Source organism: Vicia villosa, unplaced genomic scaffold (genome assembly GCF_029867415.1).
Source record: "Vicia villosa cultivar HV-30 ecotype Madison, WI unplaced genomic scaffold, Vvil1.0 ctg.001884F_1_1, whole genome shotgun sequence".
In the NCBI taxonomy this organism is placed as follows: Eukaryota; Viridiplantae; Streptophyta; class Magnoliopsida; order Fabales; family Fabaceae; genus Vicia; species Vicia villosa.
In genome coordinates, this window is record NW_026705763.1 from 14,962 (window position 1) to 159,140 (window position 144,179).

The window sequence follows — 144,179 nt, forward strand, 5'->3', positions numbered from 1 at the left end:
TGTGAAGAAGAAAGTGGGAATGATTATATATTTAAGGAAAAAGTGGGACAAATTGATTGATTTAAGAATAATAAATTGATATTATGAAGAAAATCAAACATCATATATATTTTAATTAAATTTATAACGGAAATAAAAATCATTAAATTTAATTTATACCATATGATTTAATTTATAAATTAAAATGTATATTAAATAGACTGTTTCATACGACTCTTCATTCTCAAAACACTAATTTTTGCAGTAATTAAAAGGAAAAAAACTAAAATTTGTAAAACCGTTATTAGAAATTTTATTAATAGCAATAATAAAGAATATTGTTTGTTGATTTTAAAAATAAAATAATATAATAAAATTGTAAGTAAAATTAAAATTTGTAATAGGAATTAGTTAGATTAAAGTCCTGCTTTTTAACGAAAAATATTATAAAAGAATAAAAATATTTTTTACTTTACATATATTATTTTCGCAAAAAAAAGTAATATATATATATATATATATATATATATATATATATATATATATATATATATATATATATATATATATATATATATATATATATATATATATATATATATATATATATATATATATATATATATATATATATATATATATATATATATATATATATATGTTCTATTAACAACTAAAGTTATTTTAACAAACTATTTTTGAGAAATTACTCTATCAATAAGAGTAAGAAACCTATCATTAGTAGTAGGACTGCTAGTAGAAGATATTTCTTCAACTTTAAGGTTACCTGTTTCAAGTATGGAAACCTTTTGAGATAATCTTTGATTATCATTCTTTATCCGAGTAATTTCAGATTTCAAAAGATTAATTTCTCTATGTAAATCAGAAAGGGAAACAGGAGTTTCACGAACATTGGATTGGTATCATCACCTGGTTAAAACCTAAGGTATATTTCTGAATTCAACTTTTGTCTATGAAAATTAGTGGCTAAAATTTTTGTTGGGGAAGGTTAGGTAACTTAGAAGAAACTAAGTATGTAGGTTTTTCGCTTGTTATTAGTAAATTTATATTATGGCAACAAGTTGTAAGGGTTTTTTCAAAACTGAAAATGTTTTTTAGTGTTTTCTTATATTCATCGTTTTTTCCCAGGAAAGGGAGTGTTAAGATGATTTTAAAAAGAAATTTTTGCTGAAAAACATTGGACATCTTTGATTTGGGAGAAGTCCTTCTATCCCTTTGGGTTGATAGTTAAACAATGTTTTTGTTTGCAAAGATGACTTATCATTTGTTGCCTAGATATATTTGTACTAAGAACAAGAGTTATATTTACCAACTTAGTTTTACCTAAGGTATCTAATCGTCCACAACATCCTTAGCCAGCCATATATATCGATTCTGATGATGATAATCATCAAAACAATTTGATTAAACATGAAGAACTTGAGGAATATCCAAAAAATTTGGATAAACTTAATAAATGGACAATTCCATCAGTACCTTCAAATCAAATTTATAAATTTGGCAAAATAGATATATTATCTCGTTTTGCTGTAAAAAGTTTAGAACAAACTATTCAAATTTATGAAAGTACTCAGACAATTAAACTTTTAACAAAAAAGGATTTACTTCCTTTTAAAAATTATAATTATATCCATGTTGGTTTAATACAAGTTGCTGTTAAACCTTTGACCTTGCTAGGATTAAATACTAGCATCCTAGGATATATTAGGGATGGTAGATGTAAAGATTTTAAACAATCTTTAGCTGCTTTAATTGAAACGAGTCTGTGTCATGGACCTGTCTATTTTGATGTCTCTCCCAACATAAGCTTATCCATGTCTGATAAAAATTTATTAGACGCTCTCCAATTAACTATTCATACTAATGGTTACAATTTCAAACATGGTAGTGAAATTATGGCTATATGTTATAGGGTTTATTACAAAGTCCTTACCACATTAAACCCTAAAGCTAAACAAATATCGTTTCCTGGAACTACTACTTTAGTTCAAACAAATTTGCTTACCTCTAATGTTGCAACTAATAGGTTGCTCAAATGGGATGAAATTAATTTTCCAGAAACCTGGAACCTCCCTCGGGCCATTGAACCAGAACCTATCCTTAATAAGGATGTTGATCAAATAATCCAATCAAGTGATGGAGATCTAGAGATAAATTTTAACTCTAAAAGAATGATTAGAATACCTAGATCCATGTCTGGAAGACATTCTGTGAATTCTATAAATGAATTTTATTCTGCTCCCAGTCAATTAGCTAGACCTTCAACTTCTCAATTAAGAGAAGAAATAGAAGTTGTTGAAAATATAAGACTCAGTGAAAACAAAATTCCTCATGGTATATATCAAAAACCAAATCCTCCTAGAGTAGAATCACCTACTCCCTCAGATATGGACTTCCCGTTATAATGTTAGATTATTCTCCAGGTAGCAATATAAGAAACCTTGTCAATGACGAGTTTCAGCATGCTAGATACACCCAATTTAGAGAATGGTTTTTTAAAACGTTTTCGGCTCCTATGTTAGCAAGTTTTAAAGAAGAGTACTATACTCAAATGTCTATAAACCATGATTTCATTCCCTTTGTTAAATGGTTTATTAGTTACTACATAACTAAACAAAAAGAAGAATTGGTTTTTATGAAAAAAGACAAACTTTTAGTTCTGCAAAAACCTTGGGAAAGTATCCAAGGAGAAAAAATAGAATCTCCTTTTCCCCCAGAACAAACAATAAGTTTGGGTTCTCATACTGAAGCTACACCTTATCTTACCCTACAATTACAAAGGGTTGAACAAAATCAGATTACTCTAAAAGAGTTAAATTCCATAATTAGATCCAACAATTATACTAATGCCTACCTTGTTTGTCTAGGAGAACAATTTATTTCTCTAGAAAAAGAACTTTTATCCATTAAAGACCTTTTAAATAAACAAATAGCACGTCAAAAAATTATTATTGACCTTATTAATAAACCTAATGCTCCATAACAAGCTTCTACATCTAAAATTTTAGATGTTCCTATAATTCAACCTCCTATTCCAATAGAAAGATTTAAAATGGAAACAAATGGTGATGAGTTTATTCGCATTCTTGAGAAAAAGCTTAAAGATTTACATTTAACGGTTATGACTAACCAAGACTCTTCCAATGAAGAAGACATTAATGATTTAGCAAATATGTTTGCCGATTTAGACATTAATAATCAAGATACTAATGAGATAAACCCTGTTTATAGCTCTAAACCCTTAGAAAAATACTATTATAAACGTCCCTCTCCTCAAGACGTACTGTTTGAGGAACCTGAACCCTACCAGAATTCATATTCTGGAAAAGCCATTTATGAATGGAATATTGATGGTTTAAATGACAAGCAAATAGTTGATACAATACATAGAATAATTATGTATTCAACTGTTTGTAAACAACACGGAAATTCTGACAGCGAAATTGCCTCTTTCATAGCAACTGCATTTGTCGGTCAATTAAGAGGCTGGTGGGACAATTATATCACTGAAAGTCAGAAAAAAGATATTCTTAACCATAAGAAATTAGTTAAGTCTGAAACTCCTGGAACCGGAGCAAGTGGTATTGCCACCACAGGTGAAGAAGATGCGGTTTATACACTGTGTCTCTCTATCCTTCAACATTTTGTTGGAAACAATGTCCCTATTGGAGAGAAACTTCAAACTTTACTTCAAAATCTAAGATGTCCTTCTCTTACACATTTTAGATGGTATAAAGATACCTTTTTGTCTAGAGTTTACCGATTAAAAACTCCTAATTCTATTCATTGGAAAGCCAAATTTATTGATGGATTACCCCATTTCTTCTCAGAAAAGGTGAGAAATTCTTTAAGAAGTAAAAATGATGGGATAAATATTAATTACCATGATCTTAATTATGGTCAAATTATTAGCACTTGTGTTAATGAAGGATTAACCTTATTTCTAAGCTTAATATCATTACATAAGGTTAATCCTACATTAACCCAAGTGCTAATAATTTGACCATAATTAAGATCATGGTAATTAATATTTATCCCATCATTTTTACTTCTTAAAGAATTTCTCACCTTTTCTGAGAAGAAATGGGGTAATCCATCAATAAATTTGGCTTTCCAATGAATAGAATTAGGAGTTTTTAATTGGAAAACTCTAGACAAAAAGGTATCTTTATACCATCTAAAATGTGTAAGAGAAGGACATCTTAGATTTTGAAGTAAAGTTTGAAGTTTCTCTCCAATAGGGACATTGTTTCCAACAAAATGTTGAAGGATAGAGAGACACAGTGTATAAACCGCATCTTCTTCACCTGTGGTGGCAATACCACTTGCTCCGGTTCCAGGAGTTTCAGACTTAACTAATTTCTTATGGTTAAGAATATCTTTTTTCTGACTTTCAGTGATATAATTGTCCCACCATCCTCTTAATTGACTGACAAATGCAGTTGCTATGAAAGAGGCAATTTCGCTGTCAGAATTTCCGTGTTGTTTACAAACAGTTGAATACATAATTATTCTATGTATTGTATCAACTATTTGCTTGTCATTTAAACCATCAATATTCCATTCATAAATGGATTTTCCAGAATATGAATTCTGGTAGGGTTCAGGTTCCTCAAACAGTACGTCTTGAGGAGAGGGACGTTTATAATAGTATTTTTCTAAGGGTTTAGAGCTATAAACAGGGTTTATCTCATTAGTATCTTGATTATTAATGTCTAAATCGGCAAACATATTTGCTAAATCATTAATGTCTTCTTCATTGGAAGAGTCTTGGTTAGTCATAACCGTTAAATGTAAATCTTTAAGCTTTTTCTCAAGAATGCGAATAAACTCATCACCATTTGTTTCCATTTTAAATCCTTCTATTGGAATAGGAGGTTGAATTATAGGAACATCTAAAATTTTAGATGTAGAAGCTTGTTATGGAGCATTAGGTTTATTAATAAGGTCAATAATAATTTTTTGACGTGCTATTTGTTTATTTAAAAGGTCTTTAATGGATAAAAGTTCTTTTTCTAGAGAAATAAATTGTTCTCCTAGACAAACAAGGTAGGCATTAGTATAATTGTTGGATCTAATTATGGAATTTAACTCTTTTAGAGTAATCTGATTTTGTTCAACCCTTTGTAATTGTAGGGTAAGATAAGGTGTATCTTCAGTATGAGAACCCAAACTTATTGTTTGTTCTGGGGGAAAAGGAGATTCCATTTTTTCTCCTTGGATACTTTCCCAAGGTTTTTGCAGAACTAAAAGTTCGTCTTTTTTCATAAAAACCAATTCTTCTTTTTGTTTAGTTATATAGTAACTAATAAACCATTTAACAAAGGGAATGAAATCTTGGTTTATAGACATTTGAGTATAGTACTCTTCTTTAAAACTTGCTAACATAGGAGCCGAAAACGTTGTCATACCCCAAATTTGTCCTACCCTTTAACTTCTAACTGGCTTAGGCTTTGCGTCCATGTACATACCTCACTTAGGTCATAACCCATATCCATGCATCCATATCATTGGTGTTATTCAAAGGCTAGCAAGAAAAAGCTCTATTACAAAGAAGTGTGACCTAAGAACAAGAAAACTGAGGTATAATCATGTGGCTCTATGTTCATCGAAGACCTCCTAGATTGGGGTGCCTCTCTGCTTCAAATCAGGACATTGATTGAAGAGTGCAAGCTTGCAAATCATCTGGCTCGTTAATTCAGGGTTTCTTTGACCAAAGTCAACCAGTTGACTTTCTGATCAATATTCAATCAGGAATGGCGTCTATGCGTGGAAAACTTCTCATACTGACTGTGTGGATGTGTTTGTTTGACTGGATGGGAGCGGAAGAGATTTAATCGGGAATTTCATCAATAGTCGGAAAAATCGGAACAGTTGACTTTTGGGTCAAAATCGGGAAAATTATTCGAATATTGACTTTTGGTGGAAAATTAATCAAGAAAAGTCGAAGAATGGATAAAATCGGGAGTTCGATAAAGAGCTTCCAAAAATGGAAAAAAGACAAAAATGGAAACTTTTCAACACTTAGAAAAATTTTTGATCCTTTGAATCAGGATGGGCAGTCCACTTCAGCACTGGATTACACGTGGCAGATGACATTTTTTGAAGAAAATTCCAACATCAAAGTTGCTCCTCTCATGGAGGAGAATAACTTTGTAGTTGGACACTTTTTCATTTGAAGCTTGTATGAAGAGTTAAGATGGTGTGAAGTTGCTGGAAACTCATTTGAATCAAGTCACATTCCAGGTCACAAGTTAGGTCATGACCTGGCATTCTCACAAACACATGGCATGCCAAATCTCCAGCCATTTTTAGAGCTCTACAAAAGTGCCATAAATGCAAACTTGGTATGTATCTCTTCCTTGCCATCCCCTCTATCCATTGAAACAAGAATTGGGACAATTGAGCAAATATTGAGTCAAGTGCAAGTCTTCAAAGTTGTACCCTCACCAAGTCACAATGGCATGTCTGGCTGGGCAGATTTTTAGGGCACGCGCGTGGCCTTTTGTCAAACACATGGTGTGCCCACTTTAAATGCACTTTTCTTCTCCCACAAGCCACTATCTTGAACAAGCTTGATTCTAAACCACTCTTTGCCACGCCCTCTTTACATTGATCCAGATTTCATAACAATTGAGTAAGTGAGGAGCAAGATAGAGGGACTCAAAGTGTCACTCTCACAAAGCCATATTCTGACTATGCACACGAGCCCAAAGCTAAGGCATGCGCACGAGACTCCAGCAGTGGTGACAACATGAGTTCATGATCATTTTTATCCCATTTCCAGATGACAATTCAAGATACTCCCAACATCAAATGTCATCCATTCCACGTGCACTTCTCAATGAGCCCAAGAATAAGTCCATTGATGACCCATGGCAAGAGATATGTATGCATGAAGAGGGCATAGGGGATTAGTTTGCTTACCAAAACTCAATGCATAGCCATGCAAAGGAAGAGAGGCCTGCTGTAGCATGTTACCCATTTGGAACCACACATATTATCTCATTTGCCATACATAGCCATGCAAATGGCTGAGTTATGGAAAAGGCATGAAAGAACTTTGCTCCATGTGGTAAACTTGTTCCCTAAGTGTTGTAGAGCCCTTCACAACATACAGTACTTAATCACAATAAAAGAGTCCCACATCGAGAAAATAAGAAAACTATGCTGCAAGATGCATTCACAGGTCCCACACTCATGGAAACCTCACCACTCCCTTCACTCTTGCCCTATATAAACAACCACACACACACTATTCATTCTCTCTTACAGTCACGATTCACAAACAACTCACACACTCTCCTCTCTCTCACTCTCATTTCACTCTCCCTCTTTCCTCACTCTCCCTCATTCTCTTTCTCCATTCCTTCCACCACCAACTGCCACCGTAACCAACTCCGGCCACCCTAACTGACCACCATAACCAACTCCGGCCACCCCAACTAACTTCTCCAACTACATCCGGCCACCATCACCACTGCAACTCACTACCTCTTTAGTCCATTACCGCTGCAGCTTCATCATCTTCCTCAAGTAGCCTGCGTCACTGCTATCATCAGGTTTTCGCATCACCATCATCATCGAGCATAGCGGGAGCTAGTGGAAAGCATCCTCATCATTTCGTTCAAGATCTCTTCAAGTAAGCCTCGCGAACTCACTCTGCATCCATAGGCATACGACATGATGATGCTAATTCGTGTACCATAACTGTGCTTGATGAAAATGTATGATGCTTATCGTGTGAAGTTACTTTTCTTTGAATTCAGTTAAGTTGATAGCCTGGTTATTTGAGTGATTTTCTTGTGGTTATGCATTCCGGAATGTGTGAGGATTCCATTGATGCGTTTATCTTGAGCTTTAGCATAGATCATTGAATGTTAGGGTTTTAGATTCATGCTCAGTTAGGAAGTTAGAGGAGAAATTAGTAGAATCCGAGGCCGGATCTGTGATCAGCGGCGGAAAACGAGTCGAAACGTGTAAGATCCTTTAGTTTCTGCGTGTTTTCATGGCGGACCGGCGACGATGTCAAGGGAGGAAGATGACCGGAGCATCTCCGGCTCCGGTGGTGTTCATGCATGGTCCAGTTTCGCCTCCATTGTGTGGCGCCCATTCATTGGTCTATTCTCCAAACTTTTTGCTATTTTCATGTTGATCCAAATGATTGAGAAGCTGCGTGCTAGCATGTGATTGGCTTGTGATTATTCTTTTGTCTTATTCTACTTAAGTTTCCCTTTGCCCAATTGATATGCTGTTCTCTTGCTCATGTCACGTTTAATAAAAAGCATAATAATAAATCACATGCTGAGTAACTTTGCAATATAATAAAATGACTGTAATGCAAAATGAAAATGAGAAAAACATCGGGCCATGAATGCGCTGGGCCCTCCTCTTTCCAAGAACCGCACCTCACCTTTGCTGATGCACCATGCGTCCTATTGGATTGGGCCTGAGCGCCCTTGCTACTCCCACCCCCCTTTATTTTGAGCCCAGTTCTGCTTTTAATTGATTTTGGTTCACTTTGCAAATTACTTCAGCACCCCCCCTGTCAATAATAAAACAAATAACAAAATTGACTTTTCCTTTATTTCCTTTTGCATGTTAATTGAGTTTTCCTTGAATAAAAATTGACAAAAGCATTTTTCACTCTATTAGAAGTTTTTAGAATATTATTTCCTTTCAATTGACTTTTTTCCTTTGAGTTTTAATTGGTTGATAAACCATATAAATAAATAGTTCCTTGTTAATTCAAAATTAGTTTCTCACATGAATAAAAATGCAATTGCTTGTGAATATTTTCATAAATAGTTTAGATTTTGTTCCTTTTATTTTTGTGAATATTATCCTATATTGTGAGATGCTTAAATAGATTTTTAGAATTAGAATAACATAGATGTAGAAATTAGGATTAGTTCCCTTTTTCATTCTTTTTCTTTTCAACCATTAAAACATATAAAAATACTTGAATAAATTCCCCATAAAAAATGCAAAGAAAACTCTTAAAAAATGACTAATAAATACTTTGACTAATAAAAAGGGAATGGAAACTTGAACGTCCCTTGCTTTAGGGAACGTTCGAGAGCTTGGACCTCCCTTGCTTTAGGGTTCCGTTCGGGCGTAAGTTCCCAACTTCTAAAAAACACAAACCATAGAGTAACTCGAGTTTCCCTTGCTTTAGGGATTTTCTCGAAACGCTCAAAGTCTCTCTCTCATCTCTTTCTCTTAAGGGCACTGTTATCTCCGCTCCATTGCATCCTAGGCTGTCCCTTATGCAAGAGCGCGAGCGTTAACTCCGCCCAACTAAAAAACACAAAAACAAACAGAAAATCGTTAGCCGAGCTACGGTAACTCTGATTCCTGAAAAGGATACGTAGGCAGCGGGGTAGGGCCCGTGCGAGTACAATTCTTTATTTTCCCTACATTCTGCATTCATTTCGCATTTAGACATAGACATAGATACACACCCTTTAGATAGAAACAAACATAGGTGGATACCATCGAGTACGATGGGCGCGAGGGGTGCTAATACCTTCCCCTTGCGTAACCGACTCCCGTACCTTGATTCTCTGGTCGCAAGACCTTGTTCTTACCCTTTGTTAGGTTTTCTGATATTCCTTTCCCTTATGGGATAAATATATTGGTGGCGACTCTGTTCATTTTTCGCGAGCGTGCGACAGCTGGCGACTCTGCTGGGGATGTTGCTAGACCTGTTGCTGGTCCATCCTTAGTGAGTCGATCCTAGCCTGCGTTTGTTTGTTTATTTACTGGGTGTTTACTTGCTTTTATGTCTATATCTTGTATATATGTTTGCATGTTTATTTTCTGCTTGCATATCATGTTTATTTTTGCTTGCACATCATGCATATGGATATATTCTGTGTTCCTTGGGGTCTTCTGTTCTGTTTTGCAGGTTGGGTGGGATGTTTTGTGAGGTAAAAGGCCCACTACCCAGGCCAAGTGACACATAGGATTAGCGTGGATGCTCATGTTGACTCCCGTGGCCCTTGCTACGATCGAGTTCAGCATGGGGTACCACAACTGGGCGAGGTTCTTTCATGGAACACTGTGTCTGGCACCCTTGTTGCCACAAACACTTTGTACCCCATGGGAACTGTAGACCCTAGTGACCATTAGGGACCACCTGTCCGTGTCTAGAATTCATACCCGTGAGTTTGGGGTGGGACAGGATACTAGCCTTCATCATACCCGGATTTCCATTTTGCAATCTGAAGCCGGAATTCTGAACCTGCTACGTTCAGTATTACCCAGTTATTCAGAGTTGCGAGGGACATTCAGTCTCTCACTGTATCACACACATGACACATGACACATCATGCTATTGCATCCACCTCACTTCATTCGTGGAGAATCCTAAAGTCTATTTCTAAAAAAAAAAGGAAGAAAAGATGTATATTCCTTTGCAAAAAAAAAAAAAAGGGAGGAAATAGAAAAAACAAAAGAAAAAGAAAAGAAATAATGAAAAGACTTTAGGATTCTCCCAATGAAATGCATTCCGCCATATCATTTAACATGCATGTTCATTTATTTTCAGGAACTTTTGGCTTTGTCTCCGACCAACACATGGCCACACCAGTGAAGACTGTTAGGCGCAACCCCTCTTATTCTTTCCTGAATCCGAATCTGGATTCCATTGGGTGTTTAGCAAAGAAGATTACGCCAGATGAGACAACCAACTTCAGAAAGGAATATGGGTACATTTTGAGCCTTCTCAAGATGCCGTTCACCAAATACGAGCAAGAGGGAGTTCATACTTTGCTTCAGTTCTACAATCCTTCCCTCCGCTGCTTCACGTTCACCGATTACCTCTTGGTTCCTACACTGGAAGAGTATTCCTTGTTTCTTGGCATCCCTATAAAGAAGGAAGTACCTTACCATAGCACTATGAAGGCTCCCGATTCCATTGAAATTGCTAAGGCTCTTTATTTGAGCAAGTCGGTCGTGGAAGCAAATCTCACCAAGAAGGGAGGAGGTTTTGGTTTTTGCATGGATTTTCTTGTCAAAAGGGGTTGTGAAGCTGCTGAAGCCAAGGAATGGGACACATTTAGGGCTATCTTGGCCCTGAGCATATATGGCATCGTGTTGTTCTCAGATGTTCCCAACTTTGTTGACATGAATGCAATTCATATATTCATTTTGCAGAATCCGGTTCCTACCCTTTTGGGGGATGTTTATCACTCTATCCATCACAAGAATGGTCAGAAGGGAGGTAAGGGAGGTCTAGTTAGATTCTGTGCTCCGTTGTTATATCGATGGTTTAGGTCACATCTGCCTGAACGTGGGGCGTTCGTTGATAATCGGCACACATCTAAATGGGCTGAAAGGATTATGGGGCTGAGGGCTAAGGATATTGTCTGGTACAATAGCGCTTTGGATGACAGAGAAGTTATTATGAGTTGCGAAAAGTTCAAAAACGTACCTCTCATAGGTCTTAGGGGTGGAATCAACTATAACCCCGTCTTGGCCAGAAGAACATTCGGATATGCTTTTATTAGTCCACCTGAGCAAGCAGAGATAGCTGAGAATATTTTCTATCATGTGGCCACGAACATTGGACAAATGGCAGAAGCTGTGCAAGCCTGGAAGAGTATTTGCTGGAGAGATAAGAAACATTTTGGTCAGCGAGATTGTGCTACTTATGAGGACTATACTAAATGGGTTGAATCTGTGGTTGCTGTTCGAGGGATGCCTTTCCCTTCCATGGATCCTTTGTACCCCCCTGCTGGTAAACAACCCAACATTGTCTCCATGCCCTGTTATAACCAAACTGTTGAGCAGAATCGGAAATTGACTGAACAAATGGAAACGATGCAAGTTAAGATGAATACCGATAGGCAAGAGAAGCTTTCTGCTCTTCATAAGTTGAAAATGAGAGAAATAGAGCTTGAAGAATTGTATGCCAGAGGAAGCACTTCTCAGAAGAGGCCAAGAATGACTGTGAATTCTAAAGCTACTGAAACCCAAGAGAGGAAGATCAAAGAGCATTATGAGGATCAGTTGGCAGAATTGACAAAAAGACTTCAGATTCAGACTGAAAACGCCAATTCGGAGAAGACTCGTCGAAAGAAAGCAGACAAGCTCTTGTTGGATCGCCAGAATACCATAGAGAAATGTTATGAAGAGATCCGAATGCTGAAGGGCCAGATAAGAGAAAAAGACCAAGATAATGTCCAAGTTCAAGAGGAAGCTAGGTATTGGGAGGTGAAGAACCGCAACATGGAAACAATGCATTTCAGAAAAGACCTGCTGATTCAAGAGATCATTAAGAGGCCCACCCGTGCTGAGACCAAGAAGCTCTTTGAAGAAATGAAGACTTGGAGTGATAAGCACATTGGAGATAGCCCTCTTCGCCATTTGGACATGGGAGATCCTGCTTGAATGTTGATTTTGTTGTAGAATCACCACCAGATTTGTTGGATGGGATTCCTGATTTTATTTCTGTATTTGTTGGCTCATGGGAGCAGAATATTTTGTACTTCAAAAACTTGGTTGTGGAATTAATCGATTATGCTTCCTTATCCTGTTTGTTTATCTCGGTTGTGCTTATCTTGGTTTTGCTTCACTATCTTCTCCGTTATCTTGTGTTGTTGGTTTGAGACAAAGCTAAAAAGTCTTGAAAGTAATAAAACATGCACACATGCACCCATGCACTCATATCATACTGCATTTTCAGGTTTTTATCTGATTCTAATTGGGGTCCCTTCCAACAACAGATTTCTTTTCCGACGACGAAGCTGACTTTCTTACATCCTTACCGCACCAGGAGTAACGAGAGAATCATGGAACAATTTGAACAGAATCAAGCTGCCCTCCGTAGGGATATGGATGTTATGGGGGAAAGAATGACCCAACTTATGGAGACTCTCCATGCCGTCGTTCAAGGACAGGATGAACTCAGAAAGAGCGTCGCTAGTTTGATCAAAGATACTCCTGCCAATTCCGCTGATGGAGGGGTGAAAACTAAGGAGATTCCTGCTGAAGGGATACCGAAGGTGGTGGATGACCACCACGAGGTTATTGACCTTGAACATGATCTTACTGCTGAGTTGACTGAGACTGCTAGGATGTACCAAGCCCTTGAAGAACGCCTTAAGGCCGTTGAGGTTGCTAAAACTTCGAGTTTCGACACTGCTGCTATGTGCTTGGTACCTGGGATTGTTATTCCCCCGAAGTTCAAGGTGCCAGATTTTGATAAGTACAAGGGAGTTACCTGCCCAGAGACTCACATTCGTTCCTACTGTCGTAAGATGGCCGCTCACGCTGAGAACGAACCTCTGCTTATGCATTTCTTCCAAGATAGTCTCACTAGAGCCCCATTAGAGTGGTATATGAAACTCGAGAGGTCTAATGTTAGTACTTGGGGAGAACTCGTTGATGCCTTCTTGAAGCAATACCACTACAATACTGCCATGGCTCCTAGCCGTGCCCAACTGCAAAATATGTCACAAAAGTCTGAAGAATCTTTCAAAGAATACGCCCAGAGGTGGCGTGAACTTGCTTCCCGTGTCCAACCTCCTCTTTTGGACCGTGAGTTGATTGATCTGTTTATGGGAACTCTGAAAGGGCCGTATCTTCAGCACATGGTTAGTAATACTTCTCCCTCCTTTTCGGATGTGGTTATCATTGGTGAGAGAGTTGAGAACTGTGTCAAAGCTGGTACCATTCAAGGCGTTACTAGTCCTAGCACTTCAAGTGGTAATGGTAAGAAGCCGTATTCTGGGTTTGTGAAGAAGAAGGAAGGTGAGACTAGCACCGCTTCTGTTGACCAAAGCCGAGCTCCTGCATATTCTGTTGTTCCACCTCCTTATTATCCGATGCCTTATGCTGTTCCTAGTCCATATGTCCCTCAGGCATATGCTGCTGCTCTTCCACAACCATGGATGGCACCCCAACAGCCTTTCGTACCACAACAACAAGCTGCTGCTCCTCAGAATCGTCAACAGAACCCTAGGCCTCAAGGTCAAAGGGGCCCACAGAGAACAAGATTCCAAGATAGGCGTATCGATCTGGTTCCCATGTCATATGCCCAACTCCTTCCTCAGTTGCTTGCTGGTCAATTGGTACAACTCCGTGAACTTGGACCTCCACCTAGTCCTCTCCCTCCTGGTTATGATGTCAATGCTCGATGTGAATTTCATTCAGGGGCTCCAGGCCATACTATTGAAAAGTGTAGAGCATTCAAGTTGAAGGTTCAGGATCTCCTTGACGACAAGCTTATCTCATTCACTCCTACTGGTCCCAATGTGCAGAATAACCCGATGCCTCCGCATGCTGGTGCGACCAATGCTATTGAGTTATGTGATGATCAGATCCTGGTAAATGATGTTAATGAGGTTAGGATGCCGCTAGCAGTTGTCAGAGAGTATCTTATGCAACAAAAGGTTTTGTGTGAACTACATGACTACTGTTTGCAATGTTCTTCTAATCCTGAGGAGTGCACTAGGTTGAGAGAAGAAATCCAGGAATTAATGGATGAAGGTGTTCTTAGAGTGGAAAGGGTCGTTCCTGTCGAAGATGTGACTACTTTAGAGATCCCTTACTACCCTGCTGAGATATCAAAGACTCAGGACACTTCTTTGGTCATTCATGCTCCGAGTACTCCTTTGGTCATTCAGGCTCCAAGGACTCCGTTGGTTATTCAGGTTCCAAATGTTCCGCCGACTCCTTCAACCTCGTCTCTTGTTCCCTCTCCTGTGAATGATTCTAAGGCTGTTCCTTGGAGTTATAATGCTGTGTATATTCGAGGGAAGAAATATGACTGTCCTCCAGTGGGTACTTCGAGTATCACAAATATTACTGGCACTAGTGGCATTACCCGTAGTGGTCGGATCTTTGCTGCCCCTCCCCCACTTCCTAAAGAGACCAATAAAGAGGCTAGTACACAAGTAAAAGGAAAGCAAGTTGCTGTTGATCCTCCTGTGACACGTAATGCACAAGATGCCGAGCAACTCTTGAAAATCATTAAGAAAAGTGATTACAAAGTGATTGACCAACTTGATCAGACCCAAGCCAAGATCTCCATCTTGTCTCTCTTGGTGCATTCTGAAGCTCATCGTGATGCTCTGATGAAAGTTTTGGCTTCCGCTCATGTAACTCAAGACATTACCGTGCCTCAGTTTGAAGGGGTTGTGACCAACATCGCTGCTGGTAATTGTTTGGGTTTTTCTGATGATGAACTTCCACCTGAGGGTAGAGCACACAACAAAGCGTTGCACATCTCAGTCAAGTGTCTGGATGCTGTGTTGTCTCGAGTTCTGATTGATACAGGTTCTTCTCTTAATGTGATGCCCAAGACCACTTTGTTTAAGCTGAGTATGGATGGGATTATGATGAGACCATGCACTATGAGTGTCAGAGCATTTGATGGTTCTAGAAGGTCCGTAGAAGGTGAAATTGATCTGCCTGTCCTGATTGGTCCTCACATGTTCTATATTGCCTTCTATGTTATGGATATACGTCCTTCATACACTTGCCTCTTGGGTCGTCCTTGGATCCATGCTGCTGGGGCTGTGACTTCTACCCTCCATCAGTGTTTGAAATTTGTTGTGAATGACAAGATTGTTGTGATCACTGGTGAAGAGGATTTGATAGTCAATAATCTGGCGTCATACCGTTATGTTGAAGTGGAAGGAGAGATACAAGAGACGCCTTTTCAGGCATTAGAGATTGTGTCGGTCGATAAACTCCCCGTGGTTGAGAATAAGAAGGAACTCGGAGCACCCCTCTCTTCTCTGAGTGATGCTAAAGCCTTCTTAGAAGCTGGTACTCCCCATAGTGCCTGGGGCAAGCTGATTGATGTTCATGAGAAGCGAGACAAGTATGGCCTTGGGTATCAGCCATCTTCTTCTACTCAGCTCAGCATAATTCCTGGAAAGAAGGTGATTCCCCCCATTTCTCAAGTGTTCGTCAGTGCAAGCACCAGTTCTGGAAGTCAGGTCCTCGCCGTGGACGATGATGATGAAGAAGATCCCTCCAGATTCATTTGCCATGCTGCGCCTGGACAGGAGCTCAACAATTGGACTATCTTGGACATCCCCAGAGTCACTTTTATGGAGATGTAATTTTCTTGTTTCGATAAGTCATATGCTTCGCCCTAAGCATTTTGACCATTTGTATAAAGAAGGGCCCCCATGTTGTTTCAATTTGTTTAATATTGAATGAAAATCATATTTTCGCATGCAATTACTGTTCCATTTCTTTCATTTTTGTTTTTGCTTTAAAAACTTTTTCAAAAATGGCAAAGCTTTTTTCTTTTTCTTTCTTTTTATGTGTTGCATTCTAAGGCATAAATCATCCATCGTGCAGATCCGGCTCGGATTCCATCAAAAATGATAATGTTACAGTTCCACGTCTTAATATCCTTGAGAATCCAATTGACCAAGCTGATGAGGATAGTGGGGAAGATTGTGAAGTCCCCGAAGAATTGGCAAGACTTTTGAGACAAGAGGAGAAATCTATTCAGCCACATCAAGAAGCAATAGAAATCATCAACCTCGGTTCAGAGGAAGCTAAGAGAGAAGTCAAGATAGGGGCCGCTTTGCAAAGTGATGTGAAGAGAAGGTTGATTGAGCTGCTTCGAGAGTATGTTGATATCTTCGCCTGGTCATATGAAGACATGCCTGGTTTAGACACGGATATAGTTATGCACAGGTTACCGCTCAAACCAGAATGTCCGCCTGTAAAGCAGAAACCACGAAGAACTCGACCTGATATGGCTCTGAAAATCAAGGAGGAAGTTGAAAAACAGTTGAAGGCGGGTTTCTTATCTGTGTGTGAGTATCCTCCTTGGATTGCAAACATAGTACCTGTTCCTAAGAAGGACGGAAAAGTACGCATGTGTGTTGACTACCGGGACCTGAATAGGGCAAGTCCGAAGGATGATTTCCCTCTGCCTCATATTGATGTGCTAGTCGACAACACTGCTCAGTATTCGGTATTCTCCTTCATGGATGGTTTTTCTGGCTATAATCAAATAAAAATGGCTCCTGAAGATATGACCAAGACTACCTTTACTACTCCGTGGGGTACGTATTGTTATAAGGTGATGCCTTTTGGTCTTAAGAACGCTGGTGCAACATATCAACGAGCGATGGTGACTCTCTTCCATGACATGATCCATAAAGAGATTGAGGTGTACGTCGACGATATGATTGCAAAATCCCAAACTGAGGAGGAACATTTGGTATATCTTGAGAAGCTGTTTGCTCGTCTGCGAAAATTCAAGTTGAGGCTTAATCCAAACAAATGCACTTTTGGGGTGCGATCTGGAAAGTTACTTGGATTCATTGTGAGCCAACGAGGGATTGAGGTCGACCCTGATAAAGTAAGAGCAATACAGAACATGCCAGCACCGAAGAATGAAAAAGAAGTTCGAGGGTTCCTTGGGAGATTGAATTACATAGCCAGGTTCATTTCTCATCTCACTGACACTTGTGAACCCATCTTCAAACTGCTGCGCAAAAATCAAGATATTCGCTGGGATGATCGTTGTCAAGAAGCCTTCGAAAAGATCAAGCGGTATCTCCAAGAGCCACCAATTCTCATGCCTCCGGTTCCTGGGAGGCCGCTTCTTATGTACTTAACTGTGCTTGAAGGATCTATGGGGTGTGTGCTGGGCCAACATGACGAGTCTGGTCGAAAAGAGTGCGCCATTTATTACCTGAGCAAAAAGTTTACCGATTGTGAATCCCGCTACTCACTACTCGAGAAAACTTGCTGTGCTTTGGTATGGGCTGCTCGCCGACTGAGGCAGTATATGTTGACTCACACCACTCTATTGATCTCCAAAATGGACCCGATAAAGTACATCTTTGAAAAGCCAGCTCTTACAGGAAGACTAGCCCGATGGCAAATGCTTTTATCAGAATATGATATTCAGTATGTCACACAGAAGGCCATCAAAGGGAGTGTCCTTGCAGACCATCTTGCTCATCAGCCATTAGAAGAGTATCAGTCAATGAAGTTTGACTTTCCTGATGAAGACATCATGAAATTAGATGATAATGAAGGACCCGAACCAGGAGAACGATGGATTCTCACGTTCGATGGTGCATCAAATGCTATGGGCCATGGTATTGGGGCAGTTTTGACTTCTCCTCGTCAAACTCACATCCCTTTCACAGCTAGAATATGCTTTGATTGCACGAACAATGTGGCAGAGTACGAAGCTTGCATAATGGGTCTCGAAGCAGCCATTGATATGAGAATCAAGATCCTTGAGGTTTATGGGGATTCTGCCTTGGTTATACATCAAGTAAGAGGTGATTGGGAGACACGACACCCCAATTTAGTTCCTTATAAGGACTATATCTTGAAGTTACTGCCCGCTTTCGAGGAAGTCACTTTCAATCATATTCCCCGAGAGGAAAATCAGTTGGCAGATGCTTTGGCTACTTTGGCGGCTATGTTCAGAGTTAGCTCCCCTAAAGAAGTACCAGACATAACGATCCTCCGTTACAAGGAACCCGCCCATGTGTTCCCTGCTCATTGCCTCACTACTGAAGATGTGTATGATGAAAAGCCATGGTATTATGACATCAAAAGGTATGTTGAGAAGCAAGAGTATCCCGAAGATGCTACGATTGGTGATAAGCGAACGCTTCGAAGGTTAGCATCCAAATTCTTCTTGTCAGGAGACGTCCTGTACAAAAGAAACTATGATTCAGTCTTGCTCAGATGCGTGGATAGGCACGAAGCAGAACTAATCATGCGGGAAATTCATGAGGGATCTTTTGGAACTCATTCCAGTGGGCACTCCATGGCCAAAAAGATCTTACGAGCAGGATACTATTGGATGACCATTGAAAGTGATTGTTATGTGTACGTGAAGAAATGTCACAAATGCCAAGTGTATGCTGACAGAATTCATGTTCCTCCAACTCCTCTGAATGTCCTGACGTCACCTTGGCCCTTTGCTATGTGGGGCATAGACATGATTGGACGGATAGAGCCGCAAGCTTCGAATGGACACAGATTTATTCTTGTTGCTATCGACTACTTCACCAAATGGGTTGAAGCTGCTTCTTACAAGAACGTAACCAAGCAAGTCGTTACTCGCTTCATCAAGAAAGAGATCATATGCCGATATGGGGTTCCAAACAAGATCATCACTGATAATGGGTCCAATCTTAATAACAAGATGATGGCTGAGTTGTGTGAAGAGTTCAAGATTGAACATCACAATTCATCACCCTATCGGCCAAAGATGAATGGCGCAGTCGAAGCGGCTAACAAGAATATAAAGAAGATTGTCCAGAAGATGGTTAGAACGTATAAAGATTGGCATGAGATGTTGCCATTTGCTTTGCATGGTTATAGAACTTCGGTTCTTACTTCAACTGGGGCAACTCCCTTCTCTCTTGTCTACGGTATGGAGGCCGTACTACCTGTTGAAGTGGAAATTCCTTCGTTGAGAGTCTTGATGGACGCCAAACTCGATGAAACGGAATGGGTTCAAACGAGGCTTGATCATCTCAATCTAATTGAGGAGAAACGCTTATCTGCTATCTGCCATGGCCAGTTGTACCAAAAGAGGATCAAGAAAGCGTATGACAAGAAGATTCGGCCTCGAGAATTCCACACGGGTGACCTAGTCGTAAGGAAGATCTTGCCAATTCACACTGATCCAAGGGGCAAATGGACTCCCAACTATGAGGGACCATACATTGTGAAGAAAGCATTTTCAGGTGGTGCTTTAATCCTGACCAAGATGGATGGGGAAGACGTTCCGCTTCCAGTCAATTCAGACTCAGTCAAAAAATACTACGCATAAGAGACCCGCTAGGTCGACGTACCTAGGCAAAAATAAGGGCATCCCGGCAAACCAAAAGGGTTTGGGCAAAAATTAGGGATAAAACAAAAAGAGAATAACCCGCTAAGTTGAAAACCCGAAAAGGCGACTTAGGCAAAAAAGGGCATCCCGCTGGATTGAAAACCCGAAAGGGCGATCCAGGCAAAAGTTAGGGATCAAAAGCGAGAGGCTGCAGTCTGAATATCTTTCACAAAGGCCACCATACGCCCTTGACAAAGCAAACAGATCAATCCAACCATTGCCCCTCTGAAGCAAAGCATTGAGAGGATCAAGGATATGGGAACTGTAGCAATATCAGTTTTAATGGAAATCCGAGCATTCCTCTTTGCCATTTCGATCTTTGCATTTTTATTTTTACTTTCTTTTTCGCAACTACCTCATTTAGGAGTTGCTTCCTTGTACAGAAGCCTATTCACAGGCATTCCATCAATAAAATGATCTTTTGATGCAAAAGCTTTCTTTCTTTCTTTTTCGCATGCGAGATGTGATTTAATTCATTATTAAACATTGCATTGAAAGCGTGGGGGCAATAATCACAAAGTAAAACGAAACATGATGTTACATAAACATAAAAGTGTTCTAAGGGGCACCATTTGCATCCAAACGTTGTTTTCTGTGCAGGTTGCAGGTTCTAGCCATCATCTTGGCTCACGATGTGTCACGAAAGTCATCGTCATCCCACGTGAAAATTCCAGAGTAGAGTTCATCATTACTGGTAAGCATGGGGCACCTGGAAAGGTCCATATCCCTCCTCCATATGACAGACGAAGAATGGTCTCTCAAAACTCATGATTCCCCGAGCAATAGGATGTAAGGAGAGTCGAGCAAGGTCACTTCCTCCCCAACAGAGTTATGGTCTAATCCTCCACACAGTTGCCAATCATCTTTGGCACTATGAGGTTTCCAACACCCACCCACAACGGTGTCTCAAGATCACAAGCAACGGATCCCAATGATTCTACTCTTCTGTTCCACCAAGGGCCTTTATTTGGCACTCTCTGCATATAGAATCCATTGCATATAGCATTGCATCCTCGAAAGCGTAGCATATCCATCACAGTGGATCATTACGCCATAAAAACTCAAACATGCATACAAAGCATAAGCCAGATAATGCAAATCGCCCCTCAATCAAGACAACCCCACATAAAAGGTGGTCCTTACAAACTCCGATTGGTATCTGCTGCCACATCACAAACATCCCCGAACCATGGTGCCGATACGAGGTATCCTCAGTTTCTGACGAACGTCTGATACAATGTCCTCCTTTGTCCCCTGATGTTGAGTCGATGTTGAGTCATAGGTCGCCACGAGATCTTATTCCTCCTAAAGTGTGGAAGATCGCACGAGATCTTCCTTCGATGTGGAGTCATAGATCGCCACGAGATCTTATTCCTCCTAAAGTGTGGAAGATCGCACGAGATCTTCCTTCGATGTTGAGTCATAGGTCGCCACGAGATCTTATCCCCTTCTCTTCTGTTGACGAGTTGATCGCCACGAGATCTTCTCGATGTTGGGTCATAGATCGCCACGAGATCTTATTCCCTTTTCTTCTGTTGACGAGTTGATCGCCACGAGATCTTCCTTCGATGTTGAGTCATAGATCGCCACGAGATCTTATTCCTCCTAAAGTGTGGAAGATCGCACGAGATCTTCCTTCGATGTTGAGTCATAGGTCGCCACGAGATCTTATCCCCTTCTCTTCTGTTGACGAGTTGATCGCCACGAGATCTTCTCGATGTTGGGTCATAGATCGCCACGAGATCTTATTCCCTTTTCTTCTGTTGACGAGTTGATCGCCACGAGATCTTCCTTCGATGTTGAGTCATAGGTCGCCACGAGATCTTATCCCCTTCTCTTCTGTTGACGAGTTGATCGCCACGAGATCTTCTCGATGTTGGGTCATAGATCGCCACGAGATCTTATTCCCTTTTCTTCTGTTGACGAGTTGATCGCCACGAGATCTTCTCGATGTTGAGTCGTAGATCGCCACGAGGTCTATTCCTTTCAGTCATTGTCTCACACAACTATTTCCATTGAGAACCTGTATTGGCACCGTTATCATGTTACAAGCTACCACCATTCAACCCATTACTCACTGTAAATATATCCACCGGAAAAACGAATTCCTCTCTTTCCCCAGCAGATATCAAAACAAAAACAAAACAAGGATAACATTTACACCATCTTCTCTGTAAGACAAATCTCTGGTACTCTGGTATTTAATCTTCTTCTACCTCGAATGTTCGAAAGACTAGCGTCAATCTCACCTTCGAGTATAAGACGATTAAATAGGGGCAGCTGTCATACCCCAAATTTGTCCTACCCTTTAACTTCTAACTGGCTTAGGCTTTGCGTCCATGTACATACCTCACTTAGGTCATAACCCATATCCATGCATCCATATCATTGGTGTTATTCAAAGGCTAGCAAGAAAAAGCTCTATTACAAAGAAGTGTGACCTAAGAACAAGAAAACTGAGGTATAATCATGTGGCTCTATGTTCATCGAAGACCTCCTAGATTGGGGTGCCTCTCTGCTTCAAATCAGGACATTGATTGAAGAGTGCAAGCTTGCAAATCATCTGGCTCGTTAATTCAGGGTTTCTTTGACCAAAGTCAACCAGTTGACTTTCTGATCAATATTCAATCAGGAATGGCGTCTATGCGTGGAAAACTTCTCATACTGACTGTGTGGATGTGTTTGTTTGACTGGATGGGAGCGGAAGAGATTTAATCGGGAATTTCATCAATAGTCGGAAAAATCGGAACAGTTGACTTTTGGGTCAAAATCGGGAAAATTATTCGAATATTGACTTTTGGTGGAAAATTAATCAAGAAAAGTCGAAGAATGGATAAAATCGGGAGTTCGATAAAGAGCTTCCAAAAATGGAAAAAAGACAAAAATGGAAACTTTTCAACACTTAGAAAAATTTTTGATCCTTTGAATCAGGATGGGCAGTCCACTTCAGCACTGGATTACACGTGGCAGATGACATTTTTTGAAGAAAATTCCAACATCAAAGTTGCTCCTCTCATGGAGGAGAATAACTTTGTAGTTGGACACTTTTTCATTTGAAGCTTGTATGAAGAGTTAAGATGGTGTGAAGTTGCTGGAAACTCATTTGAATCAAGTCACATTCCAGGTCACAAGTTAGGTCATGACCTGGCATTCTCACAAACACATGGCATGCCAAATCTCCAGCCATTTTTAGAGCTCTACAAAAGTGCCATAAATGCAAACTTGGTATGTATCTCTTCCTTGCCATCCCCTCTATCCATTGAAACAAGAATTGGGACAATTGAGCAAATATTGAGTCAAGTGCAAGTCTTCAAAGTTGTACCCTCACCAAGTCACAATGGCATGTCTGGCTGGGCAGATTTTTAGGGCACGCGCGTGGCCTTTTGTCAAACACATGGTGTGCCCACTTTAAATGCACTTTTCTTCTCCCACAAGCCACTATCTTGAACAAGCTTGATTCTAAACCACTCTTTGCCACGCCCTCTTTACATTGATCCAGATTTCATAACAATTGAGTAAGTGAGGAGCAAGATAGAGGGACTCAAAGTGTCACTCTCACAAAGCCATATTCTGACTATGCACACGAGCCCAAAGCTAAGGCATGCGCACGAGACTCCAGCAGTGGTGACAACATGAGTTCATGATCATTTTTATCCCATTTCCAGATGACAATTCAAGATACTCCCAACATCAAATGTCATCCATTCCACGTGCACTTCTCAATGAGCCCAAGAATAAGTCCATTGATGACCCATGGCAAGAGATATGTATGCATGAAGAGGGCATAGGGGATTAGTTTGCTTACCAAAACTCAATGCATAGCCATGCAAAGGAAGAGAGGCCTGCTGTAGCATGTTACCCATTTGGAACCACACATATTATCTCATTTGCCATACATAGCCATGCAAATGGCTGAGTTATGGAAAAGGAATGAAAGAACTTTGCTCCATGTGGTAAACTTGTTCCCTAAGTGTTGTAGAGCCCTTCACAACATACAGTACTTAATCACAATAAAAGAGTCCCACATCGAGAAAATAAGAAAACTATGCTGCAAGATGCATTCACAGGTCCCACACTCATGGAAACCTCACCACTCCCTTCACTCTTGCCCTATATAAACAACCACACACACACTATTCATTCTCTCTTACAGTCACGATTCACAAACAACTCACACACTCTCCTCTCTCTCACTCTCATTTCACTCTCCCTCTTTCCTCACTCTCCCTCATTCTCTTTCTCCATTCCTTCCACCACCAACCGCCACCGTAACCAACTCCGGCCACCCTAACTGACCACCATAACCAACTCCGGCCACCCCAACTAACTTCTCCAACTACATCCGGCCACCATCACCACTGCAACTCACTACCTCTTTAGTCCATTACCGCTGCAGCTTCATCATCTTCCTCAAGTAGCCTGCGTCACTGCTATCATCAGGTTTTCGCATCACCATCATCATCGAGCATAGCGGGAGCTAGTGGAAAGCATCCTCATCATTTCGTTCAAGATCTCTTCAAGTAAGCCTCGCGAACTCACTCTGCATCCATAGGCATACGACATGATGATGCTAATTCGTGTACCATAACTGTGCTTGATGAAAATGTATGATGCTTATCGTGTGAAGTTACTTTTCTTTGAATTCAGTTAAGTTGATAGCCTGGTTATTTGAGTGATTTTCTTGTGGTTATGCATTCCGGAATGTGTGAGGATTCCATTGATGCGTTTATCTTGAGCTTTAGCATAGATCATTGAATGTTAGGGTTTTAGATTCATGCTCAGTTAGGAAGTTAGAGGAGAAATTAGTAGAATCCGAGGCCGGATCTGTGATCAGCGGCGGAAAACGAGTCGAAACGTGTAAGATCCTTTAGTTTCTGCGTGTTTTCATGGCGGACCGGCGACGATGTCAAGGGAGGAAGATGACCGGAGCATCTCCGGCTCCGGTGGTGTTCATGCATGGTCCAGTTTCGCCTCCATTGTGTGGCGCCCATTCATTGGTCTATTCTCCAAACTTTTTGCTATTTTCATGTTGATCCAAATGATTGAGAAGCTGCGTGCTAGCATGTGATTGGCTTGTGATTATTCTTTTGTCTTATTCTACTTAAGTTTCCCTTTGCCCAATTGATATGCTGTTCTCTTGCTCATGTCACGTTTAATAAAAAGCATAATAATAAATCACATGCTGAGTAACTTTGCAATATAATAAAATGACTGTAATGCAAAATGAAAATGAGAAAAACATCGGGCCATGAATGCGCTGGGCCCTCCTCTTTCCAAGAACCGCACCTCACCTTTGCTGATGCACCATGCGTCCTATTGGATTGGGCCTGAGCGCCCTTGCTACTCCCACCCCCCTTTATTTTGAGCCCAGTTCTGCTTTTAATTGATTTTGGTTCACTTTGCAAATTACTTCAGCACCCCCCCCTGTCAATAATAAAACAAATAACAAAATTGACTTTTCCTTTATTTCCTTTTGCATGTTAATTGAGTTTTCCTTGAATAAAAATTGACAAAAGCATTTTTCACTCTATTAGAAGTTTTTAGAATATTATTTCCTTTCAATTGACTTTTTTCCTTTGAGTTTTAATTGGTTGATAAACCATATAAATAAATAGTTCCTTGTTAATTCAAAATTAGTTTCTCACATGAATAAAAATGCAATTGCTTGTGAATATTTTCATAAATAGTTTAGATTTTGTTCCTTTTATTTTTGTGAATATTATCCTATATTGTGAGATGCTTAAATAGATTTTTAGAATTAGAATAACATAGATGTAGAAATTAGGATTAGTTCCCTTTTTCATTCTTTTTCTTTTCAACCATTAAAACATATAAAAATACTTGAATAAATTCCCCATAAAAAATGCAAAGAAAACTCTTAAAAAATGACTAATAAATACTTTGACTAATAAAAAGGGAATGGAAACTTGAACGTCCCTTGCTTTAGGGAACGTTCGAGAGCTTGGACCTCCCTTGCTTTAGGGTTCCGTTCGGGCGTAAGTTCCCAACTTCTAAAAAACACAAACCATAGAGTAACTCGAGTTTCCCTTGCTTTAGGGATTTTCTCGAAACGCTCAAAGTCTCTCTCTCATCTCTTTCTCTTAAGGGCACTGTTATCTCCGCTCCATTGCATCCTAGGCTGTCCCTTATGCAAGAGCGCGAGCGTTAACTCCGCCCAACTAAAAAACACAAAAACAAACAGAAAATCGTTAGCCGAGCTACGGTAACTCTGATTCCTGAAAAGGATACGTAGGCAGCGGGGTAGGGCCCGTGCGAGTACAATTCTTTATTTTCCCTACATTCTGCATTCATTTCGCATTTAGACATAGACATAGATACACACCCTTTAGATAGAAACAAACATAGGTGGATACCATCGAGTACGATGGGCGCGAGGGGTGCTAATACCTTCCCCTTGCGTAACCGACTCCCGTACCTTGATTCTCTGGTCGCAAGACCTTGTTCTTACCCTTTGTTAGGTTTTCTGATATTCCTTTCCCTTATGGGATAAATATATTGGTGGCGACTCTGTTCATTTTTCGCGAGCGTGCGACAAACGTTTTAAAAAACCATTCTCTAAATTGGGTGTATCTAGCATGCTGAAACTCGTCATTGACAAGGTTTCTTAGATTGCTACCTGGAGAATAATCTAACATTATAACGGGAAGTCCATATCTGAGGGAGTAGGTGATTCTACTCTAGGAGGATTTGGTTTTTGATATATACCATGAGGAATTTTGTTTTCACTGAGTCTTATATTTTCAACAACTTCTATTTCTTCTCTTAATTGAGAAGTTGAAGGTCTAGCTAATTGACTGGGTGCAGAATAAAATTCATTTATCCGAATAAGGGCACCAGGTTGGAGAAATGGAACAACTCTCAGGAGAAATAAACTTCTATGCTTGGGGAGAGACCAAATTTCTAGGAGAAATAAACTCCTATGGTCGAGAAGCGACAAAAAACTCAGAATTGTGCCCCAAGCTTCATGACTTATGGAGGAATTTGCCCCAATGGATCTTTGGAGAGATTTTTCAAATCTCGACGTAACTGCCCCAGATTGGTTGGATTTGAGAGAGATTCCTCGACTTGATTGCCCCAGATATGCCAAATTTGAGAGGTCAAACCTCGATTCAATTGCCCCTGATTAGGTACATCTTACTAGAATCCTCAAGCTTTCTTTGTTTTGAAGTCAAACAAACATGGAAACAACTTTACCACGCTCAACGGAGTCTTCAAACTCTTCCCCTCATGGTAATCAAAGAAAGCATTACTATTCATGCCCAACGGAGTTTTTAGAGAATCTGCTCCTTGATGGTCAACATTTGAGATGATTAGCTTTTCTTTCTCGGAGTTCTCAAGTCTCTTGTACTTTGACATGATCAAGTTACTCACTGATTCTCATCATGGTAACTTCCTTGACGTTAAGCACATGTTTTGTATGCAAAAGAATGTTAATTCTAAGAATGATGATTCTAATGCAAAGCCTATGTTAGTCTTGAAGTTTAAAGAAACTTTTTATTGAAATGAGGTTGCGACCTCTTGTGACCGAATCACTAGTTGACACAACCTCGATTTTTGCATATGGAAGATAAAGCAAGCATACGATACCAACATGGATATGTGTCACGCTTCATTGGGAGTCAGTTAAATGCTATCTCATCGAAGTGCGCTTTCAAAATAAACCCTACTTCAATTAGGACTTTTAAGGGTTGTAATTTGGCCGGGTTCACGGTTTTTAGAAAACAAAGGATTTTTAGGCTCAAAATTATTTGTACCCACCCCCTTCGTGATGTTCTCCAGTCCTAAGTTCAGTTAACTCGTCACGAGTGTTCATCCCTCACAAGGAATTTGGAATAGTTGAGGAATCAATGAAGTTTTTTGGACACGACAGTCACTCACTTTCTTATTCTTCTGATTGATTAATCACACGACTTTTTTGCTCGGCATTTTTCAGATCATTTTCTCTTTCTTTTTTTGCACAATTCTTTTTTTTGTTTACTATTTTTTTCGCCATTTCTTTTGCTCTTTTTTTTTGAACAAGTCGTGTGACTTCGCATAGTCTTTGATTCGTTGGAGGTGATTGCGACTGCCTCACTCCTTTGATTTGATGAAGGATTACCATTGTGGTATCGTCATCTCTTGGTCTCTTGATGGAATGAGGATAATCATTGCGGTTTTGACATTCCTCAACCTTTTGAAGGATAACCATTGTTGTATCCTTAGGTGCACACCCTTTTGGTGAGTTTTGAAAGCTCGATCAAGTTAAATGAACACTACCCTGCCCCAAGGTTAAAATAAGGGTCTTTATGATTAAAAAAGAAACTCCTACTTCAAGGCTCAAAGGGGTTGACGATGGTCTATCTCCCTTCTATCTCCGGTGTTTGGGGATTTGAAATAATGCTTGTACATCCTCAGTAGGGTTTTTTATTCAAAAACACATGATTAGAGATTTTTGCGTTTTTATCTTTCATCATTCTCCCTCAGCTTTTTGCCTAAGCAAACAATTAGTAAAGTTGGTATCGTAATGCCAAAAACATTTTATGAGTGCTAACGAATGGGTTACTTCAAGACAAACATAAACAATGTATTATGATTTTCATTCAGAAATTAACAAGTTTTTACATGCTATTGATGCTTAAACAAACAATGAAAAGTTACAAATGAGAATGCATTAAAGAAACTAAATGAATGCCATTGTTGAGGAGACTTGGCTCCGTTTGAACTTATTGCTCTTGAATACTTTTTGCAGTTCTTTCCAAACACTTCAGATTACTCCAAAAGAGAACTCCAACGAAGTCACCCATGAGTCGTAAACTTTTGCCTTGCTTTAGGGATTCGAGCAATGCGAGTGATGCAATGCTCAAGATAAGAGTACGTCTTGCTAATGCCTCGTGCGGGAGCCCCAAGCATAGTTGCTAGAGTAGTAATCGCCATCATAAATGGAAAGAATCTTGTATGATCATCAAACTCAAGAGAGCTATTTGTGGTGAAGAAGACCCAATACTAGAATCTTAACCAATTGAAGTTCCAACAAACAGGGAAGCGAATGAGAACAAGGCAATAGAATCACGTCAATTTATTTCTCATATTCCTCTTGTTTCTGTTAACAAACGAAGGCCAAGGAGAGGGAAATTCCGAGAAGAGGCAACTGGGGTATGAAGCAAAACCTTGAGAAAGAGAAGCGTTGTGTAGAACACTCTTGATTACCACTTGGAAGAAGATTTTGACAAAGTCATCCAGGAATTTGTAACGCTTTTAGGGATTCGAGCAATGCGAATATGGCGCAATGCTCAAGATAAGAGTGTGTCTTGCTTATCCCTCGTGCGGGAGCCCCAAGCAATTTCCACATATGTGCAAGAGATGATTATCACTTCGGCTTGCATGTCCAGCATTAGGAGTGAGAGTGGATGATCCTTGCATTTCTTGATATCAGGAATTAGGCACAAACCAACAACATCTGAATCAGTGGAGTCACGACTTTTTTATGGATTTCAATCTTTTCTCCAAGAGGTGAAACCTTTTGTCAAATTCAATACTTGGAAACTTGAAGACTTCAATGATGTGAATTCTCCTCACCAAGAATAGGAATCTCAACACTACTTCAAACATTCTGATTCATAAGACCTTCTCATGGATGAGATTAACATTGACATTCGGCCTCTGAGGAACTTGTCTCAATTCTTCTTGTCAACCCCACGAAGTGGTTCCATTGTTAACTTTCAAGCACATAGCGGTGAGAAGTCAATTTTGTTGCTGAAGTCAGAATCTGAGTAGAAAGGGCCCCATATGCTTTTGAGAGAACCATGAAATGCATGATAGTATGGATGCATGTTTCATTTATGGAGAATCCTAAAGTCTTTTCACACTTTCCTTTTTCTTTTTTCTTTTGGAATCCAAGCTTTGTTTTATATGGAGTATATTTTCTTTTCTTTTTTCTGCTTTTCTATTTCCTTTTTCTTTTTTCTCTTTTTTTTTGGAAATAGACTTTAGGATCCCCCATAAATGAAGTGGATAAAGCAATGATGTTATGCAATGCAAAAGCATGGGATCAAGGTCCATATAATCTTAGCAACATCTGTACAATCCTCTGAATAACTGATGTGAAACCTCTATACAGGCCAAATGTCACAGGATCAAAGGTTCGACGCCTTTTTCAATACCAGAATATCAAGCACTATGAGAACAGACCAAATAAAGGTCCGACCTCAACTCTGAAGAAGCAATGGTATGTAGGAGTCAAGGTTTCCTGTCCCACCCCAGTCTCACGGGTATGAAGTCTAGACACGGACAAGTGGTCCCTAATGGTCACTAGGGTCTACAGTTCCCATGGGGTACAAAGTGTTTGAGGCAACAAGCGTGCCAGACACAGTGTTCCATGAAAGAACCTCGCCCAGTTGTGGTACCCCATGTCGAGCTCGATCGTAGCAAGAGCCACGGGAGTCAACATGAGCATCCACGCTAATCCTATGTGTCACTGGCCTGGGTAGTGGGCCTTTTACCTCACAAAAACCCCCCACCTGCAAAACAAAGCAGAAAAATATGTGGTCCCCACGGGAACCCATAATATAGTCCAGATGCATGATGTGCAAGCAGAAACAAACATGATATGCAAGCAGGAAATAGACATGCAAACATATATGCAACATATAGACATAAAAGACAAATAAACACCCAGTAAAATAAAACAAACAAAGGCTAGGATCGACTCGCTAAGAATGGACCAGCACAGGTCTACCAACATCCCCAGCAGAGTCGCCAGCTGTCGCACGCTCGCGAAAAATGAACAGAGTCGCCACCAATATATTTATGCCATAAGGGAAAGGAATATCAGAAAACCTAACAAAGGAAGGAACAGGGTCTTGCGACCAGAGAATCAAGGTACGGGAGTCGGTTACGCGAGGGGAAGGTATTAGCACCCCTCGCGCCCATCGTACTCGATGGTATCCACCTATGTTTGTTTCTATCTAAAGGGTTTGTACTATGTCTATGTCTACATGCAAATGAATGCAAAAGAAATACGGGGAAAAGAAGGAAATATTTACAAATGTGCTCGTTCAAGCCCCGCAACTTGATGCCTACGTATCCTTTTCAGGAATCAGAGCGCCGTAGTTCGACTCTATAGTTTTTGTTTGTTTTTGTGTTTTTTAGTTGGGCGGAGTTAACGCTCGCGCTCTTGCATAAGGGATCGACCTAGGATGCAATAGAGCGGAGATAATAATGCCCTTAAGAAAGGAGAGAGAAGAGAGAGAGTTTGAGCGTTTCGAGGAAATCCCTAAAGCAAGGGAAACTCGAGTTGCTCTATGGTTTGTGTTTTTTAGAATTTGGGAACTTACGCCTGAATGGGACCCTTAAGCAAGGGAGATCCAAGCACTCAAACATTCCCTTAAGCAAGGGACGTTCAAGCTTCCATTCCCTTTTTAAGAATTTTCACTTTGATTATTAGTGTTTTAAGTATTTTCTTTGTATTTTTTATGGGGATTTTTATTCAAGCATTTTTATATGTTTTAGGTGTTGAAAAGAAAAAAGAATGAAAGAGGGGAGACTAACCTATTTTCTAAGCCTAGTTGTTATTATTTATACAAAGGGAGTCTAAATCTAAAGTCATGGTAACGATTCTAAAAGGAGTATTAAAATGGTGTTAACAAAATAGGCCAAAAATATGGCCAAAAGCTAAGTAATAAAATAACACAAGAATCATACAAAATTTAGCACAAAAGCATATAAGAAACAAATCAAAATCAAAATCAAGTACAAAAATTAACCTAAACAAAAATACTACTATCGTTTTGTGAGTTTTTAATGAAGATAAAGACTTCTAATTAAGCAAAAGGAATTAACCTAAACTACCATTTTTATTGATTATTACCTATGTCAAAATTGTGTTGAAGTCTAAAAGAATATGGTAGAAAATTAGTATTTTTATTGTCTAAAGGAAATTAGTAAAAAACTAAGTAAAATCTAAATTCTAGTAAAAAAATGGAAACAGGGGTGTGAATTGAATCTGTGGTGGTGAATAGCAACAAGGGCGCTAGGCCCATTGAGGCAGGCCCAGGATATTACTATTTCTTGTAGTTTTTTATGGCAGAAGAGGGGGATGGGCCTAAAGGGGGTGTTACGCTAGCAAATTGGCCCAAGGGGTTTTTTATTCCGACTGATTCAGATTGAGGTTTTATTATTATTATTCAATTTTTTAACAATTCAAATATTGTTTTTAAAAGAAGATAAGAAAATTAAAAAAATCAAAGAAGAAAAATGGAAAGAAACGGTGCGTTTTGGGCTATACGTATGTGACCTTTGAGATCTCCTTTCAGATTCAACTCTCCTCCAACGTTCTCTCTCGTGTGCGATTCCCGGCGGGCAACGCCGCCGTGGACCACCGCTTTCGTTCTTTCAATCATCAAAGCCTAAACACGAATCTCATTCTATTTCTGATCCTAAACGCGAGTACGAGTCTAGGTTCTATTGAATCTCCTTCACTCAACCGAATCAAAGAAGGGAATCGGAAGCCCTAAAAGTTGAACTTCGAACATTCGAGCATGGATTCGCGAAATCAGAGTGTTAGGATCTACAAGAGAATGGAAGCACAAGGTTTAAGAGCTATAAGTGCATTTAAAGAACCTGTTTGAAGCGATTTGAGCTTCCGGCGCGGCGGCGGAGATTCCCGACCACCGCGAAACTCAGGTAATGACGCTATTCTCCCCTTTTATTCGCCTTGCGCTCTTTTCCTCTGCTATTCTTCTTCTTCTGTTCTGGAGATTTCTTTGTGTGTGTTTATTGTTGTACGAGAGTGAGGCTGAGAGATTGAGTAGGAGAACGTGGTTAAGCTCGCTCCATTAAAGCTTCAACGAGAAGCTTTAATGGAGATTGAAGGTAAGAGCTCTGAGTGTAGGGTGAAGATGATTGAAAGGTTGCTGAGAATTGAGCGAGAGTGGTGAAGGTGAATGAAGCTCATGGCGTGTATTTGCAGTAGACGAATGAATGGTGAAGGTGAGAACTGAGCATGAGTTTGCAGAGAGTGAGAGTGATTGAGAGGTGTAGATGGAGAATGGAGTTGAGGAGGAATGGTGGTGAATGAGAAGTGTGGTGATTATCTGTTTATATAGATTGAGGTTCCGAGATTCAGTTAGAGAGTGAGGATTGAGGGCCGTTAGATGATGATTTTCTGTTATGAACTTCAATGGTGAGATTTTGTTTCGGTTAGAGGCTGATTGGGTTAGTTATAAAGTTTGTTACTTCTGTTTTTTCTGTTGGAGTTTGTTAAGTAACTGTTAGGAATTAGTTAGTTACTGATAGGTTTGGTTGACTGTTGTGATTTGTTTGGATGTTAGTCAATGACAGGTTAGTTTTCATGATGCAGTGTGAAAGGCTTAGGCTGGTCTGAGTTGAATATATTATATGGTTTTGAAACTGACTTGGTATTGAAATTTTGTGGCTTTCTCTGCTACTGTTAGTGATTCTTGGTAGTATTTGGGACCGGTTGTGATATTGCATATGTGTTATTTGCAGGTCTAATATTGGTAGCAAAGAAGTGTAATGGGGGCAAAGTGGAGATCATGAAGGCAGCTTGGTAGATTTCGGATTGCAAGGCCGGTATCATTTGCAGATGGTGACAGGTTGATGGGCTGCAATGTACAAGACAGGGACTAGGTCGCGGAGAGGTATACGAAGGTTTCGGTACAGCCAGAAGTTGACATGAAGGGCTGAGCTAAGACTGTTTTGAGGTAGTATTGGTTTTAAAGTATGGTACTAATGGTTACATACTGTTTTTGAGTATTGATGGTAGGATTAGGACTGTGATGGTTGATGTATGAGTTTATTATGACTAGTAGGATGTTAGAATGTTTTTTTTTTGGTTTTGTTGAATCAAGTTTGAAATGTACAGGGCTGGATGTTTGGGATAACAGTTAGAAATAGTTTTCTTTTGAACTGTATGTTTATTGGATGAGAATAACTGGTTTGCTGTTTGTAAGTGGTTAACTACAGGTTTTTTCCTTTGTTTTCGATGCTGAACTGTGTATGGATTTCTACATTATGATTTTGATGTTGGTTTGAATTGGATTAGTAGCTGTTAGGATAGGTTCTGAACTGTTTGAAACTGTTAGTAGAATTTCTGATATGGTTTATTTGTTCTGCAGGTTCTGTAGGGGCTGCTCTTCTCACTTTCCTGTTCTGTTGAGTTTTTTATCTGAATGCTGCAGGTATTAGTGATAGTTAATTTGAACATGGATGTTTTGAATTGACAGCATGTGGCGTGTGTGATTTGAAATGAATGTGTATGAAATTGTTGCAGGGGCATTGTTGTATACTGATGAGGCCATATGTTTCAGGGTGACATCTCTTGGCGCATGGATTGTAAGACTATCATGGAAGACGCAAGTTATGCAAAGGATTAAGCATGGTTTGGAGAACTTGAGACTTTCTTGGACGTGAATGAAAATGAAGGTCACCATTCAAGATGAAGAGAGATAGTTTTAGGAGGGACTAGAATACATGGAGTCAAAGTCAAGTATCTGAGGTCAATGGTCAACAGTTGACCAAAGTCAACTGTTGACCCAAAAAGTCAACTGCCAATTTTTGTAATTTTATTTTTTGTAACATATCTCCATGTTTGGAAATAAATTTTGTAATGGATTTGGATTTTTGATATGAAGTGTAGTGTAATGAATTTGAGTTTGACTTATAATTGAACTTTGAATGAAGTTGGATGAAGCTTGCCTTCTTGTTTTGTTTTTTTCTTTAATTCAAAGATTCTATGGTCCTAGAGACTCCATTTTAACTATCTTGCTTCTTGTATATCAAGTGATCACGGTAGAGAACCTTCCTTGTTTGACTTTGACCCAAGAGTCTAAATCTTGCCACATACTCTCTAACCTTGAAATGATTCACAGGTTCCACCGTATTTCACCTAATTCTTGCACAAAATCCCAATTACACTATATATGTCCAAATTCTTGCATGAACCCCAATGTCAATGACTTATAGTTCCACTAATGAGCAGTATCCTTTGAATCACCACAAAAAATAGGGAAATAAAACCCTTAATCATTGAATTTACTGAATATGGATGAAGAATAACTTTGAAGCTTGATGATGGGGGGAAATTCACAATATCCATGAACCAGAACCCTAATTCCAATCACAGAAGAACCCGTTGAAACAAGTTTATCTAAAGTAGGAGTCTCAAACCAATGAAACCCTAATTTACTAGAAGACCTCTGATCCCATGTTCCAAATTATTGATTAATGATGCATGATGAGTTAGATGACCTAATGGAAGGTATGTACATGAATGCAAAGTCTAAAGCCAATTAGAAATTAAAGGGTAGGACAAATTTGGGGTATGACAGCTGCCCCTATTTAATCGTCTTATACCTGAAGGTGAGATTGGCGTTAGCCTTTCGAACATTCGAGGTGGAAGAAGATTAAATACCAAGACCAGAAATTTTTCCTGAAGAGAAGATGGTGTAAGTGTTATCCTTATTTTTGTTTTGATATCTGCTGGGGAAAGAGAATTTTTTTTCTTTTTTCTGGTGGAGAGTTTATGGTAAGGGGTTGAAATGCGGTAGCTTGTAACGTAGCCAAGGTGCCAATACAAGGTTCTCAATGGAAATGATTGTTGTATGAAACTGTGGTTGGAAAATACGGGTTTGATGGAAAGGTAGGACCTACGATCCGTGACTCGAAACTAGGGTAAGGTCAACTGAACTACGACCCACAAGAATTGAAAAAGATGAAAATAAGGTCCACGGACCTACGATCCACAAGAAATAAAAAAGATGAGGATAAGGTCAACGGACCTACGATCCACAAGAATGAAAAAGATGGGGATAAGGTCAACGGACCTACGATCCACAATAAATGAAAAAGATGAGGATAAGGTCAACGGACCTACGATCCACAAGAAATGAAAAAGATGAGGATAAGGTCAACGGACCTACGATCCACAAGAATGAAAAAAATGGGGATAAGGTCAACGGACCTACGATCCACAAGAATGAAAAAGATGTGGATAAGGTCAACGGACCTACGATCCACAAGAAATGAAAAAGATGAGGATAAGGTCAACGGACCTACGATCCACAAGAAATGAAAAAGATGAGGATAAGGTCAACGGACCTACGATCCACAAGAAATGAAAAAGATGAGGATAAGGTCAACGGACCTACGATCCACAAGAATGAAAAATATGGGGATAAGGTCAACGGACCTACGATCCACAAAAAATGAAAAAGATGAGGATAAGGTCAACGGACCTACGATCCACAAGAAATGAAAAAGATGAGGATAAGGTCAACGGACCTACGATCCACAAGAAATGAAAAAGATGAGGATAAGGTCAACGGACCTACGATCCACAAGAATGAAAAATATGGGGATAAGTTCAACGGACCTACAATCCACAAAAAATGAAAAAGATGAGGATAAGGTCAACGGACCTACGATCCACAAGAAATGAAAAAGATGAGGATAAGGTCAACGGACCTACGATCCATAACAATTGAAAGAAAGGATACACATCAACACTGGGGTTGGAGGACATCAACGCTGAGGTTGGGGGACGTCAACACTGAGGTTGTGAAAGGAAAGGCGTCGACACTGAGGTCGAGGACATCAACACTGAGGTTGGGACGAGAAAAGATAAACATCAACACTGAGGTTGTGAATGACGATTGGCATCGACGCAGAGGTCGGCGAAGGAATGATAGGCATCAACACTGAGGTTGGACAAGGAAAGGATAGACATCAACATTGAGGTTGGAAAAGAAAGGTATCGACACTGAGGTCAAGGGAAGAAAGAATTATTATCAACACTGAGGTTAGGGATTGGGGATTAGTTTTGAAATGGTTTGCCAGAACAGAAGGCAAAGGATACACAACACGGGGGTTGGATCTAAAAGTTTTCCCGTTCGAGGGGAAGGGACCACGGAGACTAGTGACGACTAGACTCGACCCAAAAGACATAATCACGAAGATGTTGATGCTTGTGAAGCATAAGAATTACATTAATCCCTCAGGCCAAAGGCGAGGTGTAACTCTTCAAGAGTGGCAATCGTTCGAATTACCACACACCAAGTATGGTTATTCAAACGATTGAAAAATGAGATGGGTTGAATGCCCACCCTCATTCGCACTCTAATTTGCACGCAACATACGGGAAATAACTATCACAAGACTAGAGACGACTAGACTCGACAAGAAGGCGATAGTAACCACTGGGGATTACGGGAATATCGATGCTCACGAAGCATAAGAATTACATTAATCCCTCAGGCCAAAGGCGGGGTGTAACTCATCAAGAGCGGCAATCGTTCGAATTGCCACACACCAAGTATGGTTATTCAAATGATTGAAAAATGAGGTGGGTTGAATGCCCACCCTCACTCACACTCTAATCTTCACGCAGCACACGGGAAATAACCTCGGAGACACGATTCTGACGAAAAAGGACAGGAGAGAGAAGATAAGATTTCTTTTGGGGATTGAGAATACCAGGTATTGGCACCATGGTTTGAGGAGAATTGTGATGTAGTAACAGATATCAATCGGAGTTTGTAAGGATAACATTTTTTGTGGGGAAGTATCATCGTCTTGATTGAGTGCTGATTTGTATTATCTGGCTTATGCTTTGTATGCATGTTTGAATTTTTCTATGGCGTAATGATCCGCTTTGACGGATATGCTACGCTTTTGAGGATGCAATGTTATATGCACTGAACGCTATATGCAGAGTGCCAAATAAAGGCATTAGTGAGGTAAACACCAGGGAGAATCCCCTTAGTGTTAAGGACCATGTGGAGGTGCCAAAAGATATTGGACTTTGACTTGTAAGGGCACACTCTTTGACTTGAAGAATAATTTCTGACTTCTCACCATGTGCCACTGCTTGGAAGATTTTCAACTTGAGGAGATTCCCTCGATTCACCAGGTTGGGGAGTATCCGAATAAGGGCACCAGGTTGGAGAAATGGAACAACTCTCAGGAGAAATAAACTTCTATGCTTGGGGAGAGACCAAATTTCTAGGAGAAATAAACTCCTATGGTCGAGAAGCGACAAAAAACTCAGAATTGTGCCCCAAGCTTCATGACTTATGGAGGAATTTGCCCCAATGGATCTTTGGAGAGATTTTTCAAATCTCGACGTAACTGCCCCAGATTGGTTGGATTTGAGAGAGATTCCTCGACTTGATTGCCCCAGATATGCCAAATTTGAGAGGTCAAACCTCGATTCAATTGCCCCTGATTAGGTACATCTTACTAGAATCCTCAAGCTTTCTTTGTTTTGAAGTCAAACAAACATGGAAACAACTTTACCACGCTCAACGGAGTCTTCAAACTCTTCCCCTCATGGTAATCAAAGAAAGCATTACTATTCATGCCCAACGGAGTTTTTAGAGAATCTGCTCCTTGATGGTCAACATTTGAGATGATTAGCTTTTCTTTCTCGGAGTTCTCAAGTCTCTTGTACTTTGACATGATCAAGTTACTCACTGATTCTCATCATGGTAACTTCCTTGACGTTAAGCACATGTTTTGTATGCAAAAGAATGTTAATTCTAAGAATGATGATTCTAATGCAAAGCCTATGTTAGTCTTGAAGTTTAAAGAAACTTTTTATTGAAATGAGGTTGCGACCTCTTGTGACCGAATCACTAGTTGACACAACCTCGATTTTTGCATATGGAAGATAAAGCAAGCATACGATACCAACATGGATATGTGTCACGCTTCATTGGGAGTCAGTTAAATGCTATCTCATCGAAGTGCGCTTTCAAAATAAACCCTACTTCAATTAGGACTTTTAAGGGTTGTAATTTGGCCGGGTTCACGGTTTTTAGAAAACAAAGGATTTTTAGGCTCAAAATTATTTGTACCCACCCCCTTCGTGATGTTCTCCAGTCCTAAGTTCAGTTAACTCGTCACGAGTGTTCATCCCTCACAAGGAATTTGGAATAGTTGAGGAATCAATGAAGTTTTTTGGACACGACAGTCACTCACTTTCTTATTCTTCTGATTGATTAATCACACGACTTTTTTGCTCGGCATTTTTCAGATCATTTTCTCTTTTTTTTTTGCACAATTCTTTTTTTTTTTTACTATTTTTTTCGCCATTTCTTTTGCTCTTTTTTTTTGAACAAGTCGTGTGACTTCGCATAGTCTTTGATTCGTTGGAGGTGATTGCGACTGCCTCACTCCTTTGATTTGATGAAGGATTACCATTGTGGTATCGTCATCTCTTGGTCTCTTGATGGAATGAGGATAATCATTGCGGTTTTGACATTCCTCAACCTTTTGAAGGATAACCATTGTTGTATCCTTAGGTGCACACCCTTTTGGTGAGTTTTGAAAGCTCGATCAAGTTAAATGAACACTACCCTGTCCCAAGGTTAAAATAAGGGTCTTTATGATTAAAAAAGAAACTCCTACTTCAAGGCTCAAAGGGGTTGACGATGGTCTATCTCCCTTCTATCTCCGGTGTTTGGGGATTTGAAATAATGCCTGTACATCCTCAGTAGGGTTTTTTATTCAAAAACACATGATTAGAGATTTTTGCGTTTTTATCTTTCATCATTCTCCCTCAGCTTTTTTCCTAAGCAAACAATTAGTAAAGTTGGTATCGTAATGCCAAAAACATTTTATGAGTGCTAACGAATGGGTTACTTCAAGACAAACATAAACAATGTATTATGATTTTCATTCAGAAATTAACAAGTTTTTACATGCTATTGATGCTTAAACAAACAATGAAATGTTACAAATGAGAATGCATTAAAGAAACTAAATGAATGCCATTGTTGAGGAGACTTGGCTCCGTTTGAACTTATTACTCTTGAATACTTTTTGCAGTTCTTTCCAAACACTTCAGATTACTCCAAAAGAGAACTCCAACGAAGTCACCCATGAGTCGTAAACTTTTGCCTTGCTTTAGGGATTCGAGCAATGCGAGTGATGCAATGCTCAAGATAAGAGTACGTCTTGCTTATCCCTCGTGCGGGAGCCCCAAGCATAATTGCTAGAGTAGTAATCGCCATCATAAATGGAAAGAATCTTGTATGATCATCAAACTCAAGAGAGCTACTTGTGGTGAAGAAGACCCAATACTAGAATCTTAACCAATTGAAGTTCCAACAAACAGGGAAGCGAATGAGAACAAGGCAATAGAATCACGTCAATTTATTTCTCATATTCCTCTTGTTTCTGTTAACAAACGAAGGCCAAGGAGAGGGAAATTCCGAGAAGAGGCAACTGGGGTATGAAGCAAAACCTTGAGAAAGAGAAGCGTTGTGTAGAACACTCTTGATTACCACTTGGAAGAAGATTTTGACAAAGTCATCCAGGAATTTGTAACGCTTTTAGGGATTCGAGCAATGCGAATATGGCGCAATGCTCAAGATAAGAGTGTGTCTTGCTTATCCCTCGTGCGGGAGCCCCAAGCAATTTCCACATATGTGCAAGAGATGATTATCACTTCGGCTTGCATGTCCAGCATTAGGAGTGAGAGTGGATGATCCTTGCATTTCTTGATATCAGGAATTAGGCACAAACCAACAACATCTGAATCAGTGGAGTCACGACTTTTTTATGGATTTCAATCTTTTCTCCAAGAGGTGAAACCTTTTGTCAAATTCAATACTCGGAAACTTGAAGACTTCAATGATGTGAATTCTCCTCACCAAGAATAGGAATCTCAACACTACTTCAAACATTCTGATTCATAAGACCTTCTCATGGATGAGATTAACATTGACATTCGGCCTCTGAGGAACTTGTCTCAATTCTTCTTGTCAACCCCACGAAGTGGTTCCATTGTTAACTTTCAAGCACATAGCGGTGAGAAGTCAATTTTGTTGCTGAAGTCAGAATCTGAGTAGAAAGGGCCCCATATGCTTTTGAGAGAAACATGAAATGCATGATAGTATGGATGCATGTTTCATTTATGGAGAATCCTAAAGTCTTTTCACACTTTCCTTTTTCTTTTTTCTTTTGGAATCCAAGCTTTGTTTTATATGGAGTATATTTTCTTTTCTTTTTTCTGCTTTTCTATTTCCTTTTTCTTTTTTCTCTTTTTTTTTGGAAATAGACTTTAGGATCCCCCATAAATGAAGTGGATAAAGCAATGATGTTATGCAATGCAAAAGCATGGGATCAAGGTCCATATAATCTTAGCAGCATCTGTACAATCCTCTGAATAACTGATGTGAAACCTCTATACAGGCCAAATGTCACAGGATCAAAGGTTCGACGCCTTTTTCAATACCAGAATATCAAGCACTATGAGAACAGACCAAATAAAGGTCCAACCTCAACTCTGAAGAAGCAATGGTATGTAGGAGTCAAGGTTTCCTGTCCCACCCCAGTCTCACGGGTATGAAGTCTAGACACGGACAAGTGGTCCCTAATGGTCACTAGGGTCTACAGTTCCCATGGGGTACAAAGTGTTTGAGGCAACAAGCGTGCCAGACACAGTGTTCCATGAAAGAAACTCGCCCAGTTGTGGTACCCCATGTCGAGCTCGATCGTAGCAAGAGCCACGGGAGTCAACATGAGCATCCACGCTAATCCTATGTGTCACTGGCCTGGGTAGTGGGCCTTTTACCTCACAAAAACCCCCCACCTGCAAAACAAAGCAGAAAAATATGTGGTCCCCACGGGGACCCATAATATAGTCCAGATGCATGATGTGCAAGCAGAAACAAACATGATATGCAAGCAGGAAATAGACATGCAAACATATATGCAACATATAGACATAAAAGACAAATAAACACCCAGTAAAATAAAACAAACAAAGGCTAGGATCGACTCGCTAAGAATGGACCAGCACAGGTCTACCAACATCCCCAGCAGAGTCGCCAGCTGTCGCACGCTCGCGAAAAATGAACAGAGTCGCCACCAATATATTTATGCCATAAGGGAAAGGAATATCAGAAAACCTAACAAAGGAAGGAACAGGGTCTTGCGACCAGAGAATCAAGGTACGGGAGTCGGTTACGCGAGGGGAAGGTATTAGCACCCCTCGCGCCCATCGTACTCGATGGTATCCACCTATGTTTGTTTCTATCTAAAGGGTGTGTACTATGTCTATGTCTACATGCAAATGAATGCAAAAGAAATACGGGGAAAAGAAGGAAATATTTACAAATGTGCTCGTTCAAGCCCCGCGACTTGATGCCTACGTATCCTTTTCAGGAATCAGAGCGCCGTAGTTCGGCTCCATAGTTTTTGTTTGTTTTTGTGTTTTTTAGTTGGGCGGAGTTAACGCTCGCGCTCTTGCATAAGGGATCGACCTAGGATGCAATAGAGCGGAGATAATAATGCCCTTAAGAAAGGAGAGAGAAGAGAGAGAGAGTTTGAGCGTTTCGAGGAAATCCCTAAAGCAAGGGAAACTCGAGTTGCTCTATGGTTTGTGTTTTTTAGAATTTGGGAACTTACGCCTGAATGGGACCCTTAAGCAAGGGAGATCCAAGCACTCAAACATTCCCTTAAGCAAGGGACGTTCAAGCTTCCATTCCCTTTTTAAGAATTTTCACTTTGATTATTAGTGTTTTAAGTATTTTCTTTGTATTTTTTATGGGGATTTTTATTCAAGCATTTTTATATGTTTTAGGTGTTGAAAAGAAAAAAGAATGAAAGAGGGGAGACTAACCTATTTTCTAAGCCTAGTTGTTATTATTTATACAAAGGGAGTCTAAATCTAAAGTCATGGTAACGATTCTAAAAGGAGTATTAAAATGGTGTTAACAAAATAGGCCAAAAATATGGCCAAAAGCTAAGTAATAAAATAACACAAGAATCATACAAAATTTAGCACAAAAGCATATAAGAAACAAATCAAAATCAAAATCAAGTACAAAAATTAACCTAAACAAAAATACTACTATCGTTTTGTGAGTTTTTAATGAAGATAAAGACTTCTAATTAAGCAAAAGGAATTAGCCTAAACTACCATTTTTTATTGATTATTACCTATGTCAAAATTGTGTTGAAGTCTAAAAAAATATGGTAGAAAATTAGTATTTTTATTGTCTAAAGGAAATTAGTAAAAAACTAAGTAAAATCTAAATTCTAGTAAAAAAATGAAAACAGGGGTGTGAATTGAATCTGTGGTGGTGAATAGCAACAAGGGCGCTAGGCCCATTGAGGCAGGCCCAGGATATTACTATTTCTTGTAGTTTTTTATGGCAGAAGAGGGGGATGGGCCTAAAGGGGGTGTTACGCTAGCAAATTGGCCCAAGGGGTTTTTTATTCCGACTGATTCAGATTGAGGTTTTATTATTATTATTCAATTTTTTAACAATTCTAATATTGTTTTTTAAAAGAAGATAAGAAAATTAAAAAAATCAAAGAAGAAAAATGGAAAGAAACGGTGCGTTTTGGGCTATACGTATGTGACCTTTGAGATCTCCTTTCAGATTCAACTCTCCTCCAACAATCTCTCTCGTGTGCGATTCCCGGCGGGCAACGCCGCCGTGGACCACCGCTTTCATTCTTTCAATCATCAAAGCCTAAACACGAATCTCATTCTATTTCTGATCCTAAACGCGAGTACGAGTCTAGGTTCTATTGAATCTCCTTCACTCAACCGAATCAAAGAAGGGAATCGGAAGCCCTAAAAGTTGAACTTCGAACATTCGAGCATGGATTCGCGAAATCAGAGCGTTAGGATCTACAAGAGAATGGAAGCACAAGGTTTAAGAGCTATAAGTGCATTTAAAGAACCTGTTTGAAGCGATTTGAGCTTCCGGCGCGGCGGCGGAGATTCCCGACCACCGCGAAACTCAGGTAATGACGCTATTCTCCCCTTTTATTCGCCTTGCGCTCTTTTCCTCTGCTATTCTTCTTCTTCTGTTCTGGAGATTTCTTTGTGTGTGTTTATTGTTGTACGAGAGTGAGGCTGAGAGATTGAGTAGGAGAACGTGGTTAAGCTCGCTCCATTAAATCTTCAACGAGAAGCTTTAATGGAGATTGAAGGTAAGAGCTCTGAGTGTAGGGTGAAGATGATTGAAAGGTTGCTGAGAATTGAGCGAGAGTGGTGAAGGTGAATGAAGCTCATGGCGTGTATTTGCAGTAGACGAATGAATGGTGAAGGTGAGAACTGAGCATGAGTTTGCAGAGAGTGAGAGTGATTGAGAGGTGTAGATGGAGAATGGAGTGGAGGAGGAATGGTGGTGAATGAGAAGTGTGGTGATTATCTGTTTATATAGATTGAGGTTCCGAGATTCAGTTAGAGAGTGAGGATTGAGGGCCGTTAGATGATGATTTTCTGTTATGAACTTCAATGGTGAGATTTTGTTTCGGTTAGAGGCTGATTGGGTTAGTTATAAAGTTTGTTACTTCTATTTTTTCTGTTGGAGTTTGTTAAGTAACTGTTAGGAATTAGTTAGTTACTGATAGGTTTGGTTGACTGTTGTGATTTGTTTGGATGTTAGTCAATGACAGGTTAGTTTTCATGATGCAGTGTGAAAGGCTTAGGCTGGTCTGAGTTGAATATATTATATGGTTTTGAAACTGACTTGGTGTTGAAATTTTGTGGCTTTCTCTGCTACTGTTAGTGATTCTTGGTAGTATTTGGGACCGGTTGTGATATTGCATATGTGTTATTTGCAGGTCTAATATTGGTAGCAAAGAAGTGTAATGGGGGCAAAGTGGAGATCATGAAGGCAGCTTGGTAGATTTCGGATTGCAAGGCCGGTATCATTTGCAGATGGTGACAGGTTGATGGGCTGCAATGCACAAGACAGGGACTAGGTCGCGGAGAGGTATACGAAGGTTTCGGTACAGCCAGAAGTTGACATGAAGGGCTGAGCTAAGACTGTTTTGAGGTAGTATTGGTTTTAAAGTATGGTGCTAATGGTTACATACTGTTTTTGAGTATTGATGGTAGGATTAGGACTGTGATGGTTGATGTATGAGTTTATTATGACTAGTCGGATGTTAGAATGTTTTTTTTTTGGTTTTGTTGAATCAAGTTTGAAATGTACAGGGCTGGATGTTTGGGATAACAGTTAGAAATAGTTTTCTTTTGAACTGTATGTTTATTGGATGAGAATAAATGGTTTGCTGTTTGTAAGTGGTTAACTACAGGTTTTTTCCTTTGTTTTCGATGCTGAACTGTGTATGGATTTCTACATTATGATTTTGATGTTGGTTTGAATTGGATTAGTAGTTGTTAGGATAGGTTCTGAACTGTTTGAAACTGTTAGTAGAATTTCTGATATGGTTTATTTGTTCTGCAGGTTCTGTAGGGGCTGCTCTTCTCACTTTCCTGTTCTATTGAGTTTTTTATCTGAATGCTGCAGGTATTAGTGATAGTTAATTTGAACATGGATGTTTTGAATTGACAGCATGTGGCGTGTGTGATTTGAAATGAATGTGTATGAAATTGTTGCAGGGGCATTGTTGTATACTGATGAGGCCATATGTTTCAGGGTGACATCTCTTGGCGCATGGATTGTAAGACTATCATGGAAGACGCAAGTTATGCAAAGGATTAAGCATGGTTTGGAGAACTTGAGACTTTCTTGGACGTGAATGAAAATGAAGGTCACCATTCAAGATGAAGAGAGATAGTTTTAGGAGGGACTAGAATACATGGAGTCAAAGTCAAGTATCTGAGGTCAATGGTCAACAGTTGACCAAAGTCAACTGTTGACCCAAAAAGTCAACTGCCAATTTTTGTAATTTTATTTTTTGTAACATATCTCCATGTTTGGAAGTAAATTTTGTAATGGATTTGGATTTTTGATATGAAGTGTAGTGTAATGAATTTGAGTTTGACTTATAATTGAACTTTGAATGAAGTTGGATGAAGCTTGCCTTCTTGTTTTGTTTTTTTCTTTAATTCAAAGATTCTATGGTCCTAGAGACTCCATTTTAACTATCTTGCTTCTTGTATATCAAGTGATCACGGTAGAGAACCTTCCTTGTTTGACTTTGACCCAAGAGTCTAAATCTTGCCACATACTCTCTAACCTTGAAATGATTCACAGGTTCCACCGTATTTCACCTAATTCTTGCACAAAATCCCAATTACACTATATATGTCCAAATTCTTGCATGAACCCCAATGTCAATGACTTATAGTTCCACTAATGAGCAGTATCCTTTGAATCACCACAAAAAATAGGGAAATAAAACCCTTAATCATTGAATTTACTGAATATGGATGAAGAATAACTTTGAAGCTTGATGATGGGGGGAAATTCACAATATCCATGAACCAGAACCCTAATTCCAATCACAGAAGAACCCGTTGAAACAAGTTTATCTAAAGTAGGAGTCTCAAACCAATGAAACCCTAATTTACTAGAAGACCTCTGATCCCATGTTCCAAATAATTGATTAATGATGCATGATGAGTTAGATGACCTAATGGAAGGTATGTACATGAATGCAAAGTCTAAAGCCAGTTAGAAATTAAAGGGTAGGACAAATTTGGGGTATGACAGCTGCCCCTATTTAATCGTCTTATACCTGAAGGTGAGATTGGCGTTAGCCTTTCGAACATTCGAGGTGGAAGAAGATTAAATACCAAGACCAGAAATTTGTCCTGAAGAGAAGATGGTGTAAGTGTTATCCTTATTTTTGTTTTGATATTTGCTGGGGAAAGAGAATTTTTTTTCTTTTTTCTGGTGGAGAGTTTATGGTAAGGGGTTGAAATGGGGTAGCTTGTAACGTAGCCAAGGTGCCAATACAAGGTTCTCAATGGAAATGATTGTTGTATGAAACTGTGGTTGGAAAATACGGGTTTGATGGAAAGGTAGGACCTACGATCCGTGACTCGAAACTAGGGTAAGGTCAACGGAACTACGACCCACAAGAATTGAAAAAGATGAAAATAAGGTCCACGGACCTACGATCCACAAGAAATAAAAAAGATGAGGATAAGGTCAACGGACCTACGATCCACAAGAATGAAAAAGATGGGGATAAGGTCAACGGACCTACGATCCACAATAAATGAAAAAGATGAGGATAAGGTCAACGGACCTACGTTCCACAAGAAATGAAAAAGATGAGGATAAGGTCAACGGACCTACGATCCACAAGAATGAAAAAAATGGGGATAAGGTCAACGGACCTACGATCCACAAGAATGAAAAAGATGTGGATAAGGTCAACGGACCTACGATCCACAAGAAATGAAAAAGATGAGGATAAGGTCAACGGACCTACGATCCACAAGAAATGAAAAAGATGAGGATAAGGTCAACGGACCTACGATCCACAAGAAATGAAAAAGATGAGGATAAGGTCAACGGACCTACGATCCACAAGAAATGAAAAAGATGAGGATAAGGTCAACGGACCTACGATCCACAAGAATGAAAAATATGGGGATAAGGTCAACGGACCTACGATCCACAAAAAATGAAAAAGATGAGGATAAGGTCAACGGACCTACGATCCACAAGAAATGAAAAAGATGAGGATAAGGTCAACGGACCTACGATCCACAAGAAATGAAAAAGATGAGGATAAGGTCAACGGACCTACGATCCACAAGAATGAAAAATATGGGGATAAGGTCAACGGACCTACGATCCACAAAAAATGAAAAAGATGAGGATAAGGTCAACGGACCTACGATCCACAAGAAATGAAAAATATGAGGATAAGGTCAACGGACCTACGATCCATAACAATTGAAAGAAAGGATACACATCAACACTGGGGTTGGAGGACATCAACGCTGAGGTTGGGGGACGTCAACACTGAGGTTGTGAAAGGAAAGGCGTCGACACTGAGGTCGAGGACATCAACACTGAGGTTGGGACGAGAAAAGATAAACATCAACACTGAGGTTGTGAATGACGATTGGCATCGACGCAGAGGTCGGCGAAGGAATGATAGGCATCAACACTGAGGTTGGACAAGGAAAGGATAGACATCAACATTGAGGTTGGAAAAGAAAGGTATCGACACTGAGGTCAAGGGAAGAAAGAATTATTATCAACACTAAGGTTGGGGATTGGGGATTAGTTTTGAAATGGTTTGCCAGAACGGAAGGCAAAGGATACACAACACGGGGGTTGGATCTAAAAGTTTTCCTGTTCGAGGGGAAAGGACCACGGAGACTAGTGACGACTAGACTCGACCCAAAAGACATAATCACGAAGATGTTGATGCTTGCGAAGCATAAGAATTACATTAATCCCTCAGGCCAAAGGCGAGGTGTAACTCTTCAAGAGTGGCAATCGTTCGAATTACCACACACCAAGTATGGTTATTCAAACGATTGAAAAATGAGATGGGTTGAATGCCCACCCTCATTCGCACTCTAATTTGCACGCAACATACGGGAAATAACTATCACAAGACTAGAGACGACTAGACTCGACAAGAAGGCGATAGTAACCACTGGGGATTACGGGAATATCGATGCTCACGAAGCATAAGAATTACATTAATCCCTCAGGCCAAAGGCGGGGTGTAACTCATCAAGAGCGGCAATCGTTCGAATTGCCACACACCAAGTATGGTTATTCAAATGATTGAAAAATAAGGTGGGTTGAATGCCCACCCTCACTCACACTCTAATCTTCACGCAGCACACGGGAAATAACCTCGGAGACACGATTCTGACGAAAAAGGACAGGAGAGAGAAGATAAGATTTCTTTTGGGGATTGAGAATACCAGGTATTGGCACCATGGTTTGAGGAGAATTGTGATGTAGTAACAGATATCAATCGGAGTTTGTAAGGATAACATTTTTTGTGGGGAAGTATCATCGTCTTGATTGAGTGCTGATTTGTATTATCTGGCTTATGCTTTGTATGCATGTTTGAATTTTTCTATGGCGTAATGATCCGCTTTGACGGATATGCTACGCTTTTGAGGATGCAATGTTATATGCACTGAACACTATATGCAGAGTGCCAAATAAAGGCATTAGTGAGGTAAACACCAGGGAGAATCCCCTTAGTGTTAAGGACCATGTGGAGGTGCCAAAAGATATTGGACTTTGACTTGTAAGGGCACACTCTTTGACTTGAAGAATAATTTCTGACTTCTCACCACGTGCCACTGCTTGGAAGATTTTCAACTTGAGGAGATTCCCTCGACTCACCATGTTGGGGAGTATCCGAATAAGGGCACCAGGTTGGAGAAATGGAACAACTCTCAGGAGAAATAAACTTCTATGCTTGGGGAGAGACCAAATTTCTAGGAGAAATAAACTCCTATGGTCGTGAAGCGACAAAAAACTCAGAATTGTGCCCCAAGCTTCATGACTTATGGAGGAATTTGCCCCAATGGATCTTTGGAGAGATTTTTCAAATCTCGACGTAACTGCCCCAGATTGGTTGGATTTGAGAGAGATTCCTCGACTTGATTGCCCCAGATATGCCAAATTTGAGAGGTCAAACCTCGATTCAATTGCCCCTGATTAGGTACATCTTACTAGAATCCTCAAGCTTTCTTTGTTTTGAAGTCAAACAAACATGGAAACAACTTTACCACGCTCAACGGAGTCTTCAAACTCTTCCCCTCATGGTAATCAAAGAAAGCATTACTATTCATGCCCAACGGAGTTTTTAGAGAATCTGCTCCTTGATGGTCAACATTTGAGATGATTAGCTTTTCTTTCTCGGAGTTCTCAAGTCTCTTGTACTTTGACATGATCAAGTTACTCACTGATTCTCATCATGGTAACTTCCTTGACGTTAAGCACATGTTTTGTATGCAAAAGAATGTTAATTCTAAGAATGATGATTCTAATGCAAAGCCTATGTTAGTCTTGAAGTTTAAAGAAACTTTTTATTGAAATGAGGTTGCGACCTCTTGTGACCGAATCACTAGTTGACACAACCTCGATTTTTGCATATGGAAGATAAAGCAAGCATACGATACCAACATGGATATGTGTCACGCTTCATTGGGAGTCAGTTAAATGCTATCTCATCGAAGTGCGCTTTCAAAATAAACCCTACTTCAATTAGGACTTTTAAGGGTTGTAATTTGGCCGGGTTCACGGTTTTTAGAAAACAAAGGATTTTTAGGCTCAAAATTATTTGTACCCACCCCCTTCGTGATGTTCTCCAGTCCTAAGTTCAGTTAACTCGTCACGAGTGTTCATCCCTCACAAGGAATTTGGAATAGTTGAGGAATCAATGAAGTTTTTTGGACACGACAGTCACTCACTTTCTTATTCTTCTGATTGATTAATCACACGACTTTTTTGCTCGGCATTTTTCAGATCATTTTCTCTTTTTTTTTTGCACAATTCTTTTTTTTTTTTACTATTTTTTTCGCCATTTCTTTTGCTCTTTTTTTTTGAACAAGTCGTGTGACTTCGCATAGTCTTTGATTCGTTGGAGGTGATTGCGACTGCCTCACTCCTTTGATTTGATGAAGGATTACCATTGTGGTATCGTCATCTCTTGGTCTCTTGATGGAATGAGGATAATCATTGCGGTTTTGACATTCCTCAACCTTTTGAAGGATAACCATTGTTGTATCCTTAGGTGCACACCCTTTTGGTGAGTTTTGAAAGCTCGATCAAGTTAAATGAACACTACCCTGCCCCAAGGTTAAAATAAGGGTCTTTATGATTAAAAAAGAAACTCCTACTTCAAGGCTCAAAGGGGTTGACGATGGTCTATCTCCCTTCTATCTCCGGTGTTTGGGGATTTGAAATAATGCCTGTACATCCTCAGTAGGGTTTTTTATTCAAAAACACATGATTAGAGATTTTTGCGTTTTTATCTTTCATCATTCTCCCTCAGCTTTTTGCCTAAGCAAACAATTAGTAAAGTTGGTATCGTAATGCCAAAAACATTTTATGAGTGCTAACGAATGGGTTACTTCAAGACAAACATAAACAATGTATTATGATTTTCATTCAGAAATTAACAAGTTTTTACATGCTATTGATGCTTAAACAAACAATGAAATGTTACAAATGAGAATGCATTAAAGAAACTAAATGAATGCCATTGTTGAGGAGACTTGGCTCCATTTGAACTTATTGCTCTTGAATACTTTTTGCAGTTCTTTCCAAACACTTCAGATTACTCCAAAAGAGAACTCCAACGAAGTCACCCATGAGTCGTAAACTTTTGCCTTGCTTTAGGGATTCGAGCAATGCGAGTGATGCAATGCTCAAGATAAGAGTACGTCTTGCTTATCCCTCGTGCGGGAGCCCCAAGCATAATTGCTAGAGTAGTAATCGCCATCATAAATGGAAAGAATCTTGTATGATCATCAAACTCAAGAGAGCTACTTGTGGTGAAGAAGACCCAATACTAGAATCTTAACCAATTGAAGTTCCAACAAATAGGGAAGCGAATGAGAACAAGGCAATAGAATCACGTCAATTTATTTCTCATATTCCTCTTGTTTCTGTTAACAAACGAAGGCCAAGGAGAGGGAAATTCCGAGAAGAGGCAACTGGGGTATGAAGCAAAACCTTGAGAAAGAGAAGCGTTGTGTAGAACACTCTTGATTACCACTTGGAAGAAGATTTTGACAAAGTCATCCAGGAATTTGTAACGCTTTTAGGGATTCGAGCAATGCGAATATGGCGCAATGCTCAAGATAAGAGTGTGTCTTGCTTATCCCTCGTGCGGGAGCCCCAAGCAATTTCCACATATGTGCAAGAGATGATTATCACTTCGGCTTGCATGTCCAGCATTAGGAGTGAGAGTGGATGATCCTTGCATTTCTTGATATCAGGAATTAGGCACAAACCAACAACATCTGAATCAGTGGAGTCACGACTTTTTTATGGATTTCAATCTTTTCTCCAAGAGGTGAAACCTTTTGTCAAATTCAATACTTGGAAACTTGAAGACTTCAATGATGTGAATTCTCCTCACCAAGAATAGGAATCTCAACACTACTTCAAACATTCTGATTCATAAGACCTTCTCATGGATGAGATTAACATTGACATTCGGCCTCTGAGGAACTTGTCTCAATTCTTCTTGTCAACCCCACGAAGTGGTTCCATTGTTAACTTTCAAGCACATAGCGGTGAGAAGTCAATTTTGTTGCTGAAGTCAGAATCTGAGTAGAAAGGGCCCCATATGCTTTTGAGAGAACCATGAAATGCATGATAGTATGGATGCATGTTTCATTTATGGAGAATCCTAAAGTCTTTTCACACTTTCCTTTTTCTTTTTTCTTTTGGAATCCAAGCTTTGTTTTATATGGAGTATATTTTCTTTTCTTTTTTCTGCTTTTCTATTTCCTTTTTCTTTTTTCTCTTTTTTTTTGGAAATAGACTTTAGGATCCCCCATAAATGAAGTGGATAAAGCAATGATGTTATGCAATGCAAAAGCATGGGATCAAGGTCCATATAATCTTAGCAGCATCTGTACAATCCTCTGAATAACTGATGTGAAACCTCTATACAGGCCAAATGTCACAGGATCAAAGGTTCGACGCCTTTTTCAATACCAGAATATCAAGCACTATGAGAACAGACCAAATAAAGGTCCGACCTCAACTCTGAAGAAGCAATGGTATGTAGGAGTCAAGGTTTCCTGTCCCACCCCAGTCTCACGGGTATGAAGTCTAGACACGGACAAGTGGTCCCTAATGGTCACTAGGGTCTACAGTTCCCATGGGGTACAAAGTGTTTGAGGCAACAAGCGTGCCAGACACAGTGTTCCATGAAAGAACCTCGCCCAGTTGTGGTACCCCATGTCGAGCTCGATCGTAGCAAGAGCCACGGGAGTCAACATGAGCATCCACGCTAATCCTATGTGTCACTGGCCTGGGTAGTGGGCCTTTTACCTCACAAAAACCCCCCACCTGCAAAACAAAGCAGAAAAATATGTGGTCCCCACGGGGACCCATAATATAGTCCAGATGCATGATGTGCAAGCAGAAACAAACATGATATGCAAGCAGGAAATAGACATGCAAACATATATGCAACATATAGATATAAAAGACAAATAAACACCCAGTAAAATAAAACAAACAAAGGCTAGGATCGACTCGCTAAGAATGGACCAGCACAGGTCTACCAACATCCCCAGCAGAGTCGCCAGCTGTCGCACGCTCGCGAAAAATGAACATAGTCGCCACCAATATATTTATCCCATAAGGGAAAGGAATATCAGAAAACCTAACAAAGGAAGGAACAGGGTCTTGCGACCAGAGAATCAAGGTACGGGAGTCGGTTACGCGAAGGGAAGGTATTAGCACCCCTCGCGCCCATCGTACTCGATGGTATCCACCTATGTTTGTTTCTATCTAAAGGGTGTGTACTATGTCTATGTCTACATGCAAATGAATGCAAAAGAAATACGGGGAAAAGAAGGAAATATTTACAAATGTGCTCGTTCAAGCCCCGCGACTTGATGCCTACGTATCCTTTTCAAGAATCAGAGCGCCGTAGTTCGGCTCCATAGTTTTTGTTTGTTTTTGTGTTTTTTAGTTGGGCGGAGTTAACGCTCGCGCTCTTGCATAAGGGATCGACCTAGGATGCAATAGAGCGGAGATAATAATGCCCTTAAGAAAGGAGAGAGAAGAGAGAGAGAGTTTGAGCGTTTCGAGGAAATCCCTAAAGCAAGGGAAACTCGAGTTGCTCTATGGTTTGTGTTTTTTAGAATTTGGGAACTTACGCCTGAATGGGACCCTTAAGCAAGGGAGATCCAAGCACTCAAACATTCCCTTAAGCAAGGGACGTTCAAGCTTCCATTCCCTTTTTAAGAATTTTCACTTTGATTATTAGTGTTTTAAGTATTTTCTTTGTATTTTTTATGGGGATTTTTATTCAAGCATTTTTATATGTTTTAGGTGTTGAAAAGAAAAAAGAATGAAAGAGGGGAGACTAACCTATTTTCTAAGCCTAGTTGTTATTATTTATACAAAGGGAGTCTAAATCTAAAGTCATGGTAACGATTCTAAAAGGAGTATTAAAATGGTGTTAACAAAATAGGCCAAAAATATGGCCAAAAGCTAAGTAATAAAATAACACAAGAATCATACAAAATTTAGCACAAAAGCATATAAGAAACAAATCAAAATCAAAATCAAGTACAAAAATTAACCTAAACAAAAATACTACTATCGTTTTGTGAGTTTTTAATGAAGATAAAGACTTCTAATTAAGCAAAAGGAATTAGCCTAAACTACCATTTTTTATTGATTATTACCTATGTCAAAATTGTGTTGAAGTCTAAAAAAATATGGTAGAAAATTAGTATTTTTATTGTCTAAAGGAAATTAGTAAAAAACTAAGTAAAATCTAAATTCTAGTAAAAAAATGAAAACAGGGGTGTGAATTGAATCTGTGGTGGTGAATAGCAACAAGGGCGCTAGGCCCATTGAGGCAGGCCCAGGATATTACTATTTCTTGTAGTTTTTTATGGCAGAAGAGGGGGATGGGCCTAAAGGGGGTGTTACGCTAGCAAATTGGCCCAAGGGGTTTTTTATTCCGACTGATTCAGATTGAGGTTTTATTATTATTATTCAATTTTTTAACAATTCTAATATTGTTTTTTAAAAGAAGATAAGAAAATTAAAAAAATCAAAGAAGAAAAATGGAAAGAAACGGTGCGTTTTGGGCTATACGTATGTGACCTTTGAGATCTCCTTTCAGATTCAACTCTCCTCCAACAATCTCTCTCGTGTGCGATTCCCGGCGGGCAACGCCGCCGTGGACCACCGCTTTCGTTCTTTCAATCATCAAAGCCTAAACACGAATCTCATTCTATTTCTGATCCTAAACGCGAGTACGAGTCTAGGTTCTATTGAATCTCCTTCACTCAACCGAATCAAAGAAGGGAATCGGAAGCCCTAAAAGTTGAACTTCGAACATTCGAGCATGGATTCGCGAAATCAGAGCGTTAGGATCTACAAGAGAATGGAAGCACAAGGTTTAAGAGCTATAAGTGCATTTAAAGAACCTGTTTGAAGCGATTTGAGCTTCCGGCGCGGCGGCGGAGATTCCCGACCACCGCGAAACTCAGGTAATGACGCTATTCTCCCCTTTTATTCGCCTTGCGCTCTTTTCCTCTGCTATTCTTCTTCTTCTGTTCTGGAGATTTCTTTGTGTGTGTTTATTGTTGTACGAGAGTGAGGCTGAGAGATTGAGTAGGAGAACGTGGTTAAGCTCGCTCCATTAAAGCTTCAACGAGAAGCTTTAATGGAGATTGAAGGTAAGAGCTCTGAGTGTAGGGTGAAGATGATTGAAAGGTTGCTGAGAATTGAGCGAGAGTGGTGAAGGTGAATGAAGCTCATGGCGTGTATTTGCAGTAGACGAATGAATGGTGAAGGTGAGAACTGAGCATGAGTTTGCAGAGAGTGAGAGTGATTGAGAGGTGTAGATGGAGAATGGAGTGGAGGAGGAATGGTGGTGAATGAGAAGTGTGGTGATTATCTGTTTATATAGATTGAGGTTCCGAGATTCAGTTAGAGAGTGAGGATTGAGGGCCGTTAGATGATGATTTTCTGTTATGAACTTCAATGGTGAGATTTTGTTTCGGTTAGAGGCTGATTGGGTTAGATTTAAAGTTTGTTACTTCTGTTTTTTCTGTTGGAGTTTGTTAAGTAACTGTTAGGAATTAGTTAGGTACTGATAGGTTTGGTTGACTGTTGTGATTTGTTTGGATGTTAGTCAATGATAGGTTAGTTTTCATGATGCAGTGTGAAAGGCTTAGGCTGGTCGGAGTTGAATATATTATATGGTTTCGAAACTGACTTGGTGTTGAAATTTTGTGGCTTTCTCTGCTACTGTTAGTGATTCTTGGTAGTATTTGGGACCGGTTGTGATATTGCATATGTGTTATTTGCAGGTCTAATATTGGTAGCAAAGAAGCGTAATGGGGGCAAAGTGGAGATCATGAAGGCAGCTTGGTAGATTTCGGATTGCAAGGCCGGTATCATTTGCAGATGGTGACAGGTTGATGGGCTGCAATGTACAAGACAGGGATTAGGTCGCGGAGAGGTATACGAAGGTTTCGGTACAGCCAGAAGTTGACATGAAGGGCTGAGCTAAGACTGTTTTGAGGTAGTATTGGTTTTAAAGTATGGTGCTAATGGTTACATACTGTTTTTGAGTATTGATGGTAGGATTAGGACTGTGATGGTTGATGTATGAGTTTATTATGACTAGTCGGATGTTAGAATGCTTTTTTTTTGGTTTTGTTGAATCAAGTTTGAAATGTACAGGGCTGGATGTTTGGGATAACAGTTAGAAATAGTTTTCTTTTGAACTGTATGTTTATTGGATGAGAATAAATGGTTTGCTGTTTGTAAGTGGTTAACTACAGGTTTTTTCCTTTGTTTTCGATGCTGAACTGTGTATGGATTTCAACATTATGATTTTGATGTTGGTTTGAATTGGATTAGTAGCTATTAAGATAGGTTCTGAACTGTTTGAAACTGTTAGTAGAATTTCTGATATGGTTTATTTGTTCTGCAGGTTCTGTAGGGGCTGCTCTTCTCACTTTCCTGTTCTGTTGAGTTTTTTATCTGAATGCTGCAGGTATTAGTGATAGTTAATTTGAACATGGATGTTTTGAATTGACAGCATGTGGCGTGTGTGATTTGAAATGAATGTGTATGAAATTGTTGCAGGGGCATTGTTATATACTGATGAGGCCATATGTTGCAGGGTGACATCTCTTGGCGCATGGATTGTAAGACTATCATGGAAGACGCAAGTTATACAAAGGATTAAGCATGGTTTGGAGAACTTGAGACTTTCTTGGACGTGAATGAAAATGAAGGTCACCATTCAAGATGAAGAGAGATAGTTTTAGGAGGGACTAGAATACATGGAGTCAAAGTCAAGTATCTGAGGTCAATGGTCAATGGTCAACAGTTGACCAAAGTCAACTGTTGACCCAAAAAGTCAACTGCCAATTTTTGTAATTTTATTTTTTGTAACATATCTCCATGTTTGGAAGTAAATTTTGTAATGGATTTGGATTTTTGATATGAAGTGTAGTGTAATGAATTTGAGTTTGACTTATAATTGAACTTTGAATGAAGTTGGATGAAGCTTGCCTTCTTGTTTTGTTTTTTCTTTAATTCAAAGATTCTATGGTCCTAGAGACTCCATTTTGACTATCTTGCTTCTTGTATATCAAGTGATCACGGTAGAGAACCTTCCTTGTTTGACTTTGACCCAAGAGTCTAAATCTTGCCATATACTCTCTAACCTTGAAATGATTCACAGGTTCCACCGTATTTCACCTAATTCTTGCACAAAATCCCAATTACACTATATATGTCCAAATTCTTGCATGAACCCCAATGTCAATGACTTATAGTTCCACTAATGAGCAGTATCCTTTGAATCACCACAAAAAATAGGGAAATAAAACCCTTAATCATTGAATTTACTGAATATGGATGAAGAATAACTTTGAAGCTTGATGAGGGGGGGGGGGGGGAAATTCACAATATCCATGAACCAGAACCCTAATTCCAATCACAGAAGAACCCGTTGAAACAAGTTTATCTGAAGTAGGAGTCTCAAACCAATGAAACCCTAATTTACTAGAAGACCTCTGATCCCATGTTCCAAATTATTGATTAATGATGCATGATGAGTTAGATGACCTAATGGAAGGTATGTACATGAATGCAAAGTCTAAAGCCAGTTAGAAATTAAAGGGTAGGACATATTTGGGGTATGACTTGCACAAGTTGGGTGATTTTTGGGAAAATGCATAAAGTGAATATTGATCAAAATTGATTTTCTTCTAAATGGGCCTATATTTTTATGCTTAGAATGTGTTTCTAATCTGGTCCACGACCTCTAGGCCCATCCATACTTTTTTCAATATTTATTTTATTTATTTTGAATTTTTATCCACTTAAGTTCAAATTAAATCAAAATAAATCACCTAAAAATCAAATAATTGGAAGGAGGTGCAATAAGATTGATTTCTCAGTCACAATCAATCAGAGATTGAGTATTGGTGAACTAAGCAAGTAATTGAAGAAGATTGAGAAAATTTAGAGGGATTTATGAATGATTGAAAATCAAATCTCAATCATTCCATTCACCTTGATTCTGATCCAAAGTGTTAACCTAATTCAACCTTTATAAAGGCTAGGGCACGCTCAGAGTTAAAGGAGGAGGATTGGCAGCCAAGAACACCCTAATCAAAACTCAATTTTTTTCCATGAAAAATCATATTCGGCTTTGAAGTTGTAGCCATTCTTAAAGGGTTTTGAAGATGCATTCACACTCCCATGAAACTCCTGAAGCGATCCATACTAATACTGAGTCGTAGAGCATCCGTAATCATCATCATTGGAGTCACGGTTTGCACCATGTTTTTAATTTTCGATTTCGATTATACACACATCATAAATCATATTTGAATCCATGGTTGTGTTTAGAATCTTGTTTGCAAGCTATCTGTGCCATTTGATTCGAGTTTGGTTGCAGATTAAAGGATCCACCATAGCTAGGGTTTTGGAGCTCGAAATTGGGGACCGTAAACAGAGGCGAAATTAACCCAAACCGGGGCCGCCAACGTATTTAGACTGAGATACTGAGTCAAAACATGATCTTAATTGTTATTTATCTGTTGTTTTGGTGATTTTTGTATGTACAGGTGGTTTAACTACGGCCATCATCGCAGCTGAACAATGGCTGTTCGTAGCTAAGGAGACTGGTTCTAGAAGATGAGGAAGATGACTGTGTGGCAGCATGCTATTGGTCCAATTCAAATGTCAGGAGGAGCGCGCGTTCTTCCGATTTGTTAATTGTTTTTTTATATATTATTTAAGGCGTGTTCCAATAACACATTAAACGCGTAGTGCAAGTGGATTGGAATGTAAATGCATGTGCTTGAAGGCAGGGGTTCGATTCCCAGATGCCAATGTGTTTTAATTTATTTTCTCTCTTACTCTTTGCTCACAGATCCAGTGTGTATGGCCATTGAAAGCTTGCGATGCATCCTCGCGTTCTACCGTTAGATCATCATACAGCTTAATCCAACATCCATAATGTAGCACTCCATGGTGGACCCTCAAGGCCTAGCCACACAGGATCTCTCACGCCTAGGTTTTGTTTTTCCTTGTTATTTTTATTTTGTTCTTTTTTTAAAAACTTTTTGTTTCCCTTTTTTACAAAAACTCAGTTTTTAATTAAAACCAATTTCTTTCTTTTATGTATAGAGTTAACAATAACAATTAGGATTAATAGAATTAGGTTTCGATTTTTTCTTTTCACACTTAATTTTAACTTAGGGCAATTAAGATTTTATTCAAATTAACATAATTTAGTTTTAAGTTAGATTAATAATTATTTAATTTTTTTATTTAGGTTTAATTAACCATAAAATCACAAAAAACCTAGAAAGGTCATATTAGGGTTTGCTTGTTCCCACAAGGCCCTTTGGCCAAGATATTAGGTTTAGGTTTCTACCTAACTTAGTTAATTAGTTTTTTAGCCAAATAAAATTGGTTTAATTAATTAGGTTTTAATCAATAATTAATTAATTAGGGTTTAATTGATTAATTTTAATTTAGACTTTTAAGTTTTATTAACCATGGTTAACTTGTGCCCTAATCAGGGTTTGCGAGGTTTGTCGTTAGATCTTTCATACACTAAAAATTTCTTTTCTTTGTGCAAATTTTCAGGGTTACCCCAGGGTTCTTCAGACACGCGCCGTAACAATCGAAAAGCTAAGTTCTAATTCTCTTCTTATTTAAATATCATGTTACTGTTATTTTGCCTTAAATTAGGGTTTGCTTTAAATAGTCAATGAGTTACTCCTACACTCACCATTATTTATTTTCCTCTTAAATTTTCAGAAATGATCAAGGGTTCGAGGAAGATCAAGGCATTCAAGAATTTTGACTAATTATTGTTCCCTCTTATTTTCTGTATTTTATTTCCCCTTCTCCGCATGTGTTTATTGTAATAATGTAGGACTTTTATTTTTCTGCCTTTAATTTCTGCAATTTTAAACTGGGTGGTTAGTAATCTTAGGGAGTGCAAGCCTTGAACTGAATTAGATCACTAATTACAAGATAATAATATCTGAATTAATCACCTGATTGTGCCACACACACACCTTTAGGGTAACCCTTCTTGTTGCGTGTTGCCTTATTATATGTTGCCTCTAATTATACTAAAAATAGTCAAGTCCCTCGATTCTGAGGATACCTAAAGCAAGGTTGCCTAAAGAGATTGAAAATCATCTAGTCCTTCGATGTTGCCTCGGTAAAATATGATTGTCCCAATTGCTAAGGTATCCTCGCATGATGCCTAAATAGATTAATGACTATTCTATCTTTCCCTAAAGACTACCTACCTCTACATGGTAGGGACAGTTTTATGGCGAACGATACTTTTCTCGATGACCCTTAATATCCAATTGAAAGACTTCCTGCCCTCTCATGGTATGGATAGACCCTTTCACCCTGAAAAGCTAAAAGAACAAATTTCAAAACTTAGGGTAATAGCTACTAATTGTTTGCTCTAAAATCAAAATCTTTTTCTCACACTTTTCAAATTCAAATTCAAAAAGACTACGCTTATTTACAAGATAAAGTTCTTCTTCAAAGTTTTTACTATTCACACACGACACTTCAAACATTTCAAACAATTCAAAAGTGAGCTAAGCAATTAAGAGCCCATGGAAAACCATGGATGCAAAGGGTGCCTTACACCTTCCCTTCGTATAACTTACCCCCCGAACTCAAAATATTTTAAAATGTCTTTTTATGTTCTTTTAGCCTTTCTATTAATTTGGATAAAATAAAAGTCGGTGGCGACTCTTGCTTAACCACGACATTTCAAAAAAGTCAGTTCACTGTATTACAAACAGAGAAGATTGTCAATGGATCCAGGAAATGTATTTTATTTCTTGTCATATAATATTTAATTTATATAACACATTTTTTAACAGTCATTCATTCTTGCATGATTTTAGAATTGTCTCTAACTGCTGAAGAGCTCCAGCAACTTACATTGATGGAAATTGAAAAGCAATTACAAAAAAATAGACGCAGCCTCCATGAATTTAAGCCGATGCCATATCCTAAAGATTATGTTTTGGATTTTTTTGGAAATCGGTTAATATACGATGAAAGGCAATATGATATTCCAGCTGAGATAGCTAAATTTCAAGATTTGTTTAAGTCACTAACAGGTATATATAGACTCTATTCTTTTGCTCTATACTATTATCTATCATATATACAATAATGTTTTGTCATTCCATATTTACATGGTTTCAATTCTCTTTATAATTAATAAGTGAAAAAAGCATTTACATATGCTACTGTGAGGGTTGTACTTTTTTACATGGTTTCAATTCTCTTTATGTTTGCCGTTCATTTCTCACATTATTTTAGTTACATCAATTCTTATACATGTATGCTGTCAGTAAGCATTTCTCAACAACTCATAACATTTGTAAGCAATACGTTAACTTTGACTATGACATTACATTGAGCATTTTAGGAGAGATTTCATTACACATAGAAAACAATCAAAACTTAGCCTATTAGCTTCTTTACGTCTTCTTGTCCATACAGCATATCACTAATGTCCTTTCCAACCAAAAAGAAGATCCAAAAACCAGTCCAACTTACACATTACTTATAAATTATAAAACCTTAAGGCTACTACATATAAAATTTCCTACATAAACATACCGCCATTAGGGAAATGATTTTTCACAAACACATGCAACCTATTAGGAGGATCCAACAGAGTGATATCAACAACGTCCCCCCTCTTTAGACGCCTTGTCCTGATAAACTCATACCATGCCTTGCCAATGTATTTCTCAAAAATGTTCCTTTTGGCATGCATGATCTTACAGTAGTACAGCTTCCCAGTGTCGAAGTCCAACATCTCGATTTCCCTCTCGTGTGTCAATAGGAATGACTCTGATGCTTCTCTGGGAAAATGCTGAAACAACAAACATCCTTTAGGTGCTATGCATTTAATTATTAACCTACTGCATGTTATGTGTATTAAATAAAGTTTGTGTGCGTTTTGCTTTTCAATTAAGCACCATCATGACCGCATTGCATCGATTTTGTTAAATAAATTGGGATAACTGGCACCTGCTTCAGTGCATTAAGTATGGGGACATTTATATCAAAGAAACTACTAAGATATGGTGATTTGGCAACTGATTCAATGCCATAAGTTGACAACATTAAGTTATATATATATATATATATATATATATATATATATATATATATATATTACAAATTGCCAATAAATATTAAATTTTATGGGGTCCATTATTATGTAATTATATAGTAATTTTTTTAACTTAACTTGACAATGACTAATGTTTAACATGATAACTAACTTTTTTTTTTTTCGTATTTAGATGAACAATTGGGAATTTTTCACCAATTTATGGATGCGGTCACTGAGCAGAAAGGAGGTGTTTTTTTTGTATGGTTACGGTGGTACGGGAAAAATATTTATGTGGAACACACTTTCAGCCGCTTTACGTTCTAATCGTGATATTGTGTTGAATGTTGCATCAAGTGGAATAGCAAGTCTACTTCTACCAGGAGGAAGAACTGCACATTCAAGATTCAAAATTCTCGTTCCATGTATTGATACATCTATTTGTAACATTGAGAAAAAATCTGACCTTGCTGGATTGTTGCAAATGACTCAGTTGATCATATGGGATGAGGCTCCAATGGCTAACAAGTGGTGTTTCGAGGCTCTTTACAAATCATTGAAAGATATAATGGGTACAGCCGAGAAACCGTGTGAAAATATTTTTGGAGGGAATGTTGTTGTCTTTGGTGGTGATTTTAGACAAATTCTACCAGTTGTACCAAGAGGTACAAGGTCTGATATAATGCATTCAACAATAAATGCCTCATATATCTGGGAACATTGCAAGGTTCTAACACTCACCAAAAACATGTGCTTGGTATCTGGGTCAAATTCAAAAAATGTTGAAGAGATAGAGAGTTTCTCAAAATGGATTTTACAAGTTGGAGATGGTAAGGTATCTGAACCAAATGATGGATATGCTGAAATTACTATTCCAAATGACTTTCTTTTAGCAGATTTCTTCGACCCAATTGAGACTATTGTTAAAAGTACCTACCCAAACCTCATTGAAAATCTCACTAATCCTGAATTTCTCCAAAGTAGAGCTATTTTAGCGTCTACATTAGAGGTTGTGGATGAAATCAACAATTACATTACTAATCTACTTCCAGGTAAACAATTCTCTTTCATATTAACCAACTTAATGGTTTAGCACTGCATTTACTTTTACATTTTATTCATTTTTTATGTAATGTTCTTATTAGGTGATGAAAATGAGTATTTGAGTAGTGATTCTATTGATAGATCTGAAGCTAATGACAATGAGGCTTTTGAGCATTTGACTCCAGAATTCTTAAGCTGTTTGAAAACTTCAGGATTACCTAATCATTCCATGAAATTAAAGATTGGCACAACAGTAATGTTGATTCGGAATTTGGACCAATCTGAGGGACTATGCAATGGTACCAAATTAACTGTAACAAGGTTAGCAAACCATGTTATTGAGGCTTGTTGCACCCCAAAATTTGCCCATCTGATTTTATTCCTAATTGGCTTAAGCTGCACATTTCATTTGCATGTTTTCATTAGGTCATCCAATACTCATGCATCACCAATCAATAAATCAGGTAGAGGATCAGGATCTTGTGGACTTGAAAGTCTTTATTGCGTCAGAATTTTTTATCTGTATTCAAGGGCTATTCAAGATGTCCACCTCACTCAAGTTGATTTAAGATTGAATCAAGGGTTTCATTGAAGAGGCAAATTAATTGAGAATTTGTTCATTGAAATTCAACTGAGTTCGAGTTCAAATATAATCAAAGTGAATTAAAGTTTTTAGGGGATTTGTGTGATTAAGATTTGATTAAGGGGTTTATTCAATATTGCAATGTGGAGAAATACTTGAGAATTTAAATAGAGGCATATTGGAGGAAAAATACTTCAAGTTGAATTTACAAGAGGAGCGCTATAATTGACTCTTAATCCTAGTCTTATGGTACACTACTAAGGTCTTTCACCAAGTTTCAAGACCATTCCTCTTCACCATTTCCCAAGAAAAGCTACTGGTCTTCCATAACTTTAATCCAAATGTGAACCATCTTCCTAACATTAGCCACCGGTTTAACTTTCTAATTAACCCACTTTAAAACCCAACTTCAAATATCATTACATACATGAGAAAGTTCATACAAAAATCTTTACAAAGTCAATTGGGATTTCCTAAAGTCCTGTCCAGATCTTCAAACTGCCTTCATCATAATTCCATCTTCATCGTCCTGCCTTCATGATCATCTTGTCTCCATGTAGATTACACTGCCAAGCCATGTTTCCCTTCCATTTCAAACTTGCTGCCAAGCGAACCTACATTGTCACAATACAAAATCAGTTCCATAACCATTCACAAATCATACCTCAGAACCATATACCTTGCAAAAATAAGACACTGAACCGGTTCGGACCTCGGCATCGCATTGTAAAATCTCAAAACAGTTAATCTATTCTATTGGGTAAACCAAGAATAATTTCACACTCACTTCTCAATTCCAAACTTGCAACCTCAGTACAAAAAAGAATCAAGACTCGCGCTGGTTCAGAAGAAAACGGAGCAGACATACGCAACCGTATTCAATACTAACACACATTCATTTGATTCAGGCATACACTAAATTCAGACCAAGCGGTGTTGTGTCATTCGCAAGCTCAATACGGTTCAGAATAGAAAAATAACTTATACACCATTCCAGCACAAAATTGAGACTCGACGTATACACATATGCAGGAACTGTACACTAAGCAATTCGAAGGGAGCTTCACTAAGCTATTTTAACTGACAGCAGCAATAATCAACATTCTAACAGCTTCAGTTCTATGGTTTATACATACAAATTCTATCCAAGTGCAGTTTGGTCCAAAATTGACTAACATCAAACATTCAAAACATTCAACTATAGCTTCACTAAGCTATTTTAACTGACAGCAGCAATAATCAACATTCTAACAGCTTCAGTTCTATGGTTTATACATACAAATTCTATCCAAGTGCAGTTTGGTCCAAAATTGACTAACATCAAACATTCAAAACATTCAACTATATTCACATCGAGTTCACATTTCAAAACCAGTCCAGAGCTAAAAAAAGAGTCAAGGAAAACAGTTCCAGAAACATACACATCAAAACTTGACATAAACCAGTGAGAAATCCAAAACAATTGCCATAACTAACTTAGCTCCCAACATCTAACCACTTTCCTAACTGTTTTAGTTAAACTTCCAAACTCTTTCTAACAAACCTAACCAACCTAACTGTCATAACAGAAATAACAAACTCCATAACAGAAACTCATAACCCTAACTGCTTCTAACCATATTATAACTAACCTTCAAAAACAGTTACAAAACTCTAACAACCTATAACTGAATTCTAACAGAAATTGTAACTAACCTTCTCAGCTTCAATCTCTATATAACAGAACCATTCTCCATTTTTTCTCACTCTCCACCATTTTTCACACCATCTTCATCTTCATCTCTTCACACTCTTCAACCACCATTCTTCACTTTCTTCATCACTTCTCATTCCTCATCTCTCTTCTCCATTCATTCTCCATAATTCACTCCTCCATTGGCATAACCTTCACTCTCCACCATTTTTCACCTTCGACCCTCTTCTCCCTCTCCTTCACCTCATTCATCTCTGAGTTCTCATCATCTCTCATCTTCTTCCATAGTCATTCTTCACACTCTGCTTCAATCCTCTCCATCATCTTCATCATTTCTTCTATCTCCAATCACCAGAAACTTCAGAATTCATCATCAATCGCTCTGCATAGTTCAGCCATGATCCGCTGCCATTATTGATACAACTATCCCTCGGCACTCACACTTTGCAGCGTAAAGTCATCATCAACCTGCATCTGACTCCGTATCCACCAACAACAATCAGTCATTCGCGTATAGCAACAAGACTCAAGAATCGAAAAGAAGAAGACGAAGTAGAAGCAATTGAAAGCGCAAGATTCGCGAAGAGGTTTACCTGAATCATCGACTTCTTCATCTATTTCGCACTCGGAACTCTTATTATCTCCTATCTTGTCTTCTTCAACAGTCATCTTCAACGCGCACCTCAGGTAAGCTCTCTGAGTCCGCATTCTTCATTTCTTCGCTTGTTCTTGTTGTTACTATGTAGAGCAAGGCCTTGTGAGCATTTCCCCCATGGTTTCGCTCTTCAATTCGCCTCCATTACCGTTTGATTGAGCTTTTAGTATAACTTAGGGTTTTAGATGTTTACTTAGATCCAGGCTAAAACGAGTGGAAATTGAGAGAAAATGATGGCGGATTCGAAATTAGCCGAAGGAGATGAACAAGGCTATGCTAGGTTTTTGGTGTTTGGAGGCATCTCCGCCGTGGTCGCCGCCGGGAGGCGATTTCCGGCGAATTTATTTGAGTGTGAGAGAAGGCGAGAACGAGAGTGAGAGAGCGTGAGAAGTTGAACCGTCACATCCCTTTACCCTAATTCCCTTTTTTTATTTCAATTATCTTTGTTAATTTAATCTGATTGTTAATTAGCCTAAGGTCCATATTAATTGAATGTTATAGGCTTTAATTAATCATTATTGAAAATGGATAATTGGAGTAATCTGGATTAATTGAATCATTTTGGCATAATAATCAATAATAATAATAAATCAATTTGGATCAATACAAGATAATACTCCTGGGCCAATTTTGCTATCCGTGTACCCCCTGTGGCCCGTTACGTTTTTGGCAAACAATGCTGCAACAAAAATATTTCTGCTGGGCCACCAACACCTTTGGGCCCTGAGTTTTACTGATCACACCATTGTATTCAATTTGGCACCCCTGGTTTACATTGTTAACTTAGATTTTAATCAGATTTTTTGTCACTTTCTTAACAATAAAATACTAATTTTTCTCATACATTTTAGACCTTTAAATGTAATTGTTGACATATAAAAAATAATAAAAATAGTAGTTTTAGGCTATTTTGGTTTTAGTCTTTTACTTGACTTGTAATTCAATTTCTCCCATAAAAATCAATATAAAAAAAATAGTAGTATTTTTAATTCATTTTGTACTATGTTTTTACTTGCTAATTCATACTTGTGTATAATTTTTGTACCATTGTATCCTTACTCAATTTTGCTCATGATATGACTTTAATTTTCATGTTTCTTTTAATCCTAACCTTAGGTAGAAACCATGATAACATTAGGTAAAAATTCCCTTCATATTAGGCTAGTTTCTTTTCCTTTTCAACATTAAAACATCTAATAAATATCAAAATAAAATCCCTTTAAAAAATACAAAGAAAACACTTAATAAAACATTAATAAAAAAGTGAAAATTCTTAAAAAGGGAATGGAAGCTTGAACGTCCCTTGCTTTAGGGAACGTTCGAGTGCTTGGATCTCCCTTGCTTTAGGGAACCATTCGAGCGTAAGTTCCCAACGTTAAAAAACACAAACCATAGAGCAACTCGAGTCTCCCTTGCTTTAGGGTGTCACTTGAACGCTCAAACTCTTTTCTCTATCTCGCCTCCGAGGCATTCTTTAATCGGACACGTTATTTCCGCTCCATTCCCAGCTTAAGACTCCAGAGGTCGAGCAGCGGAGTGCGAATGTAACTTCGTCCACTAAAAAACACAAAAACAAACAAAAACTAAAGAGCCGAACTACGGCGCTCTGATTCCTGAAAAGGATACGTAGGCATTGGGTCGCGGGGCCTAAGCGAGCACAACTATTTATAAACCATGTTTTCCCCGTGTTTCTTTTCTTTCATTTGCATGCATCCCCTTAGTAATTAAGCTTTAGATTTATACACCCTTTAGATAGCAACAAACATAGGTGGATACCATCGAGTACGATGGGCGTGAGGGGTGCTACCACCTTCCCCTTGCGTAACCGACTCCCGTACCCTATCTCTGGTCGAAAGACCTCGCTCTTATTCACCTTAGGTTTTCTGATATTCCTTTCCCTCTTTGGGATAAATATATTGGTGGCGACTCTGTCTGATTTTCGCGAGCGTGCGACAGCTGGCGACTCTGCTGGGGACGTTGCTAGACCTATTGTGGGTCCATTCTTAGCGAGTCGATCCTAGCCTGCGTTTGTTTGTTTATTTACTGGGTGTTTACTTGTTTTATGTCTATACCTTGTATATATGTTTGCATGCTTATTCTTTGCCTGCATATCATGTTTATTTCTGTTTGCACATCATGCATATGGATTATATTTTGTGTTCCCTGGGGTCTTCTGTTCTGTTTTGCAGGTGGGGGGTTTTGTGAGGTAAAAGGCCCACTACCCAGGCCAAGTGACACATAGGATTAGCGTGGATGCTCATGTTGACTCCCGTGGCCCTTGCTACGATCGAGTTCAACATGGGGTACCACAACTGGGCGAGGTTCTTTCATGGAACACTGTGTCTGGCACCCTTGCTGCCTCAAACACTTTGTACCCCATGGGAACTGTAGACCCTAGTGACCATTAGGACCACTTGTCCGTGTCTAGACTACATACCCGTGAGATTGGGGTGGGACAGGAAACTTGACCTCCATCATACCCGGATTTCTGCTATTCAATAAAAGACGTCGAACCTTTGATCCTGGGACATTTGACTTATACAGAAGTTCTACATCAGTTATCTATCAGAATCAACGTCGAACCTCTGAATCTAGAGGGTTCGACCATATCTTATTGACCACAAGAAACTATTGTCCAAGAGGCCTTGATCCTTGATCCTGATTTATGCTGCATTCGCATCATCATTAATATTTTGCATTCATACATTTGCATCCATGGTTACCAAGACTCTTACCATCTTCCTCTCCATCAGATCAGACAAGACGATTCTTCGACGCCAATATCTGACAAGAGCTCACCAACAAAGAATCATGGGGAATTACAAATAAGATCAAGCTACCATCAGAAGACCCCATGCCCCCTAAAGGGGGCACCTTCCACCAAAGGAGCCTGGAGACTTTGTGTTTGTCAAAGAACATTTCATTTGCATTAGAATAAGGCCAAGCTTGCCATTGTATAGATTTCTTTAGTATTTTCAATTGTATTACTTTTGTTGTTATCAAGTACTTCTCATTGTAAGAAACTCATTCTGTTTAAATAAATAAAAATAATGCAATATACGTGTTTTCTCAAATCATTTCATCTTTGTCATTATGTTCATTGATACTTCACTCATTTGTCTTAAGCAATTAAAAAAGGAGAATGATGAAAAATCAAAAACACATGAACTACTAATTGTATACTTTTGGAACAAAGATCCTGCTGACGATGTACAGGCATTATTTCAATTCCCAAACACTGGAGTTATAAGGGAGTGAAACCCTCGTCAACCCCTTTGAGCCTAAGGAGTAGTAGTTTCTTTTCAAAAAAATACAAAACCCTCAATCTTAACCAGGGGCAGGGTAGTCTTCAGTTAGTACGACCGAGCGCTCAACTTTCAGGTACTCCATCAGAGGATCAATCATATCTCAGATCTCACAACAAAAAAAGAAGAGCACAATCCACAATGGATGTCTCCCATTCACTAAGAAGAAGGCAGTCACAACCTTTTCGTCAAGTCAATCACCAAAGTCATACAACTTGTTCCCGAACGAGACAAAAAAAAGAGAATGAAAAGAAAGTTATGAATCATGATCAAAAAAGGAAAGAAACAATAGCCCGCTAAGTCAAAAAGAAAGAAAAGCTTTTAAGCAATTGACTTAGGCAAAAATTAGGGCATATCCCGCTGGACAACGAAAACCAAAATCAAAAGAAACTTTCTGTCCAGGCAAAAATTAGGGAAAGCAAAAGACAAAGTAAAACAAGAAAAACCCTCCGAGGAACAAGTTGTTGTGACAATCAACAAAAAAACCAAAGGGTGACTGCCACCTACATCAAAGCTACAAAGGATCCTCATCCATCACAATCCTTCCTGAAAGATGAATACTCGTGTCAAACTAACTGAACGTAGGACTGGAGAACATGACGAAGAAGGGGTGGGTTAAGTAGAACTTGAGCCTTTATCCTTTTTTTCTCAAACCGTGAACCCGGCCACGTTACAACCCTGAAAAGTCCTAATTGAAGCAGGGTTCATTCCGAAAGCATACAAACTGTAAACTCATGTCAAAACTGACTCCTAATGTTGCTTGTCACTTGTGTTAGTATCAGTACAACATTTTGACAAATAAAAACTTTTCTTTGAGATTAACATGTGCATTGCATTCTCATTATCTCTTCCAAAACAGAATTGTCTCCAATCTGAAAGCAAGTACTTGATACCAAGGAAAGTTCAACATTGAAACTCCATCGAGTAATCTTACAAAGGCAAAGGTTGGTCATCTGCAAAGCAAATATCTGAAGCATCCATTTGGTGGAATAGTTCCTTTCAATCTGGGGCACTCACTCCATGATCAACACTGGGGCAGACCATTGCAATCTCCATCATTCAAGCACTATCAAAAGTTCTATCTCAAAAGATCACGCAAGCTGGGGCAAGATAGAAACAAGTCGTTTCTTCATCTTCAAGCAAGTGTCAGATATGTGTCGAGGAGTCAATCCAAACACCTCACCCTCAGGAGTCCTGTACTTCAAGCTATGACCTTTCCATAAAGGCATTCTCCATCCACTCCTTATATCCTGGAAGCAATCATTCCATTCATCATCATACATGCATCATGCATATCATTGCATTCTCATTGGCATATCTCCCTCAATAATCCAATCATCAACAAAGCTGGGGCATCCACCCTATCTTGAATCAAGCAGAGTTCAGAACTCCATCTAATCTACACCATACAAAGCAGAAACCCTGAACATCCAATCAGTACACTGCATATAGCAATCATTGCATAGCATCTCCAGAAGTGCACAAATAAATCAAACATTTGCATGTGAAGCATAAGCCAAGTTACTCATCAGATGAGGTCCCTACAAGCAATCAATTGATATTCCACTGGATCACTCAGAGTTACCATTGTGGTGTCATCCCCCAAAGTCAATCATGTTCATCTTTCTTCAACCCAGAGTTGATGCTTTTGTGTTCAACCCAGAGTTGACTTTCCATTCATCTTTTAACTCCGAGTTAATTATCTTTTCCCTCTCGACCCAGAGTTGATGGTTATCTCTTCTTTTATTCAACCCAGAGTTGATCTTTTTCTTGTTCCTTTCTCAACCCAGAGTTGAAGGATATCTTTTCTTTTATTCAACCCAGAGTTGATCTTATTTCTCCTTCCCACTCAGCCCAGAGTTGACGGTTACTCCTAATTGTCTATCTTCCGTCTTTCAACCCAGAGTTGAATTACTTTCTCTCAACCCAGAGTTGATCTTCTTTCTTTCTCTCAACCCAGAGTTGATCTTCTTTCTTTCTCAACCCAGAGTTGACTTCCTTTTCTTCTTCAACCCAGAGTTGATACCCTTGCTCAACCCGGAGTTGATGCCTATATCTCATCCCATTAATATTAATTTTCTTTCCTTCTTTCTCAATCCAGAGTTGATGCTGACCTCTTATTCAACCCCGAGTTGACTTCCCTTTATTCTTCAACCCAGAGTTGACCCACTTTTCTTTTTTTCAACCCAGAGTTGATATGTATTTCATTTTTAACCCAGAGTTAATTTGATCAATCCAGAATTGATACATTATTCCTCAGTGGAGTTGACACCATCTTTTCCCCAGTGGATCCTATCTCTCATCAGGCAAATTTTCAGGTTCTCTTGATATTTAATCTTCTTCTACCTTGAATGATCGAAAGGCTAGCACCAATCTCACTTTCAGGTTCAAGATGATTAAATAGGGGCAGCTGTTGCACCCCAAAATTTGCCCATCTGATTTTATTCCTAATTGGCTTAAGCTGCACATTTCATTTGCATGTTTTCATTAGGTCATCCAATACTCATGCATCACCAATCAATAAATCAGGTAGAGGATCAGGATCTTGTGGACTTGAAAGTCTTTATTGCGTCAGAATTTTTTATCTGTATTCAAGGGCTATTCAAGATGTCCACCTCACTCAAGTTGATTTAAGATTGAATCAAGGGTTTCATTGAAGAGGCAAATTAATTGAGAATTTGTTCATTGAAATTCAACTGAGTTCGAGTTCAAATATAATCAAAGTGAATTAAAGTTTTTAGGGGATTTGTGTGATTAAGATTTGATTAAGGGGTTTATTCAATATTGCAATGTGGAGAAATACTTGAGAATTTAAATAGAGGCATATTGGAGGAAAAATACTTCAAGTTGAATTTACAAGAGGAGCGCTATAATTGACTCTTAATCCTAGTCTTATGGTACACTACTAAGGTCTTTCACCAAGTTTCAAGACCATTCCTCTTCACCATTTCCCAAGAAAAGCTACTGGTCTTCCATAACTTTAATCCAAATGTGAACCATCTTCCTAACATTAGCCACCGGTTTAACTTTCTAATTAACCCACTTTAAAACCCAACTTCAAATATCATTACATACATGAGAAAGTTCATACAAAAATCTTTACAAAGTCAATTGGGATTTCCTAAAGTCCTGTCCAGATCTTCAAACTGCCTTCATCATAATTCCATCTTCATCGTCCTGCCTTCATGATCATCTTGTCTCCATGTAGATTACACTGCCAAGCCATGTTTCCCTTCCATTTCAAACTTGCTGCCAAGCGAACCTACATTGTCACAATACAAAATCAGTTCCATAACCATTCACAAATCATACCTCAGAACCATATACCTTGCAAAAATAAGACACTGAACCGGTTCGGACCTCGGCATCGCATTGTAAAATCTCAAAACAGTTAATCTATTCTATTGGGTAAACCAAGAATAATTTCACACTCACTTCTCAATTCCAAACTTGCAACCTCAGTACAAAAAAGAATCAAGACTCGCGCTGGTTCAGAAGAAAACGGAGCAGACATACGCAACCGTATTCAATACTAACACACATTCATTTGATTCAGGCATACACTAAATTCAGACCAAGCGGTGTTGTGTCATTCGCAAGCTCAATACGGTTCAGAATAGAAAAATAACTTATACACCATTCCAGCACAAAATTGAGACTCGACGTATACACATATGCAGGAACTGTACACTAAGCAATTCGAAGGGAGCTTCACTAAGCTATTTTAACTGACAGCAGCAATAATCAACATTCTAACAGCTTCAGTTCTATGGTTTATACATACAAATTCTATCCAAGTGCAGTTTGGTCCAAAATTGACTAACATCAAACATTCAAAACATTCAACTATAGCTTCACTAAGCTATTTTAACTGACAGCAGCAATAATCAACATTCTAACAGCTTCAGTTCTATGGTTTATACATACAAATTCTATCCAAGTGCAGTTTGGTCCAAAATTGACTAACATCAAACATTCAAAACATTCAACTATATTCACATCGAGTTCACATTTCAAAACCAGTCCAGAGCTAAAAAAAGAGTCAAGGAAAACAGTTCCAGAAACATACACATCAAAACTTGACATAAACCAGTGAGAAATCCAAAACAATTGCCATAACTAACTTAGCTCCCAACATCTAACCACTTTCCTAACTGTTTTAGTTAAACTTCCAAACTCTTTCTAACAAACCTAACCAACCTAACTGTCATAACAGAAATAACAAACTCCATAACAGAAACTCATAACCCTAACTGCTTCTAACCATATTATAACTAACCTTCAAAAACAGTTACAAAACTCTAACAACCTATAACTGAATTCTAACAGAAATTGTAACTAACCTTCTCAGCTTCAATCTCTATATAACAGAACCATTCTCCATTTTTTCTCACTCTCCACCATTTTTCACACCATCTTCATCTTCATCTCTTCACACTCTTCAACCACCATTCTTCACTTTCTTCATCACTTCTCATTCCTCATCTCTCTTCTCCATTCATTCTCCATAATTCACTCCTCCATTGGCATAACCTTCACTCTCCACCATTTTTCACCTTCGACCCTCTTCTCCCTCTCCTTCACCTCATTCATCTATGAGTTCTCATCATCTCTCATCTTCTTCCATAGTCATTCTTCACACTCTGCTTCAATCCTCTCCATCATCTTCATCATTTCTTCTATCTCCAATCACCAGAAACTTCAGAATTCATCATCAATCGCTCTGCATAGTTCAGCCATGATCCGCTGCCATTATTGATACAACTATCCCTCGGCACTCACACTTTGCAGCGTAAAGTCATCATCAACCTGCATCTGACTCCGTATCCACCAACAACAATCAGTCATTCGCGTATAGCAACAAGACTCAAGAATCGAAAAGAAGAAGACGAAGTAGAAGCAATTGAAAGCGCAAGATTCGCGAAGAGGTTTACCTGAATCATCGACTTCTTCATCTATTTCGCACTCGGAACTCTTATTATCTCCTATCTTGTCTTCTTCAACAGTCATCTTCAACGCGCACCTCAGGTAAGCTCTCTGAGTCCGCATTCTTCATTTCTTCGCTTGTTCTTGTTGTTACTATGTAGAGCAAGGCCTTGTGAGCATTTCCCCCATGGTTTCGCTCTTCAATTCGCCTCCATTACCGTTTGATTGAGCTTTTAGTATAACTTAGGGTTTTAGATGTTTACTTAGATCCAGGCTAAAACGAGTGGAAATTGAGAGAAAATGATGGCGGATTCGAAATTAGCCGAAGGAGATGAACAAGGCTATGCTAGGTTTTTGGTGTTTGGAGGCATCTCCGCCGTGGTCGCCGCCGGGAGGCGATTTCCGGCGAATTTATTTGAGTGTGAGAGAAGGCGAGAACGAGAGTGAGAGAGCGTGAGAAGTTGAACCGTCACATCCCTTTACCCTAATTCCCTTTTTTTATTTCAATTATCTTTGTTAATTTAATCTGATTGTTAATTAGCCTAAGGTCCATATTAATTGAATGTTATAGGCTTTAATTAATCATTATTGAAAATGGATAATTGGAGTAATCTGGATTAATTGAATCATTTTGGCATAATAATCAATAATAATAATAAATCAATTTGGATCAATACAAGATAATACTCCTGGGCCAATTTTGCTATCCGTGTACCCCCTGTGGCCCGTTACGTTTTTGGCAAACAATGCTGCAACAAAAATATTTCTGCTGGGCCACCAACACCTTTGGGCCCTGAGTTTTACTGATCACACCATTGTATTCAATTTGGCACCCCTGGTTTACATTGTTAACTTAGATTTTAATCAGATTTTTTGTCACTTTCTTAACAATAAAATACTAATTTTTCTCATACATTTTAGACCTTTAAATGTAATTGTTGACATATAAAAAATAATAAAAATAGTAGTTTTAGGCTATTTTGGTTTTAGTCTTTTACTTGACTTGTAATTCAATTTCTCCCATAAAAATCAATATAAAAAAAATAGTAGTATTTTTAATTCATTTTGTACTATGTTTTTACTTGCTAATTCATACTTGTGTATAATTTTTGTACCATTGTATCCTTACTCAATTTTGCTCATGATATGACTTTAATTTTCATGTTTCTTTTAATCCTAACCTTAGGTAGAAACCATGATAACATTAGGTAAAAATTCCCTTCATATTAGGCTAGTTTCTTTTCCTTTTCAACATTAAAACATCTAATAAATATCAAAATAAAATCCCTTTAAAAAATACAAAGAAAACACTTAATAAAACATTAATAAAAAAGTGAAAATTCTTAAAAAGGGAATGGAAGCTTGAACGTCCCTTGCTTTAGGGAACGTTCGAGTGCTTGGATCTCCCTTGCTTTAGGGAACCATTCGAGCGTAAGTTCCCAACGTTAAAAAACACAAACCATAGAGCAACTCGAGTCTCCCTTGCTTTAGGGTGTCACTTGAACGCTCAAACTCTTTTCTCTATCTCGCCTCCGAGGCATTCTTTAATCGGACACGTTATTTCCGCTCCATTCCCAGCTTAAGACTCCAGAGGTCGAGCAGCGGAGTGCGAATGTAACTTCGTCCACTAAAAAACACAAAAACAAACAAAAACTAAAGAGCCGAACTACGGCGCTCTGATTCCTGAAAAGGATACGTAGGCATTGGGTCGCGGGGCCTAAGCGAGCACAACTATTTATAAACCATGTTTTCCCCGTGTTTCTTTTCTTTCATTTGCATGCATCCCCTTAGTAATTAAGCTTTAGATTTATACACCCTTTAGATAGCAACAAACATAGGTGGATACCACCGAGTACGATGGGCGTGAGGGGTGCTACCACCTTCCCCTTGCGTAACCGACTCCCGTACCCTATCTCTGGTCGAAAGACCTCGCTCTTATTCACCTTAGGTTTTCTGATATTCCTTTCCCTCTTTGGGATAAATATATTGGTGGCGACTCTGTCTGATTTTCGCGAGCGTGCGACAAGGCTAAGATTATTTCAGGTACACATGTTGGAAACACTATTTACATACCTAGAATGTCTTTGTCCACTTCTCAATCACCTTGGCCATTCAAGCTAATAAGAAGACAATTCCCCATTATTGTTTCTTTTGCAATGACAATAAATAAATCACAAGGGCAATCATTAGACTATGTTGGATTATATTTGCCAAAGGACGTTTTCAGCCATGGCCAACTATATGTTGCAATGTCAAGAGTCAAAAGTAAACCAGGTTTGAAAATCCTAATTCACGACAAAGACAAAGTTGCATTACAACATACCACTAATTTCGTTTTCAAAGAAGTTTTTCACAATGTTGTTTAGGTATTCTCCTTCTTATAGTTGCAATTATTTATTTCCGTTAATGAATAATTTAAATGTATCAATTTTTACCCTTCATAATGGGGTTTTTAATACGTACTTTTTATTTTTTTTGCAAGGAAAAACAATTATAACATCAACGAAGATGTTCGGCAATCTCACTTCTAACAATTCAGCATGGCAATTATTCAGGTATTACACTTATACAACCATACATATTGTCATTGTTATTACCAATTGCATACATATTTTTGAATTTATCATTTTTGATTTACTGATAATTCTTTTATTTCTATTCTTTTCAGATTCTTTTGTTACACTACAATATCCACTTTCATCTATAGTCGAAGTACTCGTGTAGACAAATTTATTAATATTGCATATCTATCTATATTTTTTATTTAAACAATCATTCAGTATATTTATAAAACATTGTTTTGAGGTTATTTTAATTATAATATATATACTCTATGATATTGTGGATGAAACTATACATTTCTCTACCGTGCTTTTAAACTTTGTTTTACATTTTTCGTTCGTTTTACATCTTAAGTTTTGCGATACCCGTGCGGACGCACGTGTTTTCTACTAATTTAGTCAAAAGTATTATGATTATTCTAGAATAAAGAAACGAAGGTGGAATATTACAATCTGATAAAAAAAGCATTATTCTTCGAAATTTCCAACTCAGAGCTTCAATGTAAGATCAATGCCATCACTATCTGTACCAGTCAGCTCTTCTTCTTCCTTCACTGCTAAGAAGTTAAAGTAAGGTCTACCACCATGTCCATCAAAATGAACACTTGGAGACGAAGGCATCGGAGGTGGAGGAATTTCAGAAACAACATATTGTAGAAAGTTCGCATCGCCGGAGACATCATACTCAGAACGGAACTGTTGGTTATTGATCTCCAAAGTGCTGCCCCATTGTGCATCACTGGATAATACATGAAGAGAATTTAGTATGACAAATGATAAACTTTAGTTTCTTTGAATGGAAAAAAGATAAGAAAGAAAAAGTTAGTGATAAAAAAATTCAGTAATTTATAATTAAAACATTATTACCTGTAATACTCATCTGTGTGATTGTGGCTGCTAACACCATCATTTTCAATGAACTGTGGAATCAGAAATTTGTCCAAAGATGAAGTGTTAGTTTGCGTTATTTCAATTATTTTTATAAGATCGAGATGGGTGAAAAAATTGTAAGAAATAAGATAATAACAAAAATCATAAAATACTACTAAAATGAAAAATATTACAAATTATTTGAAGTATTTTTACATGATAATTTGGTAGCAAGTATGCTCGTAGGAAAATGATCCATTTTCATATTCTTTGAACACAAGTTATTAGGTTTTTATACTTTATTACCATTTATCATAGAAAATATTTGCACTGGTATAATGTTTTTTTTCACAATTTTAGTACCGCGCATGATTCTATTTAATATCTGGATCGTTGGACAGTAAGATCGTGAAATCATAAGATTTTACGATCTAGATCAAGATCTTGATAATTTTACCCGCATCCGTTAAATATTTTATAGAATACCATGTAACCATCATCAGTTAAATTTTTGGTTGTGTAATACAAAAGATAAACTACCAACATATATTGCTTATGCTCAATAGAGACATCAAATAGGAGAAGCATGTGTACCTTTTGTTCATCCTCTGGCATGAAATTCCCTTGAAACTGATTAATCTGCGTATATAAAATTACGTAGATTTACCATTAAAACTTCAGGTACACACACATTAATTAAAACCCTAGGTCAAAATAATAATAATAATAATGATATAACAACACAAAATAAAATAAAAAATCCACACGAAATTGAGTGTATAGATTCAATTTTTTTTAAAAAAATTTTCTAATGTAAAATATGTTTAACATCTAAAGTGTTAAAAACATTGAATTAACCGACAATATTTATACTGTCAGGGTTTTAAATTGCAGTCTGCAACTCCAAATAAGTTCCAAACTGCAACTTGGATTGTAGTCATATTAAAAATGGCATCTGATATACTTCGATTGTAGCAAGCTTTCTAGTAAAACCTCACCATAGCAGTAGACAGATTCGTAGGAGAACTTCCAGAATCATCAGATTGGATTCCATTTGACTCCCATGCAGCATGATTCATAGCAAACAGTTCTCGTTCGCTAGATTCTCCACCACCATACATAGATCCAACACCCAGGGACAACGATGGTACATGAGAATGCAAAACACTCGAATCCGGACTGGGCCACGACAACGAAATCGAAAACCCTCCGTTGCTTCCTCTTTGTGGTGGTGGCAAATCACTTGCCGGCTCTTGTTCTCTCAAAATCTTCTCCAGTTCAGCAACCCCAGGACCCCTTTTCAGAATCTTAGGTTGTTTTAGTTTTTGCTGTTTCTTCAAACCAGCACTCCCCGTGGTAACACCATTACTGTTACCTTCACCACAGTCACAAACCCTAGAATCACCACATTTGCTACAAACATTCATATTTACTATTAGATTGTTTTTGATGATATTGACATTGATAAAATCCAATCTTCATACATATATATACATGTATATGATTTTCGTAAGAATTTAAGAAAGGACTGAAAATAAATGGAGAATCGTAGAATATAATCTAAAACAGGTATAAGAAAATACTCACTAAAAATAAAAGATTTTGTGGTAAAAATTGGTATAATATTATAGTATGTAGTATAATATAGTATATAGTATAATATAGTAGAAAATCATGAGAATATTACGTTGGTGTGTACTGAAGAAAAATATCTAAACTTTATCTATTTTCCTTTATTTTCACATATCCATTCGATGTTTGAAATATAACAAAATGAGAAAGAGTCTTTCAAAGGTAAGAAAATCCAGTCATTCATCAAAATGAGATTTTATTCAGATTCCATAGACACCCTAACTTGACATGGCACTGACACGCCACTTTGACCTGGCACCCTCACACGAGGGTTGCAATTACCGTTAGGTAGTTTTAAAGTAATTTTGGATCTTTGGAAAGTTTATGCTATTACCAAATTTTTCGTCAAAGTATCATATTAGGTTTTTTTCAACTTTTTCGTTTGGATGAAGAAATATTAAATTTTTTAATATTGAATATTTTGCAAAACTATGAAGAGTTACCAAATATTTTTGAAATTGTCGGCAAAAAATCATAGGAATCTGCAAAATTGTGGACGAAAAATGGTTCTTTTGATAAACATGGTGCTGATATACCGATTTTTTTTTAAAAATACGTTACTTATAAGACCTACCAGATATTTTGAAAAATCCAGTACAAACCAAAATCTTCAGAAATTGTGAAAAAATCAGTATGTAGTAGCGAGATTTAGAAAAAAAAACATAACTTTTTGACATTTTAAACAAATTATACACGATATAATATATACATATAATACAAAAAGTTCTACAATATCAATATACAAATTATTAAGTTGACTTCCTAATTTTGTCTTCCTAGCACCTAGTATGTCCCGCATATGTTGATTCTCATGCTCGCACCTCTAGTACAGTTATGTCTCCATCTATATGTGGCGGGAGACAAAAGGCAATTGGATTTCAACTTCACCTGAACCCAATGACTATTATCAATAAAACCAACTGCAATTATTTTGTGTCTACTCAGAGCTAATGCATGGAGCTTTCACGAATGGAAAAAATGTGATGTTAAGGTTCATGGACAATAAGGCCAATATGATACAGTATCTAGAAGAAATAGGGTGATCCATATTGGGAATCATCATTCACTTCTCACGATCCTACACACCAAAGCTAGCTACCAGCAATGCATTCATATAACTTCATGTACCGTGTCATAGAACACGTTGGAATATATTTAATGGCATTGATAAACTTCAGCATGTAACTGCATCCAAACCAAAGACCAAGACTCTTCGCTCCATCCAAGTAAACCTGCAATAGTACGAAAATCGTAATTTCCATCTTTATCCACATTAACAATGTCATCAATATACTGATGTATGAAAACATGAAATTGAGACGAGTATTGTAGTTTTGAATATTGACTACACGGTTAACTTTCAATTGGTTTTGTACATGATCTATTTGTAGTTTGACTTCCTTGCGAGCCCTCAGCATACTTCCACTGCGAAAAATCACAATGCATATCACTCTCTTCACTTTTTTTACTCTTCTTATTTCCCCTCTTTGCCTTTACTTCATTGGTGGTGGACACATGGAAGTTGTGGATGGGTGTGTTAGTTCCCAAAAAAATTCTTCATCACCCTCTGGCCTATAATATATAGTGTACTGAAATACCTTTTCAACTCTTCACACTCTTCTTCTAAATCCAATTGTGTCCCACTATCTTCTTTGGTGACCCTATGCTCTTCAATGAATAATTTCTTCCAAAACACATGAATTGATTCTAACATAATAGGCTCACCTTATATTTGAATACCTGCAAGTTCATACACAAGGTAACCCATGTGTTGTTCTAATGAAACAACCACATGCATCTTTGTCATAACCAACAAATTTTACCATTTTCAGCTTCTTTTCAATGTGTTGTATACATTGTCTTGAAACGAAGCAATATGGAGTAGAATTGAGTGTTATATGGAGTAGAATTGAGTGTTATGACACTCTAATTGAACTCTATTACAACTTTAACATGGTGTTCATAATATCTCAACTTCTACATAAATCTCCCCTGCTTGACGTTAACATGTTTTTTAGTCTCTAGTGAGCAGACTCAGTCCTAACAAACATAAATAGAAAAATGATGTCATTATTTGATAAATAGTAATATACCCATATTTAAAGTCAAAACAATTTACATGTTCATTGTCTTGTTAAATGAGTGACTCTATTAGTCAAACTAGTAACAAATATTTCTTTATAGGGTGTCAACCAAGTTTCGTGCACATATTGATCAAATTTAGGAATATCCGCATATACAACCTCAAAATGCTTCAGGTGTACCAAAAACTCAGACTCCCTATTCGAATATATGATGTTGTTCCATAGATTCATAACATGCTCATGCTTATGTGAATCGACTACTCCTTACACTTCTTACTAACATTTTTTGAAATATCGATCAGACACGACTTGGTTTGGGAACAAAACTTCCACATCATTCATCAACGCCAGTTCACAGACCGTCACCGAAACCTTCGGTAGCAACTTCTCAGAAGCGAACAACTCTTTCAATTTCTCTAGTGCCCATAGAAAGCTTTCCTCCCTTTCATGTTCCATATAGGAAAATCTAACTGAAAACGTCAACTTCGCTAATGTAACACACAAAAATCTCAAGTAATGGTAGCTGGTACATGTTTGTTTTGTATGTATAATAAATAATCAACAACTTTCAACCCATAACCAAAAAAATAAAAATAGAAGCAATTGGAGCATGCAGTACCTTTTTTTTCGTATGTACAATAAAAAATCAACACCAAATGAAAAATGTTCAAAAACTTCAATGAATCAGTATGTGTTCAAAAGATATAAGCTACAACATTTGAAGAGTCCTTGTTTATCTTCTACTATATATATTTATCTTCATGAATAAGACTCAATAGATGTTGTATTTGATTCAATAGACCTCTCATGTTCGTCGTGTATGTATATCTTGCCTTATGCACATGTGTAACACTCGTCGGATTTTTTGGATCTCTATCTTTCAAATCACCAATTATGTATTTGGTAGATATATTGTACTTGATCATGTCATTCACAAAATTTCTTTCATTATCTTTTAAACAAACTAACACGTCATAACCATAAGTCCTTAGCTAGTATATAACTGTGAAACTCACATCTAAACGTAACCTTCCAGCCGCTTCCGCTTGACACACATTGAAGGTAGAAAAAAACACAAGAAATGAGGGTATGAATTGGGTTTTCAAAATTTGCCCTTTTGGAAAAATATTCGATTAAGATAAACATTAGCGAATGCAATAAAGAGAAAGATGACACATTTAGTTATCCAGGTTTCCCTTAGAAAAGGTTAGTCCTGTCCACCCACCAAGGTGATTTTGCATTAGAAAAAGACTTAATCCACTAATCATAGAAATGATCACAAATACCCAGACCAACTATCAATGACTAACAACCAAACATTAATCAATTATGTTAGTGATCCCTTAAGAATTCTGATCCAACTGTTCCCTTGAGAGATATAACAATCAACGATTCCTGTAAGAATTATAACTCAACTAGTCCCCTCACTACGCCAAAATTGGCTTTTAAAAGCGCACCTACAACAGCGCTTATTCACAAAAGCGCTTTCGTAGGTTTGGTTAAAAACAAAATAAAAAAACACGCTAGAAAAGCGCTCTTAAAGGGGGGGGGGGGGCAATGAAAGCGCTTTTCAAAAGCGCTCTTATAGGAGGTGGGTATGAAAGCGCTTTCCAAAAGCGCTCTTAAAGGGTGGGGTATGACAGCGCTTTTCAAAAGCGCTCTTATAGGGGTCTTATAGGGGGTGGATATGAAAGCGCTTTTGAAAGCGCTCTTAAAGGGGGCGTTACAAAAGCGCTTTTAAAGAGAAAGCGCTGGTATAGAGTGGCCTATGAAAGCGCTTCTGAAAAGCGCTCTTGTAGCCCTCATTAAATATTTTTAAAACTAAAACACGCTCTTTTATTTTAATTTCCAGAAACATTCTGAAAGTTCTTCTTCTTCCTCTCACGCTATTACTGTTATTCCGTCGAACCACTCACCGTCTAAGCCACTCACCCTCACGTCTGAACCACTCACCGTCCGTCTCAACCACTCTCCGTCGTCTTCTCACCTTCAGGCCACCGCCGCCGCCGCCGCTGCCGCCGCCGTTCTTTGGGTGGGATTTTAGGGTTTTCTTGGTCAAAATCAACATCTTCTTGCTGCTTCTGTTCAGGTAAAATCTTCCCACTATTCTGGTCTGGTTTAGGCAATTTCAGCGAGGACTTTCTGTTTAGGGATTTTAGGATTTTAGGGATTTTAGGATTTTAGAACTTGTAATTGCAAATGAAATTTCTGGTCTGGTTTGAAGACAGTAATGAAGTCAGTGATACATTCTTCTGTTATGGATATCAATAGAAAAATTAAGAGAAATATAATGTCTTAAAATGCTAGAAAGCAACACACTTACTGATTGATACATAATTTTGAACTAAAGTGTTGCTACTCTTGGACATTTTCTTCCACTCTTACCACATTTCATTTAGAAATGTAACTGAGCTTTTGAATACAAAACTACTTGCTGTTGCTGCCTAAATTAAGGTATCTCAAAAAATGAAAACAGAGACAATAAACATCATCGACTTCTGTGAAAGTTCTATTTTAAAATATTTGTACGGTGATACTACATATATGGTTATAACATATGTTAAATAAATAAATATTAAGTGACATAAACTTCAAAAGATAGGTTTTTATTTTTTTTAATTTGTAATTATAACTAGATTGCTTCTGTTGATGATGATGTGAGTTCTAGTTTTGTTTTTGTTTTTGTTTTTGTTATTTAGTGATGATGTGAGTTCTAGTTTTGTGATGCATTTGTGTAGTTTATGTCAATGGTGATGAAGGTTAAAGGTTATTATAGTAATGGTGAAATTATAGTAAGGCAATTTCATGGGTTTATGGATGGTTATTTGGTTGTGGGTTTATTATTATTCTATTAAGTGTACTTTTATAGTTACTTTGAAGTCTATGGTTTCTAATTCTAAAATCATAGTAGTTTGTGCTACAGATTGCATATAGTTCCTTCACTTTTATGATATTTGTATTTAACTGCATCGTGCGTGTGTGTTTAATTTTGCAGTTACTTTGAAGTCTCTGGTTTCTACTTGTACAACGCCGATTCAAACCTACCCATCTCCCACATCAAGTCTAACTCAGGTTACTATCCCTTTCTTCTTGCTTATAGTTTGTTATTTTCTGCTTATAGTTTATTGTTTATGGTTCTATTTAATATCAATTTAGTGTCTCTCAACCATTTTTTTGGTTTGTGGACTTATATTACCTTGAAATAAGGTAAGGTCTTCTTTAATAAATCGGGTATTTTGATTAGGTATTCTGATTAGGTATTCTATTATGATGATAGCTATTTATTATCTTGACAGAATTCCTTAGTACCTGATAGAGAAACCAAGAAGCATTTGTTTAGCTTAATTAAGTCATGGATAAGACATGGATGAGATCAAACCGATTGTCGAAAGAGTACGAGAAAGGGGTATGGAAATTCGTTGAGTTTGCGGTTGCGCACTCCGAAGACCCGCTTCGAATGCCGTGTCCTTGCTTGGGTTGCTGTTATGGGGATAAGGTTGACGGGAAAAAGTTGGGATCCCATTTACTACGGTTTGGAATTGATAGAAGTTATACATGTTGGACAATGCATGGTGAGAAAAGTAACGGGAATGCTGGGTCGAGTTGTAATAGGAAGTATGCTTCAAACGACGATTGCACAGACACATACGATTGCGATCGAGTCGAAGAGATTGCAGAAGTGCTTGAAGAAGATCTTGCGGATTGTCCCAAAATGTTTGAGAGGTTGGTAAGCGATGCAGAGAAACCGTTGTATGATGGTTGTTCAAAATTCACAAGATTGTCTGCGGTGTTAAAGTTGTACAACTTAAAGGCGGACAATGGATGGTCGGATAAAAGTTTCACAGAGTTATTAGCCCTTATGAAAGATATGCTACCAGAGGATAATGTTCTTCCCAATCGAACGTATGAAGCCAAAAAGATGTTGTCCTCTATTGGCATGAGCTATGATAAGATACATGCATGTCCAAACGATTGCGTTTTGTTTCGAAATGAGTATGCAGCGTTGAATGAGTGTCCTAAATGTGGTGCCCCTCGATATAAGAAAAAGTTGTCTCCTGCTAAAGTCTTATGGTATTTTCCTATAATTCCGAGATTTAGACGCATGTATCGTAGTGAGACCGATTCAAGACACTTGACTTGGCATGCAGATGAAAGAATTATTGATGGAAAGTTGCGACATCCGGCAGACTCACCACAATGGATGAAAGTTGATACTGATTATCCTGAATTTGCAAAAGAAGCAAGAAACCTTCGGTTGTCATTGTCTACTGATGGAATGAACCCGCATGGTATTCAAAGTATCTCGCATAGCACATGGCCTGTGATTCTTATGATCTATAACCTACCTCCGTGGCTATGTATGAAGCGTAAGTACATGATGTTATCAATGCTAATTTCTGGGCCTAAACAACCAGGGAATGACATAGACGTATACTTGGCACCGTTAATCGAAGATTTAAAGTTTTTGTGGGACAACGGTGTGGAGGTTTACGATGGGTATAGGAAGGAAAGTTTCAACTTGAGGGCGATGTTGTTTGGAACAATTAATGATTTTCCAGCATACGGAAATCTATCCGGGTACAGCAATAAAGGTCAAAAGGCGTGTCCCGTTTGTGAAGATGAAACCGATACGACACGATTGGATCTTTGTCAGAAGAATGTCTTTCTCGGTCATCGTAGATTCTTAAATTCTAATCATCACTACCGTGGGTGGAGAAAAGCATTCAACGGAAAGGCCGAACATGGTACAGCCCCGCCTTTTTTGTCAGGTGATCAAATTTTTGAAAAGGTGAAAGATGTGAGCACTCAGTTTGGCAAGCCTTTTGCACATTCACTTGTCAAGGGTGGGTGGAAGAAGAAGTCCATTTTTTTTGAACTTCCATATTGGAAGTCGTTGTACGTAAGACATTTCCTGGATGTTATGCATATTGAAAAAAATGTATTTGACAGCGTTATAGGTACGTTACTCAATATACCAGGAAAGTCTAAGGATGGCGTTAACATAAGGAATGACATGGCAAACATGGGGATGAGAACTGAATTGAGACCCGTGACGAAAGGAAGACGAACATATCTGCCACCTGCTGTTTACACTCTATCTAGAAAGGAGAAGAAAACATTGTGTAAGTTCCTCAGTGAAGTTAAAGTTCCAGAAGGCTGCTCTTCAGATATTAGAAGACTTGTGTCCATGAAAGACCTCAAGTTAAAGAGTTTGAAGACGCATGATTGTCATGTTATAATGGAACATTTTTTACCAATAGGTATACGTTCTATTCTGCCAGAAAAAGTAAGAAGCGCAATAACTAAGCTGTGTTTCTTCTTCAGGTCAATTTGCAGTAAGGTGGTCGATCCCGCGATCTTACCAACATTGCAAAAAGAGATAGTTGTTACTTTATGTGATCTTGAAATGTATTTTCCTCCCTCGTTTTTTGACATAATGGTTCATCTAGTCGTTCATCTTGTGAAAGAGACACAATTGTGCGGACCAGCTTATATGAGATGGATGTACCCTGCTGAACGTTATATGAAAATATTAAAAGGGTACGTGAAAAACAGAAGTCGACCGGAGGGTTGTATTGCCGAACGATACGTTGTTGAAGAAGCGGTTGAGTTTTGTACTGAATATCTGTCAAATGTTCAATCAATTGGACTCCCCAAATCTCATATTGTCGAAAAAAAAGAAGGAAAAAGGCTAATTGGAAATAAAGTTGTGACAGTATCAATGGTCGAACGGGATCAAGCGCACTTGTATGTTCTGCACAATGAGATTGAGGTTGAGCCGTATGTTGAAATGCACAAGGTTGTTCTCCGAGATTTAAATCCAAATAGAAATGAGAACTGGATAGTACGAGAGCACAATCGAAGTTTCATACCGTGGTTTAGGGATCATATTTATTCAAAGTATCGTTCAGATCCTGCTTCAGTAACAGAAAGGTTGAGATGTTTAGCCTATGGTCCAACTGTAATTGTGCTTTCTTATAGCGCATACGCTATTAATGGATACACATTTTATACCAAAGAACAGGATGATAAAAGTACTATGCAAAATAGTGGTGTTACCTTGGTAGCTGAAGCAATGCACATATCAAGTGCGAATGACTTAAATCCGAAATTTGCAAATTTGTCATATTTTGGGGTTATCGAGCGCATTTTGGTGTTTGATTACGCGAAGTTTCAGATTCCTGTATTTGGTTGCAAGTGGGTTGAAAATAATAGTGGCATACGAATGGATAAGTCAGGATTTTTGCAAGTGGATCTCAATAGGGTAGGGTACAAAGATGAGCCTTTCATTTTAGCCTCTCAAGCTAAACAAGTGTTCTATGTCAATGATCCGACAAGTACGAAATGGTCTATAGTGCTTTTATCTAACAAAATAGTAGATGAAAACATTGAAGATCAAGGTGATATTGGTGTTGGCATTGAATCTTGTACAAGAAACGATCAAAATGAGAATGAATCTTGTACTAGAAATGATCATAATGAGGGTATTTGGATCAATCCAACCGTCCGCGTTGTTAAGAGACGCGTAGAACACAATCCTACCAAGAAAAGAAAGAGACGTTAGTGATAAAGGTAATAGTATACATATTCCGACTAATTTGTTTTATTCAATTTGTACCGATTGTTTTAATCAATAGTATAGTACTTATTCAATTTTGGTGCATATTCTCGTTTTGTACATAACTTTTGAACCATGTATCCGTTTGTCGACTTCTTTACATGTAACTATACTATTTTGATGATTCCGGAGCTGCTCATGCACTTATATGTTCATTTCGGGACTGTTTTTTTATCGGTTTTGCTTCTGCCCGTAATCAAAAGTCGGGCTTAGGGTCTGAATTTCGGAAAACCGACTTTATTTTTGAGTCCGTGGGGACGTTTTACCATAGCCATGTAAATTTCGTTCAATTCCGACAACTTTATTTTTTGACGCTTATTTTGATTTGTACCGATTTCGTTTCCGATTTACTTGTACATGCATGGTTTGACTTCCATTTTACTTGTATAGATTGTTAGCTTATTAATAGTGTACTAATGTGCTTTAGTTTGTTTGATACAGGTTAAATGGCTCCGGATAGAGATGCTCCACCTGAAAACTCACTAGAAAGAGATGCTCAAGAAAGAGATGCCACGGATACAAATGCTCCACCTGATACTGAAGCAAAAGAAGTTGCACGAGGCATCACTATCATGAAGGGAATCGTTCGACATAGAGACCAAGGATTAGTATACCGATTGGAATGGAATTCTGATAAACAAGCAATTGGTCCTAATTCTGCAAAGTTGACAAGTTATATTGGTACACTTGTTCGTATGCATATTCCGGTCTCCGTAGCTAGATGGAATATGAAAAGCAAAGACTTGGATGAGAAAAAAGACGCGATTTGGGACGAGCTTCAGGTATATATCATATATGGTTAATTGTTGTTATTATCTTGACGATAAATTGTTTAAATTACTTATACTAACACACTATGCGTATGTTTTTTTGCAGAGGACTTTTGAGATACCAGATGATCGTAGACGCTACATACTTGGTTTGGCCGGCAAAAGATATAGAGGGTGGAAAGCTTTTTTGACAAACACTTATCTTAAGGATAAAGATGGAAACTTTCTTGAAGAGGCACCGGGACGGCCAAAAAAGTATGAGATCTTCATTGGTGAAGAAGATTGGGCTAAGTTTGTAGAGCAAAGAGATGAAGATTTTCGGAAAAGGAGTGCCAAGAATAGTGAGAGAGCATCCAAACCCGCATATCCATACAAAAAAGGGCGTTTGGGATATGCACGCTTGGAGGATAAAATTGTAAGTAAATAGAAATGCGTTTTAATTAATTGTCTAAATGTGTTTTATTTGACGATTTTATCTTTTGTGTCAATGCATAGTTAGAGGAGACTAAAAGTGAGGAAACCTCACTTCCTGAACATGTGTTGTGGAGGGAAGCTCGTGTGGGCAAGGATCATGCTGTCGATCCCGAAGTTCAGAGAGTTTTTACTGAATGTGTAAGTATAATACTGTGTCTTTAATTAAATCAAATGTTTTTTAATATATAAATGATTTTTTAATGTAAATGAATTACAGGAGACCTTGTCGCAATCGGCATCCACCGGTGAGGGGAGCGTACTTAGTAGAGCACTAGATGCTCCTGAGTATCCCGGTCGGGTGAGGGGTAAGGGTCATGGTGTGACTCCAACCTCTTTTTACAAGAGTCCTAGGAGAAGAAATCCTTCAAATGAAGAAGTGTTGCAAAAGTTGGCGGAATTGCAAGCACAAGTCTCTGAATTGCAAAGAGATAAAGAGGCGTATATGAGAGAAAAGTGCAACACTTCATCGGTGAAAGAAACTAGTGATAAGGCTAGTATCAACTATCAAAGGAAATTTCCCGAGGTAATTATAATTTTTTTTCCTTTTAAATTGTTCTATTTTATTAATGATAATGACTTTATATTTACTATTGGTTTAGGGCATTTCATCTTGCCAACTATACTTATCGGAACCGAGTTATCGACTAGTTGGCAAGGGAAAAGTGCACAACACTTTGGGAGATTTACTTCACCATAGACCGCTCCCGGATGGACACCTGAAAGTATCGGTGGATGTTGTAGTAGATCATGATGCGATGCTACCGGTACCTGACATGGTCTCAGAGACGACATTGTTGCGAGATGCAATAGGATCATTTGTTGCATGGCCCTCGGAGCTCATTACCATTAGTGATGAGGTATATTGAAAACGATTATGAATCATTTAGTTTTCGAATGTCAATTCTAAACCGTTTATTAATTATTTTTTACATTTTAATTTTAGACTGCTCCTATAAAACCCACAGTTAGGGGTAAAGGGATTTTACAGGAGGAGGAGTCCGTTGCATCACTAAAAGAGGTACATTTAAAGTGTTAATAATTAATCTGAATCTAAATCTGCATGATTTTATATTTTACATAACTTATATGATTTTTAGGCATCCGCTCGAGAGTCACAACAAGTGACGCAGCAAGTTCGTACCGTACCACCCACTGGTCCTCCGAAGCCAGCGGGAAAAAAAGGCGGTGCTTTTGTGCCTCGGTACCGGTCGACGCTCGCAACAATGGTTGATATGTCCGATTTGAAGGATGGTGCTTTACGTGAAATCGTTATGGATGAGAGTGTCTTCGGTATTGAATTCAAGTCACTTATTACACTTGATGACTTGGAGGAGATTTTTAAGCATGATCAACTAGGCGTTAATAACATGCACTCATACATTCGGTAATATTCCCTCATCCGATATATTATTTAATTAGTCCCACAATATAATTTATTTACACATTTCAATGAAAATAATCTAATGTTTATTATGTTTTTATTTAAGGTTGTTGTATGACAGAGTGTTGCGCGGGACTCCGTTGTCTAACAGATTCCGTTTCGTGTCTTCCGCCCACTGCAGCGGAATGGCAATTGATTCGGAACCAGAATCAGTTAGACAGTGCTTAGTAGATAGATTCATGTCCACCGGCAATACAGAATGTCTGCATCTTTGGGCGTATAATACCCGACCAGTAGGGTTAGTTTCTCATTCTTTGTTCATCTAATCTCTGTTTCTTTTGTGTATAGCAAAATTTTCATATAACCTATTGTTTTTATTTATAGAGCACACTGGTTGCTGCTTGCTATCAACCCTATAAGGGAAGTCGTGTATTATCTGAATTCGGTAAATGGTGAATGGACCAATTATCCGGCCATGAAGGACATCGTTGATTTGTAAGTGGGATCGTTCTAAATATATATTCGTGTATATTTATATATATATATATATTTACTTATTTGTGGGATTGATCTAAACATATGCTTTTATATATTTGTTAATTAGATCAATACAAGTGTTCCGAAGTCAACGGGACGCACAGGTATCCCGAACTAAATCTAGCAACATTACTTGGATCCAAGTGCAGGTACATTATTTTTCACAATGTTGCTTATAATATATTTATGCTACTTGATAAAACAATGCACAACTATAGAATCTTATTTGTTTTTCTATGTAGTGCCCGCAACAGAAAAACAGTTACGATTGCGGATACTTTGTATTGAGGTTTATGAAAGAAATCCTTCAGGCAAATCAATTAGAGATTCCGATCACGGTATGAATTTATAACTTAAGATAATTTCATATAATTTATTACATTTAACTAAATGTATCATTCATATTTTGTTTTTGTTTTGTAGTACCTTGACGAATTCCGTGCCGCTGGATACTCGAGACTTAAGTTGGAAGAAATAAAAGAGGATTTGTGTCATTTTTATATTAAGCGCTTTTTCATGTAGGATTTGTGTCGAATTGAAGTACTATAATATTATTGATGTTGTAATGATGTATATATATAATTTTGGATATTATAATGGTATTATATTAGTATATATATATATTGTCTTACTGATGGCTGAAATAATATCGTCGAAAATAAATTACAGGTCGAAAATATTACAGGCTGAAAACATATTACAGGTCGAAAATATTACAGGTCGACTGGGAGGATTAAATTACAGGCTGCACATTAAAATACCTCATTTAGCTACTAAAGCGCTTTTTAAAAAAGCGCTCTTAAAGGCCCACATACTAAAGCGCTTCTTTTTAAAAGCGCTGCCAAAGATTACTAAAAAAGCAAAAAAAAAAAAAAAAAACAACATACTAAAGCGCTTTTGTAAAAGCGCTCTTATAGGGGGGGCTACCAGAGCGCTTTTTCTGGAAAAAGCGCTCTTAAAGCCCACCCTATAAGAGCGCTTTTACAAAAGCGCTTTAGTATGTTGCGTTTTTTTTTTTTTATTTTTTACTCTCACAGGTGGGCCTATCACAGCGCTTTTCTGGAAAAAGCGCACTTAAAGGGGGGCCTACCAGAGCGCTTTTTCCTGAAAAGCGCTCTTAAAGGGGGGCCTACAAGAGCGCTTTTTCCAGAAAAGCGCTCTTATAGGGGGGCCTACCAGAGCGCTTTTAAAAGCGCTTTCGTAGCCTATGCCAGCGCTGGCTTTGGCAGCGCTTTAAAGCGCTGTTAAAGGCCAAAATAAGCGCTTTAAAAGCCCTTCCTCGTTGTAGTGCCTAAAGAAGATTTCCCACGGTGAAAACTAGTCACCGTCTTCTTGAGTTTACAAACTAAGACTAGTCACTCAAGGAACAATCGACAAAAATTGATTAACAATTGTGTTTACAAGATTTCTTCTTAAAAGCTGATTACACAATTGTTTAACTACGAAACAACACAAAAAGTGTTGAGCAAGATCTGAGCAATAGCACCTTGCTTTTACAAGATTCTACGAAGATGTTCTTTATTTGTTTTTAAGTTCCATCTTGTAGTAATCTTCTTTTTCTTCTTGCTTTGTCCTCTTCAGCTTCAGCTTCATAATGTAGCAACAACTTTTGCTTTGCTTCGATTGTATGAGCTTTAGCTTCTTCGCATTCGAAGTAGCATTGCATCTTTAGCATTTGTGACGAACAACATATTCAGATCTGGTATTTGAAACAAGCATTATCTTTGGCTTTTGTAGTAGAAATCTGCAGCTTTGGCTATTTAGCTTACAGCAGTTTTGGCTGTTCGCTTTCCAGTAGCATTTCTTCTGAACTCTTGATCTTCTTTTATAGTCTTCAGAGAAAGAGACGTTGTGAGGATAAAAGATTCTTTTTCTAAAATCCAACGGTTACTTTCCAACGAATATAAGTGTAGATGTTAGATAGTAGAACACGTTACTTCCTTAGTCTGTAGCTTGCAGCTTTGACATGATGGCGTGGAAGACAACTTTTAAATAGTACGAGCGTCTTGATAATTGTGAGTTGTTAAGCAGACTGTTGTACTGAATCTTCTAAAGAAAGTTTCTTGATCTTATATTTAAATGATATACTTCTGATTCTGAAGTAGTAAGCTTGGAAGAGATCACATACTTTTTTTGTTCTTCTGATGATGTATCTGATGAGTAGTTCAGAAACTAATTTGTTATGATAGCATGAGAACATCTGAACCAATAGGAACAGAACTTTGTCTTTTAGAAATAATTACAGCAGCCTTTATGAAGTACGATGCATGACTTCCTAGATCAAATTTGTATCTGAAGAGAGAGCTAATTTGAGATGAGACAACACAAACAATACGAGCAATAGTATTAGAGTCTTTTAGAATAGAATAATATCTTCAGATAATAATGCAACTACGTACATGAGAACACGTATTGATATCTGAACAAGAGTCATCAACTAATTTGTATTTTTGATCTTTGATCTTCATCAGCTGATCTTGACTATATCTTTATAGTAACGAGCAACAACTCTTGTGACGAACATATCTTGACATCTGAGCTTTGAAGAAACAACTTTGTATCTAATGTAGGCTTATTTGCTGATTCTGAGATACTTGAGACTTCTGAAGCAGCAGCTTGTTGAGAAGTACATAAGAGATCCTCTTTCTGATTAACATTCAACATTCCATAGAACTATTGATGTTTCTTCAAACGTAGAAGCGAATAGTCTTTCTGACGATGGCATTTCTGATGATTCTTTAGAGAACAGTCCTAAATCATACAGAGCTTTTGATCTGCACACTCAAGAAAACATTAGAAACAAAATTGTTTACATATAAAATATATGTGTTGTTATCACTAAATCTTGTTCTAACATTCTCCCCGTTTTTTATGATGACAAAACAATGTATTTTGATGTAACAATTTTACAAGTTAATATCGTAATCGAATTTAAAATACAGAAGAAAAATTCCCATGTTTGGAATAAGCTCCCCCTGAGTCAAATACTTACAGTTTAGAATGAAGGGATAGGTGAGCATTGTTTAGAAATCTCCCCCTGAGTTAAACAATCTCCCCCTGCATCTAAAACTTAAGACTTTTACCAAAAAGTAGAGTTTTCTTAGCTTGATTACCAAAGACAAGAATTATGATTTAAGCAAGTGGAAGTGATTTATCTGAGTTAGCTAATCATAAATTCTTTCTTCTCTAGAAGTTCTTATTTCATTATTGTACTTCAAATACATTTTAAATTCTTTTGCGCACGCACACACACACACACATACAGGCACACACACACACACACGCACACACACACACACACACACACACACACACACACACATATATATATATATATATATATATATATATTAGTTATGCAAGCAGAGTTATAGGGATTTCATCAAAATAACATCACTAATCCTTCTCCCCTTTTTGTCATAATCAAAAAGTTTAAGACATATTGAATTGATTTTAAATTTGAGTAAGCATAAGAGATCAAAGAGACAAACAAAAATAAATTTCATTAAAATTAGAAGAAGATTACAGATAGAATAACAAAGCAACATAAGAACATAAAAACACAAACATCACATAGAGGAAGTACAAACATGACTAAACCGCATAACACAAGAGAAGACAGATGAACAAGATATGAGACAAGTTATAATTTAAACCTATGAGCTTCAAAGAACTCACATCTTTCGTCTACCAGAGCATTGTAAGGACCAGGGCGAACCCTTCGAATGATTCCCATAATTTCTACCTTGAAGAGTACTTCAGATAAGACTCTTCCATAGGGAATGAATGAATTGTTCATTTCTCTAGATAATTTATGGATTCTTTAAAATGATTGAACATCATTTGAGGAAGGTTAATTTGAGTACGATTAAGTAGAGAAAATCAAGAATTTATCATCATGAAATAGGAAGTTCTTGTCGATACCTCGAGGAAGAATATTTGAAAGAATGAAACGAAACCAGTCTTTTCCAATATGTTGGAGCTTGTTAGGGATTGTGAATGATAGAAAAACACTTAGAAAGGGGGGGGGGGGGTTTGAATAAGTGTAGCTTTAAAACTTGTAAGATAAAAACTATTTGCACAATGATTTTTATCCTGGTTCGTTGTTAACTAAACTACTCCAGTCCACCCTATTGGAGTGATTTACCTCACCTGAGGATTTAATCCACTAATCACACGAGATTACAATGCTTTTCCACTTAGCCAACTGCTAAGTCTTCTAGAGTATCCTGATCACAACTTGATCACTCTAGGAACAATCTGCTTAGATACCTTCTAACACTTTCTAGAGTATACTGATCAACAACCTGATCACTCTAATTCTTACAACTTAATGTAAACAAATTCTTTTAAGAGTTACAATGCTTCTAATAAAGCTATTATCACAACTGTGATTTCTCTTAAGTTTAAGCTTAAATCTCACTAAGATATTACAACAGCAATGTAGTGAGTTTGATGATGAAGTTTGAGAGCTTTTGAATTTGACAGCGTTTCTGCAAGTTGGTTCAGAGTTTGTAATTTGTAAGTTGTAACCTTGCTTCTCATCAGAACTTTATATTTATAGGCACTTGAGAAGATGACCGTTGGGAGCATTTAATGCTTTGCTTAATCCGTACAGCATTGCATTTAATGTTTCACTCTTTTGTCAACTACCTCGAGCCTTGTTTTCGCTGTGTCTACTGACGTTGCCTTTAATAGCTTCTAACGCTCCTTTTGTCAGTCAGAGTAGCCTGCCAGTCTAGTACTTGCTTCTGATCTGATGTTTGTGTAAACAACGTTTGAATGTCATCAGAGTCAACCGGCTTGATGCAGAGCATCTTCTTGTATTCTGACCTTGAAGTGCTTCTGAGCGTGATACCATGAGAACTTCAGTGCTTCTGCTTCTGATCTCAAGTTCTTCTGATGCTTCCATAGACCCATGTTCTGATTCTTCTTGACCATCTTCTGATCTCTTGCCAGACCATGTTCTGATGTTGCATGCTGAACCTTCTAAGTTAGTGCTTCTTGCGCTGATTTTGTGCATACTCTTTATATAATTCCTGAAATGGAAATTGCATAGTATTAGAGTACCACATTATCCCATACAAAATTCATATGCTTGTTATCATCAAAACTAAGAATATTGGTCAGAACAAATCTTGTTCTAACAATCTCCCCCTTTTTGATGATGACAAAAACATACATAAATGATATGAATTTTCGATCAGAATATCAGACGGCTAAATACAATTACACAGTTATAGCATAAGCATATAAACATAGTGTGTGAATATGTCTCCCCTTGAGATTAATAATCTCCCCCTGAAATAAATACTGGAAGAATTTTAATAAATAAAGGACTTCCCTGAGTTTTTTCCATTTCAGTTGAGACGATCACATATGCTTAGATCTTCAGAATATTCACAGCTTCTGATTCTTGCTTCCATAGGACAGCTTCAGAACTTGAATTTCTTCGATCTTCAAAACATTCAGCTTCTGATTCTTGCTTCCATTGGACAACTTCAGAGCTTGAATTTCTTCTTGAATCATTTCATGCTAGATTGTATCAGAACATTGTTGAATGTACCAGAGCATCATCAGAGCATCTCTACATCCTGAAATGTTACAGAACAAGCTAAACGACAAAAGTAAGCATGAATGAATCAGAACATAATATGTATCAGAACATATAATTATGTATCAAAGCAAAAACAAGTAATCTTACAGAGCATATTTTATAACTAAAAACATGCATCAGAACATATAAGGAATAAGAATGAGTTAGAATATCAGAACATTCTTCCTTCTTGCTTCTGATCTTGAAGCCTTGTAGCACTCAGCTTGCTTCAATTTCCATGAGCTTGTTTTTATACAGAATTGCTTTTCCCCATGTCTTTGCTTCTCATGTTGAGCTTTAAAGAGGATCTTCAATTCCTGCAAAAACACTCAAAGACATAGAACTTTGCAAGTTCTGTTAGAAATGTGGAGCCTTTCTCCCAACAACTGATAAAATAAATCAGATCATTTATCACATCTTTCTCCCCCTTTTTGTCATAACATCAAAAACATAAAAGATTTAGATGAAAAACAAGACAAACAATATGAGAGAAGAAAAGATAAATTTCATTGATTGCCAACGAGAGAAATTATCAGAAGTACAAGAGGGATGCTAGGAAAACAGATGCAGCAAACAAAGAAAACAACTAAGACTCAAAAACTAAGATGACCCTAGCTTGGACAAGATCTTGGCCAGCATGTCATGAATCCCATTGTTGCTCTCAGTCTGCCTCTCCATGAAGGTGCGGAACTCAGCATTGATCGTTCGTTGCTCATCCATGCGAGAAGATAGCTCAGTCTGGTTCTTCTGAATAACTTCCAGAGTCCTTGCGAGACGAGAAGGTTCATCAGAAGAAGCTTCACAACTTCTGTCCAGAGGGATAGCATTCTGAACCGCAACCTCTATAGTCAGACCATCACCTTAATTTTCCTCAACAGGAATAGATTCAGCAGGATGATCTTCAGCATCTGCTTCTTCCATAGAAGCATCTCCATACTCTGCAGCAGGCACCTCAGAATCTCCATTCTCAAGAGCCTGAAGAATGGCAGCCAGATTCCTTAGGGCATAAGGACCCTCAACTTCTAATGGGTCAACAACTTCTGGAATGACCAAGCTGGGATCTTTCTCAGAAGGATTTTCCCTCAGAAAGTCAAAGAGCGACTTGAAGTCTCCAAGCAGAACTGGATAGTGAGGTCTCCAGACCACAATCTCTCTGCAAGGATTAGCTTCCATTGCTGCAGCAATTCTTGCTTCCTCAAGTTCATCAACAAAACGCTTCTCCTCAAGAACTCTCCTGTTTCTGATGGGATGATAGTAGATACCATTATCACCCTCAAGAAGATAACCAGCATAGCCAGAAGCAGCAGCCACTAGTCTCTTCTGAACAGCCATAGCTCCCACTTGAAAATCCTGACGAAAGCTTCTCTAGAGGTTTCTTGTGGAAACATCATCAAGACCATGGAAGGAAGCATCCTTCAAAAGATCCAGCCTACTGATCACTTCATTTCTGAACATCTCCAGGTAGATATGGGGTTCAGGTTCAGGTGGGTTGAAGGTGAATTTGTAGTCAGGGTAGAGAAGGCAGTAAGGGTTGGATTTTTTGGTAGTTAGGGGATGGGAGAGAAGAGGTGGAGGTGTAGTGGTTGAAGAGGATGGAATATCTATGGGAAGGATTGAGGAGGAAGGAATATCTGTGATTTGAGTTGATGAGGATGGTATATTTATGATGGGGATTGATGATGATGGCATATCAGAAGGAGTTGGGGGATGGATATTTAGTGGTGTAGGGTTCAAGACAGGTGTAGATAGAGATGGTGGAGGTGGATTTGGTATGGTGAAGTTGTTTTGTGGTTCAGAAGGAGGCGGTTGGGTAGAAGTTTGAGTTTCAGAAGGAGGTGGTTGATATACCTGCCTGGAGAAGTTACCAGTTCTTATTGCTCGAAACGAATCTACTTTAAGAGGATCATAGGTGATCTTCTGCCTCTTAGCTTCTCTAGCAGCTTCTTCTGTAGCCTTTCTCTTCAGCTTTGCTTCTTGCTTCTTCTGATCCTTCTTCTGAAGATCTGCAAGAGAAGGAAGCACTCTACCACGAATCCACGCAGGATCAACGGCAGATTGAGTCCTAACAAAAGCTTCCAAGTAATGCTTTACAGCCTTGTGAAGTTCTAAATGAAACATAGTAGCAAAGCCTTCAACAGGAACTCTTCTTGACAGAATGTATGGGAAGCTTGTACCAACAGAAGTTACATTCCTGATGAGATCAAGTCTGAACAGATCAACACCATTGAAGACAGGACCTTGAACAACTCCAAGGAATTGGGACGCTCCAGTGGTCCTTATAGAATCCAACAAATTACCTTCTATCAGAATATCAGAAATCATTCTGGCATAAGGAATAGTATTTCTTGGAATGTGAGGACACTTCGCACGTTCTTCATCTCTAGACTCTACAATAGATGTCTTCAGATTTTCAAACAGAATGTGAGAAATGTTGAGTTCCAATCTTCTTCCAATGCAGAAGAGAGTGTATTTGTGATCAGGACTGATGTAGGCGGAGGAGGAGAATAACTTCTTTATGTGATGAAGAGAACCCAAAATAATTTCAGCCCACACCTGATAAAACGCCCTCAAAGTACCAATTTTATGAGATTCAATACCGGTAGCATGAGAGATTTGATGTTCAACCTGAAACCATTTAACTCTTCCAGGAAGAGGACCAGTGCAACCTTCTTCATCCTCCAGGTTGTATAACTTCCTTATCAACTTTTCTGTAACTACAACTTCATGCCCTAACACGAAGGAGATGATTGCAGTTGGAGTAACCGTTGCATGAACCCAGAAGTCCTTCACTAGGTCAGGATAAATTGGTCTAACCAATCTATCAAGATAGTTTGACCATCCTTGTTCTAAGATCCTTGCATCAGGTTGAAAACCATTTGCTCTTAGGTTTTCAAAGTCCACAGCGGACTCACACAGAACTTCCAAATCTTTAGTGGGTATAATGCATGTCTTCAACGGAGCATACCCATGCTTTCTTAGAAGTATTTGAGTGGAAGAGAATCCTTCTGCTGGGCTAGAGGAACTTGATGAGGAATTCATGACGAAGTGCTTGGTTACAGATCAAAAACTAGGGTTTGAGGGAGATATGCAAAGAGAGAGAGAGACACAAGAATAGAGAAAGAGAGCGAAAAAGATGAAATGAAAGTGAAGCGGGTTATTTAAACGGTTTGAATAAAAGGAAATAAAATAAAAAATAAAAGGAAATGATTACAGAAAAAACATGACATTAATATGCATTTAATGAGAAATGACGTTAGGAGAGATAAAGTGACAAAATGAACTGATTTGCATAGTTACCTAGGGCCGCGTCTCCTCAACTGCACGCATGCTTGTCCAAAAATAGTGAACACGTGTTCATTTTCTGGAAAGACTGGTGACAGCTGTTTTGCTTTAAAAGAGCTTTTGAATCAACTTAGATAATGAAACGTTAGTAATAACGGAATCAGAACTTCTAATTGATCATTATCAGAACTTCTTATAAACATAAAATCCTAACGCATTTCAGAAGATACCCATACATAAGATCTTCTCATCTTCTCATTCTGGGCATAAATCCATACTGATATTCTTCAGAATGAACTTAAACCTATCTTCAGCAAGGGGTTTTGTAAAGATATCAGCCCATTGATGGTCTGTATCCACAAAGTTCAAAGAGAGAACACCCTTCTGAACATAGTCCCTCATAAAATGATGTTTAATCTCAATATGTTTAGCTTTGGAATGTAAGATAGGATTCTTAAATAAACATATAGCAGAAGTATTATCACAGAAAATAGGAATGTTACTCTCATATATCTGATAATCTACTAGCTGACTCTTCATCCAGAGCATTTGTGTGCTACACCCAGCAGCAGCAACATATTCTGCTTCTGTTGTTAATAGGGCTATGGTAGCTTGCTTCTTGCTGCACCAGGAGATCAGATGACTTCCAAGAAATTGACAACTTCCAGAAGTACTCTTCCTATCAATTCTATCTCCAGCATAGTCAGCATCATAGAATCCTAGTAAGTTGTATTCTTTAGATCTTCTGTAGACTAAACCAACATTAGTAGTACTTTTCAGATACCTCAGAATTCTCTTAACAGCAGTTAAGTGAGATTCTCTGGGATCTGATTGGAATCTAGCACACAAACAAACACTGAATAGAATGTCAGGTCTAGAAGCAGTTAAATATAGAAGAGATCCAATCATACCTCTGCACAACTTCTGATCTACCTTCTTACTTACCTCATCCTTACCTAGAACACACGTTGGATGCATATGAGTTTTGGCTTCTTTGCTTTCAGAAAGATTAAACTTATTCAGAAGTTCTTTCACATACTTCGTTTGATGAACATAAGTTCCATCAGAAGTTTGGTTGATTTGAATCCCAAGGAAATACTTGAGTTCACCCATCATACTCATTTCAAATTCAGCCTGCATAGACTTAGCAAACTCCTTTCCAAGTGAAACATTAGATGTTCCAAAAATAATATCATCAACATAAATTTGACAAATTAAAATGTCCTTCTTAGATGTTTTACAGAAAAGAGTCGTGTCCACTTGTCCTCTAGTGAAACCATTGTCCAGAAGGAAAGAACTTAATCTTTCATACCAAGCTCTGGGAGCTTGCTTCAATCCATACAATGATTTCTCCAGTTTGAAAACATGTTCTGGAGACTTAAAGTCTTCAAAACCAGGAGGTTGGTGGACATAGACTTCCTCATCTATATAACCATTTAAGAAGGCACTCTTAACATCCATCTGATACAGAGTGATGTTATGCTGAGTGGCAAAAGAAATTAGTAAGCAAATAGATTCTAACCTGGCCACTGGTGCAAAGGTTTCTGTATAGTCAATCCCTTCTTGCTGACTATATCCCTGAGCCACTAGTCTGGCTTTGTTTCTTACCACTTCTCCTTTCTCACTAAGCTTGTTTCTGAACACCCACTTAGTACCAATGATGTTGAATCCTTTTGGTCTAGGAACCAAATCCCATACATCATTCCTTATAAACTGATTTAGTTCTTCTTGCATGGCAATTATCCAGTCTGGATCTTCTAGAGCTTGATCAACAGAAGTTGGCTCGATCAAAGAAACAAGACCTAATTGACATTCTGCATTGTTCTTAAGGAATGCTCTTGTTCTGATAGGATCATCTTTCTTTCCAAGGATCACATCTTCTGAGTGAGCTGAAGTGAGTCTAGAAGATCTTCTGACTGTTGGCTCTTCAGAAATTCTGAGATTCTCTAAAGATGCAGCAACTTGATCTTCTGATTCTTTGCTTCTGAGACTTTCAGCTTCTGGAGCTTTGCTTCTTGGTTCTATAGCTTCTGATATGTCAATATCTATATCTGCAAAATTCTCAAACTGCTTTGGCTTTTCAAGACCAAGCTTATCATCAAATCTGATATTGATTGATTCTTCTACAACCAATGTTTCAGTATTGTATACTCTGTAGCCTTTAGAGCATTCGGAATATCAAAGAAGGAAACATTTTTGTGTCTTAGAATCAAACTTACCAAGATGATCTTTAGTATTCAGAATAAAACACACACATCCAAAAGGATGAAAATATGAAATGTTGGGCTTTCTGTTCTTCCACAATTCATAAGGAGTCTTATTTAGAATAGGTCTTATAGAGATTCTATTCTGAATATAGCATGCAGTGTTTATTGCATCTGCCCAGAAGTGCTTAGCCATATTGGTTTCATTGATCATGGTTCTGGCCATTTCTTATAAAGTCCTATTCTTTCGCTCTACAACTCCATTTTGCTGAGGAGTTCTAGGGCAAGAGAAATCATGGGCAATACCATTTTCTTTGAAGAACTCCTCAAAGAATCTGTTCTCAAATTCACCACCATGATCACTTCTGACCTTTATGATTTTGCACTCCTTCTCAGATTGGATCTGAGTGCAGAATTTAAAGAACACTGAATGGGACTCATCCTTGTGTTTTAAGAACTTTACCCAGGTCCAGCGGCTATAATCATCTATGATGACTAATCCATATTTCTTCCCTCTGACAGATGCTGTTTTGACTAGTCCAAACAGATCAATGTGCAGAAGATCTAACGGCCTTGAGGAAGAGACAACATTCTTAGATTTGAATGCAGGTCTGGAGAACTTGCCCTTCTGACATGCTTCACAAAGAGCATCTGATTTGTATTTCAGATTTGGGAGTCCTTTGACCAGATTTAGTTTGTTAATCTGAGAAATCTTTCTCAAACTAGCATGTCCTAATTGAAGGATAGAAAAACACTTAGAAAGGGGGGGTTTGAATAAGTGTAGTCTAAAAACTTGAACGATAAAAACAATATGCACAGTTATTTTTATCCTGGTTCGTTGTTAACTAAACTACTCCAGTCCACCCCCACGGAGTGATTTACCTCACCTGAGGATTTAATCCACTAATTGCAACAGATTACAATGGTTTTCCACTTAGTCCGTGACTAAGTCTTCTAGAGTATCCTGATCACAACCTGATCACTCCAGGAACAAATGCTTAGACACAAGCTAAGACTTTCTTAGAGTATCCTGACCACCACGTGATCACTCTAATTACAACTGCTTAGACACAAGCTAAGACTTCCTAGAGTATCCTGATCAACACTTGATCACTCTAGTTACTTACAAATTAATGTAATCAATTAAGAGTATTACAAATGCTTCTGAAAAGCTATAATCACAACAGTGATATTTCTCTTAACGTTTAAGCTTAATCTCACTAATATATTACAACAGCAATGTAGTGAGCTTTGATGAAGATGAAGTTTCTGAGCTTTGAGTTTGAACAGCGTTTCAGCAAGTTTTTCAGAATTGGTTATTTCAAAATCGTCAACCTTGCTTCTCATCAGAACTTCATATTTATAGGCGTTTGAGAAGATGACCGTTGGGCGCATTTAATGCTTTGCGTATTCCGTACAGCATTGCAATTAATGTTTCACGCTATTGTCAACTACCTCGAGCCTTGTTCACGCTGTGTCTACTGACGTTGCCTTTAATAGCTTCCAACGTTCCTTTTGTCAGTCAGCGTAGCCTGCCACCTGTACTTTCTTCTGATCTGATGTTTGTGAATAAAATATTTGAATATCATCAGAGTCAAACAGCTTGGTGCAAAGCATCTTCTTGTCTTCTGACCTTAAAGTGCTTCTGAGCGTTATACCATCAGAACTTCAGTGCTTCTGCTTCTGATCTCAAGTTCTTTTGATGCTTCCGTAGACCCATGTTCTGATTCTACCTTGACCATCTTCTGATGTCTTGCCAGACCATGTTCTGATGTTGCATGCTGAACCTTTTGAGACAAAGCTTCTGAGCGCTGATTTGTGCATACTCTTTATATATTTCCTGAAATGGAAATTGCAATGTATTAGAGTACCACATTATTTCACACAAAATTCATATCCTTGTTATCATCAAAACTAAGAATATTGATCAGAACAAATCTTGTTCTAACAATCTCCCCCTTTTTGATGATGACAAAAACATATATAAATGATATGAATTTGCGATCAGAAAGAGCAGACGGCTAAAGACAAATTACACAGCTGTAACATAAGCATGTGAATATGTCTCCCCCTGAGATTAACAATCTCCCCCTGAGATGAATAATCTCCCCCTGAAATAAATACTCGAAGAACTTTAATAATAAAAGACTTCCTTGATTATTTCGGTAGAGACGATCACATAAGCTTCTGTCTTCTGATAATTCATAGCTTCTGACTTCTGCTTCCATTGGACAGCTTCAGAACTTGAATTTCTTTAGATCCCTAGAACACTCACAACTTCTGATTCCTTCTTCCATTTAGGACAGCTTCAGAACTTGAGTTTTCTGGATCTTTAGAACATTCACAGCTTCTGATTTCTGCTTCCCTCGGATAGCTTCAGAGCTTTGAATTTCTTCTTACATCACTTCATGCTAGATTGTATCAGAACATTGTTGAATGTACCAGAGCATCATCAGAGCATCTCTACATCCTGAAATGTTACAGAACAAAACTAAACGACAAAAGTCAGCATGAATGAGTTAGAACATAAAATGTGTATCAGAACACAAAATATGTATCAGAGCCATATAAGCCATATAGAATATATCAGATCCAATAGACAATGTATCAGAGCAAATAGACAATGATTTGGATCATATTCTATTATCAGAATTTCTGATCATTCTTCCTTCTTGCTTCTGATTCTGAAGCTTCCTAGCACTCAGCTTGCTTCAAGAATCCAAGAGCTTGATTCATTTTGTTGCTTCTTATATTGATCTTGAATCTTTGATTCCTGCAACAACACAACTTAAAAACATAGAACTTTGCAAGTTCTGTTAGTAAAACAACTGATTAAATCAAATCATTTATCCATATTTCTCCCCCTTTTTGTCATATCATCAAAAACATAAAAGATTCAGATAAAAAACAAAAAGAAACACACAGAAGAAAATGGATGATTTTCATTGAAGTTCAAACAGACAAGTTCAGAAGTACACGAAGAGAAGGAAGACAAAATGCACAAAACAGAGGCAGCAAAAGCAAAAACAAAACGACAAAGACTCAATCTAAGACGACCCTAGCCTTGACAAGATCTTGGCCAGCATCTCTTGAACCCCATTGTTGTGCTCATTCTGCTTCTCTATGAAAGCTCTAAACTCAGCATTGACTGAGCTTTGCTCTTCCTGGTTCTTCTGAAGAACTTCCAAAGTCCTTGCAAGACGAGAAGGTTCATCAGAAGAAGCTTCACAGCTTCTATCCACAGGGATGGCATTCTGATCCGCGGCTTCCATAGTCAGATCATTTACAGGATTTTCCTCAACAGGAATTGTTTCATCAACATGATCTTCTACATCTGCTTCTTGCATAGAAGCATCTCCATAATCTGCAGCTGGAATCTCAGAATCTCCATTCTCAAGTGCCTGAAGAATGGCAGCTAGATTCCTGGGAGCAGAAGGACCTTCAACTTCTGGTGGGTCAACAACTTCTGGAATGACCAAGCTTGGGTCTTTCTCAGAAGGGTTTTCCCTCATAAAGTCAAAGAGGGTCTTGAAATCTCCAAGAAGAACAGGATAATCAGGAATCCAGATAACAATATCCCTGCATGGATTAGCTTCTAATGCAGCAGCCAGCCTTGCTTGTTCCAATTCATCCAAAAAGGGCTTCCCTTCCAAAAGATGTCTTCCTCTGAGACGAACAAACCAGAAGTCTTCATAGCTTCTCAGAATTCCACGAGGCCGTGGGGCAGCTTCTATACAGGCTTCCTGAAGTTCTAAAAACAGAGCATCTGATTCTCTGCGTAAGATCCTCCAGAAGTTCCGCATAGCAACATCATTCAAGCCAGAACTTTCAGCAATTCCGAGAGTATCAAAGATACTTCTGAGATTCCTCTTTACTTTTTCAAAAATTTCACCAATAGGGTAGATGAGGTGGGATTTTATTTTGGTTTTTGAAATGGCAGGATTGGGGATGAAATAAGGTTGAGGTTCTCTATCCAATCTATAGGAAGATTCTGCTTCAGTATCAGAATCTAACACTACCACTTCAGCTTCAGGACGAGGCTTGGGAGTGTAGTTGCAATCACGGAGTAGCTGTTCAAGTGATGCAGAGGTTGGAACATCAGAACCACTATGGTTATTTTGAGAGGTAGAAGGAATGAGTTCAAAGTTGGCATGGGGAGGAGGCTGAGAGATGGAGATATTTGTGTGAGGTGGAAAGAGAGTTTGAAGGGGTGGTATATCCAGAACAGGATTGATGGTGGGTGGAGGAGAAGGAATGGTTACAGGAGAAGATGGAGGTGTAAGAACATGGACAGTTATAGGTGATTCTGATGTGTCTTTTTCTGGTTCAGGGATAGGGGCAACCGCTATTGGTGCAACTTCTGAAATACCAGCAGGAGTAGAATCAGGTTCAAAAATACATATACCTTTGGATGCTTTCTGAAGCGCTTTGACCACAGCCTCAGTCTTCTTCTGCTTCTTACTCTTCGGCTCTTCAACAATTTTTTTTGCCACTAGAGATCTCTTTCCTTCTGACGCTCGCCAGAACTGCCTGTTGATTCACAGCCTCTTGAACAACATTTTCTTCATAAGATTCTTGAAGAATCAACTTCCTTTTTTTGGTTTTCTTCTTCTCAACAACTTCAACAATCTCAGCATTGTTATTTGACTTCTTCTTCTTTTTCTCAGCTTCCTTCTTATTCTTCTCAAAATCAACAGAAACAGCCTTAACAACCTTTGCAATGACTTCTTCTGGGACCACTTCTTTCTCAGTGGTAGCAGCAGGATGATCAAATTTTCTTTTGGTCCTTTCTTCCTTCTTGCGATTTACTATAATTGGAGCACCTTTCTCTCGATCTTTAAGACTTTTATCCTCTTTTTGTGACTTCAGATACCTAGTTCTGACTTCTGGTACCTCACTATTGAAGAAAGTTTCAAATTCAGCTAGAACTGGTGCTCTTCTGATTCTTGTTCCCGCAAGAGGTTTGGGAGTCTTACTGATAGCCTTAATCACTTTCATCTTCTTTAAGGTGAAGGCATTCAGACAGGCCCCAGTTGTGACAACAAGGTTCTTGATAGTGCCTTCAGTTTCCAGTTGCTCAACAATCTTGGAATGAACCAGAAGATTGGTGATAATTCTGCCAAACGGAATGGTGGTAAAATTTTTCTCTCTGAAGGCATTTCTGGACTCCTTCGCAGCCTTCCACATATGGTTGAAGATAATGTAGATAGCATCAACCTTCTTCTTAGTGGCAATGCAATACAGAATGTATTTTTGCTCATTGTTGATGAAGTCAGAAGCATGTGTCCCTTTCATGTGATAGAAACACCCAAGAAGAATCTTGGTCCAGATTTTGTAGAGATCTCTCAAGTCCTTGACATTCTTTGTTTCATTTATGTCTGGTGTGGTGGTCGTTTTCTTTACCTCCCCGTTTCACTTGGGAGGACGGCACGCTAAACCCTTCACGCGAAATTTGGAAGGAGAATGCGCCCGTGGTGGGATGAATTTTATTTCAGTTCTTCCTACGATATCACACGAACTTTCTTATTTGACCTACGAGTAGGAAAGGGGAAAAAAGATCTCAACTAAACCCTAGGAGTTTGCTAAGTGTGGGGATTTACACCTAGACTAGAAATTCTGGAGTCCGGGAGGTCGGTTATACATAGGGAAGTGTTTAAACACCCTACATATCTGTAGTACTCTACAGGAACCTTCTCTGTGTCATTGTGTTTGTGTTTATTGCTAATGATTGGGAAAGTTTCTCCTTTGTATTAGGAGAGAGAATTGAATTGATTAAAAAAAAGACAGACAGACAAACTGACTATTTTTGGTATTTTATTAGCTCGCTGAGATTCCTTGTGAACCTCATGCCTACATATCCCTAGTGGAAGTCAGAGCTTAATGTAGTTCGGGGAACTAACTAGGGAAATTAATTATTTTTGGTGCCTTGCTTGAAGCTCAAGGTTGAAGCTTGGAATTAAATCTCTGTTTACAGTAAAGAGACATGAAATTATCTCTACAGAGAGGTATTTGTACTATTCTACCACAAACATTTAAAGGAGTGACAGAATAACTGAATTCATTTCATTCAAGAGGGGGACCTTACTTGTGTATGTGCAAGTATACCAGTCAAATGCCTCTTAAATGAAAGAAAGATGCTCATCCAAATTAGGGAAAGTTACCACATGTCTGGGTTTTACTGCCAGCTCATGCCTTTCAAAATCCTAAATGGGAGACTTGATTAAAATTGAAATTAAATGTTTGTTTGTTTGAATGTGGTAGAGTAGTAAAAATATCTCTCTATAGAGATAAGCTATGTCTATCTACTGTATAAAAGATTTGACTTTAGCTGGCTTGTATGAGGCCCAAGCTTGAGGCTTTTTGATTGATTAATTAATATTATTGACTCTGGGAGATGACTCCACTGGGGATTAATTACAGGGTATTTTTGTGTTCTGTACAAAGCCCAGAATTGAGGCTGACTCTACTTAGGGAGACTCTATTTATGTGCCTTGTACAAAGCCCAAGGTTGTGGCTAACTGTTGAGGATAATTGAATGACTCTAATTTATGTGCCTTGTACAAAGCCCAAGGTTGTGGCTAACTCTAGCTAGGGGAAAACATTATTTTCTGCCTTGTACAAAGCCCAAGGTTGTGGCGGACTCTTAAATGAATTAAGTATGGATGACTATATGGGGAAAGATCCTAAGTGTTAGGAATCTTTGACACATGAAAGATATGGTTTATCTGCCTTGTACAAAGCCCAAGGTTGTGGCTACTGAGTGATGAAGAACTCACTGGGGACTCTATTATCTGCCTTGTACAATGCCCAAGGTTGAGGCTGACTCTTGACAGGGGAGTTTTATTGTTTGGGTGCCTTGTATGAAGCCCAAGGTTGAGGCTAACTGTTTTTGTTGGTTTTGACTCTACTGAGAAGATTTTATTTATTGAAATACTGTTTTTCTTTGGAAGCTAACCCTTTCCAGGGATTTTGACTCAGCTGGAGAAATTGTCTGTTAAAAGACTGACTTTTATCATGTTTTTGGAGGCTGACCCTTTCCAGGGGTTCTGACTCTTTTGGGGAAACTATCTCCTAAGAGAATGAATCTTTGTTTTTTGACATTTTTTTATTAATTGACTTTGGAGGCTAACCCTTTCCAGGGGTTTTTATTGAAATGATGGATTGATTTTAATTGACTTTGGAGGCTAACCCTTTCCAGGGGTTTTGACATTTTTTAGACAGATGTTGGAGGCTAACCCTTTCCAGGGGTTTTAATGATTGAAAAGTGAATGGCAGAAAGATTATCTAGTGAGACTTCTTGTTTAAAGCCCAAGATGAAGGCTGACTCAATGCTGAGGATGACCAAAACATAGATCCTAGACTCTACTAAGGAGGATTGATGAAGATAAGGGTGACAGAGACTGTCCATGTCTCTCATTCCAAAAATGTACTCAATGCAAAATTGAGACAAACTTAGCTTGTTTAAGGTCTGGTTTAAATTGGAAGAAACTCACCAGGGTAGGCTAAAAGGTGACTAAAGACCTGTTCCTATGTTTATAAGAAACCTGATGGGTCCTTGTATACAAGCTCAAGAGGAAGCTGGAAATGCTTTTAAGAAGCCTGTGGGTCCTTGTACAAAGCCCAAGAGGAGGCTAATCGAGGGTCCTTGTTATAGCACAAGAGAAAGCTATGTAGTTTTGAACTTATTTTGGCTCTAAGCAAATGGGTAAGAGGTTTCACCGGGAATAATTCCTCTTTGGGTGGATGTGTCCTATTATTTGGATTCTAAGGTTTTTGCCAAGATGTTTCACCGGGAATAATTCATCTTGGGGGTTTGAACTACAGATCTCTAATTAGGAAAGAGCCTTCACCGGGAAGACATTCTCAATCCTAGGTCATATTCCTATAATATATATATAGTTTAACTGTCCTAAGGTTTATACTTAAACGTAGTTCTAAACTAATATATATATATGCACAATTTATATTTGACAGTAATTTAAATAAAGACTGTAAATTGAAAGCTTATAAAGCCTAACCTGGATGGAGTGGAGGCCATTGAAGAAGTATGTACAGAGCCTCAACAGTAATTTTTGTTGTTTTTGTTGATAACTGTTGAATGTATATGATAAACAGTTAATGGTTTTTGAAAACAGAAGAAATGAAGATGGACAAAGGTCACATAGGTATCTGAAGAGTTTCACCGGGAATAATGCCCTTCAAATACCAGAAGAATGTTTTGAAAACAGAAAGAAGATTTTGAAAATACAGTTTTGAAAACAAGCTAAGAAGAGAAGGTTTTTTGGGACTTACACTCTATTAGAGGCCCAGTACTTTATAGTACTGGTTATAAAAGCAGTTGAAAATGATTTGAAATGATACAAGGTTTTGTTGTTTGAAAACCCTAATCATTTGATTTTATCAGAGATTGAAAACAGTTTTTGAGATTTGACAAAAGTCAACTTAATTAAAGTAAAAATAAAGATTTTCACTTAATTAAGACCTAAACAATTAGGGTTTTATCATAAAATTATTCACACAAATAATTAGGTTAAAACAAAATGGAAACATATATTTAAAGTATGGCTTAAATACACTTTTCGTCCCTGTAAGTTAGCGTGTTTTTGATTTTCGTCCCTGTAAGTTATTTTTTTGGGTTTTAGTCCTTATATTTCAGTTTCGCGTTCGTTTTAGTCCCTAAAATCAAAATCCGCAGGAAATTTCACAAGAAAATTCGTAGGTAACCTGCAGATTTTCCTGCGGATTTTGGCATTAGGGACTAAACCTCAAGCAAAAAGTAAGATATAGGGACTAAAACCCAAAAAAATAACTTACAGGGACGAAAATCAAAAACACGCTAACTTACAGGGACGAAAAGTGTATTTAAGCCTTAAAGTATTTAATAAAACACTTAAAACATACTATTTTATACCTAATAAAAATATATGAATTAAATAATATTTTTATGATTTTTTTGATTATACATAAAATAGGTATATTAAATAACAAGTGTGTGAAAAATGAAGTGAAAATGATTTAATTTGATAGGTTAAATATTTATGTGAAGTTGTGAAGAAAATAAGTGTGAAAAGTGGTAAAAAATATAGAAATGTCTTCACCAAGGCTTGAACTCACGCCCTCTAAGTCACACACACAAAACAAACACCACTGAGCCAACGCGCGTGTGGTGATAGTAACTTGCATCCATTTGGTTATGTTTCAAGACAACTAGTAAATCATTGAAAAATAAAAGAAACAAAAAGTCTGGGGCGAGGGGGATTCGAACCCCAGACTTTGGGCATGAGGAGACTAAGAGCGCATGTGTGGCCACTGGGGCAAGTTGTTCATTCGTTAATAAAACAACTATCACTCAAAATAAAATAAACTCTACCCTGAGGATTCAAAAATGGCGCGCTTCACCATCTTCATCTTCAACCTCAAGCTCCATGAATTTGAATTTCTGAACTCACTCGTTTCTCAACCATTTGCCACGATGTAAACATGAAACTTGCTCTAAATTCACTCACGATTCTCTGAAAATGGAGGTCGTGAGGATGATTGAGGGCACCTGGGCTTGAATGAATGATCTCAATAGCTTCCCTGAGACTCAATGATGCTAACTGGATGCTTATTGTAGCCTGAATCCTTCTGAATTGTTCTATGGACCTCCCTCGATTTGAGCTTCAAGTGAACATGGAGGGTGTTGATTCTCGAGTTACAGATGAGCTGCAGCCATCTGGTTAGCTTCACTATGACCTGAGGAGTGTGTCTGAATGATTGGCTTGGCTTGAAACCTCCTGAATCACTCCATGGACCTCCAACTGCAAGTGCTCCAAAGTGAGAGCAACAATGGTGTTCCTCCACCTACAGAAGTGATCCAGGTGCTTGGATCACCTCAAATGACCTCCCTTGAGATGTTAGAATGCTCACTTCCCAAAGATAAGCTCTGGTTTGAAGAAATCGATTCTTCTTGCCAAAGAACTTTGAAAAACAATGAACAAGAGAAGAGAAAGAGAAAGCAAGTAATATGGTTGCTTTGGTGTCTTTTTGAATGAGGAATGCATCTGTATTTATAGGCAAATGGATCAGTATAGCTGCAGAGGAGTGAGCTTCCTTAGTGAAGTTGATTTGCTTTCTTAGCCATGAAGGAAATTTTGCAAATATCTCTTATGCAATGATGAGAATTTTGATTCCATTTGATCAATCCCCTAGCCCTCGATTTTGCTTGATCTTAGGGGACAATTCTGAGCCAGAAATGAGCTCTAATTGGTTGGTGAGAAGATTCCTTGGGTGATTCATCAATTTGCCATAAATTCACAAATGTAATCATTACATAATCACATGTTCTTGTTTTTAGAATCTTCTTCAATTCTTATGGCATGGTGAAAATGAATGCATGGCATGTTTGCAGATGTATTATGGGTCATGTAGCATCTATATTTGAGGTCATGTGCACAAAATTTCAAAGTTCCAAAATGATGCATGACCTATAATTTCACTTCATGAGGCCAACTTTGAACAAGCATAACTCTTAGCTCAAATTGAATTTTGAGAAGGTTGAACACAATTTGGAAAGCCCTAAACATCTACTTTAAATCATTAGTTTATGTCTTCTTCAGAATCCTTTGGGAAATTTGTGAAAAATGAGGCCAAAGTTGGAAGAAAACTAGGTTAAAACACTTAGAAAAATTTCTAAGTGTTTATGACCTAAACTTCAAAATCTCCAAAACTTCATAAATGGTTGATCTTTTGAAAAAAGTTCCCTTGTAAGATGTTGTTTTATTTGGCAAGATCTACAACTTTCATGTTGGAAGTTTTTTGAGTTGTGTAGGTGAAATTTTGAGATCTCACCATGCCTTCAAAAACCCTAATTCCCGACTTTTCGCTCCTTGGTGAATTTCTTTGGATTTCTTTGGCCAAATGACTTTGACATCCACATATTGATGATATTGATCTTTGAAAGTCATTTTTTGACCAAAAACCTTAAAAGTCAATGATGATCCTTCACAGTTGACTTTTTCCTGACAAAGTAAATTTTTGGGCTTTTGTGTAGAAATAAGATCTTCTCCACAAATGGATGATATAAATGGATTATATGGAGGTAGTAGAGATCCTTGAATCATGTCTTGAGTTTTGGATTCATGCCCTGATCAGAAGTCAACTATCTTGGTGAATTAGGTCAAAACCCTAATTTGTCGACCATGTGAAAGTAATGACTGTAGACTTTGAATTGAAGTGTGATGTTCAGTAGACCTTGTAATATGAGTTATTTGAAGATGATTGATGTCTTTGAATGACCCTCTGAGGTTTCTTAGGGTTTCCCAAATGTGATCCCTGATTTTAGTCCTTGATAGGCTCAAAACCCTAGTCTGGTGTCCTGAGTATACCTGTACTCATATGACTGGATGTCTAATCAATCATAGATGAGAAAAGTGAAGTTTTTGAGCTTCATGATTGTATTAGAAACTAATCTTTGTATTGATTGATCCTTTGCCTGAGCTTTCTTGTCTTTGAGCATCCTTGATTAGGTACTAGATGGAGAAATGACTGCTCTGGGTACTTGTCTTGACCTGATGAAAAATCCTGAAGATATGTCATCTCAGGGGGTCAAAAATTAGGGTATGACAGATGCCCCTATTTAAGTTTCTTTTATCTGGAGGGAGAGAGATTGATATCTTGATCTCTCCTGCGTAAAAGAGACTTAAATATCGAGGAATGCCCGAATTTTGGGCGCTCCTGAGATGTTGTAATTGATAAAATCTTTGCATGATTTGATCCCGTTGTCGCGCTTGGCGGGGAATGAGGAGACAAACTCCTGCAGAAATACTTGATGTGGATTCTGGTGAATGGATGGCAATGTAGGATGCGCAATCCATCTTCTTCAACTAAGTGCTGATACTTAGAAAAAGGTAAACAACCTCCTCCTCGTTTCGGATGTCCAAATCTCGAAACTGGTCTTAGTTGTGTTTGGACAATATCTCAGATAAAGAGAAAATTTCCAAAGGTTTGTTTCCTCGTCAAACTTCTTACCAGCACTTGGAGGTAAGATACCATTTGACGGTAAATAAAGAAACTTCAAAGGTTTGTTTCCTCATCAAACTTCTCATCAGCACTTGGAGATGAGATACCATTTGACGGTAATAAAGAAACTTCAAAGGTTTGTTTCCTCATCAAACTTCTTACCAGCACTTGGAGGTAAGATACCATTTGACGGTAATAAAGAAACTTCAAGGGTTTGTTTCCTCATCAAACTTCTCATCAGCACTTGGAGGTAAGATACCATTTGACGGTAAATAAAGAAACTTCAAGGGTTTGTTTCCTCATCAAACTTCTCATCAGCACTTGGAGATAAGATACCATTTGACGGTAAATAAAGAAACTTCAAGGGTTTGTTTCCTCATCAAACTTCTTACCAGCACTTGGAGGTAAGATACCATTTGACGGTAATAAAGAAACTTCAAAGGTTTGTTTCCTCATCAAACTTCTTACCAGCACTTGGAGGTAAGATACCATTTGACGGTAATAAAGAAACTTCGCCATCTTCCCTTTTGACCTGGCATCTTTGAAAGATTGTCATATGGGCCCATGCTTTTTGAGGGGCTAATGACTTTGTTTTGAAGGCAGACGAACTGTTTTCGGGGTGAAAACTGCCATTCGTCGATTGGTGCCTGGGGAATCAACAAACTGTTTTCCTAAGGGGAGAACTACCATTTATTGACTCTGTGGGGAACTAAACATCCCTGAAACGGACAAACTGTTTGAAGAAACTACCATTTGTCGATCTCTTGAGTATTTAACAGACAAACTGTCTTTCCTTGGGGAAAGACTACCATTTGTTGACTCCGCTGGGGATCATGAACTATCTTCTGGATGAAGACTACCATTCACTGATTCTGTTGGGGAATCATTTGTCGATCTGCTGGGAGATTCTGAATTATTCTTTGACAAGAAGTGGCATCACTTGACCCTGCTGGGGAAATACCAGACCTGTAGGGAATTCCAAAATGCGAAGCAGACTATCTTATCTGAAAAAAGACTGTTGAATGTTGCTCTGCAGGAGATTCTCAGTTGAGGGATTCCAAAAGTGAACAAACTATCTCTTTGAGGGAGACTACCATCTGTTGACTTGCTTGGGGAAATCTCTTTACATGGAGTCGTTGTCTTGAAGGAAAAAGTTTCTCCAGGACTTGCAGGGGAAACTTGAGTTCATGCCCTCATGACTCGGGCATTCTCATGATTAAAAGCCTTAATTTGACTATGCAGTTGTGATGTAATGTATGCATGAATATTATGATAATTATAAAATGTAAAGTGAATGTGAATAGAATTGTCGCGGATGTAAAATCCTAATGATACGACTTGAATTCTTGTTGATCAGAAGATGTCCTCTTCTTGGAGTTCGAACTCTCTCGGGAATATCTGGTTACCAGTTGTCCGCTGTTTGAAATGAGTAATATGAATTGAAGTGAAGATCCGTCATCGGGAGATGTTCGCAAAGCGACCTCATGGGGAAATCTTGGTTCCCGGAGTCTCAACCGTTCTCGGAGCAACTATTTGCATTCTTCCTATTGTTTGTAAACCTTAGAAAGAAATTTCACCTTTATTTTTGCAAGTAAATTCATTTTTATTTTATGAAAACATTTGTTTCAAGAAAATGACTGTTTAAATTTAAAATGCATTTCAAGAAACTGAATAAGACTAGATTGCAAAGGAAAAGCACAAGGCTCAAATTATTATATATGGAATGGTAATCAGCCAAATGCTTGATTCCATGGAGTATTTACAAAGTTGGAAATTGGTAATTTTCGGGAAAAGGGCTACGATGAAACGTGACGACCGTTATCTTTCCCTTCCACTCCGAGTTGCGCTGTATTCGTGCTTCGTAGAAGATGACCTACTGCTGATGAACACTCCGCTTATGGATTTTGAATGATCAAGTTTGTCCTGAACACAGTTACTTGCCATATATCCCTAACTTTTGCGTAAACTACCCCTTTCGGGTTTTAAGTCTACCGGGATTGATTATTTATTTTTTTATGTCTCTAACTTTTGCCTGAATCGCCCTTTCGGGTTTTCGATTCACCGAGACGCTCTTTTTTGCCTAAGTCGCTCTTTGCGAGTTTTCAACTTAGCGAGCTGTTCTTTTTGTTTATTTAGGCGAAGTATTTCTTGACTGCGTCGACGTTCACAGGACGGGTGAATTCTTCTCCATCCATAGTCGTGAGTATTAAGGCTCCTCCTGAGAAAGCTCTCTTGACCACGTAGGGGCCGTCATAATTGGGAGTCCATTTCCCTCTCGAGTCTGTGAGAAAAGATTGAATCTTTTTGAGTACAAGGTCGCCTTCTTTGATTGTGCGAGGTCGAACCTTTTTGTCGAAAGCTTTCTTCATTCTTTGTTGATATAGCTGTCCGTGGCATAAAGCTGTCATGCGCTTTTCTTCGATTAAGTTCAATTCATCGAATCTGCTTTGACACCACTCGGCTTCTGTTAATTTTGCCTCCATCAAGACTCTCATTGATGGAATCTCAACCTCTATAGGTAGGACTGCCTCCATGCCATATACGAGGGAGAAAGGAGTTGCTCCAGTCGAAGTACGTACTGATGTACGGTAACCATGAAGAGCATACGGGAGCATTTCATGCCAATCTTTGTAAGTGATGACCATCTTCTGAATGATTTTCTTGATGTTTTTGTTAGCTGCTTCTACAGCTCCATTCATCTTTGGTCTGTAAGGAGATGAGTTGTGATGTTCGATCTTGAATTCTTCACAAAGCTCCTTCATCATTTTGTTATTCAAATTTGACCCATTGTCAGTGATTATCTTGCTAGGAATGCCGTAGCGACAGATGATGTGATTCTTGATAAACCTGACGACAACTTGTCTTGTAACGTTTGCATATGAAGCTGCTTCAACCCATTTGGTGAAATAGTCTATGGCTACCAAGATGAAGCGATGTCCGTTGGACGCTTTTGGTTCGATCATTCCAATCATGTCGATTCCCCACATGGAGAAAGGCCAAGGGGAAGAGAGTATGTTGAGAAGAGATGGTGGCACATGAATTCTATCGGCGTAGATCTGACATTTGTGACACCTCTTTGCGTACTGGTAGCAATCTGACTCCATTGTCAGCCAATAATATCCTGCTCTCAGTATCTTCCTTGTCATGGTATGTCCATTGGTATGTGTACCAAAGGAACCTTCATGTATTTCTCTCATGAGTATTTCTGCTTCTTTTCTGTCAACGCATCTGAGCAGAACCATGTCGAAGTTTCTCTTGTACAGAAGATCTTCATTCAAGAAGAATCTACAAGCTAACTTTCTCAAAGTCTTTCTATCTTTCTTTGACGCCCCAAGAGGGTACTCTTGCTTTTGAAGAAAGTTCTTGATGTCGTGATACCACGGTTTGTCGTCGATGATTGCTTCTACTGTGAACACATGAGCGGGCCTATCCAGGCGCATAACATCGATCCGAGGAATGTCATTCCAATGATTTATCCTAATCATGGAAGAGAGTGTGGCTAATGCATCAGCCAAGTTGTTTTCTTCACGAGGAATGTGATGAAAATCTACCCTGTCGAAGAATGGTAATAATCTTCTCGCGTAATCTTTGTAAGGAATTAGCCCTGGTTGGCGTGTTTCCCATTCTCCTTTGATTTGATTGATGACCAAAGCAGAATCTCCATATACATCCAAGTGTTTGATTCTTAGATCCATGGCTTCTTCGAGACCCATGATGCAAGCTTCATATTCGGCCTCATTGTTTGTGCATTTGAAAGTTAATCTGGCAGTAAATGGAATATGGGTACCCTGAGGTGTAACAATGATTGCCCCAATTCCTCGTCCATAAGCATTGACAGCTCCGTCAAAGATTAAGCCCCACTGGGATCCTATCTCAGGTCCTTCGTCTGGTAGTGGCTCATCGCAATCTTTCATCTTGAGGTACATGACGTCCTCGTCCGGAAAGTCAAAACTGGTTGATTCATGACCATTGAGTGGATGGTGAGCCAGGTGCTCAGCTAGAATGCTTCCTTTCACGGTCTTCTGTGCGTGATACTCAATGTCATATTCTGATAACAACATCTGCCAACGGGCAATTCTCCCAGTTAAAGCAGGCTTCTCAAATATGTACTTGATTGGATCCATATGAGAGATCAAACAAGTAGTATGTCGAATCATGTACTGGCGGAGACGCTTGGCAGCCCAGGCCAAAGCACAACACGTCTTCTCGAGCATGGAGTAGCGGGATTCACAGTCAGTGAATTTCTTGCTCAGGTAGTAAATGGCATGCTCTTTTCTTTTTGTCTCGTCTTGCTGTCCAAGGACACAACCCATGGAGTCTTCTAAGACGGTTAAGTACATTATCAAAGGTCTTCCTTCCACTGGAGGAGACAGGATGGGTGGTTCGAGCAGATATTCCTTAATGCTGTCGAACGCTTTCTGACAATCGTCTGTCCAGACGCAACTTTGATTTTTCCGTAGAAGTTTGAAAATAGGAGCACAAGTTGCAGTCATGAGATATATGAATCTCGAGATGTAATTCAGACGTCCAAGAAATCCTCTAACTTGTTTCTCGGTTCTGGGTGAAGGCATTTCTTGAATTGCCTTGACTTTGTCTGGATCTACTTCAATTCCTCGTTTGCTGACAATGAAACCAAGGAGTTTTCCTGAGTAGACACCAAAGGTACACTTGTTGGGGTTCAGGCGAAGCTGAAACTTCCGTAAGCGTTGAAATAACTTTGTCAGATTCTTTATGTGATCTTCTTCATTTTCTGATTTGGCAATCATGTCGTCCACATAGACTTCCACTTCCTTATGCATCATGTCGTGGAAAAGCGTAGTCATGGCCCTTTGATAAGTTGCCCCTGTGTTCTTTAGTCCAAAAGGCATAACACGGTAGCAGAACGTGCCCCAGGGGGTGATGAAAGCTGTTTTTTCCATGTCTTCAGGTGCCATTTTGATTTGGTTGTATCCTGAAAATCCGTCCATGAATGAGAACACTTTGGATTTTGCTGTACTGTCTACCAACATATCAATATGTGGTAAAGGAAAATCATCCTTAGGGCTAGCTTTGTTCAAATCTCTGTAGTCGACGCACATGCGGACTTTTCCGTCTTTCTTAGGAACGGGAACAATGTTAGCTAACCACTGAGGGTATTCTGAAGTGACGAGGAAACCTGCGTTGATCTGCTTTTGAACTTCCTCTTTGATTTTCATGGCCATCTCCGGGTGAGTTCTTCTCAATTTTTGCTTGACCGGAGGGCATTCTGCTTTTAATGGCAAGTGATGCTCCACTATACTGGTATCCAACCCTGGCATATCTTGATAAGACCAAGCGAAGACATCTGAGAATTCTTTGAGTAGCTGTATCAAACTCTCTCTGATCTCTGAACTGAGCGAAGCTCCAATCTTAACCTCTCTTCTGTTTCCATTGGAACCAAGGTTAATGATCTCTAGAGGCTCATTGTATGGCTGAATGGCCTCTTCCTTTTGTTGAAGTAACCGTGAAATTTCCTTTGATATTTCTTCGTCTTCTTCTTCCTCTGCCTCGAATACAGGAAACTCAAAGCTTGGAGAAGTCATACGGTCGCACGTTTCAACGGGGTATTTTATGATTAATCTGCATATGTGTGATAAGTTTTATTTAGACAACGAGGGAAGACTCGGTGTATGCAGTTAATAATTTTTTGATGTTTTTTAAGGGTGTTTTTTAGGATTACCAATTTCCGAAAAAAAGAAAAGGGAAAACTAAACGAAGGAACAGAATGACATTTTTATTTATGGACAGTCATTTCTTGAAACAAAGACCCTATAAAACAAAACTCTATTGCTTTGGGCGAAGCAAAGAGGGACATTTGACTAAGAAATAGTAAAATGCAAAGCCCTATGAAACATCTCTTCACCCTGGGCTATGGTGAGAGGACAAAATAACGGTGAAAGTTCCTACTTAGGAGTGCGAACAACAGTCGAAACTTGAACAGCTGTCCAGTAGTGGCGAACCCCATTGTGCACTAAGTAATCTGGAACCTTAGGCTTAAGCTGGCCTGTGGTAGGTCTTGATTTACCAACCATTGTCTTTGCAACACTCAGACGATCTTCTTCTACTTCAGCAGACTGAGCTGTGTGAGCATACCCATTTCCGAGTGGAGTATGTCGGTTTTTCTTTTGAGGAAACTTCCAATCTTCTGAATGGAGAGACTCGTTGTCGGAGACACTTTCGAGATCGTCCTCTTCTGTATTTTGGTCTTGCTCTTCTCCCAAGATGGCATTGACTAGATATGTGAACTCTAGATCCTTAGCCTCGGAAGGTGACTTGGGGATATAATCCTCAATGATGACTTCACCAGATGTTGATGAATAGCAAGGGTTATACATCTCTTTTGGCTGAGAGAGGTACTCAAAATCACTGTTCCATCCAGTTGGAACAATATCTTCAAGAGAGATTCTTGAACTTTCAGGAGCGGAGTATTTCACCATGTAGTCGAATTTTCCGCTTGGTTCTCCTAATGTATCCCAAGTCTCTTCGGGGATAGGAGGAACTTCTTTTGATGAACCATGACTTCTGGTGGTGAAGCTGTTAGTAACTTCATCACTGCTTGGTTGAGTCTTACTTTCAGATTCTCCATTTGGATAACAGCAAAGTGGTTCAGACTCTGATAGGGAGATGTATCCTGATTTGTGAAGATAGGATAACCATTCCTCTTCATCGGTGCTTTCCGTATCGATGATATTGACTGTTTGTTGAACAGGTTGAAGAAAACCTCCACTGCAGAAAGTTTCTTGAATAGGGAGAACTACTTCAATCCCTGGGATAGCTTTTGATGATGTTGGAAAGAATCCAATTCCTGTTCTGTTCTTGTTGTTGGTAGGAATATTAATGTGCCCCCAACCACTGGTAGTGCCATCCTTTACAACTTGGATTGCATCTTTGTATGAAGAGATAGACGCTGCTTTCTCCTTTCCTTTGTCTAAGGAAAGTGCTTGGAATTTAGTTCCAACAACTTCTTTTGGTTCTATGTCGGAGAATGATGATAGGTTGCTGACGATCAGAGCTCGTTCTCCACATACGGTTACCAATTTGTCATTCCTTATGAACTTCAGTTTCTGATGAAGTGTTGAAGTAATTGCCCCAGCCTCATGAATCCATGGGCGACCTAGCAAACAACTGTATTGTGCTGGAATATCCATAACTTGGAAAGTGATTTTGAACGTCTGAGGTCCAATAGTTATGGGAAGATCTACTTCTCCGAAAACTGACTTTCTTGATCCATCAAATGCTTTGACGATGACATGACTTTTTCTTAGAGGGTAATCTTCGAAGGATAATCTTGATAATGTTGATTTAGGCATGACGTTGAGAGAGGATCCATTGTCTATTAGGACTCCTGTGAGTACATCACCCATGCAGCCAACTGAGATGTGAAGTGGAAGATTATGGTCCACTCCTTCTTCAGGAAGATCTTCGTCACAGAAACTTAGGCTAGTTCCGGCGGAGATGTTGGCAACGATGTCGTTGAATTGGCCTATAGTAACACTTGGTTCTACGAAAGCTTGTTCCAAAACTTTCTGTAGAGCTTCCCTATGAGCTTCAGAACTCAATAGCAGGGAAAGAACAGAAATCCTAGACGGAGTATGTAGTAATTGATCTACAATGTTGTATTCACTCCTCTGGATTAACTTCAAGATCTCATCATTTTCTTTCGCTTGAACAGCATTGGTCGGATGATTATCTTGCCTATGTGGTACTTCCTCCGAAGGTTTCTCCACATTTTCTGTTGTTCTGTTGAAGACTCGTCCACTTCTGGTGACTCGACTAACATCAGCAATGTTGACAACAGACGGTAATGGTATTTCCTTACCATTTTCAATGAATGTAGCGTTGTACTTGTATGGTATAGCCTTGCTGGACTCATACGGTACAGGACCTGGTAAGTAGATGACTAGCGGTGCAACTGCTGTCTTCCTGCTGTCATACTTAACTTGCATAGGTTCAACTTGATTAATTTGAGGAGATACGGTAAAGACTTCATCATCTTCTCTATTGGCAAGAACAGTAATGGTATTGTCATCCATTAGCTTTTGAATGTCGTTGCGAACACGCAAACATCCTTGTGAATTTCTTCGACAGATTCTGCATCTACTGTAAGCGTGGAAATCTGTTCCAAAGTAGGCAAGTCCATTTAAAGTTTTGTGGAACCTGACTACCGATCCTTCAAGGTCTTCAACTTTGTAGATTTTGTATTCTCCTGGACATCCTTGAACCATGTTGATGTCATGTCCAGTTCTGACTCGGATATGTTGAATCCATCCCAAGTCCATTTGTTCTTGTAATGCAGCTTGAACTACGACACATCCTTGAGTATTCCTTGGACAAATTTCACATGTGAAGTAGTTGTGAGGTAGTACATGACCGTACCCAGCTTGTTTAGCGTGCATCTTGACAAGATTTTCCCCTATCTGACGAATGTCGTAGATTTGAATGACATTGGGGTGTTGATCTACCAGATTTACTGAAGCTTCTTTGTGCTGCGGCAAAGGATTTGCTTGGACGTTTGGATTAGTATCTTTGAAGGATAGCATTCCGCTCTTCACTAATCGTTGGACGTCAATCTTGAAAGGGAAACAGTTCTCAATATTGTGACCTGGTGCCCCCTGATGATAGGGACAAGATTGGTCAGCCTTATACCATGGTGAGGAACTGTTCGTAGGATTTGGAGGACTCCTTGTCTGAATGAGTCCTTTTGCCAGTAATGTTGGAAACAATTCTGCATACGGCATTGGTACGGGGTCAAAGGCAGGATACCTTGGAGCCCGATTGTTGTAATTTGGAGGTCGAACCTGCTGCGGAGGTTGCTGCGACCTTTGTTGAATTTGTTGTTGCGAGACCTGAGGTTGATAAGCTGGCGCTGAGTTAACAACCGGAGTTATTGTTGCAACTTGAGGTTGGAATTTCTTCTTGATTTTGTGCAAGACATTGCTGACATCTTGATCCTTTTTCTTCTGGAAAGAACTTCCATACTTCCTTGGACCAACAGAAGATTCTGGTTCTTTGTTCAAGCGTCCTTCTCGAACTGCTTCTTCTAAACGCACACCCATGTTTACCATCTCAGTAAAGTCACTTGGTGCACTTGCAACCATTCGTCCGTAGTAAAATGGACTCAAAGTTTTGAGATAGATTTTTGTCATTTCTTTCTCTTCAAGTGGTGGACAAATTTGAGCAGCAACTTCACGCCATCTCTGAGCGTATTCCTTGAAGCTTTCTCTATCCTTTTGAGTCATGGCCCGGAGTTGATCTCTGTCGGGAGCCATATCCAGATTGTACTTATACTGTTTGACGAAGGCCTCTCCGAGGTCTCGAAAAGTACGAATCTCTGAACTGTCCAAGTTCATGTACCATTTGAGTGCAGCACCAGTCAGGCTGTCTTGAAAATAATGAATGAGCAATTGTTGATTATCAATCTGAGTTGACATTCTTCGAGCGTACATCACAAGATGACTTTGTGGGCATGAATTCCCTTTATATTTCTCGAATTCTGGTACTTTGAATTTGTGAGGAATCTTAACATTTGGAACCAGACAGAGGTCTGCAGCATTCTTTCCAAATAGATCTTGTCCTCGGAGAGTCTTGAGTTCCTTCTGCATTTGCAGAAACTGTTCTTGGAACTCGTCCAATCTTTCATACACGCCAGCATCCTCACTTGGAGCGTGATGATATACTTGTCCGCCTTGCGGGGGAAAAGTATGCATAATTGGTCGTGGAGAAGCCATGACAGCAGATCTTGGAATCTCAGCATTCTGTTGTGCGAAACCCATTGCCGTTGCTCTTGGAACTTCAATTTCCAGAGGTTTGTAACCCTCCGGTGGACGCATATCCATGGTGACTTTTGGAGCTTCAGAAGCTGGAGGTATGTACCCTTCTGGAGTAAAGTTATACGGCATGCCCCAAGGTCGATCAGGCGGCATGGTATACTGAGGAATAGGAGTAGAAACAATCTCGGAAACCACAGTCCTTTGTGGTTCTTCTGGCGTTGGTCGATTCTGCGCAACTACCAGGGCTTCTACCATACTATTGAGCCTTTCAACAGTACCTTTGAGAGTATTAATCTCTTCCCTGAGTTCTTCATTCTCTTGCTCAAAGTCTTCCATTCTTTTCTTGCGACTTGAACGAGTGTTGTATGGATGAGACAGCTTGAAAGTCTTGGTTCACCTCCTTCTCCTCCTCTCTTTCTGGAGAAAGGAAAGTGACTATTAGATCCGCGACAATTCTCGTGTCAGTGCGTACGACTAAAGCGATGTATGATATGCAATTAAGTTAATATTTTTCAAGGAAACACCATAATTACGTTATGAAACATCACACTTTTATTAATTAAGCGAAAACGCCGTTTTTTACACACTTTGGAAATGGGAATACAGAGAAACTGAGAGAAAGGACTCTAAAACTTTGATGATGAGCCGACTTCACGTTCTAACATCTTCTTCTGTTTCTTGAGCTGAGCGTTCTCTGACGTGAGCTGATCGATGATCCAGGAAGCAGGAGGGATATGATGAGAAAGTGACGTTTGTGTCACTTGTCGATCGAGCACTTCAAGTAACTCATCCTTCCTTCTTAGGATGTTCTGAATTTCAACATTTTCCGTGTTGACAATTCGATACTTGTTCCTCCAAGCATTCCTTTCTTGGCATACCTTGTTTAATGCCGCTTGCAGTTTTTCAACATCGGTGGAGAAAAGGTAAATTGGTTCCTTTAGGGGAATAGGTTCTTGATGTTGATATGGCATCCTGAGCTTGAATGCTCTGACGCGTACCCATTGAAGGTAAGGATCCAGGGAGATGCAAAGATGTTTTCCTAACAATCTTCTCCCTTTACTGTGAACAAGACGCCAGGTTTGGACAATTTCCTTTTTCAGCATGTTGCCATGATCGTCGATGTTCTTGAAGAACAGACCTTCCAATTGGATGTTACTTGGAATATTTTTCATAGGATAGCCGTATTGACGACGGGCTAAAGCTGGATTGTAACTGATTCCTCCCTTAGTTCCAATAAGGGGTATGTTGGGGAAATTTCCGCAACTGAAGATGATCTTGGTTTCGTCGTTGTCAGGACTACACCAATCAATGTCTGTATGAGTGAGAGACATGATTTTCTGTGACCAGTAAAGGCCATCCCTCATGCAAGGTTGGAACAGAGTGATAAGCATCCGCAAGCAAGGTTGGAACTGGATTTCCAATTAAGAAGATCTTAATTGCGTTGATGTCGACGAAATCGTTAATGTTAGGGAACAAAAACAATCCGTAGATAAGCAAAGCCAAGACTTCCTCAAAAGCGCTCATATCTTGGATGCTGACGAAGTACCGAGCTTGGTCAAACAGGAATTTGGAGGGCAATCCTTGAATTCCTCCTCTACTCACCATATGAGTTCTGATGTCGACTACGTTCAAAGGAGTAGTTGCAGCAATGATAATGTCGTCAGGATTCTTTTCCAAACCGGAGTACGGATCTTGCGCGTACACGGGTATTCCAATCAGACGAGAGTACTCCTCTAACGTAGGCATGAGCTGGTAATCTGGAAAGGTGAAGCAGTGATACGTTGGATCGTAAAACTGTACCAAGGTGGGAAGGATCCCATCCACCATGTTGGTATTGAGCAAAGGCAGAAGTTTTCCATACTTCTCCTTGAAAGCCTGGGGGTCGACCACCAGTTTTCCGAGCTTTCCCAGTTCCTCGACCTGGGGAATCTTGAAGGTATATTTCCTAGCTCTCTTTCTTCCATAATCCATGATATAGATCCTTAAGTCCTTTCTCCGTTTTTCTCTTTCTATGAAGTTCAAAACGTTCGTTATTTAGTTTCCTTGAAAAACGACTCGAAAAAGACTCTTTTTGTTTTTAGTTGTTTATTAATGAATGATGCATGAATGCATGAATGCACACACAAGAGTTTTAAACAAACATGGCGTTGAAGGGTATAGTGGTCATGAAGTCAAAACGCAGTCTCCCGCCCCAATGGTAAACTAAGGTTAAGGATTTTTGTACCTGTAGAACGGGTTCTAAGGGTCTCAGAGTTTTTGCTCAACCTTAAAGATACGTTGATTGGTATCTATAAGAGAGTTTTCTCTGAGTGTAGTATCTGCGTGACAATTACTTCCGTAATCACCGCTCTACGTCCTAAAAAAGGCTTTAAGTGGGGTTAATGTGTTTCTAGGTCCTCCTGGTACAAATCAGTCTCGGAATGCAGTGGCGCAGTTAATCACAACCAGCCAGGCAAATCCCAAGAGTAGACTTGGAAACCAAGATTAGAGGGCCTTCACCGGGAAGACATCCTCCATCCTATCTTATGTTGCACTCAAATCCGGGTATAGGATTTCTCACCACAAGGGGGAATCAAGCCCTTTCCCGATACAGAATAAACAAAATAAACAAATATATATGCAACAAACACATGATATGACACAGAGGTTAGGCAGGACCTCTCTTGTTTGAGGGGGAATTTGGCATCCCTAATTCCTCATTGGGGCTGGACCAGCAACAGGTCAACCATTGGTTTGGATGAAAAACCAAGGTTTTTAACACTTATATCCCCAGCAGAGTCGCCATTTTTCTGTGGTGGTCGTTTTCTTTACCTCCCCGTTTCACTTGGGAGGACGGCACGCTAAACCCTTCACGCGAAATTTGGAAGGAGAATGCGCCCGTGGTGGGATGAATTTTATTTCAGTTCTTCCTACGATATCACACGAACTTTCTTATTTGACCTACGAGTAGGAAAGGGGAAAAAAGATCTCAACTAAACCCTAGGAGTTTGCTAAGTGTGGGGATTTACACCTAGACTAGAAATTCTGGAGTCCGGGAGGTCGGTTATACATAGGGAAGTGTTTAAACACCCTACATATCTGTAGTACTCTACAGGAACCTTCTCTGTGTCATTGTGTTTGTGTTTATTGCTAATGATTGGGAAAGTTTCTCCTTTGTATTAGGAGAGAGAATTGAATTGATTAAAAAAAAGACAGACAGACAAACTGACTATTTTTGGTATTTTATTAGCTCGCTGAGATTCCTTGTGAACCTCATGCCTACATATCCCTAGTGGAAGTCAGAGCTTAATGTAGTTCGGGGAACTAACTAGGGAAATTAATTATTTTTGGTGCCTTGCTTGAAGCTCAAGGTTGAAGCTTGGAATTAAATCTCTGTTTACAGTAAAGAGACATGAAATTATCTCTACAGAGAGGTATTTGTACTATTCTACCACAAACATTTAAAGGAGTGACAGAATAACTGAATTCATTTCATTCAAGAGGGGGACCTTACTTGTGTATGTGCAAGTATACCAGTCAAATGCCTCTTAAATGAAAGAAAGATGCTCATCCAAATTAGGGAAAGTTACCACATGTCTGGGTTTTACTGCCAGCTCATGCCTTTCAAAATCCTAAATGGGAGACTTGATTAAAATTGAAATTAAATGTTTGTTTGTTTGAATGTGGTAGAGTAGTAAAAATATCTCTCTATAGAGATAAGCTATGTCTATCTACTGTATAAAAGATTTGACTTTAGCTGGCTTGTATGAGGCCCAAGCTTGAGGCTTTTTGATTTATTAATTAATATTATTGACTCTGCGAGATGACTCCACTGGGGATTAATTACAGGGTATTTTTGTGTTCTGTACAAAGCCCAGAATTGAGGCTGACTCTACTTAGGGAGACTCTATTTATGTGCCTTGTACAAAGCCCAAGGTTGTGGCTAACTGTTGAGGATAATTGAATGACTCTAATTTATGTGCCTTGTACAAAGCCCAAGGTTGTGGCTAACTCTAGCTAGGGGAAAACATTATTTTCTGCCTTGTACAAAGCCCAAGGTTGTGGCGGACTCTTAAATGAATTAAGTATGGATGACTATATGGGGAAAGATCCTAAGTGTTAGGAATCTTTGACACATGAAAGATATGGTTTATCTGCCTTGTACAAAGCCCAAGGTTGTGGCTACTGAGTGATGAAGAACTCACTGGGGACTCTATTATCTGCCTTGTACAATGCCCAAGGTTGAGGCTGACTCTTGACAGGGGAGTTTTATTGTTTGGGTGCCTTGTATGAAGCCCAAGGTTGAGGCTAACTGTTTTTGTTGGTTTTGACTCTACTGAGAAGATTTTATTTATTGAAATACTGTTTTTCTTTGGAAGCTAACCCTTTCCAGGGATTTTGACTCAGCTGGAGAAATTGTCTGTTAAAAGACTGACTTTTATCATGTTTTTGGAGGCTGACCCTTTCCAGGGGTTCTGACTCTTTTGGGGAAACTATCTCCTAAGAGAATGAATCTTTGTTTTTTGACATTTTTTTATTAATTGACTTTGGAGGCTAACCCTTTCCAGGGGTTTTTATTGAAATGATGGATTGATTTTAATTGACTTTGGAGGCTAACCCTTTCCAGGGGTTTTGACATTTTTTAGACAGATGTTGGAGGCTAACCCTTTCCAGGGGTTTTAATGATTGAAAAGTGAATGGCAGAAAGATTATCTAGTGAGACTTCTTGTTTAAAGCCCAAGATGAAGGCTGACTCAATGCTGAGGATGACCAAAACATAGATCCTAGACTCTACTAAGGAGGATTGATGAAGATAAGGGTGACAGAGACTGTCCATGTCTCTCATTCCAAAAATGTACTCAATGCAAAATTGAGACAAACTTAGCTTGTTTAAGGTCTGGTTTAAATTGGAAGAAACTCACCAGGGTAGGCTAAAAGGTGACTAAAGACCTGTTCCTATGTTTATAAGAAACCTGATGGGTCCTTGTATACAAGCTCAAGAGGAAGCTGGAAATGCTTTTAAGAAGCCTGTGGGTCCTTGTACAAAGCCCAAGAGGAGGCTAATCGAGGGTCCTTGTTATAGCACAAGAGAAAGCTATGTAGTTTTGAACTTATTTTGGCTCTAAGCAAATGGGTAAGAGGTTTCACCGGGAATAATTCCTCTTTGGGTGGATGTGTCCTATTATTTGGATTCTAAGGTTTTTGCCAAGATGTTTCACCAGGAATAATTCATCTTGGGGGTTTGAACTACAGATCTCTAATTAGGAAAGAGCCTTCACCGGGAAGACATTCTCAATCCTAGGTCATATTCCTATAATATATATATAGTTTAACTGTCCTAAGGTTTATACTTAAACGTAGTTCTAAACTAATATATATATATATGCACAGTTTATATTTGACAGTAATTTAAATAAAGACTGTAAATTGAAAGCTTATAAAGCCTAACCTGGATGGAGTGGAGGCCATTGAAGAAGTATGTACAGAGCCTCAACAGTAATTTTTGTTGTTTTTGTTGATAACAGTTGAATGTATATGATAAACAGTTAATGGTTTTTGAAAACAGAAGAAGTGAAGATGGACAAAGGTCACATAGGTATCTGAAGAGTTTCACCGGGAATAATGCCCTTCAAATACCAGAAGAATGTTTTGAAAACAGAAAGAAGATTTTGAAAATACACTTTTGAAAACAAGCTAAGAAGAGAAGGTTTTTTGGGACTTACACTCTATTAGAGGCCCAGTACTTTATAGTACTGGTTATAAAAGCAGTTGAAAATGATTTGAAATGATACAAGGTTTTGTTGTTTGAAAACCCTAATCATTTGATTTTATCAGAGATTGAAAACAGTTTTTGAGATTTGACAAAAGTCAACTTAATTAAAGTAAAAATAAAGATTTTCACTTAATTAAGACCTAAACAATTAGGGTTTTATCATAAAATTATTCACACAAATAATTAGGTTAAAACAAAATGGAAACATATATTTAAAGTATTTAATAAAACACTTAAAACATACTATTTTATACCTAATAAAAATATATGAATTAAATAATATTTTTATGATTTTTTTGATTATACATAAAATAGGTATATTAAATAACAAGTGTGTGAAAAATGAAGTGAAAATGATTTAATTTGATAGGTTAAATATTTATGTGAAGTTGTGAAGAAAATAAGTGTGAAAAGTGGTAAAAAATATAGAAATGTCTTCACCAAGGCTTGAACTCACGCCCTCTAAGTCACACACACAAAACAAACACCACTGAGCCAACGCGCGTGTGGTGATAGTAACTTGCATCCATTTGGTTATGTTTCAAGACAACTAGTAAATCATTGAAAAATAAAAGAAACAAAAAGTCTGGGGCGAGGGGGATTCGAACCCCAGACTTTGGGCATGAGGAGACTAAGAGCGCATGTGTGGCCACTGGGGCAAGTTGTTCATTCGTTAATAAAACAACTATCACTCAAAATAAAATAAACTCTACCCTGAGGATTCAAAAATGGCGCGCTTCACCATCTTCATCTTCAACCTCAAGCTCCATGAATTTGAATTTCTGAACTCACTCGTTTCTCAACCATTTGCCACGATGTAAACATGAAACTTGCTCTAAATTCACTCACGATTCTCTGAAAATGGAGGTCGTGAGGATGATTGAGGGCACCTGGGCTTGAATGAATGATCTCAATAGCTTCCCTGAGACTCAATGATGCTAACTGGATGCTTATTGTAGCCTGAATCCTTTTGAATTGTTCTATGGACCTCCCTCGATTTGAGCTTCAAGTGAACATGGAGGGTGTTGATTCTCGAGTTACAGATGAGCTGCAGCCATCTGGTTAGCTTCACTATGACCTGAGGAGTGTGTCTGAATGATTGGCTTGGCTTGAAACCTCCTGAATCACTCCATGGACCTCCAACTGCAAGTGCTCCAAAGTGAGAGCAACAATGGTGTTCCTCCACCTACAGAAGTGATCCAGGTGCTTGGATCACCTCAAATGACCTCCCTTGAGATGTTAGAATGCTCACTTCCCAAAGATAAGCTCTGGTTTGAAGAAATCGATTCTTCTTGCCAAAGAACTTTGAAAAACAATGAACAAGAGAAGAGAAAGAGAAAGCAAGTAATATGGTTGCTTTGGTGTCTTTTTGAATGAGGAATGCATCTGTATTTATAGGCAAATGGATCAGTATAGCTGCAGAGGAGTGAGCTTCCTTAGTGAAGTTGATTTGCTTTCTTAGCCATGAAGGAAATTTTGCAAATATCTCTTATGCAATGATGAGAATTTTGATTCCATTTGATCAATCCCCTAGCCCTCGATTTTGCTTGATCTTAGGGGACAATTCTGAGCCAGAAATGAGCTCTAATTGGTTGGTGAGAAGATTCCTTGGGTGATTCATCAATTTGCCATAAATTCACAAATGTAATCATTACATAATCACATGTTCTTGTTTTTAGAATCTTCTTCAATTCTTATGGCATGGTGAAAATGAATGCATGGCATGTTTGCAGATGTATTATGGGTCATGTAGCATCTATATTTGAGGTCATGTGCACAAAATTTCAAAGTTCCAAAATGATGCATGACCTATAATTTCACTTCATGAGGCCAACTTTGAACAAGCATAACTCTTAGCTCAAATTGAATTTTGAGAAGGTTGAACACAATTTGGAAAGCCCTAAACATCTACTTTAAATCATTAGTTTATGTCTTCTTCAGAATCCTTTGGGAAATTTGTGAAAAATGAGGCCAAAGTTGGAAGAAAACTAGGTTAAAACACTTAGAAAAATTTCTAAGTGTTTATGACCTAAACTTCAAAATCTCCAAAACTTCATAAATGGTTGATCTTTTGAAAAAAGTTCCCTTGTAAGATGTTGTTTTATTTGGCAAGATCTACAACTTTCATGTTGGAAGTTTTTTGAGTTGTGTAGGTGAAATTTTGAGATCTCACCATGCCTTCAAAAACCCTAATTCCCGACTTTTCGCTCCTTGATGAATTTCTTTGGATTTCTTTGGCCAAATGACTTTGACATCCACATATTGATGATATTGATCTTTGAAAGTCATTTTTTGACCAAAAACCTTAAAAGTCAATGATGATCCTTCACAGTTGACTTTTTCCTGACAAAGTAAATTTTTGGGCTTTTGTGTAGAAATAAGATCTTCTCCGCAAATGGATGATATAAATGGATTATATGGAGGTAGTAGAGATCCTTGAATCATGTCTTGAGTTTTGGATTCATGCCCTGATCAGAAGTCAACTATCTTGGTGAATTAGGTCAAAACCCTAATTTGTCGACCATGTGAAAGTAATGACTGTAGACTTTGAATTGAAGTGTGATGTTCAGTAGACCTTGTAATATGAGTTATTTGAAGATGATTGATGTCTTTGAATGACCCTCTGAGGTTTCTTAGGGTTTCCCAAATGTGATCCCTGATTTTAGTCCTTGATAGGCTCAAAACCCTAGTCTGGTGTCCTGAGTATACCTGTACTCATATGACTGGATGTCTAATCAATCATAGATGAGAAAAGTGAAGTTTTTGAGCTTCATGATTGTATTAGAAACTAATCTTTGTATTGATTGATCTTTTGCCTGAGCTTTCTTGTCTTTGAGCATCCTTGATTAAGTACTAGATGGAGAAATGACTGCTCTGGGTACTTGTCTTGACCTGATGAAAAATCCTGAAGATATGTCATCTCAGGGGGTCAAAAATTAGGGTATGACATCTGGGTAGAGAGTAGATAAAACATCTTCCCAATTTACCCTTTTATCGATTTCAAAAGCTCCTTCAGCGTTTCTCAGATCAAACATCATCCTTAGGATGTTCTCAGTCACTACCACAAACTTTCCATGGACGAAGGACAAGATTGATTTAGGGGCGACAACTGCATGTACCCAGAATTCCTTGACAAGATCTGGGTAGACTGGTCCACAGAACTCAGCAAACAACAAAGTCCATCCTTGAAAAATTATATCTTCTTTGAGATGAAATTCGTTTTCTTCAATGTTATCAAAATCAACCATGAGTTCACATAGAACTTCTAATTTATCCTTAGGAATGGAGCACGCAACAACTGGAGTAAGTTCCTGATTAACTTCATCTTGAATATGGAGAAAAGTAGATGAACCAACATTTTGAGATGAAGAAGCAGCCATTGAAACAGAATGAACAGCTAGGAAGAACAAATTCTGGGTTTTCGGTTAGGGTTTTAGAAGCGACTAAGAAGATTTCAAAAGAAAGTATGCAAGAAGAAAGAGAGACACGGAGCGAAAAAGATATATGAGATGGTTTGAAAAGAATATATAGAGACGGATTTAAAAAAATGCAATAAGATTAGAAAAGGAACAGTTACAGAATCAAGAGAAATCAATTTTCATTAATTGATAAGTGACGTTAGGTGAGAGAACGAGGTAAATGAAATGGTTTAACACAGTTACCTAGGTCGGCGTCTTTTCAACTGCACGCTTTGTACTAACCGTACATACACGTGTTCACCATCAGATAATAGATGACAACTGTAATTTTCCTGAATAGACTGTACGCCTTCTGATTCTGATCACTGCTTTTGATTGTCATTCTTTTGAAATGATCTTGTTCTGATAGGATCATCTTTCTTCCCTAGGATCACATCTTCTGAATGAGCTGAGGCAAGTCTAGGTGATCTTCTGACTGTTGGTTCTTCAGAAATCCTGAGATTCTCTAAAGATGTAGCAACTTGATCTTCTGATTCAGTGCTTCTGAGACTGCCAGCTTCTGCAGCTTTGCTTCTTGATTCTTCAACTTCTGATATATCAATATCAAAATCTGCAAAATTCTCAAACTGCTTTGGTTTTTCAAGACCAAGCTTATCATCAAACCTGATATTGATTGATTCTTCTACAATCAATGTTTCAGTATTGTATACTCTGTAGCCTTTAGAGCGTTCAGAATATCCAAGAAGGAAACATTTTTGTGCTTTGGAATCAAACTTACCAAGATGATCTTTAGTATTCAGAATAAAACATACACATCCAAAAGGATGGAAATATGAAATGTTGGGCTTTCTGTTCTTCCACAATTCATAAGGAGTCTTATTTAGAATAGGTCTGATAGAGATTCTATTCTGAATATAGCATGCAGTGTTTATTGCTTCTGCCCAGAAATGCTTAGCCATATTGGTTTCATTGATCATGGTTCTGGCCATTTCTTGTAGAGTCCTATTCTTTCGCTCTACAACTCCATTTTGCTGTGGAGTTCTGGGGCAAGAGAAATCATGGGCAATACCATTTTCTTTGAAGAACTCCTCAAAGAATCTGTTCTCAAATTCGCCACCATGATCACTTCTGACCTTTATGATTTTACACTCTTTCTCAGATTGAATCTGAGTGCAGAATTCAAAGAACACTGAATGAGACTCATTCTTGTGTTTCAAGAACTTTACCCACGTCTAGCGGCTATAATCATCAACGATAACTACTCCATATTTCTTCCCTCTGACAGATGCTGTTTTGACTGGGCCAAACAAATCAATGTGTAAGAGTTCTAACAGCCTTGAGGAAGAAACAACATTCTTAGACTTGAATGCAGGTCTGGAGAACATGCCCTTCTGACATGCTTCATAAAGAGCATCTGATTTGAATTTCAGATTGGGGAGTCCTCTGACCAGATTTAGTTTGTTAATCTGAGAAATCTTTCTCAAACTAGCATGTCCTAATCTTCTGTGCCAGACCCATTGCTCTTCAGAAACAAACATAAGACAAGTCACCTTCTGATTCTTAAGATCCTGAAGATCTGTCTTATAAATGTTGTTCTTTCTCTTTCCTGAAAATAGGATTGAGCCATCCTTCTGACTTACAACCTTGCAAGACTTTTGATTAAAGATTATGTCATAACCATTGTCACTTAATTGACTTATGGACAATAAGTTATGAGCTAATCCATCTACTAGAAGAACATTAGAAATAGACGGAGAGTTACCAGACTTTATAGTTCCTGAGCCAATAATTTTGCCCTTCTGATCTCCTCCGAATTTCACTTCTCCAGCAGATTTAAGCACCAGGTCTTGGAACATAGACCTTCTTCCTGTCATGTGTCGCGAGCATCCAGAGTCCAGGTACCATGACATGCTGTGCTTTTCCTTCTTTGCAGCCAAGGATATCTGCAATAGGAATAATTTTTTCCTTAGGTACCCACATCCTCTTGGGTCCTTTCTTGTTAGTTCTCCTCAAGTTCTGATTGAACTTGATTTTAGAAAAATATTTAACAGGAGGAACAGTATGATACTTCTTATTCTTAGTTCCATGATATTTCTTAGGTTGTGTCACATGCTTCTTGGTGTGTGTTATGTGAAAACTTTGTGCATGTGATGTGTGCTTAATATCATGGGAGTGGCCAAATTTAAATTGGTTATACAGAGGCTTGTATGATATTTTCATATCATCCACAGATTCAAGCTTGTATGGGATTTCACCCTCATAACCAATGCCAACTCTCTTGTTCCCAGACACAGCATATATCATAGAAGCTAGCTGACTTCTGCCAATACTTCTAGATAAGAACTTCCTGAAACTTAAATCATATTCTTTCAGAATATGATTCAGACTGGGAGTGGATTTTTCTGAATCAGAAGGAGATCCAACATTATTGGATAATTTTAAAATTTTTTCTTTTAATTCAGAATTTTCCAACTCAAGCTTCTTAGTTTCAAATTCAAATTGCTTTTTCAGCTTTGTTGTATTTGATACTAAGATGAGCTTTTAATTCAAGAAGCTCTGTTAGACTGGAAACTAACTCTTCTCTAGATAGTTCAGAAAATACCTCTTCAGAATCTGATTCTGATGTAGATTCTGATCCATCATCTTCTGTCGCCATCAGCGCAAAGTTTGCCTGCTCTCCTTCAGAGTCTGATCCTGATTCTGATTCAGAATCATCCCATGTTGCCATAAGACCTTTCTTCTTATGAAACTTCTTCTTGGGATTCTCCTTCTGAAGTTTTGGACACTCGTTCTTGTAATGTCCAGGCTCATTGCACTCATAGCAGACAGCCTTCTTCTTGTCAGATCTTCTGTCACCAGAAGATTCTCCTCGTTCAAATCTCTTTGAACTTCTGAAGCCTCTGAACTTCCTTTGCTTGCTCTTCCAGAGTTGGTTTACCCTTCTGGAGATCATGGACAGTTCATCTTCTTCTTCAGATTCTGATTCTTCAGGATCTTCTTCTCTAGCCTGAAAAGCGTTAGTGCATTTTTTAACATTAGATTTTAATGCAATAGACTTACCTTTCTTCTGAGGCTCGTTTGCGTCCAGCTCTATTTCATGGCTTCTCAAGGCACTGATAAGCTCTTCCAAAGAAACTTCATTCAGATTCTTGGCAATCTTGAATGTTGTTACCATTGGACCCCATCTTCTGGGTAAGCTTTTGATAATCTTCTTTACATGATCAGCCTTGGTGTAGTCTTTATCCAGAACTCTCAATCCAGCAGTTAGAGTTTGAAATCTTGAGAACATCTTCTCAATATCTTCATCATCCTCCATCTTGAAGGCTTCATATTTCTGGATTAGAGCAAGAGCTTTGGTCTCCTTGACTTGAGCATTTCCTTCATGAGTCATCTTCAAGGACTCATATATGTCATGGGTCGTTTCCCTGTTAGATATCTTCTCATACTCAGCATGAGAGACAGCATTCAGCAAAACAGTCCTGCATTTGTGATGATTCTTGAAATCTTTCTTTTGATCATCATTCATTTTGCTTCTCATGAGCCTTACACCAGTAGCTTTAACAGGATGTTTGTAACCATCCAACAGAAGATCCCATAGATCAACATCTAGACCAAGAAAGTAACTTTCCAGTTTATCTTTCCAGTATTCAAAGTTTTCACCATCAAGTACTGGTGGTCTAGTATAACCATTGTTACCATTGTATTGCTCAGTAGAGTTAGATGTAGATGCAGCTGGATTTGTTGGAACTTCACCAGCCATCTTTTACTGAAGCGTTTTTCTCTTCCTGAATCTTTTCTAAACAAGTTTAAGTGCTTGCACATTAGAACCGGCGCTCTGATACCAATTGAAGAATAGAAAAACACTTAGAAAGGGGGGGTTTGAATAAGTGTAGTCTAAAAACTTGAACGATAAAAACAATATGCACAGTTATTTTTATCCTGGTTCGTTGTTAACTAAACTACTCCAGTCCACCCCACGGAGTGATTTACCTCACTTGAGGATTTAATCCACTAATCGCAACAGATTACAATGGTTTTCCACTTAGTCCGCGACTAAGTCTTCTAGAGTATCCTGATCACAACCTGATCACTCCAGGAACAAATGCTTAGACACAAGCTAAGACTTTCTTAGAGTATCCTGACCACCACGTGATCACTCTAATTACAACTGCTTAGACACAAGCTAAGACTTCCTAGAGTATCCTGATCAACACTTGATCACTCTAGTTACTTACAAATTAATGTAATCAATTAAGAGTATTACAAATGCTTCTGAAAAGCTATAATCACAACAGTGATATTTCTCTTAACGTTTAAGCTTAATCTCACTAATATATTACAACAGCAATGTAGTGAGCTTTGATGAAGATGAAGTTTCTGAGCTTTGAGTTTGAACAGCGTTTCAGCAAGTTTTTCAGAATTGGTTATTTCAAAATCGTCAACCTTGCTTCTCATCAGAACTTCATATTTATAGGCGTTTGAGAAGATGACCGTTGGGCGCATTTAATGCTTTGCGTATTCCGTACAGCATTGCATTTAATGTTTCACGCTTTTGTCAACTACCTCGAGCCTTGTTCACGCTGTGTCTACTGACGTTGCCTTTAATAGCTTCCAACGTTCCTTTTGTCAGTCAGCGTAGCCTGCCACCTGTACTTTCTTCTGATCTGATGTTTGTGAATAAAATATTTGAATATCATCAGAGTCAAACAGCTTGGTGCAAAGCATCTTCTTGTCTTCTGACCTTGAAGTGCTTCTGAGCGTGATACCATCAGAACTTCAGTGCTTCTGCTTCTGATCTCAAGTTCTTCTGATGCTTCCATAGACCCATGTTCTGATTCTGCCTTGACCATCTTCTGATGTCTTGCCAGACCATGTTCTGATGTTGCATGCTGAACCTTTTGAGACAAAGCTTCTGAGCGCTGATTTGTGCATACTCTTTATATATTTCCTGAAATGGAAATTGCAATGTATTAGAGTACCACATTATTTCACACAAAATTCATATCCTTGTTATCATCAAAACTAAGAATATTGATCAGAACAAATCTTGTTCTAACACTAATCTTCTGTGCCAGACCCATTGCTCTTCAGAAACAGACATAAGACAAGTCACCTTCTGCTTCTCAAGATCAGAAAGATCAATTTTATAAATGTTGTTCTTTCTCTTGCCTGTAAATAGGATTGAGCCATCCTTCTGACTTACAGCCTTGCAAGACTTTTGGTTGAAGATTATGTCATAACCATTGTCACTTAATTGACTTATGGACAATAAGTTATGCGCTAATCCTTCTACAAGAAGTACATTAGTTATGGAAGGAGAGTTACCAATACTGATGGTTCCAGAACCAATAATCTTGCCCTTCTGATCTCCTCCAAACTTGACTTCTCCACCAGACTTAAGCACCAGGTATTGGAACATAGACCTTCTTCCCGTCATGTGTCGCGAGCACCCAGAGTCCAGGTACCATGACATTTTGTGCTTTGTCTTCTTTGTTGCTAAGGATATATGCAACAGAAATTATCTTCTCCTTAGGTACCCACAATTTCTTGGGTCCTTTCTTGTTAGTTTTCCTCAAGTTCTGATTGAACTTGGGTTTAGCATGATATGTAACAGGAGGAACATCATGATATTCTTTGGGTTTGTCAGCATGATATCTTTTAGGTTGTGTCACATGCTTCTTGGTGTGTGTAGTGTTAAAACTATGTGCATGTGATGTGAGCTTGATATCATGTGAGTGGCCATATTTGAACTGATCATACAATGGCTTGTATGTGATTTTCAAATCATCAACAGGTTCAAATTTATGTGAGGTATCACCCTCATAGCCAAAACCAAACCTTTTGTTTCCAGAAACACCATATATCATAGAAGCAAGATGACTTCTGCCAATACTTCTAGATAGGAACTTTTTGAAGCTCGAGTCATATTATTTAAGAATATGATTGAGGCTATAGGAATGGATTTTTCTGATTCAGAAGGAGATCCAATATCTTTGGATAATTTTAAAACTTTTTCCTTCAGTTCAGAATTTTCCACTTCCATGTACTTACGCTTCATAGATAGCCACGGAGGTAGGTTATAAATCATAATAATCACAGGCCATGTGCTATGCGAGATACTTTGAATACCATGCGGGTTCATTTCATCAGTAGACAATGACAAGCGAAGGTTTCTTGCTTCTTTTCCAAATTCAGGATATTCACTATTAACCTTCATCCACTGTGGTGAGTCTTCCGGATGTCGCAACTTTCCATCAATAATTCTTTCATCTGCATGTCAAGTCAAGTGTCTTGAATCGGTTTCATTACGATACACGTGTCTAAATCTCGGAATTATAGGAAAATATCATAAGACTTTGGCCGGAGACAACTTTTTCTTATATCGAGGGGCACCGCATTTAGGACACTCATTCAACGCTGCATACTCATTTCGAAACAAAATGCAATCGTTTGGACATGCATGTATCTTATCATAGCTCATGCCAATAGAGGACAACATCTTTTTGGCTTCATACGTTCGATTGGGAAGAACATTATCCTCTGGTAGCATATCTTTCATAAGGGCTAATAACTCTGTGAAACTTTTATCCGACCATCCATTGTCCGCCTTTAAGTTGTACAACTTTAACACCACAGACAATCTTGTGAATTTTGAACAACCATCATACAACGGTTTCTCTGCATCGCTTACCAACCTCTCGAACATTTTGGGACAATCCTCAAGATCTTCTTCAAGCGCTTCTGCAATCTCTTCGACTCGATCACAATCATATGTGTCTGTGCAATCGTCGTTTGAAGCATACTTCGTATGACACCTCGACTCAACATTCCCATTACTTTTCTCACCATGCAAACTCCAAACTGTATAACTTCTATCAATTCCAAACTGTAGTAAATGCGATGCCAACTGATTCCCGTCAACCTTATCCCCATAACAGCAACCCATGCAAGGACACGCTATTCGAATTGGGTCTTTGGAGTGCGCAACCGCAAACTCAACGGATTCCCATACCCCTTTCTCGTACTCTTTCGACAATCGGTTTGAATTCATCCATGTCTTATCCATGTCTTAATTAAGCTAAACAAAAACGATCAAACTTTCACTCTTCACAAGTAACCCCTATAGCGAATTCAATTCACAAAGTTAGTAAGTTCATCACTTAACGATTAACGAAATTGACATCAAGAATATTCCACATGTCGGAATAATGAATATTACTTAATATAATCTAAAAGTTACAAAGTTAGTAAGTTCATCACTTAAAAATCAGAGAATATTCCACATGTCGGAATAATGAGTATTACACTACGCCAATGAGAATGATACAAAGGGACATGGCAGTTCAATTGTTAGTGTTTTGTTCTGTTTTTAGTCTGGAATCAGAGAAAATAAGCCACAGGCTGGTAGGGAAAAATTATGTTACAGAACTATTAGATTTAACATGCAACCTCTCTAGTCTACCACAAATATATTATAACATAAACCTCTCTTATATCTATCTATTAAAACAATATTAAAACAGTTTAGAATCTATCACTCATGTTAAAACTTCAATACATTAAAACATTAACACAGTTTAGAATCTATCACTCATGTCTTAATTAAGCTAAACAAAAACAACTAATTATTAAGGCACAGAACGGTATAATGCGTTTCTGTCAAAACGCAAAGGATACACGGAATGAATCCGAAGCAATAAAACGCAACATATTACTTTGGCGAGAGAGAACAATTAATTACCTGTATAGTAGTAAGCAACTTCTAGACCCACACAACGTAAGATTCTTGAAAACGATCAAACTTTCACTCTTCACAAGTAACCCCTATCTAGCAAAGATATTCCTGAAAAATATAAAATAAAAAACTTAATTGAAGAGTATAAAATGACATGGATAGACAAGCATTTTTACATGTGTATTTATTGAGCATAAGTAGTGCATTAATGTGAGTATACATAAAAATGAGGTCATACTTGATCGGCCACCAATTTCACCTTGTTCCTATGTTCGAATCAATGGAAAAGCACTTCATTCGGTGGTATTTTAAGTCGTTTCAATCTAGTTCTTTTTAGTTTTGTTAATTTTCGTATTTGAGTTTGGTGTGTTATCTTTTCTAGATTTTGTTGTTTTTCCATTGCTTTTGATCTAGTGTTTGGTAGTGTTTAAAGTTATGCAGTACAGGGCACGATTCTAGACAAGAAGAAGTGGATTTTGGTGAGACAGAGCTGTGACACGGCCACCCGTGTCATGGGACACGGCCGTGTCAGACTTGCTGAAGAGGAAAACTTGAAAATTTGAAAACCAAGAAGACAGAGTTGTGACACGGCCACCCGTGTCATGGGACACGGCCGTGTCAGACATGCGCGCAGAAAAGTTTTGATTTTTAACTTGTGAAATCAGTCACTTAAGTAAGGGTAAAATGGACTTTTCGTATGAGAATATTTGCTGTGAGGTATTTAGTCACTGTTTGGAAAGAAGAAAAGGACTTTTTAGACCGTCGGCAAACGTGAAAACCAGGATTGAGAGTACTAGGGCTTGAAGCGAAGAACTCTTCAAGAGCATCCGCGATTGAAGATCACTTCCAAATCAACCAATTGTAATGTCTTCATCTTTTATCATTGTTATGTTAACAATTGCCATGAGTAACTAAACTTTTACTTGTTAGGATTGATGTCCCTGGATTATGTGATGTAATGAATCATCTTTACCGTTATTTTCAGATTATCTTTATGAAATTCAGTTTATGATTAAAAGTTCTTATTGCTTCAATATATTGGAAAATATATGTGTTGATTTACGGTTGAGGTTTTGTCGGAAAACTACCTCAAGGCATTTTTAATCATAACGCTATACTTAAGAATCACTTAGGAATAAGGGTTTGATGCGTAGCGATCAAATTATCCGGATGATGTCTTTTAGAATCTTGAGATATAATTATCTTGTTAAGGAATTAAAAGAGGGTTTTTATCTCAAGAGGTTTTCACTAAGGAATTAGGGAAATCAATGTTCGGTGTCGATAGTTGAGAATTTCTAAAGTAAATCTGTTAATCGGTAGTTATTTCATTACAGAGCAATTCATACATCCATCCTAACTAGTTTCATACTCTTTCATTAGTCAAAACATTTAAGAACTTTATTTTACTTAAGCTGTTGTTTCAATTAAAAAAACCAAATTCAAACACCCCGATGACTTTTTATTCCATTGCACTATTCTTAAACGTATAATTCCGACGCAGTCCGCGAGTTCGATACTTGGGAAAACTAATCCACTTATTACTACATCGGTAAAAATAGTACACTTGCTATTTTACCGGTCAAGTTTTTGGCGCCGTTGCCGGGGACTGCCAAATTATAAGTTGAAGAATAGTTCAATTGAATTTTTGTTGCTCTGCAACTAAAATTGTTATTTTTATTTATTTGTCTGGTATTTCATTTCCTTATTACTTATAATCGTCTAATCTTTGTATTCGAGGTAAGGCCTCAGCAGAATTTATTTTTGACGCAGAGCCAGAACGATCATTGCGAGCTAGGCTTCGAAAAGCGAAGCAAGAACGACTGGAAGCGTTAGAACACATTCTGACAGCTTCGGAATCTGATAACGAGGAAACTCTCTCTATTCATTCTGAGCATTCAGATTCGGAGGGTGAAACGATGGCAGATCCCGTAGAAAGGCTGTTAGGTGATTATGGTGGAGCAAATGCACCAGCTGGCCGGATGGCAATTGTAAATCAACCGGTCGATGTTGCTCACTTTCAGCTACACCCAGCAACGATTCGACAGCTGGAGAAGAAACCATTTTCAGGAAGAATAAATGAAGATGCTAATAAGCATTTACAAAGGTTTCTTACTATGACAACATCTCTGAAGATAGAAGGACACTCTGAAGAGGCCAAGAAGTTGGTTATGTTTCCATTCACCTTAGCGGATGACGCTGAAGAGTGGTTCTACTCATTACCTGCTGGGAGTATTACCACATGGCAACAAATGGAGTCAAACTTTCTGAATGAGTATTTTCCCGCTGCTGTTTATATCCGTAAGAGGTATGATATTGTTAATTTTAAACAGAAGGAAGGAGAATCACTCGGAGATGCGTATAAGAGATTCAAGAGGTTATTGGTGGCATGCCCAACTCACAACATGGATGTCACTGAACAAATGCAGAATTTTCTGAATGGTCTTAAAATGAAGACTAAGCAATTGATTGACACAGCAGCTGGTGGCTCATCCAACTTTTCAACAGCCACTGGTGTTAAAAAAATCATAGAAGCTATTGCGGCCAATGAACACTTGGAGTTATATGACCGGAGTGTTAGCCAACCTGAAGGATTAGTGGATATGAAATTGTCAATGCAAGTTGTGAAAATAGAAGATCAGGTAGCTGCAGAAGTTGAGCGGAGATTGAAACAGATGGGTCTTGAAAATCAAACAGTAGCACAAATTCAACCGGCTCAAGCAAGTCAACCGGTGGGGTGTGAAATATGTGGAGGACCTCATTTTACTGTTCAGTGTGTTGCTACAGCTCAGCAAGTGGAGGAAATAAAGTTCTTGAAGCAAAACAACCCCTACTAAAATACCTACAATCCGGGGTGGAAAAATCATCCAAATTTTTCATGGAAGGATCAACCAGGGAATGCTCCTATACAAGATGTTATTCCATATCAAGGTCAGCAGTCGCAGCAACAGTATAGACCTCCTCAACAACATTATCAACAACCTCAACAACAGGCCCCCAGAAAAGCAGATTGGGAGATTGCCATCGAAAAAATGGCAGCTCAAAGCTCTCAGTTTCAAGAAGAAACAAGGAGTAATTTTCGAAACACGGGTGCATCCATCAAAAATCTTGAGGTTCAGATGAGTCAGATAGCACAACAACTCGCCAATGCTCAACCACAAGGTGCCTTACCTAGTGGAACTGTTACAAACCCAAGGGAGCATCAGAATGTGAATGTCATCTCAACAAGAAGTCTGAGGAGATCAAAACCAGAAGAAAAAAATGAAACCGAGTATGATGATATCATCGAAGTAGATCTAGAAGTGAGAGAAAATCCAAAAGAGCCTGAAGTAG